This window comes from Hypomesus nipponensis, chromosome 8, assembly GCF_054491055.1.
Source record: "Hypomesus nipponensis isolate SF chromosome 8, ASM5449105v1, whole genome shotgun sequence".
NCBI lineage: Eukaryota > Metazoa > Chordata > Actinopteri > Osmeriformes > Osmeridae > Hypomesus > Hypomesus nipponensis.
Window position 1 is genome coordinate 11,633,062 of NC_140368.1, and position 144,179 is coordinate 11,777,240.

General features: G+C 48.5%; 3 protein-coding genes across 3 annotated transcripts in view; 2 read left to right on the top strand and 1 right to left on the bottom strand.

Moving 5' to 3' along the window:
- The first annotated feature begins 27,701 nt into the window (after positions 1-27,701).
- Positions 27,702-29,023, top strand: prmt6 (protein arginine methyltransferase 6). The gene has a single exon (XM_084703218.1). It carries the CDS (start codon positions 27,751-27,753, stop codon positions 28,813-28,815), a length of 1,065 nt encoding a protein of 354 aa, XP_084559344.1. The 5' UTR covers positions 27,702-27,750; the 3' UTR covers positions 28,816-29,023.
- A 12,559-nt stretch (positions 29,024-41,582) lies between these two features.
- Positions 41,583-110,469, top strand: ntng1a (netrin g1a). The gene is made up of 6 exons (XM_084703838.1): positions 41,583-41,834; positions 68,308-68,951; positions 86,317-86,489; positions 94,742-94,768; positions 101,499-101,666; positions 108,625-110,469. The coding sequence occupies exons 1-6, from the start codon at positions 41,583-41,585 to the stop codon at positions 108,870-108,872; spliced, it is 1,512 nt and encodes a 503-aa protein (XP_084559964.1). The 3' UTR covers positions 108,873-110,469.
- An 18,276-nt stretch (positions 110,470-128,745) lies between these two features.
- Positions 128,746-144,179, bottom strand: part of vav3a (vav guanine nucleotide exchange factor 3a) — a 53,597-nt gene continuing 38,163 nt past the window's right edge. Inside the window, exons 18-27 of the mRNA XM_084702870.1 lie at positions 141,482-141,504; positions 140,279-140,312; positions 138,460-138,590; positions 136,220-136,285; positions 135,616-135,650; positions 134,805-134,921; positions 133,649-133,736; positions 133,154-133,283; positions 129,884-130,035; positions 128,746-129,057 (exon numbers count right to left, since the gene is read on the bottom strand). Coding sequence (XP_084558996.1) covers positions 129,013-129,057; positions 129,884-130,035; positions 133,154-133,283; positions 133,649-133,736; positions 134,805-134,921; positions 135,616-135,650; positions 136,220-136,285; positions 138,460-138,590; positions 140,279-140,312; positions 141,482-141,504 — 821 coding nt within the window. The 3' untranslated portion in view covers positions 128,746-129,012. The remainder of the gene's footprint in view (positions 129,058-129,883; positions 130,036-133,153; positions 133,284-133,648; positions 133,737-134,804; positions 134,922-135,615; positions 135,651-136,219; positions 136,286-138,459; positions 138,591-140,278; positions 140,313-141,481; positions 141,505-144,179) is intronic.

The following is a 144,179-nucleotide window of genomic DNA, read 5'->3' on the forward strand; positions in this document are numbered from 1 at the left end:
AACGTAAATCCCACTGAACGCTGGTGTTTCATTGAGCTTCTGTAGACCAACAGATGTTGCCTTAGGTGGGTTTTGGTTCCCCCCGTATAGCTTCTCATGTTATGTCAAACAAATGGAACATTATTTCCCCCAGACTAACAATGGGATGACTCTCATTACCTGTCATGAATAACTGAGGTCGTTTGCTGTTGGGTGTTTGAGTTTCCTACCACTTCTGAAGGTCAGAGGAGAACTCCCCGCTGAACTTTTAGAAGTTTAGCTGCGAGACACCAAAAAAACAGGAAGAAGACTGCTTTTCTTTTCACCTCATCTATTTGTTGATCTTTTTGTGTCCGGCCCAGTGAATCAAATCAGAATGCAAACCCCTTAAGCTCTTTGATTCCGCCAACAAAACGTGACAGTGTCCTGGTGTGTAAGCCGTCTATCAGATGATGGTGTGGGCAGGCTCAGGGCCACCACCCCCCCCCCACCTCGCTCCTCAGCAGAGAAGGTGGCCGTGCTGCATTCCCACCTGATGACCCGCCACGCCTTGGCAGCCCTGCACCCCCCAAAACCCTCCCCCCCCCCGGCTTCTCAAGGGAAATCTCCCAAGAGCAGCTGTCCTTATCAATGTGCCCGCCTCCCCACACAGACACCTCACCCCCCCACCCCCTCCCCCCTACACCCCCCCCCCCCCCACACACACACTCTCCGTGACAGCGCCGAGGAGCCGTAATCTGCATGGACTTTAACAAAATTAAAACGTTGTTTGGTCCACTGGGGGGGGAGATGCATCGGTGGACAGATTTCCTGTCGGCTGTGATTGGCCGTCAGGGGCAAGGACGTTAATGTGGCCGTGCATCTGGAAGACGTTATGCTGCAGGAGAGCAGCCGGTCTCCACTGTGTGGTCACACCTCAGCTGGAGCAGAGGGGGGTGCTGGGGGGAGGAGAGGGGGTGCTGGGGGGGCAGAGGGGGGTGCTGGGGGGGCAGAGGGGGGTGCTGGGGGGGCAGAGGCGGTGCTGGGGGGAGGAGAGGGGGTGCTGGGGGGAGGAGAGGGGGTGCTGGGGGGGAGCAGAGGGGGGTGCTGGGGGGGCAGAGTGGGGTGCTGGGGGGGAGCAGAGGGGGGTGCTGGGGGGGCAGAGGGGGGTGCTGGGGGTGGCTTACAGGACAGGATAGCACGGTCCTGTGGTCACGCTGTGATCCTCTCGGTCATCTTTTAACACCTTCTGTATTTGTTGACATCCTACTTGACACTTGTGGTCATAAGTTACGTTGCTAATCGTATTGGACAGAATTGAGCCTGCTTTGTATCGTATACCTTAAATTAAGTGCCTGTTCAAAGTAATGTGTCAGCATGTATACTATATGGAACTAATGTAATCATCCAATATATAAACATTTCGAAAAAAGAATAGTGGATTATTCAAATATTTGAAATATCTGAAGAAATATATCACCTAGTCATCACACAAAAAGGTGCAAACAACAATTAACGCAGCAGTCTGCAGAAGTGAGAGAATGTGATTTTAGTCAAAAAAATATGCAATAGCCTAAGGGGATCTCTATTATTAGAGATGAGCCTCCTCCATTTATTTCTGGACTCTCTCTCTCTCTCTCTCTCTCTCTCTCTCTCTCTCTCTCTCTCTCTCTCTCTCTCTCTCTCTCTCTCTCTCTCTCTCTCTCTCAACATCTGCCACTGCCAGGCAGGGTAAAGACAGTGTTCATGACAGGGCTGGTTGGATAAAAGGCCTCAGCAGTCCTCATACTGTGGAACCTGGAGAAGTCTGCAGAAAGAGGGGTCACCTGCACATACTCCAGGATAACCTCTGGATGTTGGTGAAGTTACTGATTCATGACTCTCGGAAAACAGTTGTTTCATTAGCTGGAAAATTGTTTCAATGTTGTTGATGAAGCCTCGTATCTGATGGTGATGTTTTGTAAGGGGAGGTCTGTTTTGTTTACTGGTAGAACGATCAACATCTGTTTCAGGGAACTGGAAGATGTTTCTTGAATCTCAGTCTCATTTTGGTCTGCATCAACACTTAAGATACAGAGGCCACATAATCTGTCTAATGTCTATGTAAACGCTCACACACACACACACACACACTTCTTTGTATCCCAGTCACCCACAGTGACGATGTCATAAAGCCCATAAATACAGCATCACATATCAAAATTCCCATTATCAGTGTCCTACCTGGTATAGTGTCCCAATTCATTCATATGTGTATAAATAAACTCTAATGGTATTTGTGCCCTGTGGAGTCTATATAGGAGCCGTCCTGTCTGGACACAGAGAGACGCTGGGCCAGAGATCCCCTAGCTCCCCAGAACTTAACTAACACACACCAGGCTTTTTCCAAGCTTTTGTCCAGACCCAGGGTGGATCCTAAAGTGCACTTTGTTTGATCACACGTACAACTGGGAAACATAATCTCAACTTGCTGTATCACAAACGAAAAAGAAAAAGGAAAAAAAGTGATCGATTCCCCCCCCCTTCTCCTGTTATAATATGAGCAAGGTGCATTTATTGTAATATGATGCACGCTGAATCGTTTCTGTGGACAGATGTGCGTAGGTGGTCTGCGTGGACAGTGCTTCTCTGTGGAGAGGGAGGGAGGAGGGCAGGGGCGGGCCAGTCTGTGGTCCAGAACTCTCGACAGCAGACCCCGACACAAAAACACTCTGCTCAGACCATATGTTACATTCGCCTATAAAATATATATCGTTTATTCCCCCCCCCCCCTCTCCCCCCAGTCCAGAAACGTAGACGGTACAGGAATATTTCCTGAGATCCTTCTGGTAATTACCGCAGAAGGGGCTTTTTTGCAGTGTGAGCTGTTTTTCAGGTCACTGATGCCGGCACTGCAGCAAGGTGTGCTTTTCTGAGTGAACTACACACACCCTTTTACTCAGGTCAAGTGTGATGCTTTGATGGGACATGTTCAGACACATCTCATGACCCTCACCACTGTCACCCAAGCACTGAGTGCAGCAGTAAAAACACTTTTCATATACCGTATGTGTATGTGTGTGTGTGTGTGTGTGTGTGCTTTCCCACTTGCAGACCGTCCAGCATTGGCTACCAGTGCCTTCTGGTTGTCAGATTGATTGACTGAAGTTCAATATGAAATGAACTGCAACATCTTACCTCAGAATGTCAATAAATCATAGCAACAGTTCTCCGCTGGCTTATTCTTGTTCCCCACCTTCTGCCTTGCTCACTCACTCACAGACACAGACACAAAACACACACACACAAACACACACCTACATAAAAACACACTTTAAGCTTCTGATGACATCTGTAGCGTTGTTATGGATCCCTGAAGGTCCTGAGTGCACCACAGACTCTTGAAGACTTGAAGTTGTTCAGAACTCAGCATCTCAACTCTGGGTTTTCTTGAAGAATTCTACGGAATGAGCTACACTTCAAAAAGTGAAGATCCACAAAGACGGAAACACACTCAAAGAAAGCATGAGGTGCGGTGCATAGCGCACATTCATATCTGTTCATTGTTATTGGCAGCATGGAGGTTTATAGAAGAATTGAATGTCGATTTAACGTCCGTCTTTGCAGAATGCAAAATGCATCCATCCTGTATTCTGCAACTCATTTGACATACTGTTGAAATCTCGGAAAAGGCTGATCAGAAAAAAGCCTGTCAGAAAGGCCCGGAAAAAATCACCAAACAGCCTTCGACCGACTACATATAGTGTGACACTAACTAATGCTTACTGCATCAATCAAATGCAACCCATTCATCCAGCAGTGAGCAGAATACCCCCTATCTTGACAGTAAGATGCCTGCCCTATGACAGGTCCTCCAGACCCATGATGGAGTCCTCCTATCACGTCAGGTCTGAAACCGCCCATCAGAGCAGTCTGTATCCTCACCCCCCAGAGGCCCCTCTCTGCTCTCCAAGACTCCCCACGGACACCCCTGCCCACCAGGCCCCCAGACAGCTTGGCACTGTAATGCCATCTCCCTGTCTGCCTCCCCCCCGCCCACACACACGCACACACACACACTCGCATACATACATAAACACACACAAGCACACACACTAGACTCACATCCATAAGCATATACACACAAACACACACTTTGCAAGGCTAGAGTTGCTCCCGTGATGCCCTCTGCATGTCACCCGGGCAGAGCCCACTCTGGGTAGCAGCTGAGTGGAATACAAACCGCTCGGCATTGTGGGACAGAGCGGTTTACAGACTGTTATTATGTGGTCACTTCCTGATGAAGGATTCGTTACTATGACATCATTTTGCGAGATGGACTTAACACTGTGAGTTAACACTCACGGCTATTCAAGGGATCTTTGGGCGCTTCAACAACCGCCTAGCTTATCTCTAGTCAGCACTAGATTAAAACCTAAAATGGACATTTAGTTAAGCCGGCGATGCAAAAATTCAAGGAGTATAGAATGAACTCCCTTGGTGGAAACCTCTTCAAATGTGCACCAATGAGATTTCCGCCTTAATAGTCTATTCAATGGACTATGGGATGATTACAGTCGCGGCATACTCCAAGCAGCTGAACAGGGCCCGGGAACACTCGCTATGGCTGAAGATGACTCAATCAGACCATGACGTTTTCCTCACTTAGAGCCGCTGTGTTGCCCCAGCACTCTGCATGTAATCAGCCCCTGTGAATGGTGAAATATGCTTCCTCTGAAGGTAATGTGCCCCATCTCTGTCCAGACGAGGACAAATTTATCACCAGCCCTGGGTATTAACAACCGTTGAAGACATGATGATGCGATGCTGTCACGCCAGTGTTATTTAACTGGGGACAGCACACAAGCTTGTCGATAACGTCTGACTTTCAATGCGGCACAAGCCGAATGCGGGTCAGGAGAGTGAAAATAGGAGGCGAAACTCGTTAAATGCCCGTTTTCGTTTAGTCCGGAAAATAAATATTTTCGGATAATTGGTGAAGTAAAAGGATGAGAAATGACGTTGCACTCTGGCGTTCAAAAATGCGTGTGGACATTAGGTTACTGCTCATCCTTTAGATTGGGTGACTTTGCAGGCGTGTCATTATTGTGCAGGAGGCATCAAAATGTCTGACTAAGCAGAGGGTAATCCTGTGATTTTTGTTTTGTTTCTTATTGCTAAGTCACCAAAGTCAAGCGGTGTAATATTTCCTCAAATAATAATGATTATAATACAACACTAATTAAAGAACCACTCTTGATGAACTCAATTAGTTGAATTCACTTTTGTGAAAGTGTGACTTATCAATGGGTTACAAATGTTAGGAAATGGAAATCAACATGAATTAAACTGACTATGAGGCGTGAATCCCAAGCTCATCCAGGTGTTGAGAACTCAGACATGCCATTCTGTACCGAGTACTGTTGTGTTGATGTGGTAGGCGCAGCACAAAAATATGTATAATACACTCTGGTTATCTAATGAAGAAAGGAGCAGTTTAACATACACTGCTGGCTATAGCTCAGGTACCGGTATGTATGGACCCACCAATCCAGCAGAGGTGTGATGCTTGTTCTGTCAACACATAGTCAGTGAAGATGATGTCAGCCTCTTGTACATATGTATCCGTTTTCTCCTTTAGCTCGGCCATGCAAACTGGCCATGAGGCACGCACTCTCGTTCTCTTTCTTTAATTTACTCTTTTTTGTCTTTCTCACACACACGCACACAGTCTTAACACTCACCTGAACACATCTTGACAGCTGTGGTGTTAAAACATTCAGGTGAATCAGGTAGGATAACTAAAATAAGATTTTGATAAATGTGCTATACTGCATGTGCTAACAATGTACCGTGAACAACCCGCATAGCGAGGAAGCTGTTTCCAAACTGCGGACCAGCAGTTGTTCAGGCAGTCAAGGGCAGTGAGAGAAGCTGAATGGTTATTTGAACAATTCGACAGCGAGCGTGAACACATTGTCTGGTTATGAAAAGCCCTCTACAGACACACTGTTAACCAGGCCCTGTCATCATCACGGCTTATATTTGCACGTTATGTAACTCGTTATATATGACTTTGAGAATAATATTGTGTTACTGTAAAAAAAAAAGTTTTTACATTTGTGACATATAGTTTGAAACACTATTAGTGAAATAAAAATGTATTCACGAGTTGGATTTACGTAATGACTTCAACGCAATGTCCATGCCACAGTGAAAGCATTTGTCAGGGATAATCTTTTATTACACATTGTGGTGTTATACTTTGAAGTAAGCACGCGTTTTAGCACCATGAAATCTGGTTATGTTTACAGTCATACCAATGTTTTTGCTGCAGAGGATGAAACAATTTCAAATCCTTCTCTGTTACATTAGGGTATTTGTAATACATTCGTCAGTCCATCCATGTACATCTTCCATATCCTTCCCTCAGCAGTGACTCAACACAACCCTGGAAATGGAAATGGATCAAGATCTAGATCCTTTGTTCAACAGAACAGTAAAGTCATAGCTTCTACATAGGGGAACAGATGGCTGAGCGGTCAAGGAGGCGGACTATTAATCAGAAGGTTGTTGGTTCGATTCCTGGCCGTGCCAGATGACGTTGTGTCCTTGGGCAAGGCACTTCACCTTACTTGCCTCGGGGAGAATGTTACTGTTAGTCGCTCGGGGATAAAAGTGTCTGCTAAATGACTATAAATGTAAATACATTTCCAATCCCACCAACAAACAGTCGGTTTGATTGTGAGAAGGACATATTTTCGTAATAACTGAGGATGCGGCCTTTAGTACAAGTATTTTTCTTTGTTAAAAGTGTGTGTGTGGGGGGGGGGGGGGGGGGGCAGATTTGTCATTTTCAAAAAGTGTGGGGAACATGTTGAATGTATACTGAAATCTAACTGCCCTGAGCACAGATGTACTGTGTGAGTACTATCAACAACAGTTATGGTGCGTAGCTGCACGGTACGCGACGCAGTGTTAACGTCGAGTCACGGTAAATCTCCAGCCCATGGCGTGTGAAACGTCTGTGAGGCAGGGAAGGTTCAAGACCGACACTTAGGAGAGCAGCTGCAGACCTCGGCCAACATGGTCCACCGCCCAAACCCAACAAGCCTCCGGAAAGGGAAAACAAAAATCAATGTCCAGAGACCTCAAGTAGAATCTCCCAGAGATGGAACCGGCGCTGTTGACTCTCCCAGACTCGCACACACGGCTCCTCCCCACACCCATCGCAGCCCGGTGCAGTATGTCAATACGATTTCCTTCCACCTCTCCTGCCTTGCCCACTTGTATCTCAAAAGTGGCTTATAAATTCTGATTGCATGTTGTACCTTTCCCAGTCACTACCTCCCACTCACCTACACACTTTTATTCCACGTCTGCCTTCGACAACCCCCCCCCCCCCCCCCCACACAGACACACACACACCAGCGGAAGCAACCTTATCCTTGCCTCTCCTCAGTCCTCCATCACTTCAGTGCCTTTGTGATCATAGTGACAGCCTTTACAATATGTCGCAGTGGATCTGCTTCACCTTGAATATTTCACTAAAATGCCAATGGAGGCTGGAGTCAAACCCAGGGGACTGTCCAACCGATGAAAGCTCGCTCTCTCTTTCTCTCTCTCTTTCTCTCTCTCTTTCTCTTTCTCTTTCTCTCTTTCCCTTTTTTGTTTTCTCTTTTCTTTCTCTCTCTTTGTCTTTTCTCAACCTTTTGCAGCCAGTACACAGCTGCCCCGCTTTAGAGCTAAAAACACCAGTGATTATCAGATAAGCCCGACGCATCCTTGTCCAATCGTGGTTCTGATGCGGTCATTTGAAACAGGCTTCATGTCAGAGACAGGAGCGGATTCTGGTGAACATAGCTAGGATCAGTGGATGTGAACTGTACAGGGTTTGTCATGAAACATACTGAATGTGCTCCATTTAAAGACAAGAGACATTACAGTAAGTTCTTTTTTATATTAAAGTCATTTTTCAGGGTTCTTTGGCTCGTGATGGGCTACTCTGCTCATCACTTCCTGCTCATCACTTCCTTTGTTTGTAAATGTTACGTGCTGTAATGTCAACACATACAGTACAGCAGGGGTTCTCAAACGTTTTGGGACCAGGAACCCCTTACAGGAGAGAACGTTTTCCAAGGACCCCCCCATAATTGTAACATCCATTCACCATAACCTTTGTGCTCTTAAATGGACACAATATGCTTGTTTTACAGTATTGGTGCAAATGGTCCCCATCTGTAGATTTCTATATATGTTACGGCACAATTTTATAATGTATGTCTTTATTTAGTATTTAGCGGACCCCCTGGCTATGGTGTAGGGACCCCACTTTGAGAACCACTGCATTACAGTACTGTGTGGACTCATTCCTGAGGAGTCCTCCACTGTGAGGGTGCCACAGCGCCATGTTGAAGACTGTAACAGGAATCAAATGTTTGAAAATAGCCTGGTGATCTGGTTAGTACCAGGGTTTCTGGGTTAATTACTGTGAATACATTTTAACGTCAGGTCAAGTCATGTTTGACAGGAATTAGCAAAGTGTTTAACGCTCACTGTTAACAGCCCATTACAGGCCCAATTTGGGCAAATATTTAGCTCAATTTAGCTCAATCCGAAGGTTTACAAGATTATTTGGATAACATTAAATGTCTTAGACAAGGGATTTGTGGGTACTAAAACCAGGCGCAGCCAGCTTAGTCTTGCTCCAGTTGTCATTTTTTCCTTTTCCAAACATGTCTCAGTGCAAACGCACTCCTGCTTATTCTCATCAAACAGTTTGTTGGTATAGTCACTACAAATGCCGTTTTCTGGATTAGGAGCAAAAGCCTCATCGAAATTCTGGCAGGAGTTTTCCCAAGAAATCTCCTCTTTTTATTTTTGGAATACTTAGCATTGTGTGTCTACACTACAATGTCAACACCACATCGGTTTACAGATTTGACCGAGGTGAACGTAAACCACTCCCTGTACCAGGCGGGTACACTCCCTGTTCACGGGAGTTTCCTCTATGCCAGGGGTGCTCCAACACACCTGATTCTAATGAATGGTCGTTATAGCAACCCATTTAATTGAAGCAGGGGTGTTGGAGCAGGGAAACATCTAAAGCATGCAGGACAGCGGCCCTCGAGGACCGGATTTGGACACCCCTACGCCGTGGACCTGACTGCAGGGTTCTGAATTGTGCGTGTAAGGCCAAGCGAGTAACCAAGCCTAGCGGGGGAGGAGGTGAGGGGAAGGAAGAAGCTCCACAGGGGGTGGAGGGAGACAGACGGCGCTCCGAGGACGAGGGGTCGGGGTCGGCCTGTCTCAGAGCGACACCTCCGGGGGGGCGGCCTGTAAACAAAATGTTGGGCCTATGTACAAGGAATGTGTTTTAAAAGAAGTTTACAGTTGGCTAAGAAGCTTGATGCAACTTATGTTTATTCAACTCATTTGAGTATCCGCCTGTAGTTTTATGACACCTAACTAGGAGACGTGAAGTCTAAGAGACGGGAAGTCTGGGTGACCTGGGAGAGTTCTTGTCACCACAGGCCTCGGACCACAGCAGCCCCGGCTGGGCCCTCGCCCCGTCTCCTCTCCCTCAGCCCGGAGCCCTGACACGGCTGCTGCTGTAAGGAGACACCCTCGCCACCTCGGTGGCTCATTCAGACATGTGTTTGATCAATGTGTCGGCTCTGTATGGACTAGGACTGCTGCCTCGAGGCGTCAGCGCTCTCGCCGGTGTAAACGACTCCCCACACTCTCTTTTGGAGAGGCTCAGTCTCGACCGATTGACGACACCGGATTCTCGGAACGCCAGTTTTCCCCCCTGTTTTTTTCAAGTTCCACGCGTGGGGCTCGAGCGATTTGTTTACCCAATCCCACCGCGGGGCACCCTACCCTGGCTTTGAGTCTCTTCCCTCCACAGCAACACCAGCATCTGCCACCTCTGCGAGCAAATTCCGCCGTGATCAGGCGTCACCACGCCCTGTAGTATGAGCGCAACATGGCTCCGTCCCGTCAATCCCACCTCCCTCCCCAGTCACCACGTCCCGATCCTTTTCTTTTCCTTTTTTTTCTTGCATATTCATCAGTCGCCTAATCTCTTTGGCGTGGAGTCTGGGGACCTGGAGAGATAACCTGGAGAGTTCCTCTGAGCTGATGTGGATCTCGGTCGCAGTATGGGGGAGGTGCTAGGCTGCGGAGCGGGTGCTGGGGCTCAGCTGGGTGTGTGCATACATGATTTATTTGACTTACACACCCAAGGAGAGATAAGAGGGTGACCTTCCTCCCTCTCCTCGCCGCTCTCTCGCAGGAGACGCACGTCGGGGCACATTCGAGTACAGCTGAGGTGGTAGCGTGACCCGGCCAAGTGGAAGAGGTGGTTTTGCTGTTGTTCACATGCTGGTGGTGGACTGAGATATCCGTGTCTGTGTTATGTTGCGCGTGAGGTCAGTTGTCCTTTTTCGATCGTCGCGACTCGTAGCAGCCACAGGTTGCGGACGGGAGCGTGGATATTAAAGTGGTCGTTCGGAGCCGTGACTCCAGCTGTGTTCTGTCAACATCACTTGTTATATTCGAGGTTATTTTCTGCTATTTGTGTATTGTTACACGAGGAAGTGACAGGAAGCTCAAGATATCGCCTGAGGTTTCAGTGTGGGAAGTGATTTAGACCAAATTGAAAGATGAAAAGCTCAATTATATCTCTGCAAGATGACACATTTATTCCCCTCCTAACTATCTTGCAATTTGTAATAACCCGTTTTGAATTTGTGTGGAGAAATTGGTTCTCCCACAATCTTTTCATCAATGGTTAAGAAATGGATTCTTCTGGTTTCTCCTATTGCCCTTCCCTGAACTTGAACTCAATCCGAAATCAATTGCATTCTTGACCATGAAGAGACTTTAACCTCTGTCAAAACAGGGATATTTGCAATACATATTGTTGGATTCAATGATTGTGGTTGAAACCTTCTACTTGAGTTCAAAGGGTCACGATTGGAGTGAGAACCTGCCATTAATTTGGGTTTCCAATCTCACCCCACCCAGACACGGAATACCCACAGGAAGAGAAAAAAAAAAAACATTATGGCTTTGAATATGTTTCCTGTCAAACATTTGATTGCTATGATGCTTCAGGATTGTACCGTGCACCATGTAAATCAACACAGGAAAATAACCTTGAGAGAGAGCTGGTGATCTGACACTCTGAGGCGATGATCGTTAGTCGTCTGCTGCGAGGATAGAAACTCAGCTTCAGGGCTGTGTGTGTGTGTGTGTCAGTATCAGGACTGTGTGTTTGTGTGTGTGTGTGTGTGTGTGTGTGCGTGTCTGTAGGTATCAGGACTGTATGTGTGTGTGTCGGTATTAGTATGCATAGTGACTTGTCTCTCTGGTGAAGTATCTACACGTGCATGATATGTGAGTGAATGGACAATCATACACAAGCCAACCGTCGCTAGCCCCACCCAAGACTAGCCCTAATCTCCTTCACCAGATCAGGTCACTGTGATGGGATGCCGAGTCATGCTCCCGAGCCAGGGGGAGTCTGTGTTGTCTCTTTGCCTTATTTTGACATAGATTCAATTATTATGAAGATGTCTATTTGTATCCTCGATACATACCAGAGACCTTTACTTCTGAGGCACATACAACCTGCTTGAGTCTCTAAAGAGTGGGAATGCAACAGGACTGTCATGTGATCCTCAAAGATGAAACCGTTTTTACCTCAGGCTTCGTTCAACACGTCCGCGAATGTTTGGGATCAGTCCACTTCCCGCTCATGTGTCATTTGCGCTTGAAAAAGCATCAAGGTTAGTCTGTCTGAAGTCTACAAAGGAGTATAACCAAGTAGGAGAGGGACTGGGAACATTACTACCACTAGATTTACATGTTCAAGTTTTCTTCTTCCCAGCAGCCGTGTGTTCCCCTCTCTCTCTCTCTCTCTCTCTCTCTCTCTCTCTCTCTCTCTCTCTCTCTCTCTCTCTCTCTCTGTCTCTCTCTCTCTCCCTCTCTCTCTAACTCTTTCTCTCTCTGTGTGTCTGTGTCTCTCCTTCTCTGCAGGAGAAGTCGTCAGTGAACAGTTCCTTCAGTCAGGTCAGGGCCAGACCATGCAGCAGGATCTCCTCAGAATTAATCACCCACAATCCTTTGCAAACGTGCTGTTAAGCCTTCATGTGACTACAGGCCACTCATAGTGACACAAGCTCCTTTCTTTAACCCCGTCCCTGACAGTGCCTTAATAAGCCGCAGGCGAACACTCAGAGAGCAGTGAAAAGGAACTCTGGCGATCCCTCGGAAGCAAGACAACTGTCACCTGCTTCTGCACCAGCTGCCGAAGTCATGAAAGTGAAGCTGCTGCACAGGCTCAGAGGGAAGGTGATATCACAGGATTACTGGGAATGTGCAGATTCCTGGCAGTGTGGTCTGGGGTGGACTCGCGGTTATCAAAGCACTGGCTGTGGAGCAGGATGAAATCAACGCGCGACGTGCAAACGCGTCTCCCACAAAAGATTGTTTTTCCTTTTCCAAATGTCATATCTGTGTTGGTAGGCATATCTCATAATGCCTGTGTATTCCGATGCAATCGGGGCTGTTTATTTGCACTCAACTCAAGAACGTACCTTCATGACTGTCACGGTAATGTCACATTTGTAAGCGAAGCATCCAGGACGTGTAAAGAAATGATTAAAATCCAAACAAAGCAGGATGAGATCATACACGGTCCTCAGAGCTACGCTGACCCGTCAGAAACGTCTTCCTTCTCCAAGATGAGACATGACAGATTACAGAGACAGATTACAAAGACATGGCATTAAGAGGAACGGAAAGTAGTCCCCTACTCCAACCCTCCCCACCTCTCCCCTTCTCCCCAACCCTCCCCACCTCTCCCCTTCTCCCCAACCCTCTCTCCACACCCCTCCATGACAGACTCTCAGTCTATTAAAAGAGGAGCTCAAATCCTACAGGGAAATTACCTGCTCAAGATTCTCTTTATGACTGGGACGTTTTAATATCCTCCCCTAAGCAAGGGAAGGCTGGAATGTCAACGAGTTTATCAACAACAGCCGAACAGACCGTTGTTGCTTATTTACATATTGTATACCCCCTACACCACCATCCCACCCACCCCACAATGCCCCCCGCATGAAAAATAGTGACAAAACACAGCTATCTATCTCAGTTCCGTGACAACTGCTTTGTTATATTGTAGGTCTTAGGCATGATTAGCTCTGTAGTTACTAAGCCCCCACATCTCCCCACCAAACAGACACACATACATGTGTTTCTCTTCTGTAGCATGATCCACACACACACACGTACATGTAAACACGCAGTGTGACCCACACACACACACACACACACACACACAATAACCCACACATACACACACACGGACACACAGACACACACACGCAGTGTGACTCCCCCCCCCCACACACACACACACACACGCGCGTGGTGTAACCCAGTGATTCAGAAGGCATGGGCAGGGCTGTGGACGTTGTCTCCAGTGCACCTCACGCACGCAGAACACCAAAACCGTTGACTCCACAACCCTCTAAAATTGATTTACAGCCCCAGACCAGAGACTCTTTATCCCTGTCCTGATAAACTGCTGTTGCCGTGGCGCCCACCTAGCCGAGGCCCAAATACCTCCTGTTTTAAAGATAATGCCTATCAGCTTTCTAAGCATTAACAGAGTTCCCTGTTAGAGAAGTCTACAGTGGTGTCCTCAATTACAGCCCTATCTCCTCAGGTCTTTGCTCTGCAGTAAAATGTAATATAGCTACCTGTCAACTGCTGGCACTATCAGGCCTGGCAGCACAGACAGCTCCGAGAAAGAAGAGAGGAATTATTTACTGATGCAGGTGTGGTCTTTTTTCTTAGGTAGGTAGTTTAGGTAATAAAACCTACCATTGCTGTTGTGCTGCGTGATCCAATTATCACGTCGCGGGACAACCTCAATCGGTAAGCAGGGGTGTGGGTGTGGATGCGTGTGTGTGGGTGTGTCAGGGGGCGGGGGGGGGGGTGGGGGTGAGTAGGAGGGGGTGAGCTACGCAATAACCCATTGTTCTGTGCCAATCGAAAGGCACAGCTACAGGAGCAGTCAGAAGTGACGTACGGGATTTGATTGTCGCCCTCTCACTCGGTTAATTCTTTTTCCCTCTTTACCTTACTTAGCTTCTGTGTACCCGGTCTTTCCTCATGGCTCTGTATGACTTTTACCCCCTCCCTTTTTGTACACCTGGCTCCAACCTCACCCTCTCTCTCCCTTTCTCTCTCTCCCTCTCTCTCTCTCTCTCTCTCCCTCTCTCTCTCTCTCGCTCTCTCTCTCTCTCTCTCTCTCTCTCTCTCTCTCTCTCTCCCCTCTCTCTCACTCTCTCTCTTTCTCTAGCAGGCTGTCAGCACCTTCATCCTTGTAAAAGTCGGCCTGTTACCAACAGAAACCCAGAATGCAGTGTGAAAGCTTTCTGTGGTTCAGAAAGACCAACGATCAACTGTCAGCCTTCATTTTCTAAGGAGTAAAACTTTGGCAAAGATCAAAGTAAAAAAAAACATTAAGAAAGAAAACTAATTTCCATAGAGTATTATTTTGTTATGCTAACAGCTGCCAAGGCCATGACATGTCTGAGATTACGATGCTACAGTGCATATAATCATGGCGCATCAAAATGTCCAACAACTTAATAATGAACCCCGCCATGAACAATATTATCACTGTTTTTTTCTGCAATGAACAGCAAAATGTGAAGTCATTATGCTGTCAACTGAGCCATCATTCACAATTATATCGACAACAGCAATTGGTAGAATGGATGTCGGAAGCTGCGGACGGAAAGCTGCAGACTTCTCACTTCTCACCTTTGGCTCCCTTCAGCTTTCTGGCTCAACCAAGTCTGCACTGGATCAAACAACAGGAAAAAACCTATCAGCTCAAACAGACATCCAGGAACTGCTAACTTCAGCTTCTCTCTTTAATCTCCAAAACCAATCTCACCCTTCCACTGACCACGTCCTTACATTTACATTTAGTCATTTAGCAGACGCTCTTATCCAGACCGACTCACAGTAAGTACAGGGACACTCCCCCGAGGCAAGTAGGGTGAAGTGCCTTGCCCAAGGACATGTTATGTGGCACGGCCAGGAATCGAACTGGCAAACTTTAGATTACAAGCCCGATTCCCTAACTGCTCAGCCACTTGACTCCTTGTCAGGGGTCGACTGACTAACCCTAACCCTTACGCATCTATCTGTCTTTCTTTCTTTACCATAATACCTTGCTAGTGTAGGCTACGATACTGAATGTAAAAAACAAACATTTATGCTAAATTGAATGCGTGTTGACGACTTTTGGTGTGAACAAGGTGTGATAAAGACAAACGCAAGAAAGGCTTTCCAGAAAGCATCTAAGTCATTTGACGTTGGTTTCCGAGCAGAGGGATTTTTTTTATGTTCACAAACCACGGGTGAAATTCAGTCCAGCTGTTTCCTCTCCTTCTGCTAACGTCGGTCACACAAGGATCTCTTTCCAGCTCACTTCACATTTCATTTGAGCTCCAGGAACACAAAGCAGGCCCCTCCTCCTGTTCTGCTTTGCTCCGATAGCTGAGCAAAAGGGACAGGAAATCATTACCGTCAAAACTTCTCAGGCAAAGGTCACTCAAATCGAGAAAATTAAATTAGTCACCTTGAAGGGAGGCAGGGACTGGGAGGCAGAGGTGGGAGGTACAGACATGAGTGGAAACAAAGACCAAAGACCTCCTGTTAAATGATTGAAAGGAGTGTATGTGTATGTGTGTGTGTGTGTGTTTGTCTGTGGGTGTTGTCTTTTATTTATTTGCAATTAAACAAGATAATTGAGTCCTTCCCACTTAATTAAAGAGGAGGAGATGATAAAGCTGCAATTAATGACTGAAATCAGACCTGGTTAAGGAGAATGAATGTGCTTTTAAATACTGCTGCTCTCCCAGCCAAGGCACCCAGCGGTGTGTGAGTTGAGAGAAATCCGAGATGCAAACGCAAATCAACAGATTCAAGAGAAACGCTGATGAGAAGGTCAGCACAATAGCAATAACGATCCGAGGCACGGGCATTCGAAATGGAGATGTGCTCATGCACGGCATGTGAGCGCCCCCGCCGCTTGTAAATAAAGACTGAGTCGAGGGGGATCTCTGTTCAAGGACTGGGATCGAGTTTGGAATCATTGACTTATTGAGCACATCATCTCCACTTCTTCTGGCCCCCGATATCAAACCTGTCTATCTGTCTCCTTTCCTCAGACCCTAACAGGAGGGCTGTGTCTCCACCAACAAGTACGGATAACTAATGAGGCCCCAGCCTCTGAGCCCTGAAATCCTCATTCCTCAGGTTCTTGTCCAGGTCTTTATCCGGCACGTGAAGAAAGGTTTTAAAGGTCACCTGCAGCAAATGTACAACTATTGTAAGACACAGAGGAACAGAGGCCCGGAACATCTTCATTAGATGATGAAACGACTGGCTGCTGGGGAGAGCTCATTAACAAATGTCAAACGAGTCTCCCATTGTATTTCTGTAAGCAGGGAGCGCATTAGGAGTAGTTACTGGTACACACCACACATCAAGCCGTGTTGATGATGCACAGTATAAGGATGTATTGGAGAATTGGATATGCAATTTCCCCTTCTGTATCAGCCTTCATCATTATTTTCCCCTTTTTCAACTGTTCTCCATAGGAAAATGAGATGGAGAGAAAACAAGGGAGAGCTGGATAAAATAGCAAAGCTCCAGTGAATCTGCAGTTTTATAACCAAGCTTTACTCGTGTTCTGATTAGTTTGTCTGTTGTAAAATGGTGCAACGCTGCACCATGAAATACATAAAAGTTTCAAATCCGGGCAACCATGCTGATGTCCCATGAAAGCTTGTTTTCTCTTGGGAATAGACATTTAGTTGGGAATAATTAACTCACGTCAATCTCTGCGCAATTAAATCCTACCGGAGTTTAGTGGAGAACATGTCTGATTCTACACATCGTACATGCCCAGGAGAAAGATGTCTTTGACTATGGAGTGGGTTGAAAAAACAAGTGCACTCATTACGCAAATCCACGAGCATTACTCATTGGTAAACTCAGCCATGGAGTTGAATACACAGGATGTTCTATTTTAGCCTTGGATTGTTTAAAGGAACCAGGAAGGTTGTCCCACAGGACAATCTATCAGTATACTTCATTTCCATGTAGTGTGTGGGCATGAAAGCATCTGTCTTTAGCTCCCCTCCTCATCTGAATTCAGTGCAGACACGCTAGGAAACCCGCCGGGACTGTGCATAGGCCCTTCTCCAACACCCTACCCACCAGTTCAGCAACCTCAGATCCACAGACTCATCCTCTGGCCAGGGGAACAGACATCCTCGGGGGCCATTACAGTGTTTTCCGAATCCGCGCCGTGTTATATCCCACACCTCTCAAAGGTCACTGTGATTCTTGTCTATAGACTACGAGGGATTCATTAGACTACCAGTGATTCATTAGCCACTAATAACCCCTAAGTTATTTCACACCGTGTTCTTGCCGAGTTGCAGTTTAGTGTGAAGGCGTTAAGATCCTGCTTTTGGAGTGGACAAAAATGGACTCCTCTTGACTTGAGTTTCAGTGGACAGGAGAACACAGTGAGGCTCATTGTGAGTGTTAATGGGCCGTACATCACCTACTATCTTCTGAAGCCAGTGTGGACAAGCATGGTCTGTTACCCCAGGGACCAATCCCCAGAGCCGTTAAAAAAGAGTTGATCCAGCTTAATGTCCCTTTATTAAGGCGCCGAGGCTCCCAGAGAAAGAGAAGCGCCCCAGACCAGGGCGATTATTTACATCTTATTAGCCCGAGGCGACGAGGTATTACTTAGCGCCACGCTGAGAGTGCTGCCATCTCGTCTGCGGGCCTCTTCCTCATAGCTGAGTTCTGTCACATAAACTGGGCTTTCCCCCTGCTTGGACGCGTTCCCTCGGACAGAGAGCCAGACTCCTCGCCCGGCCTCTGGGGGGGGGGGGGGGGGAACGACAAGGTTTAACTGAATGCCCTGTGCAGTGGCCCGAAGCTGCCATTGACAGAGGAAGTGTCTCCTCCTGCCCACGCCTCTGCTCCAATTAGATGTCAGGAGCCAGCTGCTGGTGGTGCGGCGGGTCACTTCCTGTGGTTGATGTCGTCGTCCACGGCCGTGCGCTGAGGATTTGTGCCGGATTTGAAGGATGACGTGGTTGCTCTCGTACCCGCGAAGAGAGCGAGGCAAGCACAAATCCCGGTTCCACCCAGAGGACCTCTGTTCTGTCTTAGCAAGCACTGCATGTACTGTCCGTGTGGTGCAGATGCTTGTAAAAGCGCTGGGCGGTTAAAAAGCAAGCCGAAACTCTGGATGAGTCGGCCAGTGGACACGCGAGGGTGAGGCATCGTTGCAGAGGCATTAAATGAGCATTCTGTTTCCCCCCCACACAGCCCACACAAGCCTCTCCTCTGTGTGATGTCTCCTCTAGGTTAGGAGAGTTGAGGTTTCTGGACGTGAAGGCCTCGCTTCGCTCCACTGGCGACCGCTGGCTAAAGCAGCCCCGGGCTCAACGTCCGCAGTCCTCGCAGTGGGGTTACGTGGGGTCATTTCGTCATTCCCCGAGGCGCTCTTACTTCTCCTGGAGGACGCTGTGTTTGTAGCGTTTCAGAACAAAGCAAAACCCAGGAGCTCACATCCAAAACAGACTTTCGTTTGAAATGAACAAAACACTGCACGTCGGACCCACAGTGGAATACAGGTCCCTCTGTGCTAATGTGATTCACGTGTCGGTATAATGGCAACATATCTAAAACAGTGTGTGTGTCTGTGTGCATTTGTGCTTGTGTGACCATCTTGCATTATTGAAGACGCAGTGGGAAAAAAAGGTGCAGGTGGGCAAGTTAATATTTAAGAGGACTGTAGGAGCCATCAACATCATGTCTTGCATATGTAAAGATAAGGTTACTTTAGTCAAGGGAAATCCTGCAAAATGTCCATGGACAAATTAGTCGAAATTCCCATATTTGAAAACCTGGAGTTGTTTTGATTTTAACACACCATCAACACAATGCAAGATGTCAAAGTAATCAAAGGCATAATTGCCCATGAGCGTAAAGGGAGGTCCCATCTGGTAAAACAGAACTCTGTAATCAAGTGGTTATCGTATCACGCACATACCTGGGAGACCTACAACACAAGCAGACATTACACATGATAAGGAAACCGGTTCCTGTCGAAGGGCGTGGGGTGTTTTTGAGCGATTCTGAATAAACAGCTTTGAGACATGGATCCCTGGAGCAACATCAGCTCACATCTCTAGCGGACACTCACTTCAGTCTTGGTAACACAGCAAACTAACCATCAGCCCGGTGAAATCAGGAGTTTGGGTTAATGGTAACAACCGCGGAATAACCGCCAAACAACTGCAAAACAACTGCATGCGGACAGGTCTGGGGAGAGGAATATTGGGTTTTGCCGTAGTACACTGTGACAGATGAGATGTACTGGAAGCTGCTGTGTAAGAAACGTGTGGATTCACTAAGTGCTATGCAATGAGCTAGCAGGAGTTAGCCACTCGACTGGATACATCAAATTTGTTTTCATAATTATGGGATTTCAAGTTTTTCATTAGGCATTAATGCAGCAGGGTATAGCTCTCAATTGGGACACAAGCCTTGCATGTGAATGCTGGCCATGAACCAAACCTTTAATTAGACACTTTAATGCAACCTCTCGAGCAACTCAACAATCTTTTCTTCAAATCCACTCAATGCATCACATTAGATAGATTTCCGTTGAATTTGATATTATTATTTTTTCCCCTATACTCATCCGTTTAAAGCCCACAATTTCTTAATTTCATTTCAACCGGAGAGGCTTGGCGGAGGAATCAATGTGTGCAATTAGACACACAGAGCCTAGCAATTAGCTGCTGTCCTAATGTGCCTCGATAGATTTTTCTAAAAGGATGAGAGAAAGCAATACTGTACGGCTGCATGTCCCGTTCTCGGTGAATGTACTCTGACAGGTCAGTAGCAGGAAGTCTGCAGCACCACCGTCACCTCGGCAAAATGTCATTCCCAGAACTGTCTTCTGTCAAACTTCACCAGTGGTGCGGTCTGATAGGAGGCAGTGGACATCCTGTCAAATCCAGTTTGCCCTCCACTGCCCATGAGGGCGTACGCATCACGTCGACGAGAGCACGGAGAGCTACGGCTGAGTGTTCGTGGCAAGAGAGACTAGCTTAGCTAAGCTCCAAACATATGCTGTCTCCCTTCCTGACTGGGGCTTGACAAGACCCATCACATTTGTCCTGAGGTGGCGTGAAAGTGTAGCTCAAGTGTGACTTTTTTTTTTTTTTTTTGAAGGTTCTCTGGGTGAACGCTGGGCTAGCCTTTTCCTGTCTGTGCGTGTGTATTCCACGGATCGTTCGTTTGCAGTGGGGCTTTTTTTGTTGTTGCTTACGGTCGTATTATATTTCTGAGATGTATTTGCACAAAGGAGGCAATCATGGTGGGATTTCTATTTGAACTCCTTCCGGAAACAATATGGCACCTCCAGGCCTGTCTGTCAGGGCCTGTGACTTTGATGAAGCCCCCTGTGGCGCCAAACCCCATCACCCAAGACGAGCTGGCATGATGGTGACCAAGAGTCTTCTTAATCATACTCTACAGGATCGCTCATCCTTTCATGCAAATGTGTGCAGACACCCTTTCGGCATACATTCTCTCTCTCTCTCTCTCTCTCGCTCTCTCTCTCTCTCTCTCTCTCTCTCTCTCTCTCTCTCTCTCTCTCTCTCTCTCTCTCTCTCTCTCTCTCTCTCTCTGTCTCTCTCTGTCTCTCTCTCTCTCTCTTTCTCTCTCATTCTCTCTCATTCCCTCTCTCCTGGATCTCACCCTTCCATTTCTCTTCACGTATGCACCTAGATACTGTTCTATGGCTTATGTTTGTGATGCCAGTTGTTTCAAGAGAGCCTTCCCAAATGAGTCAATGTGATTTCTTTTTCACATGCACCTAATAGCATGCCACCATCAGGACAGTGATATTCTCGTGACCTGGCAAGCAACATCTAAGCAGTGGCATCAAACAATTACAAGAACAAAAAACGAATGTATAGTATACATATACGCATCTATAACTAGACACATGACTGAAACTTGCGAGCCCTTCTCCGTGAACACAGCCACACCGGGTCTCGTCTGCGCCAGAGAGGCAGCCTGGCTGCCGTGTCGACGCACCGCTGCAAGTCTCTTTCTCTCCACAGAACCATTGATTTTCTCTTTTTCCACAGCCTCAAGGTCAGACCCGGAGAGGATGCCTGCAGGAGCTCAACTCGTCAGAAGGGCCAAGTCTGCTTCCCTCTTGACTGAGGACGGATAGAACACAAACACATCTGCTTTTCAATCATAAAAGGAGATGAAGGCATGAATGTTGCAAGGAGTTCATAACAAATACGACTTTTGGTTTATATAATACGGTGAAGTATTCTATAAATATTCATCTTACCTGATCTAAGCAGCAATTGTGTTTCTGTATTTCGCCACACTGGCAAACAACAACATACTTTTCCCTCAGGCCTATTTCTACTCACAATTTCTACTCACAATACACATAAAATGGAGGCTGTTTTTTTTTTTTTTTTTACTCATTGAAAATCCATCTAGATTCCAGAAAGTTGTACAGTAAATGTTCCTTTAGGCTCTCAGAGACAAATGATCGTGCAGCTTCCCTCAGGCTGTCGCCTCCTTTGGTGAATGTCAGTGCGTTTAATATGTTAGCGTTGGTACACAAGTAATGGGCCTAATCATAGCAGATGACAGCCTTCCCAAATTAATTCTTTCCTCATGAATGACTTAGAGCTGGTGCGAGATCCACAGGCGGAACCAAACAAAGAAGGTGTGCAGTTACATTTCAATCACAGGGATATAAAACGCATCGAGTCCCGGATGGAGAGTTTGAAGCGCGTGATGATGATACATACCCACCATTAAGAAATGCAAATGGTCTTAACAATGTACTCAGTCCTCGACAATTTGGGGGTCATTTACCATTGTTTTGATCACAGTGATGGATATAATACTACCAACCCGTGCTCCCATTGCCACGTCCTGTGACTAGTGGAGGTGGCAGTGGGGGTGGAGGTGGCAGTGGGGGTGGCGGTGGGGATGGGGGTGGGGGTGGGTGGGCAGGAGGTGTACCATGCTTACACCCACACCCATGATGGGGAAGGGGGTTCTGACCTGCAGGTCAGGGACACTGACTGTCTCCCCACCTTCAAGAAAAGGCTCAAGACACACTTGTTTTGGGAGTACAACGGCACTTAGGAATGATTGGCTGGACCTGATGTTAGTTTCCTCCAGGATCACAATGACTCTTATTGGGAGACTTGTTGCTCTTGTTGGTTTGTTGTAACTGTCTTAAAATGATTGTACTTGCTGGGAAATATATTTGTATTGCTTGCTTTCTCCACATGTACACTCTTGCACTTTTAAGGTTCTTGCTGTTTAATTGTAACTTGTTTAACTACATGCCTTTATTGTTCTTCCCTTTGGGACTTAATTGGTTTCACAACGTATGCTTCATGTTTGGCTACCCTCAATGTTTGGGGCTATCTCGTTGTTATGATCAGTGACCTATGCACTTTTGTAAAAGTCTCTCTTGGAAGTCGCTTTGGATAAAAGCGTCTGCTAAATGCATACATGAATGAATGAAGTAACGTCATACCATGGTGCTGGAACCTTCTCTGAGAACTGCAAACGACCAAGCATTTATGGCAAAGAGCTAGCATATCTTTCTGTGGAATGGTTTCTTTGAAGGCCACAGTCACATAGAAAGGTGGTGTAGGTTTATCTTCATGTATCCAATATTGTCGATACAGACTGCACTGTCTAAAAGCTAGATGTTCAGGACTGCTTTACTTACATTACCATGGATTCCATGTAATGACCACAAATGGTCAGCAAAAAGACCACAAAATATGGACTGCAACTCAAAACTGTGAATGTCATACATACAGTACATGAATGTATGAATGAGCATTAAGGTGAGACTGGGGCAAAATACTGACTGAAGAAAAAAGAAAAAAGATGAAAAGGTTTTCAAAACTCACGTCATTGTGGGGCTTTTAATTACAGTACATCACACACTGGGGCAATTAGTGAAGGCCTTGAAGGCCATTTCAACAAACAGTAGCATCTACTTTGTGTTAAAGTGCAACATCATTACATCGTTAGCTCCAGACCACAAACACCGCAGTGCATTTGAAGCACTTTAGAACCAACAGAACCATGACATGCTCCATGACACTATATGAATTACAACCGCCGGTGAAAACAGATGCAGTGCTCCCAGTGGTTAGGCATGATGGAACCAGACTGCGTTGGCACGCACATCTTGTCAAGTATTTCATTTCATAGACACACGTGATTAACATAACCCCAACGCAGATTACATTACACGCGTCTCAGAGTCTTGAGAGAACGCAGGCCTAGGGTAGGGTACACGAGTGGCGCAGAAAAAGGGGCATGCTATCAGATAACCACCATCATCAATACCACATTCATTCCATTTTTACAAATTATACCGTGGAATATTATTATGCAGTCAGCACATATCTCTACTGGTACCTTCCTGGCTGTCATATTTGCAGGTTGTACTTAGTAATTTAATCTAATTGCAGGATAATGTAACTGATACCTTGGGGGGGGGGGGGGGGTCTGGTCTTCGGGGAAAGGGATGTAATTATTGAATTGATTACTGGGGCCTGGTTAGACGGGCCAAGATCCTGTCACAGGACTGGCCTGCGCTGTAAAGTGATGGGGAAGGGGGAAAAGGACGTTGGGTGGATGTTGAATTCTTCTCAGGGTAGTCTCGCCGATAAATGTAAAAAAATGGCTTGCTATGAAGGGTGCTTGCTAAGACTTCCGCTCATGCCCCCTGTTCCAGTTGCTTTCCATCGCATGCTGCCACACGCAGCAAAGCCAGACATGGTTTCACATCTTTCGTTGGAGGAAGGAACCGAGAAACGCATCCCGTGTTTTTGTTTGCTCTACATTTCCAACCACTCTAGACGACGAATGATGTTGGGTATGGATGTGTAGGCAAGACTGAAGCCTTAATCAATGTTTGTTTAAGAGAAGAAAAAAAATTGGGAACACACCACTGTGCACTAATGCGGCCCATTCTCCAGGAGTAAAATATCAAAGTACTCCTCTATTGATCGCTGGAAACAATCAATACTCAGCCATAGCATTTGAGCATTTGTTGCTCAGTAGTCCTATTTCTCTGGAATGGAAGATCACGACATCAAGACTGATTGCAAGGCCACAGGGCTGGGGTTTGAAGTGTGTGTGTGTGCGTCTATGCGTGTGTGCACTGCACAGGTGTGTGTGTGTGTGTTTTTTCAGGGCTGGTGCTGCTCCAAAGGCAGGTGGCAGGTTCAGTGCAGCTGACAGGAGTGAGGCGGTTCCCAGGGGGTCCAGAGGACTGACAGCCGCTGCCCAGCCAGAAGAAAAACAGCCTGTTTTCCAGCACAAAGAACTGAACACGCTCACCTGTCTTCCTCCTCCTTCTTTTACCCTCACTGCCTCGTTCTCGTCAGGCCATTAAAACCCCCTCTGCATCTCTCGCCTTTTCTCTGTCTCTCGCTTTCACTCTCCGCCCCCTACTGTAAACACAAATTCAAATTCACCCATTCAACATGTCTTGTTGCACATGCAGTGTTCTCAGGGAGAGAGAGAGACAGGGAGACACAGAGAGAGGGAGAGAGAGAGAGAGAGAGAGAGAGAGAGAGAGAGAGAGAGAGAGAGAGAGAGACAGGGAGAGAGAGAGAGAGAGAGAGAGAGAGAGAGAGAGAGAGAGAGAGAGAGAGAGAGAGAGAGAGAGAGAGAGAGAGAGAGAGATTGCTGGTGTGCATGAACGTTTCTGCCCTCCAGATGCCACTTCACGTGGCAACACGTTCTAAAGATGGGCCTCCAATGTTCTTGCGTCAGTCTCCCTTCCTCTGTCTAATGTACACTCAACGGACACAAGCATGGGGACACCTGACCGTCACTCATATCAGTTTCTTGTACATGTCCTTCCAAAAAACTACAGGCAATCATTCGGAGTTGCCCCCCCCCACGTTGATATGACAGCTGCCCCTCTTCTGGAGAAGGCTGTCCGCCAGATTAAGGAGAGGGTCTGTGGGAATTTGCGCCCATTCAGTCACAAGAGCCTTAGGGAGTTTGGCACTGCTCTCGGGTGATTAGACCTGGCTTGCAGACGACGTTAAAATCTATCCCAAATGTGTTCGATGGCGTTTATGTCAGGGATTTGTGCATGCCAGTCACGATTTTTCACACCAAACTCAACCAAACGCATTTCTGCATGGAGTCAAAGTGGGTAGGGGTTCAGGTTTAGGTAGCCTATCGATTTCCCCGAGACACCCTTTATCATCTAAAGTGATTTAGCTTCCCCGAGTCACACTCCTGCTTGACCAGGCAGTGTCTACTCATCTTGTCTAGCCCTTCGCCTTTCTTCAGGAGGGTTCCCAGACAAGCCAAACGTGCAGCCAGCTCCTCCTCACAGTCGATCATATCCCCCAATCCGAAGCGGGCTGTGGTTTAGATGTGCAAACAGAGATGGGCCAGGTTTAATTAAAGGAGATGAGGTGCTCGCACCTGTGCAAACACACCGTTTTTAATCCTCCAATAACTTCAGCCGGCAAAACGACATTAAAAAGGGAGGAAGTTATGCAAAGTGTAGGTTATATCGGTTGATGTGTTTTTGACGTGCATGGTTTTTATTTGCCGGTACAACAGCTACGTAAAGAGGCTGTTTTAGAAATTCATCGACTGTGTAAACCATACTGCTTTTTCACTGAATATCGCTTCATATAATCAATTTCTCATTGGATTTTTGAAGCATTGGATTTGTCCAGACTGCGGGCTTGGCTGAAGAGCTGCTCACGTCCGAGGGAGTGCGATGGGATACGTCACAGAGAGAACCACAAAGGAGAAACAACGCCATAACTCCCGGGACAGAAGGAAGGAAGGAAGGAAGGAAGTGTAGCGTGGTTTGCACAGAAGGAAGGAAGGAAGGAAGGAAGGAAGGAAGGAAGGAAGGAAGGAAGGAAGGAAGGAAGGAAGGAAGGAAGGAAGGAAGGAAGGAAGGAAGGAAATGACCTCACGTCCATGCCGGGAGGGGCTTCCTGCCCTGGTGACGATGATGCACTGTCAGTTTGTTAAGGTTAAAGGAAAATCATGCCATCCATCTCACACCGTGAGATGTGGCGTGGCCATGATTGGGCTTGGCATGGCTCCAGAGCATACCTGCAGCTGAGGGGGGAGGAGGGGAGGAGATGGGGGGGGGGGGGGGAGGGAGGGAGGGAGGGAGGGAGGGAGGGAGGGAGGGAGGGAGGGAGGGAGGGAGGGAGGGAGGGAGGGAGGGACAGCTGGAACAGCTGCTGGCTCTGTCTGCCAGACACCTACCGCCACGGCCCGTCCCAAACCATTACAGAGTACAGGAACGATACAAATCACAGACGCCTGCCTGTCCTATCACATCTATGCCCATCGACATTCCCCTGGCTCCACAAACTCTGTTTTACCAGTTCAACACACAGTCACAATGCACGCAGTCGCAGTGGACTGCTTCTGAATCAACGCTATCTTCGCTTTCTATTTTCTCTACTTGAGGTACCGCAACCATGTGCTGTTGCATATTCAAGAGCAGTTTTCAAACTATCTTCTTGAGACGTGTCGACTTTCAGTCAAAGCCTCTGACGGAGGTTGGGATTTTTTGACAAAAGCATTTTGTTGTTGCCACACCACTTACAGACGCAACTGTCCATCATTCTCTCACAGAAAGTATACCAACATATCATCAGCCAATGCAGAATCTATAATCTGTCATCATTTCCTGCCACTCTGTCGTGATGGAGTGGATTTAAGTGGATAGACACACATCTGTGATACCAAGATGGAAGATTGCTTTGAAACCTTAACAGCTGCAATGAATGCGCCGTACAGCCACTGAGTCACTGCAGAACACACACACACACACAGGAATGCACACACACACAGGGACACACACACAGGAAAACACAAACTGCAATACACACACAGAGGAACACACACACTCAGTGCCGGTATCCTTCATCCACACACACAGAAATACTATTTTCCCCCTTACACTACTGTGTTCTGACCTCTCAAAATACTGTTTTCTAACTGCTGTGAAAAACCAAGAAGTTGTCTGCTCCTTCCTCTCTTTTCATCCAGCTGTAATGGAATGCAGCTACCTGCTTTGCAGGGCTTGGCCGGGATCTTTGAAGGGAGCTGGAAGACCGACAGAGGATTCACTCAAAGAGGAGACTAAGTATCTGTGTTGTGTTTCGGTATAGAGTGACTAAGCTCAGAAGTATTCTGGGAGGTGTATTCATATTTCAACTGTTTTCAAAAAGGATCTATTCATCTTCATCTTCAATTGAACTATCGTGATCTACAGTGAGACATTTAAGACTATTGTCTTTCCTGGTGCATTACGCAAGTGTTGCTTCAGGGACACACTGGTATTTTAAACAAATTATATATATATATATATATATATATATATATATATAAAATATATAATTAAGCCAGTCCGCCGTCATTTGACGTTTGTGATTGGATGATTGTGGGAGCTGTAGTTTCACATACAAAAACCTCTATCCATTTAGAGCAACTCCGCAGCCGTTTAAACTTCATATACCATCATGCAACAGTCGGCAAAATGAGGAAGTGATATACAACGTGACATACGAAGAAAAGCTGTGTGTGAGAACAAGGAAAATGTCCAACCAAATAAAGAAAAGGAAATTAGACAAAAACGTACAGGATAACCTGTACTTTGATAGTTATTCAGATGTCACGATTCACGAGGAAATGATCGCAGATCATGCACGTACTAACACGTACAGGACAGGGATATTTGAAAACAGCAGCTCGATTCAAGGCAAAGTTGTGTTGGATGTCGGAGCAGGTACCGGTGTCCTAAGTATATTTTGTGCACAAGCCGGGGCCAAGAGAGTTTACGCGGTTGAAGCTAGTTCAATCGCTGATCAAGCTGTGAAAATCATTAAACACAATCAGATGGAAGACAGAATCGAAGTCATTAAAGGTACTCTGGAGACAATCGATTTGCCCGAGCAGGTGGACGTGATAGTGAGCGAGTGGATGGGCTACGCGCTGCTTCACGAATCCATGCTTAACTCTGTTCTGTTTGCCCGCGACAAATGGCTGAAACCCGGCGGTCTAATTTTACCTTCAAAGGCAGAACTTTACATCGCTCCTATCAATGACTTGGTTGTGGAAGACCGCTTGAATTTCTGGTGCACCGTGAAGGAACAGTATGGCGTTGACATGTCCTGCATGTCTGAATTCGCAAGGAAATGCGTAATGAACAATGACATCACCGTGAACTTGGTGACAGTCGAGGACGTGTTGTCCCATCCCTCTAAATTTGCGGAGCTGGACCTGTATTCTGTGACCGTGGAACAACTGAAATCGGTGAAGGGGCCGTTCAAGTGCGAATGTTTTGGCTCTTCTGCTGTGAACGCCCTTTGCGTGTGGTTCACGGTAACCTTTCCGTGTGGGGACAAACCACTGGTCCTCTCCACGTCTCCATTCAAACAGGAGACCCACTGGAAACAGGCAATACTGTACCTACATGAACCGGTGGATGTGATGCAGGACACTCTGGTTGTTGGAGAGGTCAACATGTATCCTTCTGAAGACAGCTCCAGACATATATGCATCGACGTAGACTACACAATAGGGCAAGACAAAAAACACTCAAAAACCTTCTCCATTCCAGATGGATACTTGGAACCCCAACAGCTGCCTGTTGCCACCTAACTTTTAAATAAACATTGGAGACTCACCTGTGTCCGGTGGCTACTTGGTGTCCGTTTCCTGCATTCTGGTGACACATACGCTTAGGTCATTGGCCATGAAACACATCTATTATAGAGAGATCAAAGTTAATGCTGGCTAGGCTTGAAACTTTAAGTCATGTGTTAATATATCAATATTAAATTGAGAATGAATAAATGCCTAAAACATTCATTTGTTTCACTCTTGTTTGACCTTAAGCGTTACAAAGAGCCATATATACATGTGTATCAATATTTTATGCAAAGATTAAATCCCTTATCTTTGGAAAAACAAACATTGCTGCTGCAGTCAACAATGAGAAAACAGTCCCTTCCTCTGCCTGCGCTCCCCCATCATACTTCTGAATAATAGTTTGTCAAGTGAGTGGGCGCCGAGTTGTATTTGGACATCAGATTGTATTGCCCCAGCCTTTTCATGTACCAGCTCTTACTTTTTATATTGACATCAGACAGCAGGTCAGGCCGGGACAGAAACGCACGCTTTGACATTTCAATTTCCATTGAATGGCTTGGAAATCTAACCTTTTCACTCACAACCCAACTGTCATGTGTGATGGGTTTTATACAGCGGGTTAACAGCATGGCGTACCTGTGCTCAGGGGTACGGAAGGCTGTGTTGGACACACAATATGGCCCTATGTGAATTACATGATGAAAAGAATGGCACACAGTTCGTTATGCAGTCGTGTTGACTCGTGGCTGAATTGGACCCTTTGGGAGAAGGTTGTGGCTCGGACGCACTCTGTTCACCATAAGTGCCTACTGACCTGAACATGGACGGTGAGACACACCATGACCGTAAATACCTGACTGTGTGAGCAGGCTTCCGGGAGCTTCTGGGAGCTTCTGAGAGCTCAGTATGAAACTGGAGGTGGCTGAGCCTCTCTCCTATGCTCGACGCAAAACCAACAGTAACCTCTTCCGGCCTGTAGTCCTTTTGAAATCCAATAGAAACGGTGTTAAAACTCCAAAATCGGATTATTTGTCTTGTATATGGTGTAGCCATCGAGGGGGGAAGATCGATGGATGTGCTTAATCTGACTTGCGCAGGGCTCCTTGTGAAGTTCGAATGTGTGACAGGATTACTGATGCACTGATACGTCTCTATGGACGGCATCAGTCCCAAACGTGTGGCGTGACATCTTGGTCCAGTCAGACCCTCTTTGACAAAGGTTTGTCCGATTGGAAGCTACTAAAGCTGCTGCTGGTTCGTCAATTATTGGAGACTGATATTGAAACCTGTCTGAACATCCCCCCACACCATAACTAATCACCAGCTCCCATTGGCTCTTTAAATACATACTAATGATTTACAGTATACGAGCCAATGGCAGCACTTTTCCCCCACCAGCCAGTTACAGTAACCCCTATTTCTGTCAGGTTCTCTCGAGAGAACACATTGGAAACATGTTATTGACCAAACCTAATTTAGGAGGCCAATTCCCCAAGCTGTGTCCTGATATCTGCAGAGCGGAGCCACACTATTTGTCCGCATTATCATTTGCACTGAATGGGCCTATATTTAGAACAAAACGGTAAGAGCTGTCTTGCCGGTGACTCATTGCAGACGAGCATAAGAAAAATAATAGAATGTCAAGATGCATCTCTTCTATGTTAAGCAGTTACAGCAACTTTTAAACAACACCTTTGGGGTTTTTTTATTACATTTTTATTGTGCTACGCTGTAAACTTAAAGCATGGAAGTACATTGATGCTCCATACAGGGCTTAGAGAAAGATCACCACACACACACACACACAACTATAAAGGATATCATGTGGCCGTGTTCGGAATCTACAAACCACGGCACATTCCAAATCCACCATAGAGAGATGGCCTTTGAGCGCAGCAGACGACACTGTTCATAATCCTGCTCAGTGAATTCTAAGTCGTGGGTCATGTAAATCTGAACACAACACTTGAAACCTCAATCCACCTTGAACAGACCAGGCCTTCTGTGGCGTGGTGACTCCACCCGGCTGGACCTGCCCTCTAATCCTTTTCAATCATGCCCTTTCAGGATTAAACTCTGTTGTAATGCTCAGGTATTGCACACACACACACACACACACACACACACACACACACACACACACACACACACACACACGCACACTTAATTTAGTATTTCTATTTTGCTGTTGAGTTGTGGGGTTTAGAACAATGCAGGCCAGACTAGGTAGGAGACCAGTGCTCAGGATTGATGTTGGCGGAATGTACTCATTTCGAAACCAAAACACCTGGCGCAAACAACTGGATGTTCTGCCTACTTCATACACTTGTGAGACTGAATGTTATGGGGTAATTTACTATAGATTAACATATTCTGATAGGGGAATTGACAGATAGTTCATTGTATTTAGGTTGTTGAGAAATACTGCAGTCTATTGGTGCTCTATTTAATGTTGATGCTTTTGCAACTCAATGCACCTGCAGTTAATTGTAAACTAAATATGTGAAGTATACCTTTTGTGGTATTTTATCGCAGTTATGAATGGCAACATTCATACTCGCCATCTAATCAATACATGTTTAAACGTTTTAGCTATTACAATTGGTCATTTTGAGGCCTGTGGGCTAACTGGCCTGCACATTATGCTTTCATGTGTAAAGTAGACCTCGGCCTCAAGGTAGACTGCTTATCGGATAAAGGCAACGTAAGAAAAAAAAAATCTGATTGGCTGTCTCGGTCATCCCTGACACGGGGATGTACAAAACAGCTGTAGACCATTTTCTAATCACCATCGAAGCCAACAAAGCATATCCGGAAAAGGGAAAATGCACAGACAAGTGAATGACAAATAATAGAGGTTACGTCACGTGATTCCCAGAAATGTCAATAGGTGCCAGCCATTCAACCTCTTGAGATATTTGTTGACGCGTGATTGGGCACAACACTACCGGTTTGTGATCGCAGCTGCTGCGGATGAAGTGCTTTAATAACAGGAACAAGAAGCCAGTGGATCGTTTAAAACAAATCCTGTCCGGCAATACACGTGATCATTTGTGTGATAATAACCCCCTCTTTCTCCTCTTCGTCATTGTCACTAAGTTAACTACATGCAAGTCGTTATATGCAAGCATGGACATGCTAGTGGGAATGAAATATGTTTAATCAAAGCCTACCATACATAATCTGTTACGGAACTGTTTCAAGTTATTTTATGACCCAGAAGTCTATAACTAACGCAGTTGTTAATATTGTTTGGCTATTATTATCATCCAGGTTATCCATAGTTTTACTTTGTTGTACTTTGTCGGCCACTTTGTCATACCCAGTCAGGTTATAAAGCTATGTCCAGGCACAAAAAATCAGGCAATCAGAATTTTGGGATTAGAATATACATTTTCCCCTAGATATTGTGTTCTCTCGAGTAGACATCCAAAACGTGAAAACGTTGAGTTCTAGTTTTGTGGCGTTCCTATTAACATGAACACATCTTGTGCTTTTCAGGTGTGATAACAGCATTCTTCAACAGAGTGTAGCTTCAACGGAGTTGGGCTGGAGAGCCGAGGAAGCGACCTACTGCAAAGGGCAGCTGTCCAGCAATCTCGAGTTTGCAGTTATGGGAAACGTTAGGATTTACGTGTCATTGTGAACATGGGTCTACTCTAATTTAGGTGATTTCCTTAATTTTCAAAAATACATACAGACACGCAAAAAAAATATTGTTATATATGATATGTTGTCCTTTATTTTATTTTTTGAAGTTTTCCCAATCACTCTTGTTCCTACAGGCCTAAATCCCGTGCTTGACGATTTACGTGAAACAAATGGCCTTGCAGGCACAGTTAAATAAATTATTATGAGACTTAATGTCATGTGCTTATCATATCAATCTTCCCCTGTTATTGCGTAAGAATTGTGAATTGGGCTACAAGTAAGACTTCAGTGAGATTCAATAACACCAACTTCAACCACTCAAGATATGCTCGCGTTGGCGTCTATTGATGGACTAGATAACACACAACATATATCAGTGTCCAGTGAAAGATCTGCTTCCTATTTGGAAGCAGGCATAATAGCAGCATCGCTTTGACCTTGTTTTACGATCGACACGCATTGTTTCCTGACTTTTGACGGACAACCAAGTTGGATTTTTAAAAACGATTTCCTACAGTTTACATGGGCTATTCTCGTGTGCGATTGCTCCTTGGTTTCTCTTGGTTCCCGAGTAACCCATCTCAAGTGGCATTCTGAGCGGTCGCGCACCACACTCCCATGGAGCCGCGGAGAAAGCGGTTGTCTCGCTGTGAGTCTATCGTTTCCGCTTTATGTATGATGTTCCAAACCGAACGTATGCGTGTGCTACATGTCCATCTTCGTTCATCGTAAAGAAAAGGAATAAAGCTGTGAAAGAGGTGAGCCAAAGCTCTCTTTTTTTCATTTGTTGGAAGGATATGCGAGCAAACTTTTGATGGTCGACTTTGGATTCAAAATGACCGGATCTCCCCTGATGTCTAAATAGTGAGTGACCTAACATAAAGGTTAAGCCTATGCTATAGGAAACACGCACTTATACAAGTAACCATACACATCTGCAATTTATATGTTTGTTTTCACCTATATGTTGTCAAGTGTGCAAACAGATGTTGTTGCACACTTGTTATTACGTACGAGCAAGATAACCTGAGGACATGGTTTTCCGTTCCAATACGCGTTTCTCTGGGTTTTTTGTTAATCATATTAATCCATATCAACAAGTAACACAATGCAGCATAATCACGTAGCCTTGTATTAATTGGTCTGAACAGAACTAATTTGCCCTAAACTGATAAAGTTTGATAATCGAGAGAAAGGAATTGCGGGAAATAATTAATCACTGTCATTGCTTCACGTTTCCCGATTATTTTAACTTAAATCAGTTATTTTAATTTAGCAAGTAACTTTTTTTGTTTAGTGACAAGGGGATAATGCATTCACTTTTAATGCGTCTTGTGGCACTATTTTTATTTTCTTTTACTGCTATTATTAAGTTTTGAACCATATAGCCTATAGGTTACTTGACCTAGTAGTTTATAATATATATATATATATATATATATATATATATATATATATATATATATATATATATATATATATACATATATACATATATAGTAGAATATGTGTATCGACTAGTCTACATAGCCTATATAGCTATAAAGTATCTGTACTAGCACTTTAACTCACTACTCTTCTCCATTATTATATTTTTCTGAAGTGAATTTGGGTCCGGAACCATAAATGTGTGATTGGCCTTCCCCAAGGCTTTATGATGTTGCATAGGGTTGCTTCGGGCTAGGGTACCCAAAAAGAATCCGTTGATGAGACTCTTTCGCATGTGTTAGGTAAACTGTGAGCAAAGACCGTTATAATGTTGTGGGTGAAATGTATAAACCTGGGCTAAACTCGACGTCAGCTGTGCGTGTGTGTGTGTAGAGAAAGAGAGAGCAATAGATAAATGAGGAGGGAGCGAAAGAGTGCGCACCTAACGTGCGCGTTGTGGGTAAATAGGTAGTGTTAATTATGACAGCACAGTTGAGCGTGACACGGGTGGACGGTATGCTGACCCCCAGTTTCTACACGTCACACTAAATGGCTTTTCACCTAACAATCCATCAATCCAAGATTGCAGGTGAAGCTCAAACCGTTCAAATGTAGGTGAACACAGAAAACACGACGCGGCACATACTGTACATTGCCAATCCCTGAGTCCCCACCCGCACAGTGTCGGACAAAGACCTACCCCAAAACATTAAGTTATCCTACAGTAATAAACCAAACTCTTAGACGAACGATACATCTTAGAAAAACGATAAACAACTCAAATAACTCGATAACTAAGCCTACCTTTAGGACCCAGAGGAGCGCATAAGTACTGTGGCAGAGCCCGGGATACAATCACTATTTGCGCGCATTTGTGCGAGATTGCTTATCTCACACATCTCTGCTCAGTGTATGTGTTCGGCAGTGGAACGGGGCTACAGTAAGAACGTTTCGTGCAGAGATCTCCCGATGTTCCAAGTTGTGGCTATTTTGTCCCTACCGAGTTGCTTAGTGGTCCCGAAGAAGGACGTGTTGAAAAACACAGGTCTCTGGAAGAATATTCTGGCAGTGAGGGTTATCAGATGGTCTCAAAAAGTGAGTTATCTCAACCGTCATCTCAGTCTGAGCAGTTACCTTGCACTGTGTATAGGCTATAAAGAAAGAGCGAGGGATGCGTGACGCTGAAACAGAGGAAGATATTCTCGACAGCAAGGCTAATTGGTGTGATTCATGTCCCCTTTGAGTGTCGGTAACGACTTCATACCGAAAGAGAGGGAGCGATTATCAGAGAGAACAGCACACCCGTCCACAGGAGTCAAATATTTTGGCGTCGGGTTAAAGGAATGATACCCAATTTGAAATGGACAATTTCTGAAGACAAGGAACATACGCCTTTCAAAGTTTTGCAGTGGTCTTTTTCTGAGGACACCGTTATAAAGCTTGAAGCTATTTAGTAGTGGGATAGCAGGTGGGAGAATGATGTTCCGGAAAATTTTGGCAAAATCCTCATTTTATCTTTGGTTGTGCTGACCGAGCACTCTGGACACTGATCGGCCATTTGTTCAGTAGTGGGAGAAATTTCCTCCGATCTCGTCCACTAGCCAAAGATATGTTGCACAGCAATTCCACAAAGATTGACGTGCGTATTGGGGTGCTGTTCAATCGCATTGTTAGGCTAAGTCAGCTTCTTTTAACTATTGGGTCATCAACTTTTTTTCCTCCGAACTCATCACATTAAGATTAACACGCGCATCTTAAAGGGGCTCCAGTGGTCATTTCTGAACTTAACAGTTACTAAGACTGGACTGTGCTCCTTGATTTGAAGAAATCCCCCCAAAATGTAAGTAGACTACAATATTGTTTGGAAAAAGTTATATATATTTTTGGTAGTACAAGCCACGCCTGTCTGCTTTAAATGTAATTGAACTCAATGTCTTGCTGTCGAACGTATTAAAATTGCCACATTAGAATGCTCAAACGCGTGTAAAGATATCCGAGGAAAGACATACTTTGTAGACATTCTGCACTATTTGTTGTGAACAAGGCAATTCACGTGATACATTTGGATTAATGGGGCAATACTAACCACTCTGAAAGAGACGTTAATGTTATAAGTTTTTACTGACCTTTAATGTAATCAGAACCTATATAATTTGACACCAGTGAGTGCACCTTTGGCAGGGCGATTTATGAAGCGCCCCCTTGTGGAATTACTCCATGCCAAACAAAATTCAAATTTACATACAGTATTTGATTACAATTAATGTTGGTTTTGGATTGTATTTCTCATGGACAGTACAACTGTACACCTTTTTCAGTAAAGAGTTATAGTGGACATTAATGGAGTTACATTTTCATCAAACTTGTTTAGCAGTACATGTGTTTTAAATTTATATATTCTTCATTTTACTGTAACTGTTTTAATTTTTAAAGCTTTTTGTTTTTGTGCATCAGTGGTGGATACCCTACTGGAGTTTAATAGAACAAGGCCTAGATAGCATTTATATGATTATAAATGTACATTTGTATCAATAGATTCTATAATTACTGTTGCCACTGACAAATTATCTAATAGAAACATGGCGTAAAAAATAATTGAAACTCTGAGTTAGTTAACATGTATTTTATACAGAAAAACACATGTTAAATCTGTAGATTCATCACATCAGTCATATTGGATTAGATTGTTCAATTTATTATAACATCAACATTCTAAGTTAGCCCACGACAAATTGCACAGACCACATCTTGGCGTCATCACATGATTAACAGTTGAAGAGGATTTGTGAGGCTAGTTGACTAGAGGTGCATCTGGATCTGGGGTTAGATCAGTGTTGCCCGTTTGTGGCTACTACTGTCGACTGACTGCGTGGGCGTAGGGCAATGACTCTGGGTGGACATTTTGAGAATCCAGGCCAGCCATGTCACTGTGGAAGCTGAATAATATGGTGGCAGCCTTTTAGGAAAAGTGTCTTTAATAATGCAGAAGGTGTTCCTATGTCGCTATGAAGATTGTGTCTGGTAGCAGAAGAGAGAGAGGGTCATTGGTGGTATGGATGTTGTTTGGTGAAGGCCGGGTGCTTCAGTACTTGGCGCTGGAGTAGCTAACGCCAAAGCTACGCCAAAGCGACTCAGTGTCAGTGGAAGGGTCACCCTGTCAAAAGTGTCCATCCCCTCACACACGTGTCACTTTCCCCAGCTTACGAAAAGGGGAGGAGGAGGAGGGGGGGGGGGTGTAGTGTGAAGGAAAGAGACAGACAGAAAGTCGAGAGAAAACAAGAGGAGAGAAGGAAGGAGAGGGAGGGCGAAGCAGAGAGAGAGAGAGAGAGCGAGAGAGAGAGGATGAGAGAGAGAACCAGAGAGAGTGTATTGTGCAGTCGTGGGGTGAGTCAAGCGTGTCCTGGCAGCTGTGTTCGGGGACTCTTCCTTCCTAGGAAGGACAGGGACCAGTCAGGCACAGCCAATCCCACTGTAGGAGGGGGGAGGGGGGCGGGGGTTGTGAGGGGGGGGGGGGGGGGGGGGCAGCTGCCATGTCAGAACAGTGTTCTCACGCTGAGACCTGAACCTTTGCTCTGATTTCCTTGCCCCCCCCCCCCCTTTTCTGTCCCCCGTTCCCTCATCCAGTGGCACACTGCTTCACTGACACGCCTATTAGCTACCTGTGTCCTGTCTGGATTGGCACAGATCCAGGGCCTGCTGATTTGAGGTGATGACGTATTGAGGACAGTGGAGGACTGTGTGTTGTGTGTTGGGGGGGACCATGTGTTGATGGCTTGGTGGTGTTGGTGATTAGGTGGTGTTGTGGGGGACCGTTTGTTGGGTGACCAGGCAGGGTGGGGGGTGGCCTGTTTCCCGTCCTGTAAGAATGGCGGGTGTCGTGTTTGCAGGGGCGTGCTTCATTCCTCACATGTTTATTTATGAAGACTGTCGAATTGGCAGCTTGTTCAACGGGGAAGATTAGGGATTCTGGGAAAGCAATCCGAGAAGAAGAGAGGTTTCCTCTGATGCCCGTCCAGCCTTTTCTCTTTCTCTTTCCCTCCCTTTCCTCTCTCTCTCTCTCTCTCTCTCTCTCTCTCTCTCTCTCTCTCTCTCTCTCTCTCTTCGTCTCGCCCCTTCTCTTCCCTGAGTTAGCGTGAGTGAGTTTTCCGTCTCCCACGCGAGGCACAGACACCTGGCGAAAGGAGAGTCGTAGGGGAGAGGGAAACAGGCGACAGGAAAGAAGGGATGAAGAGCTGTAGGAGACGAGGCTGGCCAAGAGGGGAAGATGAAAAACATGGGGGCCATGGAAGAAGGCATTCCTCCATGTGTCAGAAGCTCCTTTGGTCGTCGCAGCCAACGAGGCGACCGGGTCTGCATATCCAACCATTAACTCTGCAACACTCGGCCACGCTCCACCGACCCTGGGGATGGGATGGAGACAGACTCCGGGGGGGGGGGGGGGGTTTCACAGTTAAGAAAGCCTCAACCAGCCCGTGGCTCGTAACCAGGTCATGTGGACCCTTGTGAAACATTCATAGGTTTAAATAGAAAAAGCAGCCCCACAATGCCATCCTTGGTGAGATTGTACATCCTTAAAATAAACCTCCGCCAGAGCGCCGTCTGAGACCTGGTTCTCGCTCACCTGCGCGGTCCAACAAATTCACAGTCATACGGACGGCATCCGATGCCACTTGTGTCGCAGGGCGAAACATCCCATTTTACAATACCTCTCGGCGAAACGACCGTATTTACAATTATCAGTGGAATTGACGGAATCATCTTATCGCCGTTGTGGATTTCGCTTTAACGTGGGACCTGGGTTGTATGTAACCATTCTGTAAAAATCAATCCAGCGAGCAGTTTAATCCAATGGTGTCTACTCTAGATTATAGATCCCATGCATAACATGCGGTGACATTCAATATGTTGCCGTGTATTAAGATGAAATATCTCTCACTTCCTGCCGCTCGGCATCTCAGGTGTCCCCGCGTTAGCCTTGATCGATGGGAGAGGAAGAAACCTGCCCCAAATAGCCCAGACCTCGCTTAAAATGCACGCCACGCGCCCTCGCTCCTCCTCTCCCCTGCCCTGGCAGAGGGACTCGGGCTCCTAAGTGACGGCTAATGAGTGGACGGACCAGACTCTGGATTGTGGAGAGTGATAATGACCTTGCTCTTGTGATCTTTAATGTGCCGGCTCCTTATCCAGCACAGCTTTCACTGTTCTCTCATTAGCCCTGGTTCTGGACCCGTCTCTGTGCACCTGCGCCCCCCCCCCCCCCCCCCTCTTCCCTTCTCCTCCTGACACGGTAACACCATGTCTGTGGATCGAAGCAGGGCGCCAGAGTGCTGCAGGTTGATTGGCTGCTTTCTCACCTGCCCGTGGCTGATCCAGTGACACGCCTTCACTTGAAACGGAGTGTTCTTTCTTTGCTTTTCTCTCAGTCTCTCTGTAAAAAAAACCCAGGGCCCCTCTTACCGCCTCCGCCCTTTCGTCTTTGTCCGTCCCATCACTCCATCTCCCTCTCGCGTTATTCTCTGTGGTAGGTAGGTTTTGGCCCTGCCAGCATAACTGTAGATGATAGTCGTCTGGATTGAAGGGGTGGATTTTAAAAGAGCAATTTTGAGCTTTTGGATCGAGGAAAAAGGAGCATTTATCTATGTTGAGGTATATTGAAAGATCCTGAATGCCTGTGGTAGTTTGATCAATCTTCTCCCCACCTCGCTGACTGCTGCTGTGGTAGAACACCCCTGACAAACAATGCAGGGCTCTCATGAGAACTAGACGACATCATAATAGCATCCCCCGTCCAACGAGGGATTCATTCATCTTCAGTAACGTACAGTACAGGCGGAATACTGCTTCTTCATTTTAAAGAGCAGAATCAATGTGGTCTTCGACTGTTACAACACAGCGTTCCTATTTCCTACACGCAGCACCTAAAACACAGTCGCCAAAGAAAAATGCTGGGCAAGTGAAGCGAAACTGCTTACCAGAGACAGTCCTGCCAGCACAAACGGCAGATTAACAGGGGAGAGTTTAGCCCGCATCTCTCCAGGCGATAGGAGCTGAACAGTGCCTGTGGCCAGGCAGGACTAATTGATCACAGAGGAGTAAGAGGTGTGTTGGGTCAGCAGCTCCATTGACTCGGCTGAATGATTAACCAGCGATAAAGCGTCCACATCTCAATCCCTCAGACGCCTGGCTAAAGTCTCTATCAATTACCTACCTGGAAAGCCACTGTTGGGCGAGGAAAGGCAGGGCTGAGTCTGTCTCTATTAGGGTACGACTCAGCCTCTTCCCAGCCTGGTTGCGGGAGGAGGATCGCTCTCACACTAGGAATGAACCGGATGCAATCCTAAGCTTTTCCAGACAGTTTGAAGGTTAAACTACAGTGCTGATTGGCCCGTCCAGCTCGGGTGATTCATCAGGAGGAGGGCAAAAGCTGGGAATACAAACAGCGTCTTCAACAATCAAGAGGGTGATGTCTGGGAGGCGTACTGGCCACACGGTGGACAGGGCATGGTTACAGTGCGTGAGTGGAACCTTGTTGTGAATGCTGTTCGCGTTCAACTTGCGCCATGACGTCAGAAGCACCACCTTCTGAGCCGGGTTGTGGCACCTCTTATAGAAGGCTTTCTCATGAGTCATTTCAGCCTTGACTGGAGTCGTTCGAAAGAGCTCAGACTGTCAACATTCACATTCTTTCAATAGCTCCATTGTTAGGGCTGCAGACACCTTACTCTGCTCGTACCTTCAGACACATGGCTGTGGCTGTACTCTCACTGGAATTGTGAACAGCAGCTCAACTCTGCACTCAGTTAAAACATGTAGATCTTAGTGCGTGTGCCGGTCGAGGTTGCCCGTGGTAGAACTGATTGGATGTGATAAACAAACGTTTGCTGATGTCAGCTGGGGGGGCGGAGGGCGGGGATGCAAGGTGTAGGCCCGGTGTGAAAACACTGGGATCTCGTTTGCCTTGGTTACCCAATCCTCCTGTTGTGATCAACACCTCACACCATCCTGGCAGCTTTGTTAGGGAGGGGAAACGGAAGGGAGGGGGGGATCTGTGTCCCCCGTCCCCCCGTCCCCCCTCCGCCACACACACACGTTCCATCCCCTTGCCCGTGCTAATGCTCAGTCGCTGTCGAAACTCGATCCCCTCGCCGAAGGTATTCAACCTCTCCCCCTCTTGTTTCCCCACAGAGGCCGGCTGCTGGGAGGACGAGGCCATGATTGACTGCGGACGAGGCTGAGAGCACCTGTCACTCATCCCTCCGTCAGCGTGTCAGAACGCCCGTCTCCGTCAGGGGTCAGCTCCTGCCCCCCCCCCCCCCTCCTCCTTCCTCCATCCTCTCCTCCTGTTATCTGCTCTTCGGGCCGGTGACAACCACCCCAACCACCCCCCCCCCCCAACCGCCGACCCGGACCGGCGGCGACCGGCCCCCAAGGTAACCGCCCGGGCGACCCCGAGATCCGAAAAAAACAAACGCCCTCCTCTCCGCCGCCCCCCCAGCCGCAGGAAGGCGGCATGCTGCCATCGTTCCCCGGCACCCCTCTCGGCCAAGCTCGGATTACTTCCTAAAACCTGCTCCCCGCGTCTCTGTGCGTGTGCGGCGTTTTGGCCCCGCGGACCTTCCACAGAAGAGCCCCCCCCCCCCCCCTTCGACCCCCCCCCTCCCGGGCGCGACCGCCCCGCTCGCCGACAGGAAGCGGAGATGCGCTGCTTCCCCCTGGCGCTGGTGCTGCAGGCGGCGTGGGCAGGCCTGTGCCAAGCGGCCATGCAGCATTACCCGGCGGCTTGGGGCCACTACGACGTGTGCAAGTCGCAGGTGTACACGGACGAAGGGCTCACCTGGGACTACATGGCCTGCCAGCCGGAGGCGGCCGACATGACCAAGTTCTTGAAAGTGAGCGTGGACCCCCCCAACATCACCTGCGGGGACCCCCCGGAGACCTACTGCGCCCTGGTGAGTGTGGGTCTGGAGTGGTGGGGTTGCGGTCACTGTGCGAGCCTTCTGGTGGCCGCGTCTGGTTTTGAAAGGGCGAGTGTGCCACTTGAGATGCACACAAGCGCGCGCTCGCGCACACCGCTGTCGGCGTGTGTGTGTGTGTGTGTGTGTGTGTGATTCTACATATTCAACACATTCAAGGTATCCTCCTTTCAAGTGGTGCTTCACTCTTAGTGACAGATAAATATGACATAGATATTCCTGTAATCGGCTCTCAAAAGTCATGGAGATTTCTCTCTGGGCCAGAGGTTATTTTATTAGTTCATACCTTGTTTACAATGAAAAAAACATCAAAGCATTTCTCACTCAGTATTCCAAATGTCATTGTTAATGTAAAAAGGATTCTCTTTCATACTCATTCTGCCCAAATTTGTTTTTTTCCCCCATAAAACAAATGCATTTTCCAGTTTAAGACTCAATTAACGGAATCCTGATGTTGAAAAACACAGTATGTCATTATCAAGTTAGAGGCACATGAATGGAAAACCCTTGAAAGTGAGGCTTGCTTTGTGGAGCAAAGCTGTGTGCGTTTGTGAAGAGGGTGTAGCCTATAGGGTGAAGCATTGCATTAGGAAAGGTCTTCCTACTCATTTAGACTCTTCACTTTGAAAATCCCAGCTGGTTGCCTTCATTTAGTGCCATGCAGTTGCCAAAAGATAAATTCATTTTAGGCTGGTGTGTGTACCAGCCCATCAAAGATTCTATCAGAACAAATATGCTCTTCAAAATTTCAAGAGCTCTTTAAATAAACAGGGAGAATTTCCAAGAAAGTAGTAACTTGCGGAATAAAAATAGCCACCAGTCACCACCAGCTGAGAGAGAAAGAGAAAGAGAGAGAGAGAGACAGAGAGACAGAGACAGAGAGCGACAGATCCCCTCCAAAAAAGAAGGGAAGAAAGAGGCTATGAAAACCATGCAGTGACTCTAGACCTAATATCTTGTGTGCGGGAGGTTTTTTCGAAAAGTGAATTATTCAATATGTTTTGTAGCTAATGTGTTTTATTCATAGGATACATTATTCAACCCGACATCTCAGAGGCACTTTTGAAAACGCTGACTCTGTGATTGACTCCCGAGGTTGGCTTGAGACGACTAGCCACCATTTCCGGGAGGTCATCATCCAAATAAGGTCATTTTCCTTCTCCCGAGGGGTATCGAGCACCCTGATTGATTCAATTTGACCCCACTGTGTAGTTCTGATTGGTTCAGGCCAGGAGACAGATATTGCAGTTGTTCTGCTGCTTTCTAAATGAATGATTTCTGTCTCCTGTGCTGTAGCACTCATCCATACCTAATTTCATAGCCAGTGGTTCAATAATCATATTCTATTTAAGGAAGCGAAAAGCAGGGGGAAGACGAAACCAAGTTGATTATTATTATGGCCCGTATTATAAACAGTCCAATGATCTCACCGTGGGTTGGCAGAACAATCCCTTCTAGAAGCATCTTTCCAGTTATACTCACATCGCTGCCCATGTCGGATTATGGAATTTCTTCAATTAAAACAAACGTTTTGTTCCTCATTAGCTAACAGTGGCCTTGTTAAGACACAGGCTTAACAGGCATAAATCAACAAGATGATTACGGCAAATGATATCGTTGCCTTCCCTTCAGTGCCAGCTGGACAATCGGCTTGCATTTGCTCTGCAGTATCAGGACTCTGTAAATCAATGTTTGAGCAATTAACGTTGAAATGGCAAGCAAGCTAGCTGCCGATAACGCTGCTCATGCCTGTAGCAGCTTGCATTATGAGTATGATCAGTCAGTATTCGGGCAATTAGCATCAGCCTGGGCCATGAGAGGATCCAATCTCGGTTAATTGATTTGTGCTCATGTTCGTGGCCTAGGGTCCAAGGCTGGTGGGATCAGACTGTAGATGTCTGCTTCCTGTGATTGGGAAGGTATCGCACGACACAGAGATAGAGGGAGAAGGGGAGAAAGAGAGGGATGGGGGGGGGTGGAGGCAGAAAGAGAGAGGAAGAGATAGAAAGAGAGGGGGAAATATGGAGAGAGAAGGAAAGAGAGGAACAGAGAGACAGGATACAGAGGGGAAAAAAGGAAAGGAAAGAAAGACAGGATAAAAAGATTAGAACATTTTTTTATTTATTTTTTATAAACAGAGAACAGAGAGAGAGGGGAAACAGACAGATCTAGCGTGTCAGGGTCTGGAGCCTGTGAGAGGGTAATAATCTCAGGTTCCTTCTTCATCTCACGGCCCGCCGGGCAGCCAACGCCCCTAAGACCCCCCCTCCTCTCCCCCCCCTCCACCCCTCCCCAACCCCCAGGTTATTTTTATTTATATATTTATTCTTGCTCCCAGCCCAGTGACCTTTGCCTTTGCAATAACTTGACCCCTCGTGAACTCTGGAGCGCTCATCCCCCCCCCCCCCTCCCCCGTGTTATTAGATTCCTCCGTCCCCCTTTAGTTATACGAGTCATCTCGGAGGACTGGGAAATGCCAAGGAGTTTGGGGGGAGTGGCCCCGCTGGCCTCGGGTCCTCTGAGGTGAGCTGCGTCAACAGAGGTCTCGGTCTCTGATGGAGATCAGACTCGATCAAATTGTCTAGTCAGGGGGATGTGGAGGAAGAAAAAAACATCTCATGACTGTGGTTTCCTCAAACGTATTGGGTTCTGAGAGTGCCCTTCCACATCTGGGAGTGTTCCCTCTGTGCGTGTGTGTGTGTATCCTCTCACCTATTAACCAGGAAGGAGCGACTCCCATAGCACCGTGATGAGCTTAACAGCCAATCAAATCTAAGATAGGAAATTAACAGACTATTTATCAGTTCTGCCAAGCTAAATACTGTCCTAGTATAATGAGACAAGCCCTCCTTCAGGATTTTTTATGTAGGGGTGTATCTCAATTATGGTCATTATAAACTCACAATGGAAATGCAGGCTTTATCTTCCCTTAATGCTACATCATTTAGCCAATAGAGATGGACACTTTTATAAGACAGGGGTACTTCAAGCACACCCACATTATCAAAATCCAGAAGTTGGAATACTGCATTATACGCAATGAAAACCCATGTGATCCCAGACAGCAAAAACGTCTAGACAACACACTTTTTTTCTTTTTTCTTTCCGATCCATTAAAAAGGGGGGAGATCACTGAACTACGGGTGTATTTTGATGTACCATTCTGACCTTTCTCTAAACTGATCCTGATTACGGCGCTTTTCGTCAGACAGGAGGCGTTTTAACTTGCAGCCCTCCCGCCGTGTAGCGCCATCCCTAAAGAGCTCAGAGATGACATTTCGTTGAGAAACGAGCACACTGTCAGCAACAATACGGCTTGTTTTCATATTTAAATGCGCAGCCCGCTCGATGCACATAGCAGAGAGTTTTGCCCGGGATCCAGTGTTTTGTGAGACAAACGTTGACATTCCATTTAATCGAATAGTTTATTCAAGCTATTTTCATGAGGATCGAGATTGGAAAACAGGGCACAAAGCGGCTTTTCAAAAGTGCTGACACTTAAACGACGTTGGACTCAGGTTGGAAATATTAGCATTTTAACAGTATTGAAAAACTAATTACTTATTCAATGGGCCTGTTGAACATCAGAGGGGTACTAAGTAGACTTTATCCATTTATGAATTGGCTTTCATCTTTGTCAGACTGAACAGAATCGAGAAGGATTGAAGTGCTCACCAGAAACGCAAATTGGGTATTGGAACCAACCCAGAGAGAGCTTCAAAGTTAACATATTTGTGTAATTTCCCAAGCTAGAAGTGTAAGTGATTGTTTCCTCTGATTCTTGATCACATTCGGGATAAACAACTAACATGCCTCCATCTAGGCTGTTTCTGTGCATGATTTGTTCTTTCATAATTCTCACCAAAAATGGTGTTCCAGTCTTGATTGAATTTATCAAACACAATCTTAATCTGCTCTCAAGGATATTTTCCCGTTTGACTGATTTAATTTCCCAGCAAGCCGCAATTGAACCTAACCTTAAGCACCAACAACAATCACGTTGTAACACAGGGAATTATTGTCCGTAGAGAAATCTTTTCTAGTGTCAGGAGCTAAAACGCAGAATCTCAGCTAAGGCTACACTCCGAGGAGTAGGCTGCCTCTCCACATTTCCCTGGCTAAACTCGGACACTAAGTTTGCATGAGCTCAGCGGCGATCAGGGATTTTTTTCATTATTCTCTAACTCTCTCCCGATCCCTAGACCTGGCTCTTATCTGCCTGCCTTGGGCCGCCGCAAGAAAAAAAACATTAAAACGAGTAACTGAGAGATCCACATTCCCAGCCCGGGCTTTATGTCACCACCTAGCACTGCACGGCTATCGTCCGCGAACTCCCGTGCAGGATGAGACTTGGCTATTCCAATACTCCTGCTGCTCTACACTCTTAATACCCCTGCTGCTCTACATTCTTAATACCCCTGCTGCTCTACATTCTTAATACCCCTGCTGCTCTACACTCTTAATACCCCTGCTGCTCTACACTCTTAATGCCCCTGCTGCTCTACATTCTTAATACCCCTGCTGCTCTACACTCTTAATACCCCTGCTGCTCTACACTCTTAATGCCCCTGCTGCTCTACACTCTTAATGCCCCTGCTGCTCTACACTCTTAATACCCCTGCTGCTCTACACTCTTAATACCCCTGCTGCTCTACACTCTTAACACCCCTGCTGCTCTACACTCTTAATACCCCTGCTGCTCTACACTCTTAATGCCCCTGCTGCTCTACACTCTTAATACCCCTGCTGCTCTACACTCTTAATACCCCTGCTGCTCTACACTCTTAATACCCATGCTGCTCTACACTCTTAATACCCCTGCTGCTCTACACTCTTAATACCCTGCTGCTCTACACTCTTAATACCCCTGCTGCTCTACACTCTTAATACCCCTGCTGCTCTACACTCTTAACACCCCTGCTGTTCTACTCCGCTGATGTTGTGAGCTAGAAGGCTAGTCAGGTGCTCCTGCTCTCATCAGACTTTGGTAGATCACCATCATCACCGTCCTCCTCATCTTTGGCGTCGTCGTCGTCATTCACCTGGAGCAGTCAAACAGATAAAACTATATCTAGGCTGCATCAGAACGGTTACAGAAGGGAGCTAGCAGCGTTGGTGGTGTTCCTGTCGATGTCAACTCCAGTAAGGGCATTCGACAGGCGCCACAGCTTGCGTGCTGCCAAAACAAGATAAGAAAGTGCTTCCTCAATTTAACCCTCCCGCTATGTGCTGCGTCAAGCTTATATCAGCCTGTGCTGTCCTTGTGGTAAAATGAGCGGTGTGTGTCGGTAACAGGGAATCAAACAGCGGAAATTTCCCATTATCGTGAATGGCTTGTCTTTGTTTCCAACGTGAAGCAGTATGTTTGAATAAGATAGATGTGAGCAGGGCCTAGGCCAACTACTGTGTTGCATGCCACAGATGTCAGACATATTGTATTCCTATGTTTTTGTAGACATGAATAGTCTCACTGATAAGAAGCCGTTATCAATCTCGGATAGCATGGAGACAGCAACATCCAATTTGTTTAGAGGTAAAGTTGACTCCAAATCATATAAAATCATATCCTCATAAATGACAGTTCCATGAATGTTGGGAAATTAACGGTTTCCATTGGATTAGTCTCATAATTATCATAATGCTTTGAGGAGGCCTTGCTGTCAAGGCCTTGTATATCGACTTCCAGTCTCACCAAAAAATCACATTGTTTCCATGCTAATATGCCCAGAACACCCATCCCAACCATTTGGAGCTTGCATGAATTTCCATGACACAGGGATTTAAAAAAAATGTATTATGACTAAGGATTTTTCCTCTTTCTCCTCCTCTAATGCGGGGCTAGTGCCAAATCCCTCTCATGGTAATAAGGTTTTTTTGTTGGGTTTCACAGTTCATTGCGCATGGAAAATTATCGTCTGAAACCCCCTCTGTGTATGCGGTTTCTAAGAATAGCCGTTTTACAGTGGTCGCCCGTCAGAAGGAGGGTTTGGGGATCCATTGACTTTTAATTGCTGTTAGTGCCTCAGGGGTTGCTGTCCCCTTAGCTTTCACGGCGCCGCCACGCTTCGGTGTGTCGCACGACGCAGCAGTGACTTTCAGAAGCCTTCTTTTACCGCTGAAAACATACGCTAGACCTGGCCACAGACATGTTCCGTAAGAGCTGGAGCGCTGTTAGAATCGTCTTAACAGAAGATGACGTGCTGATATGCACACACGGGCGGTAACACTATGATTTACTTGATGAGGTTTGGGGGAACGGAGAAAGATAAAACGTGTCTGGAATGTGTAAGAGCGCGTGATCCCATCCCTCATTAGGATCAATAGTAGGGGGTCGCAGAAGGCTGTGTTCAGAGACACAGGGCGTGGAGTCTGGGAGACGATTCTGCTGCCGACGAGCCTTTAGCAAGGCATATTAACAACCTATTTGAGGGGACATTTGTGTGCGTGTGCGTGTGTGTGTTTGAAGGGTCCAACGAGGTATAAGATGAATGCTAGTATGTGGTTCCCGGATGTCAAAACAAACCCATTTGTGAAACAGAAGCAGAGAAAAACAACCAGTCACTTTGGAATGCAAGTGTCCTATAGGTAAAATAAACAAATCCAAGTAAAAGATTTACAATCAATAACAAAGCGTGCCTGACAATGACCACTGACAGGGAAAAGGAAGATAAAAGTAAACCTTACAAATGAACGTGATTACCAAGTCTTTCACTTAGGGGGTAAGGATTCTCAAGGAGACTGAAGAAAATCCTCTTAGAAAAAAAAACAAAAATCGGAATACTTTATTTTTTTTTCAAGAAGAAATGGGAAGAATGTCCTTTCACAAAGGCTGAGGAAGATTTTCTTTTTTCTTCCCCTGGCTGCTTCCCCCTCTCGGGTTGGCCTTGAGGTCTTCTCCTCCTTCTCTGCAGCGTTTGAGGAGGCAGGGGCTGGCCGGCTCACTCCGGCTGGCCCTAGACAGCCCCTCAGATGACCATGATTGACAGATCAAAAATCCAATGATCTGTTGTGTCTAGCCTGATGGTAAGCAGGGAGCACATTCTAAATCAATGGCAATGCTATCAGAACTGGAAATCAAATACAGAGTGCTTCCCTGAGAAGCATGTGTATAATGACATTTTGTGCTGAATGTGATCGATTTGTGATGCGTTTTTCCGTCTCTATTGACAAAGCCTTTTCATATATTAGCGAATTGTTGTGAGTGGGACTGTTTTTTGTCTTTTGGACCATCAAAAGATAAAGTTGCACTGGAAGAGGACACACACACTGATGTATGTGAAAACATTTCTTCTTATTTATTTTTTTTACAGCTGAAAGATTGTTCAAATCAGAAAGAGAACAGCCTATCCCATAGGCTTTTCTGGGTTTCGGCTAAATATATACAGTTGCCCTTTCCTTGAGCCTCGTTTTACACATATGGTAAATATGCTGGTATCAGAAAAGCAAGTTGCCCCGTAAGCGAGCATCTGTCCCACGGAGAATAGCGCTCAGTGAAAAGGACAGTGTAGAATATGGGCTGGCTTAATTAAAGACCAGAAACCAGGGCAGCTATTTACTCTTAATTCGGACATAAATCTGCAGTTATCGCACAAGCGAGACCGTCTCCAGCAATTTAGGAGAGGCCCAGGAGTCTCCCTTTAGTGACTCGTCTCTGATTAAACCGAAAAGGAGAGCCGCAGTCTCTTTCCCGGAGGAAAGAGGACTAAAAAGCTGAATCAAACTGAAGGTGGTGATGTTGTTACTAGGCTGGATATTGAGATGGTTAGCATTTTATTACCCGGCTCAGGACAGGAGTTTAATCGGTAAATTGAGTCTGGACTTGCAGCGTCTGCAGGTCCCGTGGCCTCCGGGCAGGAGAGATACAGGGGCTGGCATTTAAACCTCTCCAGAGAGACTTCCTGACACTGGGGTTTTCTCCCTAATTAGCTATTGGTTTGACTTGTGGTGGATTGTCACCACACGCCAAACAGCGGTTGTCCATCGCTCCCGTGTGACAACCTTGTAAATGGAATCTGTAAACGTGACTGTGGAAAGTCTTGGCTGGAATTGTAGGGGAAATGACGTGTCTGTGATTTGTACATGAATGGATTCAGATAGTGTTGCGTGTCAGATGTGTGGACGAGGACTATATTTGCCCTTGACACGTTGTTCTTGCTCTGATAGTTCTGTTTCAATGACGCGAAATGAACTTTCTCGGCACACAAGTTATTTTACTGTGTCAAACGACCAGACACCATGACATTAGGTGTCGTCCACGGTTGCTATGACCACTCCCTCGCGGGACTGTTCCCTCTCATAACCTCGAGAGCTTTTACCCAGTTAGAGAATGGGCCACCTCACTCACGTCCTGCTATCAGCATGTGCTTTCATAGACGGAATAAAGCCAGGCTTTTGATCTTTCAAATACTGTGATGAAAGCCAGTCCATGCCTTTTTGATATCCTTTTCAGGCTATAGATGATATGACACTGGAAATGCATCGCAAGGGCACATCATCATCACCTCCCGGGTCCACAAACGGCACACTCTGTTTTGCGTTTACCATCCAATCACACGTCTTTTTTTTTCTCACGAGTCATAATCCTTCTTTGGATGAGATTTTGTTTCTGTCTAGTAGTTTGGAATCTCTCCGTGATGTGAGTGCCGTCGGTGAACCCCACAGACGCACGTCCCTTTGCTCTCTTGCCTCGCTGGAGGTTCCCTCCCTATTCTATCCCAAGCTTGTATCACGAATGCAACTGGCATAAAATCCCCTTTGCTGAGACAGCCACTAATTCTGTTCTCGTTTTCGATTTGGCTTTGGTACAACTAAGCAATTTGTTCTATTCCCTGTTGGATAAATTACACCCCACTAATAATCCTAATTAGTTCTCGTAAGTATTTTTTCCCTACAAAAACATTCCCGTGGTGAAGAGAGAAGTTACAAGGGGTGCATGTTCGAATCCCCCTCTTGTTTATTTTGAGGTAATCAGTCTCAGTGTGACCTTCGAGATAGATGTAGGCCTAATGTAAATGAGTGTGTATTGCAGATTTGTATATAAATAGAATAAACCCAGAAGGCCTTCCTCATCGGGCACGTCATTGCAAAAAACCCCAGTCTTTTCCAAATCATAACACATGTTCTAAGCAAATGATTACCATTAGTCTCAAAATCCTATCAGGCCAGGTTCTCCAGAGTTTTCACCCCTATGGAGGTAGGATTACATAAACCGTAGCTAAAGATATTGAATAACTCTCTAGTTTTCCTCTCTCCATAGATGAGAAGCAAATCCCTTTTTCCTCATGGAGACATGGAAGATAACTCTTGCTGCATGGAAGCCCTCATTTGCGGTATTGATGACAACTCTTTTCTGCTCAGGGGGCTGATCTTGGAGAATGGATCATGAAAGTGTGTGTGTGTGTGTGTGTGTGCATGTGTGTGTGTGAATGTGTGTGTGTGTGAGTAGGAGCACCATGTGGCAGAGCAATGGCATCTTGACTCTACCAGGAGATGAAAACAGCCCGTGAGTCAGGTCTACGTGCCAACCCACAGGATTTACCACAGAACAGTCTTGGTTGGAAGTTGTTGGGTTTCTGTTTCGCAACTGCTGGTTTTTCCCCACGTTGAATTGATTCCGTGTGCCGCAAAAGCTGAATGCAAAATCAATTTAGAAGAAAAGGGTTTGACGGCAGTTGCAAAGACGAGGACCTTTGGACTGAGGAAGCAGGGAAAGGTTTCCCAGAATGCCAACCCTGTTTTCAAACGATGCAAGACACACAGAACAGTTTTGCTGAAAACTGTTGCGGTATAATCACATGAAGTGTGTCAGCGTTAACAGGTAACTCTGCTCGATAAGGGTGGGTGCTGATAATAGGAGCATTTCAAAGGAAAGAAGAGTGAAAGAAGAAAGGAAGGAAGGAAGGTAAGAAGGAAAGAAGTACAGTAGAGAAGGAAAGGATGTTATCTTTGTGTGATCATCAATCTACACAATATTGGTTTAATTTGGACTGAGTGCGGTTGGCTGCTCAAATTGGGTGTCAGACCATTGTGCTGACTGGATGCCTGCCTTGTGAGAAGCTCTCAGCCAGTGAAACATTGGCAGCAGGCAAGCAGCAAGCAGGTTTGCTGTGACAGGGCAATGCCTGCTGGGAAGTGTAGGTGGAGGGAAGCATATGGCTGGCTCTGTGTTTACAGGGAAATCATTAGCATTCCAGCCATCCTTTGGAAAGTAGCCGTTTGACTTGGCAGCAGTCTTCAGATTTCGGCTCACTGAGCGGATGCCGATCTCTAGAAGGAGAGGTCAACTCACCTAGATTATGTAAGGGTGTCAACAGAGTATCCAATATGTATCATTCATAATAGCTTATTTACATATTATCAGACCGTGTCTGTGAATCTCCAGCTTAGGGAACACGTTAACGCCACAGTAGGTAACCAGCCGTGGTATTTTAAATGTTGTTTTTATCCCCCCATCTCCGTCCCATGTTGAAGCCGTTTCTGTGGTTTTCGGTCTGAATAACACAACAGGAGTTGTGAGAGATTTCTAGTTGAGTCACGACAGGCAGATGGAGTTGTGTTGAACAACAAGGCGCACTGTCATTCCGTTGTGAATCAGGGGACGTCGGTAAGTTACCCGGCGGAGGGGGGAGCGAAAGGTACGAATAATGAATCCAATCTCTGGAGGGGTGAGAAGAAAGGATTCATAATTGCATGTTGTCGGAGCCTCAGCCATGAGGACGCCTCACACAAAGAGAGACCCGGGCCACGACTGTTATTAAGGAAGCGTCCCATTTATCTCCCTTCATCGGGTGTGATTGGTATCCCTCCTGCTCTTGCTCTCGTTCGCCACACTTAAAGGAGGCCTGATTAGACTCCTGACCCAGACAGACGGTGTGTACACATCCAGCCACGGTTTTGTTTGCGGCGATTTTGAAGACGAGTCGGTCCAGGGGGTTGTGAAAAAGACACTATTATCGCTTCTGACGTTTCGAGATGTCGTCCCGGCCCCCCGAAACGGCTGCCCTTGCTTTCTGCCATGGAGCTGCTCCCACAAAGAGAGAGCAGCTCTCCCAGGTGCACAGCACTGATGTCTGTTACCTTTGTTAAAAACTGCACAAGCCCTGGGCCTTGTCGCTTCTCTCCTTAGCTACAAGTGCAACTTATGAATATTCATCAGAGAGCTTTCAGCGAGGGCCCAGTGAAAACAACAGGAAGATATATACGTGTGACTGGCAGCCACATAACATCTCCTCCAGCCCTTCTGGATGTCTGGCTGCCTCCAGCATAACAATTAAAAACCCACCTGATAATACCTCTGTCACGGAGACAGCTGTCACCCAGTCAGCCATGTTTTTCCTTTGTTGTGCGGTCTCAAATGAACAAATGGGTATTCTCAGTGTGCAAAAATTTGATCCTTTCCCTCTATTTTTCTTTCCTCCGGGAAGGAGAATACCACATCGGGGATACTTTCACTTTTTGCTGTCGAAGTAGCAGATGGTTGACGTTCCGTGGACAGTTTTGAAGGTCTTAAACCCCATGAATTTGCCTGAAAATGTAGGCTGCCTTCGTTAGGGTTATTCCAACACTGTTTTTGTCTTGAGCTTTGGATCTTGTAATAGAGCACTGTAAGTTAGCAACACAAGTAGAGCGTCGCGAATATTACTGATTGGTGGTGTCGGCTATATTAAACTTAACACTGTTTCCTCCATTGGAAAATGCTAATGTTTGCAAGCTTTAACTCATACGTTTAAATCATTACATTAAATTACAGCAACATTATGACAATACATCACGTTTATCACCACACTGTCATGAAGCACGCCTCTACACCCTTGTAAATGGAGTGCGTAGATCAATCAGCTAATGTTGAGAAGGTAACAGGCAACGATATTTAATCAGCCTACAGCTGAAGAAACCTGCGCGCAACACAATAATCCTTCCCCACTGCAACATCCTGCCGCTTCACTCCCCTCCCGCCTGCGGGAAATAGCCAACTATCAATTCTGTTAAGCGAGGTGACCTGAGGGTTAGAGAAGGGGGGTTGGGGTGGTTGTTGTGTGTGTGTGTGTGGGGGGGGGCGGGGTGGGTTAACAGCTGTCAACACCTTTGCCCTCCTGTGACGATGGGAGGGCTGGGTGGAGGGTTCTGCTAAGTGGAGAGACGTCAGCGTAGGCTGGGAATGTGTGAGTGACACGGCTTTGGCCAATCACAGGCTGGCGACACTGCGCCAGGCTGAGGCCAGGGGGCGGAGCTAACCAGAGCCCTGGTTAATGACCCTATCTGCTCAACACGTAAGGGTGTTGGTTAGGAGGAGTCACCTCATATTTCACTTTCTCTTTCTCTCCCCCCCTCCTCCCTCCAGCGTTCAGACGACGACGAGAAACACTCTTTCCGGGTGTCACCTCTAACCCTCCCTCCTTCCCTCTCCCCGGCTCTGCCTCTCTGAATTCTGTGGAGCATGCAGCACCTTTGTGACATGGGTGAACAACACAGCTCGCAGGAGATCTGAGCCTTTTGAATCCAATCAAACGGCAGCCCTCGTATCAACCGAGGGGCTCCACATACACAGCTCACAATCAGACCAAAACAATGGCTGGGTTTCACACAATTTCTCTCATCTGCTAACAGATGAATCAAATACTAATCATTTGGTTAATACTTCAGACCCAGGTGTTGGTAATGAGCGTTAGTTAATAGGTAGCAAAGCCCTTATAAGATGCTTAGTAACATTCATATTTGTTAATAAGAATATACTGTATGTGTTAATAATATTAGTAAGGGTTAGGGCTTGGGTTAGGGTTATTGTAAGATTACATCCATGTTAATTATTCGGCAAAAGCTCCTTATAAGATGTTTACTAACACAAATATGTTAATTAGACTATCTTACTTAACTTTCTATGGCTTTGTTACCTATTAATGAATGCTTATCACAAGCACCTGAATCTAAAGTGCCACTAATATTTGATATGTACTCAACTATGTCAAAACTGTTTTATTTGTACGTTCAATGTAATTTTAATTATTTCATTCTAATTGACAAGGGGCTCTGTTTCGATGGTTAAGTGTTGCGGTGTTCTGTTATGTTGGACATCAAGCGATTGTCACTGCAGCAAGAATGGCGTTCGACAGTGTGTGGAATCGCCATCGAAACACACCACAGTCTAGTGAGGTGAACAAGCCAAAGTGTGACTGTCTGTGTGTGTGTATCGTCCGTAGTGGCATTGAGTACCCTTCGGTACATTGCTGGTGTGTGCTTGTAATGCATTCACCAGGACGTCATGCCAGCGCTCTGTGAAGACAAGCTGGGGGCCCCCGCCATGTGGGGGGGCTGGCTGTTTCTTTGTCCGTGTCAATACATGACCAGCAGAGACCAATTGATTTCCTCACTCTTGCTTTTGGAAAGGACAAAGTGCTTCGTGTTAAAACATTCGCATCCACGGCCAGTGTGTGTGTCCTGTTTGTAAAGTGTATGTGGCAGTGTGTCTGTGTGGTGGGGGGGGGGGGGGGGGTGGGGGTGGGGGTGGGGGTGGGGGGGGTGGGGGTGGGGGTGGGGGTGGGGGGGTGGGGGTGGGGGTGGGGGGGGTGGGGGTGGGGGTGGGGGTGGGGGGGGGGGGTGGGGGTGAGTGTGCGTAGCACAGACATACACGTCTCAGGGTATTTGATTGGATAAATATCTTTTATTTTAGCATATACATTGGGAAAGTTAATGCCGTCGAAAGCACATTCATTGTGTATTATGTTTTAGCTATGTTAACATGCATTTTTAAGGTAGTTCTGGACAAAATTCTTGGAAATATGATCTACTTACCTTGACACCACAGTAAAGCACTGACAGATGAATGTTCACTAGAACTGACTGACAAAGCATCAGTTACTAAGTAGGTTTGTTCAGCTCTGCTAGTGACCCTGTATGTCGAGTTGAACGAACGTGGATTTGTCACGTAGCCCAGCAGTGCCTACGTATGTGCTGCTATTGCAGTTCAGTAACCTGATTTAATTATCTGTATTGGCAGTCGTATATCCATTAAAAAGTGAAGACAGGGAGGAAGTTTGGCAGGACTGCCTCACCTCTCTGCCAAAACACGCTCTCTCCGGGTCTCCATGTGAAGCCTCTCTCTCCGTCACACACACACACATGTGTGCACGTACACATGCACGCCAGTCTTGCTCCACACACACTGCTGCAAACGTGGATCTCCAGTCTTCCATGTTGTGAATAGTGGAAGTATGCTGTTTGTGTGTGTTTGTGTGTGTGTGTGTGTGTGTGTGGAAGGTGGGGGGGGGCACGGGGTTGGTCGTGAAACATTCAATCCCCTAACCTGCGCCCCGAACATGTATTGATTCACTCGATGTGCGACGGGGAGACATGCTGAGTATGAAGTGTGTGTGTGCATGCGCACGCACGTCCCTGCCTCCGCTGGGACTGACAGGCGGCCCCCCGACCGCAGCCCGCAGACTGTGGGCGGGGTCGACCTTTGACCCGCGAGCGACAGGGGAGGTCAGAGGAGGGACCGGAGACACGTGACTCTGCTCTCCTCTCAGCCGGGGCGAGATAACACTGGCACCGCGCTCACTCACACCACACATACAAACACACACAAACACACAGTCTCACTCGCACCGCAAGCTCTCGCCCCACAAACCCCCACACACGCAGTCGCGCACACACACCACACCCACACGCAGTCTCACCCACCCTGGACACAGCCTCCAGGTTCATAGCTCAGCCGAGATAGCATCTGTGGTATTGAGCAGTGTGCATTACAGCCAGCCTTCTCTCTCCTGGTGCTGCTGCAAAGTCAGAGGTAACCAGAGACACGACCCTCCTGAATTATTCTTATGAAGATGCTTTTACCGATGTGGAGGAGTCTGTTCAGGGACTCTTTACTCACTGAGGAAAGGAAAGAGACATTTGAGGACCGTTGGCGGTGTTGCGCGGTAGCCGTTCTTGCCGGCGTTGTATGTTTACACGAAATACCAGTTTGACTGACTTTGACTGCACTGTACATCACGTTAATAATCCCCTTACGTGTGCCCCAAAGTATCCCATACTGCACTGGAGTGTTGCGTCACTAGCATTTGTCAAACGCTTCACACTTGTCTTACCAGCACCTGGCATTTCACACTCCCTCAGTGGCCCTGTCTTCCCGGAACATTCTAGGATGGGCTGAAATGTAGGCCAGCCGGGCGGGCTGTCGCTGGGCCAGGTGGTGAGGGGTGTGATGCAGAGGGGGGAGAACGCAGCGATGGGGAGAAGATGCTGCCTCGTGTCCTGCTGGAGCATCGAGGAGGTGCTTTAATGGCCGCCTCACCTCACTGACTGACTGGAACAGATACATTGAAAGACATAAGACGGGAAGACAGAGGAAGGGAGAGACATAGAAAGAGAGAGAGCCAGAGCGAGACAGAGAGAGAGCGAGAGAGAGAGACTGGAAGACCCTGGATATGTGGTTAGCACCAGAACACCAAGAAGGGCTTTGAGATTGTTCCAGCTCCGAGACATACAATCCCTGCTCCTCATCTCTGCCTGCGTTGTCAGGTCTGTCAATCTCAAGTACAGAGCTATGAGCAGGGGCACCGTGGAGACGGGTAGGTGTGGGGGTGGAACAGAACAAGCCAACAGGAGAACGAGAAATAGTTTGACAATAAATGGGAAATTGAATAAGTGTACACATCGGTTTTGAGGGAACATCGCACAGAGATGAGAGGGGAAGGAGCAAAGGCGGAGGCTTCTGGAAGCATGGGAGATGACAGGTTCTGACTGTACAAATGTAAGCTTTTGTGAGGAGACGCTCCAAAACAAAGCTGTTGGGGAATTTGTGACATCAGTGTCACCAGAAAAGGATTTCCAGGGGATATTTCAGGATTGCCTACTTCTAAACTGACGGAAAAGTTTTTCATTTTTTCTCTCTCTCTTGTAGTTGGTGAGACTTTTGCAAGTGCTCATTGTAATGGGTGGGGATTGTAGATAAGTATCAATCTGTGAGAATATCTGACTATGCAAGCATGATTCACAGTAGGAACTTTGACAGTGTAGCTGACGAACAAGCAAATCCACTGAATCTCAAAAGACAGAATAAATACCACAGTATATTCTATATCATATTCCTTTTGCATACTTAACTATGAGAAGATAACTATTTCAACCACACCACCCGACATTCCCTTGATCTACAATATTCGCAAAGCTTCAGTTTAACCATCGGTGCTGTGGTGGTGGCTAGGAAACAACGATGGAATCTAATCTGTCTTTTCTGTCGAAATGGATCGTACGGCAGAGGAAAGGCTAATTCGGGTGCGTCTTCAGTGTTTTACCTAGCCTGGCTGCCAGCCCGACGTAGCCCCGCCCACAAAAACATTTAGTTGGGAAGTTGGGTCTGGAGTAGCTCGGTTGCGGAAAAACTATAACCGAACAGGAGCTGTTCGGACCAATGAAATTGTCAGGGCGGGCTTTATACGATGATGGACAGATGATGAACAGTAACGTAATCACCCACGTCACCAAAGAGCGCTTGGGTTGACTTTGTTTTCAACAAACAGCATATTACGTTGCTCTGATTGGTTGTAGGTCTATCCAATTGAGCGAAGAGGCATTTGTTTTACGAGTTTGGTTGAAACACGTCCCATACTCACAGGCCAACGGAGAGTTATCAGACTCATATTCTGACTAGAATTATGAGTATGACAACGTCAGGCTATGTTTAACCCTCATCCCTGCCAGAATCCAGACCCCTCAGGATCCCCCCAGCCCAGCCTCCCATATTTTGTCAGTGCGGTCTCATTAGTTAGAGTTGCTTGGTTTAATGAATCAGCAACAGAGTGTTTAATTCATCTTTCATTTCAGCGGAGTGAAGTTGATTCGAGGAGCGGTTCCCTGTGGCCATTTGAGAGTTGTTTTTTTTTATTTTTGTCCTTCTTTCTTTTGTCTGTTGCCTTTTGAATGGCAGCTTGTCAAGGGCACAGACACGGTCCTCATGGGGAGCCTGTGCTCTCAGCGTGAGAGGTGGGAGTTTGGATTTGAACATCTGCATTTTGTGACAGAATCAAGTGGATCCTCTTGAATGTTGCATCGTTCGAGTGGTTGCCACGTTTCACTTGTGGATTGTCACTTCTGACAAGACCCACAGGGACACGTTTGGAAACGGCGTTGTATAGTTAATAGGATATTGAACACTGCTTTCTATGTGCACGGGATGTTGTTGTGGACAGGACTCAGAATCCAGGAGGCGAAATGGCAAGCTACTATAGTATGTGTCTGCGTGTCTGCAGTGACACGTGATTCTTCATGTGCCTATGTGTCCAGTGTGTAAAGTGTGTGTGTGGCAGTGTGTGTGTGTGTGTGTGCTTTCCTGCCTGCCTGTCCTGTGTGTGTGTGTGTGTGTGTGAGCCTGCAGAGAGGAAAAGAACTGAGCTCTTTTCCCCCAGAGTCATGTGTCAATCATCTCCTCCGATCCCGAGGTGAAAAAAAGTAGAAGAAGAAGTAGAAGGAGGAGGAGGAGGCCCCCCAGTAGAATGACTAAGGAGCCCTTCCCTGATCTAAGGAGGAGCCTGGAGCTGAATATAAAGCAACACCCAAAGCAGCTAGATATCCTCACTGGGAATGCCTACGTTTACAACCGTATCGATTTTAATCATCCCTAAAAAGCCATGGCTTTTCTGAAAAAAAAGAGAAGAAAAAAAAGAAAAGATCTGAAATCTCCTGGCCGAGACGCCTCGCACCGCGGAGCTAAAAACGTTATGAATCACAGAGGAGTTACCGGCAGAAAGCGGCATGGACGTCGACTGATTGGAATTTTTCCCCTAATGCCCATGATACCCCACCTCCAACCCTCACCCCCTACCCCCCACACGCCTCTCCCCTCCACACACACACACACACACACACACACACACACACCTTCCCCTCGGTGGTCCCGAGGTAATTATATTGTGCTAACTTTACCCCCTGGTCTGGAGACAGAGAGGCCAGACATGCACGTCTCTCCTTAATGAAGGGAGATTCTCCATCTCCATGTGGCCTGCTAATGAGTGGCGAGGTGGTTGACAGGGTCTGATTCAGATCCCCATGGCTGTTTGAGGAGGAGCGGACGCTTGCCAGTCTAACAGCAGCCCAGTGTTATTGGCAGCCAACAGGACCTCGTCCCCCGCACGTCACCTTCTGACGAGAGTTCGTACATATTGAAATGGGGGGGAGGGAGAGAGGGAGGGGGGTGAACATCCATGTGTGGATGCTTAGGGCTCAGTATTGATCCTTGTATGTTGGTTAAACTGATCCTCTATATCCTTTCACATCATTTCTTTTCTACGGGAATATCTTTCTCTCTCTCTCTCTCTCTCTCTCTCTCTCTCTCTCTCTCTCTCTCTCTCTCTCTCTCTCTCTCTCTCTCACACACACACTCTCTATCTCTATCTCTCTCTCTCTCACACACACACACTCTCTATCTAACTATCTCTATATATACTCTACTACAGTATCTATATGTACAGTAGATACTGTATATACAGAATAAACAGCATACAGTATATATTCTTGCATACAGGTAAACAGCTGTCCTTGAAAACCCACCTTCTCCCCTGACATTGAAAGGTGTCTGAAGCATTTCAACTGGAATCAAACGTATCCCCGTAAGTCCTGTGTTTCCGTGAAAACCTCAAAACCCCCTCTTCCACATCCAGTGCTGACAATCACCCGTCCTACCGGCCTGTCTCTCTCTCTCTCTCTCTCTCTCGCTCTCTCTCTCTCTCTCTCTCTCTCTCTCTCTCTTCTCTCTCTCTCTCTCTCTCTCTCTCTCTCTCTCTCTCTCTCTCTCTCTCTCTCTCTCTCTTCTCTCTCTTTCTCTCTCTTTCTCTCTCTCTCTCAATCTCTCTCTCTCTCTCTCTCTCTCTCTCTCTCTCTCTCTCTCTCTCTCTCTTTCTCTCTCTTTCTCTCTCTCTCTCAATCTCTCTCTCTCTCTCTCAATCTCTCTCTCTCTCTCTCTCTCTCTCTCTCTCTCTCTCTCTCTCTCTCTCTCTCTCGCCTGATCCCTCCCTAATTACACCCCGCCGCCGCCGCTCCTCTGCTCTGATCCACCTCAGCCCTGCTCCCAGAGCGCCCCGGGGTACGAATGCAGGAGGCTGTGCTGCCCCCCCCCCCCAGAGGAAGTGCAGTGGCTCTCAGTGGCTCTCCCTGGTTCTCTGCACACAGGGTGACAGCGTCTTTACCTCTGCCAAGGTGACAGGGATTCTCATCTGTCTGGCGAGATTATGCGGGACAGCAGCGCTGTTGTCGTGGGGTTATCCGTCAAGGGAGGGGAGAGGGGCACCTGGTGGAGGGGGTGAGACAGGGGGAGATGGGAGAGATGGGTGGAGCCTGTGTTAGAATAAGAAAATAAGAGACAGACAGACAGATTAAACAGACGGACAGAAATATAGACAGATAAATAGAGAGATGGATAGATAGATGGATATATATATATATATATATATATATATATATATATATATGGAGAGAAAGACAAAGATAAACAGATACAGACAGATAGAGAGAGTGGTCGTTTCCCTCTCAGACCACAAGGGATGTCTATGTGGCCAGAGACCCCGTGACCCAGGCTAGCCTCTGAGCTGAGCAGCCATGGTGCGGCTCTATAAATCTGCTTCCAGAAGCATCTCCAGCAGGCAGCCCTGCTCAGTCCCCAGCACGGCTGATGGTACTATTAAGAAACCTGGCAGGTTCTTAGCTGGTGAGTTGATCCTGCTGCAGCTACCAAGCATTCTGTCTGAACAGGGCCGGCCCAAGCCTTTATAGGGCCTTAAGCAAAATGTATTTGGGGGCCCCTCGGCGTCGCTTATCGTTGCCGATTAATAAAAAAGAATATATATATTTTTACATAATACATTAAACTGTAATTTGCTCTTGGGGGCCCTCTGGTAGCCACAGGGGCCCTAAGCAACCGCTTAGTTCGCTTATGCCTTGGGCCGGCCCTGTGTCTGAACACCGCCTCAATAATAGTATATGCAGTGGCTTCTTCTGTGAAACACAAGAGCATCTGTTTAGGGAGGATTTATTCATGCTGTAGTTGTCAAGAATGCTGCTCGGTTTTCTTCGTTCCGTCTGAAGATTCTGCGGTGACTTTGTTTGCACGGGTTTAACATGCAAGGTTCAGGTTTGCAGAGTATTTGATTTATTTTTCTCCAACCGATGCATGAGTCATGGAAATAGGTTGAAAAAGAAAAAAAAGAAAACACGGCTTTACTCTCAGGAATGACCGAGTCTATGAAACATCTACGCCCAGACAAAAGAACAGAGAGAGAGAGAGAGAGAGAGAGAGAGAGAGAGAGAGAGAGAGACAGAGAGAGAGAGAGAAAGAGAGAGAGAGAATAGTTACCTGAGAATAAGTTATTACTTATTAAAGTAATCAGAGTACGAAGAGCAGCAACTCAACTGCTGACTGTGTTATTGCAAACAAAAACCACCTCGGCAAGATGAGGAACGCTTTGGACCATTCTGAGAGGTCAAATCTTTGACCCATGTCAGTTTTTCTCGTGGAATCAACCCAAAGCAACCTCCTATGATGGCATGACGTGCGTGCTTTTAGCGTACAGTAGCCATCTAAACACATCCACAGGAGAAAACAATAAATACAAAAACAAATACAAAAATAATAATCTGCAGACTTGACAATAATCGTTGGCATGCGTGCATCGTTTGCAATCGCTCCAGTCTACCTGCGATGCATAATTCATCCCGACATTAGCGACCATGTATAAAACATCGGCAGGTGCTTAGTGTTCCGCGCAGGTGTTCGTAAAACAAGGTGCAGTTTTGACGCGTCTGATCTGCCAAGCCAGGCTTACAGCAGGGCCCTCGGCGCCGTCTCCAAGATAATAGAATATCAATTTGTTTTTATACGCCGTGAACACAGCCAAGTGGGGGGGGGTCCGACCCCCAGCCATGGTTTCAGGCCTCATGAATCTCCTAAACGGCGTCGGGGTGGTGCGGTGGGCGTGACAGCGAGACGTTTACCCATCGTCGCGCCTCATGAGCTCCCAGCAGCCGGGACCCCCTCCCACCCCCCCCCCCCCCACCCCCCCCCCCACACCCCCCCCCCACCCTGCCGCGAGGACTGTCACCGCGCCAACGCCGCTCGCATCAGCATTTGACTCCCCTCCCTCCCTCCCACCCTCCCTCCCCATCCTATTCTCCCTGCCCCCCCCATATCCCCCCCGCCCCTCCCCGTCCTCCAGGGTGAGCATGCCCTTTCATCCGCGCCCTCGCTCCCCCCAGGCGTGGGTCCTTAGTCAGGTGGTCACTGTAGGTCACTTTCATGCCTTCACTACAAAGAGGCATTCCGAGATGTGCTAAAAGATGATGACCATTAACTGGGTAAGTGTGTGTGTGTGTGTGTGTGTGTGTGTGGAGTGACAGACAGGGGGAGGGGAGTCAGCATCGCTGCTGTCAGTTCCTTACAGTTCCACTCACCCAATCCCGGCGACCTCTGACTGACCCTGGGCTGTTCTCTAAATGTAATTGTAATCCATGACAGGATTCCACCGGGTCTCCATTACCCTCCCCTCACCGTAATCTGCACGGCACATCCACTATTCACACCACGCCGAGGCTACGCCTTGCTGTCTGTGTCACCCATCACCCTCGGATATACGCTCCCACAAAAGGGTTAGCATAGCCAGCAGCAGGGTGAGACAGGAGAGAGAGGTGGAGACAAGACAGAGACAGAGACAGAGAGAGAGCGGCAGAAGGAGAGAGAGAGAAAGAAAGAAAAAAGAAAGAGAGAGGGGGATTGAAAACGAGAGAGCGCGGCTTCAATCAAGCCTCTGGGCGATGGAGAAATCTCTCCCCTCACACAAGGTCTCATTAACGCGCGAGGGATCGGCTTAACCCCCACCTGGCGGAGGAGGGGGGGATGAGATGGGGGGAGAGGCTGCGGAGGAAGAGAGGGGAGGTGAGGGAAAGGTGGAGAGGAGGAAGCAAAGCGGTCGGTAGCATGAGGGAGAGAGGGAGAGAGAGACAGGGAGCGGATGAAAGGGAGAAGCAGAGGGACGTGTGTGTGTGTGTGTGTGTGTGTGTGTGTGGAGGACGAGGGGTGTCGCGGCGTCTTCCCTCAGACTCGGGGACCTTGGGCGGGTTTTTATAATAAAGCGTCGTCGTCAGCAGGGGCACCTGGAGACCGGGAGATGTGACCATGTGGCCGGGCTCAGGATTGTGTTTCCTCATCAGGATTTCCTGGGCTGAGGCATCTGGATGTGTTTGCTGATAAACTCTGCAAACACTTTAATCGCTCTCTGTGTCTGGGTGTGTGTACGAGTGTGTGCGTGCGTGCATGTGTGTGTGTGTGTGCATGTCATACGTCTCTGTATTTTTCCGTGCGTGGGTGTACTGTACTAAACACAGAGAGGATACAAAAAGGATGAGAGATGCGTGAGCTCTTGAACTCCCACGACTCCCCCAGAACAATGACCACATGTTATCTCATGAGCGGCTTGTGCTGTATTACTTTTGCAGACGTTTTATGCATGTGCGAACCATAAAAACCACGCCGGTCTTTCAGACCTGCATTCATGCATGTATTTGTCTCACTGACCATGTCATTCACAAAAGCAATGTATCGCCTGGAACCATATCTCGAGGAATGACCGTTTGTACTGTACAGTCCTGCAATATACACCCTGGTTGCTGTTGAGGAAGGACAAAAACAAGGATTAGGTAGAAAGAGAGACGCGGGCAAAAAGGAGGAGGTAAGGGAGGGGTGGATGAGAGAGAGAGGAGTGAAGGGAGGGAAGGAAGGAGAGAGAGAGAGACAGACAAACAGACAGAGAGAGAGAGAGAGAGAGAGAGACAGAGGGAGACAGAGAGAGAGAGAGAGAGAGAGAGACAGAGGGAGACAGAGAGAGAGAGAGAGAGAGAGAGAGAGAGAGAGAGACAGAGGGAGACAGAGAGAGAGAGAGAGAGAGAGAGAGACAGAGGGAGACAGAGAGAGAGAGAGAGAGAGAGAGAGAGAGAGAGAGAGAGAGAGAGAGAGAGAGAGAGAGAGAGAGAGAGAGAGAGAGAGAGAGAGAGAGAGAGAGGAGGGAAAGAGAGAGCGGGAGGGAGGGAGCAGGGGAAGGAGCGAGGACTCAATCTGTGATCTGGGTTACAAGTCCGAAACATCTGTCACACAAAAGGATTTGTTTGATTGGTGGGATCCGATACATCAAGCCTTGCTGTCAGCGGCCAGTCAATTTATATTCCCTCAAGTCTCGTCCTCCATCAGTGATGCTGGAGCCTAGTTTGTCACGCTGCACCACCCCATCTCCCTCACCTGACACAGCTCTCCTCCCAGACCCCGGCTCCCCTTTGCATGATAGCCTTTATATCAGCAACGTTTGTGTTCATATACTTCCTGCGTCTTCTACTTCTACTAGTACAGTTTCTTCATCGGCGTTACCACGTTTTGTTATTGCGTCGTTTTGTTATCACTATTGGAGAGACGGTCGTTTCGGTGTGGCTTGGTGCCAACGGAACAGGATGTTGTTTGAGCTAGATATATGTGCGGAATACCGCCTAGCTGTTTGTCAGCGGAACGTTGGTGTCGGGGGGTGAAAACAGAAGCTAACGGTGATAACTTGATTGTTATGGACAAAAGCAATAAAGCGTTTCGGCTAGCGTAACCCTCCTCCTCCATCTCTCGCCGGTGTGGCCGCGGAGATTGTGCTATCCGTTATGTGTCTGCCCTGGAAAGCCTGGGCCGGCCATCCGTGAGGAGAACGCCTCCCCGCGAACCCAAGCACACAGAGAACATTTGTCTATTGACGAGGAGAATGGAAATGTTTGTGGTGGTGATTCATTCGTTCGTTTTTTCTTTTACTTTATTTTTTATGTTTCCCCTCTGTGAGAAGGCGAAATGAGCCTGAAACATTTGAATGTGAGCGATAAGAAACTGGAATGCGGGGACGCATTTGGGTCACATGCACACACACACACACACACACATACACACAAACACATACATACATGTTTTCCCACACACTCACTTTATCAGACAGCAGGAATTAGATTAACGTAGTGTGTTTGGTGGGGGGGGTCGACCACAACGTTCGAACCAATTTAGCATGCTCCATTGGCTCCAGTCATCTAGATAATCTAGGGCCTGCCCTCCCTGTCTGGTCTAGCGTTCTTCAGACTGGGATTAATAGCAACATCTGCAGCAATTACATATCTATTGCTGTGTGGCGTAGCGACGTCAATGATCATGACGCGCGCCAAGCCGTTAATACGCTAATCGAGTTTCTCAGAACAGTAAAATAAAACACGAGTCGGACATTGATTTTCATTGGTTGTGGTCAGCACTTTATCTTTTCTCCTTTCCTGTGTCGGTAGCTGCAGCTGTTCTGAATGACCAGTGAGGATATTGATCTTCATAAGGCAGTATTTTGTTGTTAAGTGAGTGCTGGAGGGGGGTGGTAATGAAAGCTTTTTAACCTGCGTGTTCCCAGAGCTCTCCATAGTAAGACAGGTGCTGCACAGCACATTTCCCGTCCGCTAAAATCAATCGATAAGGCTACATCTATGTCTGATTAGTATAATGCACGGGGGAAGTGTGCGTGGGCGGGCGTGCGTGTGTGTGTGTGTGTGTTGGCGTGAGTGTGATGGCCTGCATGTATATGCGTGTGTGTGTGAGCTTACCGTACTGTGCTGTCACGTGCTGTCGGCGACACATGCCAAGGCGACCCGACAAGGCGTCCTCGCGCTCTCCACCCTCCCGTTGACCGACACGGTTCTTCCTCCCCCTGACCGCCACAACCAGAGTGAGCTACTTTCAAAGAGACCGCAGACCTGAGGCACGTGAGCCGTTCCCTTTACGGGGCTCCCCTAATCCCCTAAGCTTAGGTCTACCTCAGCCAACGAGCCCCCTCCATATCTGTCTGCGGGCGCCGAAGCACCAGATGGTAGTTAATGGCACTCCTAACCTCTCGACGGCTCCCGGGCACCGGAGCCCGACTGGAAATTTCCGCTGCCAGCCCGTCCCCGTTCCGTTCCGCTCGCCGCCACCATTGTCCGCCGCTCGGCGAGGACTGTGGGGGATCGAGCAGACAGGATATTAATGGGACCCTCTGCCATTAGAGGGCTAAACGTCTGGCAGGTACCCCTGCCTCTCAGTCACCTTGCCTCGGAGGACGAGGGACGACGCGAAGAGCTTATTAGCAGCGCTGAAAAGCGCCCCCTCCCTCCCTCCCCCTCTCTCTGTCTCCCTCTCTTTTCTTCAGACTCCCCACCCCCCCCCCCCCCCCCTACCTCTGTATGCCTGTCTCCTTCTCCTGTCTTACATCAGGAATCGCTCTCCTTCCTGTCCCCTCCGCCGACGAGCCGCGGAGAGTGACATCTCCCACCTAATCAAGTGGAGGATTATCTTGTCCTGATAAATTGGAGGCCGTATCGCTTGAAAGGACCTTTCGAGAAGTACTTCCTCACCCAGCTCGCGAGCGGTCTCTCCGCAGACAGATACATCAGCCTTAGGGGGAGGAGAACGTGGGCTGAAAGGACTCGTGGCAAAGTGGACCAATGTTTCCAAGAGGGCCCTCTGTAGAGCAAAAAGGGGCTGGTGATGATTTTGAGGCTCCAAGATTGAGAGCTCCTCTGTTGTAGATATGCCGGTCAGCTTCTTTTACGCATGGGAACCGAAGGGGCTTGTGGGTAAAAACAAAAAGTCATTAAGTCAGTAATGGTCCTCTGCATCAGGCCACTCAAAAACCCGGGTCGTTTTCACTTCACGAAGGCGAACGTTCACAAACTCACACCCCTTGGTCATTAGCCTTAGTCTCTGGCATGAAATTCAGATTGTGCCACTTTTTCGGCACATAAAGAATTTTGACGAGGCAGGTGATTGTCCGACCCTTAATGAGACGGAGCCTCCATCTCCACCCTCCCAGTGCCAAGCTGTCAGGGTACCCCAGGACTTCCTCTTCATAACCGGGGTCCATCCTCCAAACTTCCCTGCTCTTTTGTTGTCGAGAACGGCCATGAGAGACAGCCCTCCAAACAGGGACGAGGGTGCCATCAATCACGCTGCGGTCACTTGGATAATCTGAGACCGTATCGGGGCTTACAGGGGGGCCAGGGGAGGGGGTTAGAGGTGAGGAGGAGAGGAGCCTTGTAACGACTCAATAAAAAGATGGTGTTTTTTATGACTCCCCAAACACATGCGCGCACACACATGCACACGCACACACACCTCATCTCAGTTCAGCAGTGCAGAGACAGTGCCGAGGGCTTAGCGATTATACCCTGTCTCACATTAAACATCTCTGTTGTTATACTCACACTCGCACTCCAGTCTCTTTTGAGGGGTGCCAACATAAATCACTGGATGTTTATTTGCGCTAACCAACAACACCTTCTTCTCTCTCTCCATCCCCCCCCCCCTCTCTCTCTCTCTCTCTCTCTCTCTCTCTCTCTCTCTCTCTCTCTCTCTCTCCTTTCCCTGTTCCCTCCCCAGGAGAACCCGTACATGTGCAACAACGAATGCGACGCCGCCACCGAGGAGCTGGCCCACCCCCCCAGGCTCATGTTTGACTTTGAGGGACGCAACCCCACCACCTTCTGGCAGTCCACCTCCTGGAAAAAGTACCCCAAGGCCCTGCTGGTCAACATCACCCTGTCCTGGAACAAGACCATCGAGCTGACGGACGACATCGTGGTCACCTTCGAGTCGGGTCGCCCGGAGCAGATGGTCCTGGAGAAGTCTCTGGACTACGGCCGGAGCTGGCAGCCCTACCAGTTCTACGCCACCGACTGCCTGGACGCTTTCACCATGGAGCCCAAGACGGTGCAGGATCTGACCCAGCACACCCTGCTGGACATCATCTGCACCGAGGACTACTCGCGGGGCTACGTGTGGAAGTACGACAAGACGGTGCGCTTCGAGATCAAGGACCGCTTCGCCCTGTTCGCCGGGCCCCGGCTGCACAACATGGCGTCGCTGTACGGCCAGCTGGACACCACCAAGAACCTGCGCGACTTCTTCACCGTCACCGACCTCAGGGTGCGCCTGCTGCGCCCGGCCACCGGGGCCACCATGGTGGACGAGAACAACCTGTCCCGCTACTTCTACGCCATCTCCGACATCAAGGTCCAGGGAAGGTAGGTGACCCCCCCACCTTCACCCCCCCCCCCCTCCGGTGCCACACCTTCTCCGACCGGTGTCTCGGTGCCGTCGTCAAGGATGCCGGTGGGAGGGTTTGGTGGAGGTCCAACGTTCCATGCCGCCCCAATTACCGGCACCTTCTAGCAAATTAGGCCTGCCGGTCTCTAATGATGCGCTCAGCTGTCGTACGCAGCCCTAATTAACGATGTTCTTCGGTTGCACTTTGATTTGATTCGGAGTACAACTTCTTAAGCTCACCATTGTAGCTGCTAAATATATAATTGTATTGAATGCGTCAGGTCACAACACCAGTTTCTAATTAGAGTCTGATATGCAGCGTCCCTGAAGGACATGAAAGGTGTCGCTGACATGATAATATTAGGGTTACTGGATGTTTCCGTAAGTGTCACCGAAGCACTGACACAAGCTGAGCAGTTTTACACTTGTGTGATTTTCAATTTAGCGTCCCCGGATCTGGTTAAAGGGAAGGAATTCAATTGCTCTTGTTTTGCTCTTCACGCGTGTGGGCAATCGTAGAACAATGGGGTGCAGTTTAGTCACTGACTGTTTTGGAATACGTGAAAGCGTGTTAATCCTGTCATCCCTGCTGTGTGGGAGAGGTGGTCGTTCTGGGTACTCTGCAAACAGGTGCCATTACAAATAGTACCCCAAACTTGCTGAATCCGAGTCCACACCCCCTTTACTGTGCAGCAGATGCGGCCATGTTGGATATGAATCTGCACGTCTTGTTTCAACAACTGATTCATAACTTTGTGGATTCCTTAATAACCACACATAGTCCACCACAGCACGGCACAGCCTATCTCACGACAGGATTTATAAGGTCATATAGCCTTGTGCTGAGGGGATTCAAATAATGAATGTCTCTCTCAGAAATTGAATTTGTGACTTTTTCTCCTGACCAAGAAGGTCATTTGAGAAAATAACCTTGGGGAATTGAGCCATGTATAAGAATGGGCGGAAGCTAAAATATCCCCCCCATCGTGTAAAATGGAGGGTATATGGGGTTCAACCTTCCTGTTCTCGTGCCGCGATCATGGCCTGTCTAACGTGCCGTCGCCGAGTGACGCCGGGGTGAGAAAATGTTCCCTGATGTTTACCGAAAAGGTAATACACAGTTCAGGCGTAACGACACGCGCTCAGCGAAGAAGGGGGGTTCCTCTCCCCGCTATCCTCCGCCCACGGCGAACCCGGGCTCGGCTCACCCCCCGCGAGGCGATACAACAACACACGTAAGCTCCTTAACCCCCTGGAATATTCCGCGGGGCTCGGCGGGAGAGTGCTCCCAAGGCCACGGAAGTTGGATCCGGCATAATTCACTCCACTGGACTTCCACATCTCCTCCCGGATCAGGGGAGCGGGCGTCAAGCTCTTACGATCCCCTCTCCCTCTCCACGCCACGGCGGGGGGGGGGGAAGACAAAGGAAACGAGGCTTTGCGACAGGAGTAAAGTAGGTCAGAGAAGACGACAGAGAGAGGATAGAGGATGGAAAGGGGTTGGGGCCGGGGGTAGACTTGTTGTCTTGTGAAAGTTGTTTTGTGGAAACAGAATGCAATATTCATGCAGCTTTCATTAAAGTTAATTATGGATGATGCGCAGACCAAAGGCGGTAGAGGTGAAAAGGATCGATAACACAGCATTAAGAATCAGACGAAAGCGTGAAGTGAAGAGATAATGTGAATGTATTGCATTCCGGGGCGATTGAGAAAAAATGAATTTGTCACCCTTCAATGTCTTACTGTATCAGCAGGTCTGAAGGGGTGGGGGGGGGGGGGCGGAGGTGGGATGACATTTTCTAATTACGTTCTGTCTGACTCGGACACACTAGCGATTTTTCTTGCTCTCTAAACACGCTCCATCTCTCACCTACTGTATATTTGTTTGAGCGTCCTCTCTCTCTTTCTCTCTCTCTCTTTCTCTCTCTCTCTCTTTCTCTCTCTCTCTCTCTCTCTCTCTCTCTCTCTCTCTCTCTCTCTCTCTCTCTCTCTCTCTCTCTCTCTCTCTCTCTCTCAAACTCTCCTCTGTCTTTCTGCGCCACACCCCTGTCAGCTTTTTCCCTCCCTCCCTCCCTCCCTCCCTCCCTCCCTCCCTCCCTCCCTCCCTCCCTCCCTCCCTCCCTCCCTCCCTCCCTCCCTCCCTCCCTCCCTCCCTCCCTCCCTCCCTCCCTCCCCTCCCTCTCGTGATGTGATCAATAGAGTGTAATTCAAGCGGGGGAGGATTTGGGCTCCTGAAGGATCTCTCTCTGATGGTCCTCGTTCCCTGCCTTGAATTATACATGGAGAAGGAACCCCACCTCATCCATCCCCCAGGCCCGGGACTCCAGGACTGATCCCCGGCCTCCATCTCAGATCCCCCCCCCCCCCCGCTGCCTGGGGGAGGGGCTGATGGCCTCCAGAGCCGGCACAAGCTCAGAGAAAGCACAGTGTTTGGTTTAGCACGACGCCAGTCCGTCCTACCTCCGGCCTCTCCGCAACCGCGACGCGCTTTCGGTCTGTGCAATATGGAATCGAGGGGGGGGGGGGGGGGGGCAAGTCTAAACTGCAAGCCCACCACCCACCATCACCTCACTCTCCGGGACTATTTTGTTGTGTTTTTTTTGTTGTTGTTGTTCGTTTGCCCCCCCTCCCCCTCTCCCTTCTCAACCGGTACCCTTCGCTTAAAAAAAAAAAAAAAAGAGATGAGATCGCCGGCGAAAGAAAGTTTGTTCCCCCAATTTGCCACATCGCCCCTGGGAGCTGCGATTCAATTTCCCAGGCAGACGTGGGCTCCAGGCGAGCAGAGCAAGGTCACAAAGCACCCAGAGGGCTCACGGCCATCTTGACTGCCGGGTTAGACAGGTAATTCACTTGAATGGGAGAATTGATTACTGGCCGTTGAGTTTTCCTGCCCTGGAAATCCGGGGGTAGCATTAAAGATGTGTGCCCCCGTGAGCCAGTGCCTTGTGGCCTATCACTTTCTTAACCCCGGTATCTCCTAAAAAAACACATTTCTCGGTACACTTCCAAGGGACTTTCCGGAGACTCAGGACTAGTCATGAGCCAGTCAGGTGTGCACACGGGTACCCTGTCGACCTCGGCCGGAACATTCTTGATCGGATGGGCAAGCGTCGGGTGACTCGGTTAATGGCTGGGAAATCGAAGGCGCTATTTTCGACGTTGTTATAAAAACCAATGTGTCACGCTGGTTTGACAACACGACGAGGCGTGATACTTTTGAGTCTCTCGTTCGTACGTGTTCATTGAACATGATTCCACTGTGCTGCACTTTTCACAGCGTGTGGCGCTCTTGTTACGAAAACGCTTTGTGTACAGTCACGCCGCATGACCTCTCCCCACATCTTTAACACCAAGTCATTCTCAGACAACCGTCTCCAGCTTTACCTACGAACACCCAGGGCGAATGATTGATTGACATATTGTGGTACACCAATGATTAAGAATGAGCCGTGGCTCCTGAATAAGTCCTAACAACTTCAAACAATCGCTGAGCCGAAGTGAAAGCGATGGGTCTGAACGTTGGTCCCGGCGGCAGGAGGCAGGCGTGAAGGCGATGGTTCTCCTCCGATGTGATCGCGGGGATATTAACATGCAGTGTGGCGTGTGGTATCGCTGCTCTGGATGTAGCCATTCCACCCATAGATCAGTTCTGTAGAGAGTGATGGCTCAATGGCACTTCCCTTGAGGAAGCAGAGATTGAGTCTCTCTCTCTTTCTTTTGCTCTCTCTGTCTCCTTCCCTCTTCCCCTCTCTTTCTCTCACTCTCTCTATACCTCTCTTTAACCCCCCCTCTCTCTCCCTCTCTCTCTCTCTCTCTCTCTCTCTCTCGTTATATTTCTTCCTCACTCCCTAACTCCCTCTCGCTCTCTCTCTCTCCCCCTATGCGTGACTCTCTCCCAGGTCTCTCCATGGAAGACAGATCATCTATTTGTGCTCATTTCATGTTTCATCCTGCCCACTTCCTCCCTTGAATAAGTCATACAGCATCTGCCCCTCCTCAGTCTCTCTCTCCTTCACCCTCTCTCCCCCCCTCTCCCTCTCCCTCTCTCTCGCCCCCTCTCCCTCCCTCCCTCTCCCCATCTCTCTCTCTCCCTCCCTCTCCCCATCTCTCTCTCACTCACTCACTGTCTCCTCTCTCTCTCTCTCTCTCTCTCTCTCTCTCTCTCTCTCTCTCTCTCTCTCTCTCTCTCTCTCTCTCTCTCTCTCTCTTTATTCATTTCTCTCCCTCTCTCTGTCTTTCTGTTACTCCAAAAGCATGTCTGTCTCCTCGTGCTGTGGTCTGCTCTTCATCTGCTCCGAGTCAGCAGTTCTCCTTGACCGGTGCGTCTCAACTTCAAGCCCATGGAGTGCTTCATCAGTGCTGGACAGGTGACCAGGCGTCGGGTCTTGCAGATGCAAAACGTAGACCGTAAACAACGGAAATGTCACCCTGTGCGTTTGAGTGAACAGTCGGTAAAACATCTGCGGCGAGGTGTCGCGGTGAGTGCGAGCACTTGTGTGTCATTATCACTTTTCGAAACGACCTCTGTGTAGTGCTGACAATAAGGAGGTGTGGTAGCGGTGGGGGTGGGGGGGGAGCTATTTCCTGCGTGTCTGAGGTGACTCATCAAGGAGCATTGTGGGTAAGAGAAGCTCTAATGTGTAATCACACACCCAATTGATTCTGGCACCTCATTCATCATCCAGTCATCTCGTTATCCACAAACACTATTTCCATATGTCAGCTCGGCTAAAGAAACAGTTTAGTATGTAAAAATATACACTTAGGCCACCTGACGTCTTTAGCTGTGAGTGAAAGCAACGCTATTCTGTGGCTGGGAGGAGGGGACAAGGAAAGACTGCCGGGGTCAGAAATGACATCACTTCCTGTACGACCTGGTTCAACCCCGCCCCTCCCCAATCCACAGTCAGCTCAGGTGACACGTTTCAAACTCAGCCTTCTTCAAAGGGCACTGGGCTTTGTGTGTGTGAAATTTTTGAAGAATATGGAGACCTGAAGGATTGACCTTCCTTCCTGCGGTGGTGTAGTGGTCGGCCTGCAGGGTGGATTAGGACATCCGAGCCCGGTGATTGATGGCCTTCAGCGGCTGGTCAGCCCGTGAGATCTCAGGAGCCACAAATCTCCGAGTCCGGGCGTCGACCTCCTTCCTGTCCCTGCGCCTGCATCCAGGACCCAGCACCAACCTTGACTCCCCCAAACCCCGCCCCCCCCCGCGACTGTCTTTGATCTTGTGTCCTGCCAGCCTGGTTTCGGAAGGTTCCGGAGCTTCATTTTTTCATTTTTTTGCACCTGGCACCGTTTACTATATTTTTTGTGCATCTGGCTCTCCTGACTCCTGTTTTGAAACGACCACAGCTAAAACATGGACGATGTGGGCATTTAGACCAGTGCATCTTCAACCCTGGGCCCACATTGTCTTGTATGTTTACCTGCCCCAACACACTTGATTCAGACCAATGGCTCTTCATCAAGGTCTGCTCTCGGACGACAGGCGGACGTGGAAAACAACCGGCGTACCTGTGTGTTTGCAACGTGAGGTGAAGTTGACGCGGAAAAGCATCAAAATTCCGTAGCGCCGAGAGTTCTTTTTTTATTTTATTCACGCTTTCAGTTTCTCCTCGTCCTCTCACCTCTGTTTTTAGCTGTGCTGCTGGAATAGTAGTGCCGAGCCAAGAGATGGAGGCACGCTGAGAGCATCACTCTCTGGGATAGAGTCTGACGTGTGGATACTCAGACATGTTACCTGGCCCCCATCTTCAAGGAAGGTTATATTACCGCCTTTCACAAGTGGGAAAGCGATCTGTCGCCCCGCAACGCCAGCTCTCTCCTTCTCCAGCCCACTCTACAGCGTCAGTCATCCATCTCCCCTCACCCTGCCTGTCTCTCCTTCTCCCTGCTCCCCCCTCTCTTTCTTTCTTTCTTTCTTTCTTTCTTTCTTTCTTTCTCTCTCTCTCTCTCTCTCTCTCTCTCTCTCTCTCTCTCTCTCTCTCTCTCTCTCTCTCTCGCTCTCTCTCTCTCGCTGTCTCTCTCTCACTCTCTCTCTGTCTGTCTGTCTGTCTCTCTGTCTCTCTCTTGGTGTCTCTATCTTTCTCTCTCGCTCTTGTCATTTATCTCGCTCTCTCCCTCTTTGTCTCCTTCTCTCCCCCCTTTCCCCACCCACTCCCCTCTCTTCGCACAACAACAAAATAACCCAGCAATCGCCCTCCGCCGCCGCTTCTCTAATAACACCGCGTCCTCGCCACCCCAGGCCTTGCTATTTACCACTGTTGGCTCATCGCGTCCCGGATATCAATACCCAGACAGCGGGGCTGGTTCTGGGATGGCAGCGCTAATACCGGCCGCTGCCGTCACACACCAGGCCCACACGACTAATGACATGAAAACACCCTGAAGCTCCACACCTGTGAACTGTGACGGTAAAAAAAAAATTGAGAGCGAGGGAGTCGAACGGAGGGACCGGGGGGGGAGGGGAGGAGGAGGAAAAGGGGGAGGAAAAGGGGGAGGGTAACAGGAGGTCGGCAGTGTTTTGGCAGCGTCGGAGCACGGCTCGCCGTATCTGGCGGTCCCAGCTGCCAGCGCTGAGTCACCATGGCTGTCGGCGAGGGTGTTCGGCTTTCAGCGCGTCTGCGTCCGCTATCGCTGCCCGCGAGGAAGGGGGATCGAGGCCCCATCCTGGCGGGTCAGAGCACAGGAGTGTCACATGACGACATGGTACCTGCCAATCATCTCTCGGTTCTCATTGTTAATTAGCCCCCTCGTTAAAGGAGACAGTGTGCAATTCTCGGGCTTCTCCCCTGCAGTCTCGTACGCCCTCCATGAGATACTGTTGCAGAAACACGGACGCTAACCATGCAAGGGGGTTATAAATATCAACACGTCATCAGCAAACGAAACACGTCAGGTGAAACACAGCTCAATAGAAGGCCGCTTAGACAGCCTCTTGCGTCCTTACCCGCAAAGGACCAAACTTGAGGTCTGGACAGAATACTGGAAAGTATTTCAACTCTAAGAGCATGATTCATTTCTGAATTGTCGTACGTGGTGTTGTTATGAATAAATGGAAGCGAAGTCAACGAACACTTTCCAAGAAGCAACCGTCCTCAGGGGGTTAGCCTGTCACACGGGCAGAATCAGTTGGCCAAGCCGACTCCGTACCCGGCCTCCCCCATATTAGCTGGGACTAAGCTCAGCACGAGTTAAGCAAATTTGTCTAACTCTTTGTGATTTCTTCTGCAACTGTTCCTAAACGCATGTCACAGCCCAGGCCATAATCCTAATCACAATTTAAAGTTGTAATCACAATCACAATTTAAAAGATTTGGAAACCCCGACATGGTGCTCATTGCCAAACGAAGAGATTAGCAATCCGCTGAAGACCTATCGCATCATACCGCAGTGAGGGGAAGAACAAAAAAATGATATAACAAAGAAGAAAACGATGACAGATGACTCTTTACACGCCGCACGTACTGCTGTCACACGATCACACGTTTGATGTCGCTACCCCCCCCCCCCCCCTCTGCCCCACCACCGCTGAAGAAAGGCTGAGATGGAGTGTGAATGTGATTGCGATTGTGTACAGTAAGTCCCGGGTATCTCAGAGAGAGGCAGGGCTCATGCATGCTACCTGGCTCGTAAATAAACATTTCCCTCTGAGGTAGCTGCTGGAGAAACGGACCTCAAACAGAGATTATTGACTGCCAGCCAAATGGGGAGAGGGAGAATAAAGCGAGAGAAGAAGAGGGAATAAGACGAGCCGTGCAGAGCGGTTACCTTGTGTTTACAGAACCATGCGAGCGAGCCGGTGTGATATCCTGTCAGTTGACAAATATATGATCACCTCCATCTCCTCGCGTTCTTCACAGAAATCAAATGAGAGCTTACGGCAGGACCCCATCGACGCGTGTGCGGCGTCGCAGACAGGCGACGCTGTTAATCCGTTTGAAATGTTTGGCAGATCAGAAAGCCGCAGAGAAAGGGGGGCTGTTGTATAGAAGGCTGGATGTGGCCTGTACTGTAACAGAGAGAGAGAGAGAAGAAGGAATATGTCTTTGTTGATGGAGCTTCATGGAGGCCTACTGCCACTACAGGTGACCGAGACCTCTCTGTTTCCTGAAGGGCTTCCATCCTTCTAAGTTTCAACTGCAAGGAAATCATTTCTTTTGAAAAAGATCATTCATTCCGCAGTAGCGAGACCCATCAGGAATATTGCAAATGATCTCGGTTGAGGTGACAACGATATTCAGATTTGCTCTGATTGATTTCTCCTCTCTCTGCTACGGCAGTGTTAAAATAGCATTGCACATGGACAATATAATTACATTTTTATGTCTCGGGCTGGTGAGCGGGCTGAGACTAGGGCTATGTGCCTCGAATCTCAAGTTGTTCCACACGCACTTGACAACACCATATGTTGCTTCATAAACGGAATTGTGGCACAGTGTGTGAGTGTGCGCGTGCTAGCATACAGCACACCCCAAGCTCATCTCTAACTGAGATCAGAGAAACTCTTCACATACCCAGAGACACACAGTCTGGAACAAGGCCATCCCTCACACTCGGTCTAACTGAATAAGCGCGCTTGGCGACTGTTACACTATTCAGTTCCGGACAAGTCATTTGATTGGACAAGTGTCATTCCATGAGTGCTGATGCAGAGTGTAACAGCACTGGACATTAAAACCATACATCACTCCACTTCCAGTAAGCGTTAATTACAATAACTATTGTTATCTACCTTAGATTGTAACAAACTTTGTTCTCCAAAGATAAACATACATTCACTGTTTTGTGACAGAAAGTTGCTGGCCTATGTTAACATGCAGATCTGCGCAGTATAATAGTCTTTTTTTTTTGCTTGCCATTTTTATTGATTATTGAATATTACTAAGCCTGCTTAACCACTCTGGAGAATATTTTTTTATAAATTCTTCCCTTCAATAGTCTGCCATTTTCCACCCTCATTTCGCATAATGCTCTTTTATCCTCGCATTAAACTAGTCAATTTCCTCAATTGTGCTCTTTGTGAATAGTGGAAGGAGAGGCTAACCCTATCTAAGGCATTTTTTCCATTCTTCCCCCAGTCAGCATTCATGTGGTGACCCATTTCATTAATGGAGAGGCCTTTCAGACATGTGCTCCTGCAGTCTATCTCTGGTCTTCCCGCTCTGCCCTGCCGTCGTTATGGGCCCAGCTGTCAGGAGTTCAGGAGTAATCACCTCGTTGACTTCTCCTTCACTTCCCTCCACCGTCCCCTCCCCCTGCCAATAACTGGCACATCACGAGCTTTCCACATTGTGTATGTGTGTGTGTGTGTGTGCGTGTGTGCCTGCGTATGTCTCTGTGTATGCACATACTGTATGTGTCCGTGTCTGTTTATGTGTGTGTGTGTGTTTCTTTGTGTATGCACATACTGTATGTGTGTGTGTCTGTTTATGTGTGTGTGTGTATGTGTGCATGTGTGTGTCTTTGTGTATGCACCTACTGTGTGTGTGTGTGTGTGTGTGTGTGTGTGTGTGTGCGTCCGTCTGTGCCTATGTGTGTACATGTGTGCGCCTGCTTGTACAGTGCTCATGCACCAGAAACCCACATTGCCATTCCGTCCATTCATCCCGGCCTAACAGCGCTAGCTCGGCCGTTTCTCAGTTCCAACACCTCGGTCAGCCTGTCTAAAGTCTGATATCATCAGCCTCTGCGTTGACGGCTGGCGAGGCCGCTAGCCTCTGCGTGTAGGATAGCGAGGCTAAATGAGGTCTCCTCCGCACAGACAGCGCCGGCTGGCACCGCTGGGCCCGTCTCCAGACTCGGACCGTGGGTCTGATAGCTTCTCGGCGTCTAATCCAGAGAAGCTTGGCTGCTTTCCCGGAAACCAGCTCGTTATCGGGACGCATGATGAGGCTTATAGGAGAGGATCTGTTGGATGTGAGAGAAGAGAAGAAACAGCCATATGCCTGCTGTATTTCACTCGCAGACAGAAATAGTTTCTCTGTCTTTATCCCAAATTAACAGAAAGAACCAACCTTATCGTCCATTCAGGACTGGACTCGCCTTCATTGAAAAGGTGACAGAAAGGTACTTTGTGTATATTCAGGCAGGGTAAGGGCTGTGTCAGCAGATTTGGGAAGGACTGGTGAACAATAGGTCTGGATTAGGTCAGGTTGCCTCGACATAACGGTCTGAACAAATTAGTCAATGTTACAAAGCAGGCAATTGCATGCAGAGCTGCAGTGAATTCTTCTGCTGCACGTTTCCCAACACCCCAGCACACAGGGACTCTGGCAGGGACTGGGATTCGAAACGAGTTGCCCCCACAGTCAGATCCGTGATTCAGATCGCCAAATGTGGACACGCTGCCGAGGGAGAACCGCAGAGCTGCTGAATAATGTGATTGCCGGTTCATGAAAAGCGAGTGATCGTTATAGAGGTGGATAAATGTTCAATGTTATTATGTGGGATCATTCAATGGGCGCTTTAGCCTTCCAGCAGAACAGTCACATAATAGGTCGGGATCTCACAACAGGAGCAAAGAATAACAGCGGAACAAAAAAGGATGTTCTATTGAATGCCCCCTGACCTGATCCCCCGCACAAGGTTGTTGTGTCTGAACAGTGTGGATGACCGTGGTGATCTGAAGAGGATGGTGAGCACAGGACACTGGCATCATCCAAAAAAAGCTCTTTAGAATCTGGTTTGGAAAACATTCACGTGGAACAAAGTTCCCTACAAAGGGCCATGACCTTGTCTCCACAATGCTCGTCTGCCAGCTGAAACTCAGACACTGTGATTGCGTACATTCACAGATGATATGTACACACACACACACACACATGCTTGGACATACTGTCTGCACACACGTTCTCGACCATGCACACACACACACACGCTGTTTCACGTCTCCTCTCTCTCCAGTTTCATTGGTCATGGCAAGGGCTCCCTCGCATCGGTGAACAGCAAACACTGGCCTCCGGCCATTCAGAAACCCTCATTTCCTCAGTCCTGCGAGCCCGGCGAACAGTCGAGTCTCCAAACCATCCCCAACCTGTCTTTAGGGTGGGGGGGGTGTTGGATCAGTCCCTGCCTCAGACAGACTACCATCCACCCCCTGAGTGCTGCTCTGCTGGTCCGCTGGACCTCAAGCTGTGACGGGCGGTTTGGGAACTGGGGCCCACTGGTGCGTTCATGACAAGGCGACACGCTGCAGTTCCCAACAGCTTCGAGGGGCATAACTCAGGTCCTAATGCTCAATGACAGCGGATGGAAACGTCGATGGGTTTTAGTATCAGTATTGAGTTGGATGTTAGGACAGGGCGAGTGCTTCGGAAGGGAGCTGGGTCAAGTGCTCGAGGCTGTGGTTACACGCACGCACGCGCGCGCGCACACAGGCCCGCGAATGCACACGCGGGCACACAAGCGCACGCACACACAACCACGCAAACGCACGTACACGCCGGAATCACGTGGATCCCATGTCTGCAGATCCACCCCAGTCAATACCCATCACTCTCCCAGTGCCTGTCCTTAAGTAGACCCATCATCGACGTTGGCTTATGACACGACACCGATCGCTGATGTCCCTCCCCCCACCCCCCAGGCCTCCCTCAAAACCCTGCCACCTGACCCCGGTGGTCTAGGCCCCTTACCTCTCTGGTGGGCCCTCATGTCTCCAGCCCCACACCCAACACCCTCCAGCCGAGAGCCAGGCAGTATCAGCCTAGCCACGGCATCGATTGTATTGAACTGGGTTGACGCGGCGGCAGGGTAAAGACCTCCTGATTGACTCCTGCTTGGGTAGCATGACCACCGCCATACATAAGTAATGCCGCGGATCTCGTAGCGTTTGGAGAAGGCAGAGGCAGGCAGGGAAGCGGGTGGGTGGGTGGGTGGTTGGTGCTAGCATGCAGCTAGCGCCCCCGCTAACCGCGTTCTTCACCTGTGCTTTATGTGGAAGGTTTCCAACTTCCATGGGGTCGAATTGATTCGTCCCATACGTGACCTCCCTTGTCCCATGCATTGACCGCTACGCTGATCCAACCACTGACTGATACAGGAGCAGGAGGGGCAGTGCTGATGACGACACCTGAGAATGAACACCGACGCCTGTGATCATCCAATCAGAGCTCCACCCTCGCGCGCATCAGTAGACGGGAAGTCAATGCGCCAATAGGCCATCGTGATGACAAGAAATGGCTCAAAGCAATGAATACACTGTGTATTCAGTCAGAACCATGTCAGCACTGCTGCGGCAGAACACCTTCTGTCCCGTTTTTTCACGGCCACAAAGTTAGCAACCCTCAAGTTAGCAAAAGTATCACATTAGGATCCAAACCAAGTTACTTTTTTGGAGTGCTGCTGGGGGGCGGGGGGGGTGGGGTCTGAGGGAACAAGCCACCGCTCGACCTCTCTCCGGAACGTTCGTTCTCTCAAACTCATTTGGAGACTCGTCTCTGAGAGGAAGTTCAACTATGGGGTCACTTCACTCGTACTGCTCTTTGCGTTCTAATTGGTTCTGCTGAAAGCGTATCGCTTTAGCAAGGCAGTAAGTGAGGTAGACCTTGCACAAGGCAGACAGGTTTCTAATTCTGGCTCGTTTGTGGATGCGCAGCTGTGAAGAGGTTTGCGCTTTTGTTTATTATCAATATACCTTGGCTGTCAGGCAAACAGATTCCAAGGTCGGAATTAGATTACCCGTTTTGTAAACAGAGAACTACAGAATTGCCACTTGCAACTAGGGATTAATAAAGAAAAGAGTGACACAAGAATGTTATTCAAATTGAACTTTTGCTACCATGATTTGGGGTAACTGTGTTCAACTCTGGCCCCACACATTAATGCTGCTGAGATGTGTGAAGTCACAGATATAACAAGTCCTGTTCAAGTCTAGGTTCTTCAGGCTGGAGTTGAGAACAGGAGGAACATTATTTATGTGTACCTGTCTGTCTGTCTGTCTATCTATCTGCCTCCTTGTCTGTATGTCTCTGCCTTCCTGCATGTCTGTCTGTCTGTCTGTCTATCTATCTGCCTCCTTGTCTGTATGTCTCTGCCTTCCTGCATGTCTGTCTGTCTGTCTATCTATCTGCCTCTTTGTCTGTATGTCTCTGCCTTCCTGCATGTCTGTCTGTGTGTCTGTCCAGTACCACCCCAGCTGAAGTTGTTGAAGGCTTGTGGTGGTGAGCCGTTCCTGCAGAGGATCCCTGGAGACCCAGAGGAAGTTCAGACATCCGCAGAACTCTGGCTTTTCTCCCTGTCAAAGCCTGTTACTTTCGCTGTGTATGTGCGAGTGTGAAAATGTGTGTGTTTGTGAGGGGGTCGGTTCAGGGAGAGGGTCGTTTTGCTAAGGGCTGTCTCTGGAGGACGAAGAAGTCTGGCTTGGACTTCCCACAATGCACTGTGGGCCAGAGGAAAAAAACATCTCAGGAATGCAATTAGCGGCTAGCTCGCTAGCAGAGGGCGAGAGCAGTTTTATCGCCGGCGCAGGCTGAGGTGGCGGAGCCGGGCGGGAGGAAGAAGAGAGGGTCAAAACAGACTTCCACAGCTGCATTGTGGGGGGCTGTTTTTTCTTCCGTTTGACGTGGCGTTCATCTCTGTTCTAAATAACTGTGGCCTGATTAAGCGAAAAGATTCTACCTGTATAGTGTCTGCCCCAAGTGAATCACCTGGGCAAACCTCGAGGCATCAACGCTCAGCCCTGCGACTGGATATCCAGTCCCCACCAATCTCTGGTGCTCCTTTACAAACAGCCACGAGGAAACATGCATCCAGGCAGCCTGACCCCCACTCTACGTCATTAAAACAACACCTGCGTATTAGATTGGGTGTAATTGCTTCTCTAGCTTAACCCACTTAGAAAGCGTGTCGCGCCTATTCTCCCCTGCTCCTTCTGCACTGCTTCCTGAACACACGCCGGCTCCACTTACTGGTAATTATGATTCATCACGAGCAGATACATCTGGCAAACCAGCCGCGGAGAGAGAATCCGTGGGGTTGTTTTGGCGAGAGAGCGCGAGGACACCCCGGTGAGATGACCTTTGTGTCTTAGAAGAGATGAGGTCAAACCGTGAGGAGGGTGAGCTATTTCCCTTGGTTTTCCGCGTGTTTTCACGTGCTTTCACTAAAGTGTCAGTGAAGTGGAAAACGTCAAAATACGGATTCCGCCCCGTCTTTCTCAGGTCCAGTTCCGTTACCTTGGAGGTCGTCGAAAACCTGCTCCAGTGGGCTGAGTAGGGATCCAGCACCGGCTTCTTTCAAGAAAAAGATAAATAAATCCCGAACCATGTACACTGTCTACCGCATTTCAAGATCCGTAAAGTTTCTGGCAGTTCTACGTAAGTGTTGGGCTGCAGTCTTTGAGAAGCATAAGGAACTCTTCCAGTGTAACCTGTCTGAGCAATTTGAGCTCATAGCCTCATGGGTAATTTATGAATACATATCGTGACCTCTAGCTAGTAGACAGTGGTTGGCACTTGGAATAGTGCCTTGAGCACAATCTCTTTGAAAGTACTACATAAAAACACAACGCCTAACCTCGATGAATATTTATTTTCAGGGAAGACAGAGGAACAGAGTGAGAAGAAATTGTCAGAGAAAAAGGCAAAGAGACCAAAAGAAAGAGATAAAGAGAGAGAAACAGAGAAACTGATAGACTTTCGTCCCAATGTCATAGACGTTGCTGTCACCTGCATTAAATGAAGACAGTCATTAAAGTGAGATGGCTTTGGGGAGTCGTTTTGCCATTAAAACCTGATTAAATACGCGCTTACAGCGTCACACTCTAAGCTTCTACAGCCCCAACAGGCCTCCCTCCCCAGCATCAACTGCCACACACACATACACACACACACACACACACACTGGCACACACACATCCAGACACCGGCACACACACAGACACAAACACACACACACACCTCCGGCTACCATAATAAAGGAGGAGCTGTCGGTGGGCCCACAGGGTCTTTCAGCCTACGGCAGTTATGAGTGCGTGGGTGTGGTTTGTTTGTGTGTGTGTGTGTGTCTATGTATGTGTGTGTGTGTGTCATGGCAGCCGGAGGTGTCTCGCGCTGGCATGGCGTCGCTGCCTGATGATTAAAACGTTGGCGGCGTTAAGAGAAGCTGAAGGTTAAACCACAAAGGAGCTCACTGTGGAGTCTCCGACCCCCCCCCCAGTCACTTTCAGGGGAGGGAGGGAGGGAGGGAGGGAGGGAGGGAGGGAGGGAGGGAGGGAGGGAGGGAGGGAGGGAGGGAGGGAGGGAGGGAGGGATCAAAAAAGGAAGAAATTGAAGTATGGATGGATAGAAGGAAAGGAGAGAGTGGTTGAGGTTGAGTCTTAAAAAGTCAGGCATTTGTTTGAAGCAGCAGCCAGACCCTGTGTTAGACTTGTGTTGATTTTTTCAAGCTTATTATTGTGTACTTTGTGTAGAACTCATGTGCACTGGCCAACAGAAAATAGAGCCCACAAACGATATACCTGAGCAATTCCCAGGTATCAAATGCATGGGGCCTAACCGTACGTCTCGTATGGGGTTGTGTATGGAAACTCCCACCCTGTCTCCCATGCGCACATCAGGCAGGTGACTTCCTGTTGACGCTGGGTTGTGAAGGCTGTCAAAGCCCCTGCCTCAACAGGCTTCTGGTAACGGATATGCAAATCTCGGAGGAAGGAGGGAGGGGGGGGGGGGCTGTAGTAAAAATAATGACCCATCATTTATGCGCCGCATGTCCACCTGCAGGGGTGGCCACCCTGTCTGTCACCCAGAAGCACTTTGTGTGTGTGTGCGTTTGTATGTGTGTGTGTATTTACGTGCGTGTGAGAGAGGAGAGGAGGGGGGGGAGATGAATGGACAGGAGAGGAGAGGTGAGGAGAAGAGGAGAGGAGACAGGACAGTCTAGAGAGCAGGGGGCAGGGGGAGAGGAGGGTGATGGAGGGGGGAGAGGGAGGGGGACAGGGAGGGGGAGGGGGAGGGGGAGGGGGAGAGGGAGGGGGAGAGGGAGGGGGAGATGGCGACTTCTATAATCTGCAGACCAGACCTCGAGACAGGCGCTGTGCGGATCAGTCCGATGGCGAGATCAAAAGTCCTCTGATTGGTTTAGGAGTAGGCTGGTTATATCTATCTGCTTAGAGCAGCCATGGGGGAGAGCGACATGGGGGGGTTGGGGATAAGGGTGAGACATGGGGGGGGGCGGGGGGGGGGGATCAGGAAGGCCAGCTGTCACTGCCGTTTGTCACTCAGACATTAGCAAGCACCACGGCAAGGCGCTGTCTGTGCCATCGCATTCTGAGACCGAGAGAGGAAGAGGCAGAGAGAGAGAGGAAAGAGAGAGAGAGAGAGAGAGAGAGAGAGAGAGAGAGAGAGAGAGAGAGAGAGAGGGGGGACGAGAAACAGAGAAACGGAGAGGAGGACAGAGAGATGGGTTTCTCCCAGGTGAAGTTAGAGGGAGAAGCCTGGGGTGTGTATTGCTGTTGATGGATCATGTGGTTGTGTTTCACCTAGTCAGATGTTGTCAGGGTGACAAATCACCCCATCGCCCTGTCATGTGACATGATGAGTCATTAACGGCACGTGTCTCACCCTGTCGTCTGTCTACCTGAAGACATTGGAATATGTTAGCAAAACACAAGCATGTAGTTACTCTCTTACACGTACACACACACACACACACACACACTCTGTGTGTGAAACCAGCACAACTTTATTTATAAATGTAAAAAAATGCTGTTCAAAGTACCGCCAGATTACAGTTTGATCCACGGAACGCTGTGAGAAGGACAATCTCAGTGTGACTTTTGAGAGTTGCTCTCCGCCTCGAGTCCTCGTTTCGTTTTCATTCAGCATAGCAAACACGCCCTGACTCCTGCCCCCTCGCTCAGAGAGACGCTATCCGTCAACCAAGAGTCAGAAAGCTCTCTCTCCCATAGGGATGCCACCCCCCCACCTCCATCTTCCCTGTTCTGCAATTCCACTTCCGCTCGTTTCCTTTAGTCACTCTCCCTTCGCTCCCTCCCTCTCTCGCCCCGTCTCACACGAAAGGTGACCTCGCCGCTATGACCCTCCCTCCTCCGCGGGGGAGGGCCATTCTAAAGAAGTCATCGCCCCGAACGTCGAAGAAAGGGACGGGAGCCGACCGCGAACGAAGCGCTCTGAGGAGCCCGGCTCGCCTCAGCCGTCCCTGCGCGGCCCAAGAAACGGAAACACTCGCCGAGGACGCCGGGCCCTCCGTCTGCCGTCGTCCCTCTCCCCGCTCTCCCCGCTCGCCATCGCCTCCGACAAAACCTCCCCCCTTAACGGTCGGCGTGCTCCGTGCTTACATTTCCTCTCTCTCCCCCCCCCCCCCCTCCCCCCCCGACAGGTGCAAGTGCAACCTCCACGCCAACAGCTGTAAGTTTGACGAGGAGAAGCTGGGATGCGAGTGCGAGCACAACACCACGGGGCCGGACTGCGGCCGGTGTAAGAGGAACTACCAGGGCAGGGCCTGGAGCGCCGGCTCATACCTCCCCATCCCCAAGGGCACGGCGAATATCTGTGAGTAGCTCCGCGCACGCACTCACTTTGGCGGATGACACACGCGCCCAGACGGGCACGGGCTTACATAGACGGGCAGACGGACACACGGGCATGCCCGCACAGACGGAGGTACGCACACACACACACCCGCTCATACGGACAGACACATACATACACCCAGACACACGCAGACAGATATTGACAGACACACACACACACACACACATCTAACACACACAAAGGCAGACGTGCTCACTCTTGCCCCCCTCGCCGAAACACAAACGCCTCTTATGAGTGAGCTGATAACCAACCATGTTCTCCTTCCTTCTCAGATTCACACCCTCTCCGTCTCTGTGTGATAGAATGCCAGTTGTGGGTTGGTGTGTGCGTGTGTGTGTGTTTGTGTGTGTGTGTCTGATCATTTCTTCGTTGGATTCTGGTCAGTGAATCTGTGTTCTGTATTTGTCTGAGTGCTTAAAGAAAAAGTGTCATGTAGTTATTGGTTTAGGTGTATATTCTATCTACGTAGATATATCTATATGTACACGTTTATGTGAGGCTCTGTACAGACATTTCCTTGGAAAAGGACAAGAATGAATTTGTGTATGTAACAGAGGCAAAAACAAATCCTGGGTATTCTTAGTGCTGTGGAACCAGGTCACTTATTTTCAGTCTTAGTCGGAGGAAGAAAGTCTTTAAAACCATGACAGAATCCAGCTGGTCATTCTGAATGTGCACTTATTATAGGATACCTCTATGGTGGGGTGCCAGGTGTTCCACACACACACACACACACACACACACACATACTGCCTATACACATATACACACCAAAAACACATCCACACACATATTCTGTCTATACACATACACATCGAACACATTCACACACGCCCACACACATACAGTGTACCATACACGCACCAAACACACACCAAACAAACATACACATATATATATATATATATACACTGTACATACACACACACCGAACACACAGACACACACACACAAGCATGCACACTCAAAAACATGCACACACTTGAACATGCTTCCGGGATCCAAATTTCGTGGCAAATCGTCGATTTACCACGCGCAGGAAACCAACTCCCCCAAGGAGGAAAAGAGAACCAGTCCGTGTGTTAGCGGGTGATGATGATGGCCAGTGCGTCAGAAGCTCTGATCCAGGGCTTAGCTCAGGCGTGGCCGTTGTTGCGTCCAGCGAGGAGTGTTCCTCTGAGCGACGGAGGCCAGACCTGTTTCTTCCCCCAGGTGCAGAAACACGGCCTTAGAAAGGGTTAGGAAAACGAGCGAGCACGGGTCTTCGATTGGCAGCGCGTTATGAAAAACAAGGCGATCGACACATTCGTGAACTCAATCACCCATAGCCCTCCCCCGCTCCGCACTCGCGCTCGGTTTTAGAGACAAACACATCCAACTGGAGTAGTGATGAAGAGCCGAATGACTGCAAACAGCACAGTTTGATTCGGTCTTGGGGAAGAAAGAATATAAATAATATAGAATCAAATGATCAACGCCTTAAAGGCATGAGGAATCCCAACCTGCAGAACATTGAGATCTTCTCTCCTGGGGTTAGGAACAGAGGAAAAAGCCTGGCTTCTGTCATTCCAGACCCAGTCATGACAGACTCCCCCCCCCCCCCCACACACACACACACTTCCCCTACCTTCCCACAATCCTCTGAGCATATGGTGGCTCAGTAGAGACAAATTCGTCAATGATGAAAATTTAATTAACATTTAATTTATTTTTACGACGCGCGTTAAGCCGTCAGATCTTTTAACAAGATGGATGGATAGCATGGGAGAGGGCAGCATGCTGCTCTGTACGTTTGCGCGTCCGATCTGTTCGTCGGCGAGGCAGGGAGGAGGAGAGAGAAGAGGGGAGATGGGGGGGGGCGAGTGATGGAGAAAGAAAGGGAAGGCTGAGACAGAAGGAGGGGAAGAAGCATCACTCTCTGTCAAGGAGAACTATGCCTCCTGGGCTCTCCTCTTTGTCTCTCTCTCTCTCACTCTCTTTCTCTCTCTCTCTCTCTCTCTCTCTCTCTCTCTCTCTCTCTCTCTCTCTCTCTCTCTCTCTCTCTCTCTCTCTCTCTCTCTCTCTCTCCCCCCTCTCTCTCTCTCTCTCTCTCCCCCATCTCTCTCTCTCCCCCTTATCTCTCTCTCCCTCTCTCTCTCCCCTCTCTCTCTCTCTCCCCCCCCCCCCTCTCTCTCTCTCTCTCTCTGCGTCTCCCTTTCTCTGTCCCTGTTTCTCCCCCTCTCCCTCTCTCTTGCGTCTGAGGAGCCCTGTAGCAGAGGGATCAGGCAGAATCCCCCGTGGCAGGTCATTTCCCCAGGCCAGGGGGTGCAGGAGGCTGGAGGAGAGGGCCAGGGCCTCTCGGTCTAAGGGGGAGGGGAGCAGGACGGGGGAGAGTTGAGGACCCGCTGGACCCACTCCATGTGGCTAAGAGCGTCCGCTCTGACGCTGGCTGCCAACGTCACGTCAGCAAAGCTACTTATCTTACCCATGGCTTTTTGTTTGTTTGTTTGTTTGTTTGCTGGTTTGTTTTCCCGGAGTCTGGCATCTGGGTTGTTTCGAACGAGAGGGTTCTGTTGTTGTGAGTGTTGAAAGAGCCTAGTGTGTGCGTTTGTGTGTGTGTGTTCAAGTGTGACCACACACCGTGCACGCCGATAAGAACGAGGTGAAAAGCGTTGTCATGGAAACACTGTCCGTCGGCAGGCAGATGAGAGGGAAGAACTCCTGATGACCCAGGAGGGCTGAGGTCATCGTCCCAATAGTGTGTGTGTGTGTGTGTGTGTGTGTGGAATGGTAGTTCTGTGTGTGCGTGGGACTATATTGTGTGTGTATGTGATGTCAGTTCTGCGGTCCGAGACACTAGGGTATCGAACGCTCCTGTTTTCCTAATCCCACCTCGTCCAATCAGGATCAGAGGTGGGATGTAAAACAGTCCGATCGCCAAACTTCCCCAGATCAAAGGGGGCGTTAGCAGACATGTCCCTGGGCAGAGTTAGTGTGTGTGTGTGTGTGTGTGTTGGGGGACTGACAGAGTGTCCTCCCTCCAGACCCAGACCTCAGTTTTCCTCAGAGTTTAAGCTGTCAGGATCCAGGGGCGATCTCACGGAAGCCACATCAGGAACACAGAGATGGGGTGTAAAAGAGGAGAAAGAATGTCTTTGTCGGTTCTCCGCCATCTTTAGAGACCGGAAGGGTACTCCTCGGCTGTTTAAACTCCACCCCGCTAATCTGGCCTGGAAATGTGCGCGTCAAACAGAGGAGTAAATCATAACAACAACAGATCATTATCAGCACGCAGGATTGAGACTCACTAATGGCGTTTTCTCGTGCTGCTTCTCTAATTAGCGTGTATCAGCGAGTAACTAACAGATGTTTTAGCTTGGTTGCACGCCCTTGAATCCCCGTTCTGATGAGGCAAGAAGAAGTGTGCGCACACACACACACACCAACCCACACTCTCTCAACCCCCCCACACACTCTCTCTTACCCCAGCTTCCATACACACTCTCTCACCACACACACACACACACACACTCTCTCTCTCGCCCAAACACAAATAAACAAACACAGATTTGTGTTCATTCGGTTAGTGTTTATTCAGTACAAGTCAACACAAAACATGGACCAGAGCCACAATTAAAATCCCTGTTTTGCTTGTGCCCCCTGTACATTTGACACGAATGAACGTCCTCTGCTCATGTCAGAACAAGACCATAACTTTCTTAACTTCCTAAATATTTCAATCTTCAAAATTGCTGACAGAGTGTGCGCCAACGTGCATTTAACATTGTGCCCAGTGTTCCCTCAAAGCTGCAAAGGAGAAGAAAGGTGACCCTGTTGAAACAGGGTCTGGAGAAGTGGTGTAATTAGGATCTCCTCCAGTGTCTCCTGGCTGCAGTGTATAGAGACACTGCAAAGAGTTCTACCTCTGTCTGCTTTAGTTGGTTATTCATGTGTAATCTCATGAGTTTAACCCATTCATTTCCGCAGAGCCGCACACTGTCACACACACACACACGTATGCTCGCCTGCACACGCACACAGCCTCCATTCTCTCTGTCTTTCACATTTGTATGGCTTGTTTGTTTTTTCTCTGTCGCCGGGCTCCATTTGCAGCTTCTCCTCATGCCATTGAAGAGTTGCTCACTCCTATTTCAACTCTCTCTCTCTCTCTCTCTCTCTCTCTCTCTCTCTCTCTCTCTCTCTCTCTCTCTCTCTCTCTCTCTCTCTCTCTCTCTCTCTCTCTCTCTCTCTCTCTCTCTCTCTCTCACACACACACTCACACACACACACTATCTCGTTATCGTTTTTCTTTCTGTATATCTCAATTTCTCCACCTTGTTCTCTCCATCCCCTCTCTCTACTTAACGTCTGCTCTTCTAACACTCTCTCTCACCTCCCTCCCTCTCTGTTCTATCTCTCGGTTTTGTTTCATGCTCTCCGTCTTCCCTCAGGGGACCATCTTGTTTACTTTGCCTTCTCCACGTCGCGGCTCTATGCAGCTGCCACCGTAATCTCTCTTTCAAATATTTGTTTCTTCCGTCTCTGGATTTTTCCACCGCCCGCCTCATTCCTCCGGAATCTTAACTGTGACTCCAAACTCGGCACACAAGCACTTTAACACTTGCCACCTTCAATACAAATCTATCCTCCCTCCTTCACCCCCCTCCCCCCCAAGACATTTAGATAGAGTAGTCAAGCAGTCAGGCAGGGGCATGTGGTAATGTTGCTCCCGAGGAATTCAATCACATTGTGGGTGGTCGTTTCCCCGGCACGGATGGGCAAACTTCTTCCATAACTGGTTAGCGGGGCTTGTCGCCATCGCAGGGCGGCTGTACCAGAGGCCCGGACGATGATGGATAGCTATAAAATGACGGCGGCCAGGGAAAGTAATTACCAACTTAGCCTGCGGTGGAAATTTAGCAGATAAGCTTCCCCTGGAAGGCCCAGGTGGACGCTCGGCAAACACACGAGTCCAGCTGAAGGTCATAATGAGAGGAAACACAGTGCTGAGGCTTCTGGGCATGTCTCTCCATGACAGACAGACAGACAGACACACACACACACGCTCACTCATACAAAATACTCAAAACACGTTCATTCTGTCCAAACGCGCAGTGGGTTGCTAATTAGCACATGGGTCTTCCAATGGAGGTCCGGGAACTGTTGAAGGCTGGCCCAATCCGAAGCTGTTCCCTGGATCCTCCATGGGGGGGGCCGGGGGGGGGGGGGGGCGGGTGTCTTTGGCACCTTAACCAGGTGGGGTTAATGGCGTCCGATCCGGAGCGCTGTTGAACGGCAGAGAGCTCGTCAGAACACTGAGGAGAACAGATTCTGAATGTGTCCTTCCGCGTCGGTTCGAACGCGTGTCTGTCCTCCTCCCGGGGGCCTGTGCGCGTGCGTGGGCGCTTGTGCGTCTGTGTCTGTGCGTCTGTTCACGTACATCTACGGACACCAGCTCACACGGTACGCCCTCAGAGATCAAGTTCACCATCAAGCGACCAGCGACCTTAGAGACACCAAGCAACTCAGCCCATAAGAATCAATGGAGTGTGCCATAAACATAAGAACCCCTAATGCCTTTCCTGTGTGAATCCTGCACAATTAGATCTGGGCTCCGCTCCGTAATGGGCAACTTGGGCAGGTGAAGAGGATTCGAAATGACGGTGATTGAAAATTAATCTAATGGTACGACATACGATCTTTAGCATCTGCGCGCGCCTGTAGGTTGTTGATAAAGAGGTTAATGGCTTTGTTCCTGACTGCAGGCAGAGACAACCAGAATCCTGACCTCCTGTCACGATACTCTGACTGTGTGGGTTGGATTGACAGGCTTGAATTCACGAAAACACATACGATTTTTTTTCCCCACGATATACACACTGTTTACACACTTGTATTTGTCACGAGGTACAAAAGAATGTGCTCCTGTTTTACTGGGTTAGCAGGAGTCAAGCGTCGTGTTTGAAGTAACGTGGTCGCGTTCTGAAGCGTCCCCCTGCTGAATGAGAAGCAGCCAGGAAGGAAGCACAGAAGTACCGGATTTGTGATCTCGCCGCTTTATCAGATTTTGCGGCTGTTGTTTCAACTAATACGGAGGACGTTGGGGGAATACATCGACCTCTAGATATCCTCACAAGCTTTGCACGGCTCCCTAACAGTAAGAACAGTTGGAAACCGACCTGGCTTCTCCTGAAAATTCACTGGCTCCTGTTCTCGGGCCGGGTGGAGATTTCCACCGTCAGTGCTCTTCAACGAGTACTTATAGACGACGGGTAGCCATTACGGCACGGTCAGCACTAAAGGCTGTCATATCGTCACCATAGGATCGCTTTTTTGTTATGAGACTGATAACTGTGCAATCTCCGAGCAGGGTTCTATTTCCTCGGGTGTGTGTTCGGAAGGATGCCGTCGCCGAGAATGGATATGGATGAGGTCGTAGATAAGAATCAGGAAATGCTTGTTCGTCCGCCAGTCTGTCACTTGGTGAACCCTCGCAGCTGCCGGCCCGAGGCCATGTCGGTGAACACCTTCTTTTGCTTCTCTGTGAAGGCGCTCGGAAGCAGACATCTGTCACCGCAAACGCTCAGAATAGGCCTGTGGACTGGCACTGCACGTGTGTGTGTGTGTGTGTGTGCACTGCACGTGTGTGTGTGTGTGTGTGTGTACTGTATGTATGTGTAGAAGGCGCCAGGGCGTGGCATGCATGTCGGAGATGATGTCCACAGCAGCATACAGTGAGTGTGTGTGTACTGTGTGTGTGTGTATTGTGTGTGTGTGTGTGTGTGTATTTTGTGTGTGTGTGTGTGTAGAGACCGCTAGGGCGTGAAAAGTGCATGCAAGTGTGAGATTAGTCGGGTCCACAGCAGCATGTGTATAGTGAGTGTGTGTGGGTGTAGACACAGGTAAAGATGTGGATAAGCAGATGTGTGTGTGTGGGAGGGATGTGTTTGTGTGTGGTTGTGTTGTTGTCTTTGTCATGTCCTTCCTGCTCTCGTGTGATCTCTCCGTCCTGGCCCCTTCCCCCAGGCCCCGCCCCCAGGCCCCGCCCCCAGGCCCACACCTCTCCTCCGGTTGCTCGTTGTTCAGCCCTCCTGTCAGCCACACCCACATCCGTCCCATAGGTCATACATCTGGCTCCCTAACTATGTCTGTCAACCAGGGATCAGAGAAAGAGAGATTACATGATGTGGGCTGGATCGATGGCTTGTGGCCGATGGCTTGCGTGCACACGCTTGCACACCCGTTAACACACAGCCCCACGTGGAAACACACACAATCGGAAACACACACATAATGACGCCCCCCTCCCCACACACACACACACACACACAGGAGTAAATCCACTGGGATGCCCCCAGCACTGTCTACCAAACAACCAAGAGCCCTCATTTGATGAAAGAGACAGAGAGAAACAGAGCACAGATGTCTCTGTCTCTCCTCTTTGTTTGGGTGTTTGTGTGTGTAGGGGAGGGGGAGGGGGGGGGGGGGGGTTGGGGGGGAGTCAGTGAGAGAGATCCAGTTTATTTATCCCCTTTTTTTCCATATATATTTGTTTTCCCTCCATTTGTAGTACCCCGCATGCCTGCTCTTCCTGTCGCTGGCGGTGTGTTGGTGCGCCCGATGCCTCATCAGGGGAGGTGCCGGGGAGCCCCGTGCAAAGGGACAAATGAGCCCCGGCGCTAGCTAGCTAGCGAGGCGCCGACAAATACAGCGTTAATCCAAGGAGGGCGGCTCCTGCCCCTCACGTGGACAGAGCGCTGGCGCTCACGGGCCGGACGCTCTCCCATCGAGCGTCTCGCAACTTCGAGAACAGCGGTTTTCCCTCCAAGATGGATTTCACATCTTCGGTTTTTAGGACGCTGACCGGGGGGGGGGGGGGGGGTCCGGTTGTGAGGCTTGGCTTCTAAGAGCCGTTCGAACGGTCCGTGTCCTGGCGAGTGAAAGATCTGGTCGCCATGGGGACGGTCGGGAGTGTATTATCTCCTCAGTGGCGGTTTGGCACATCTGATTGGAGAAAGAATCGACTGGCAGACTGGAGTCAGGATAAGACATGTCTATGCTCCGCTGTAGAGCCTGCAGTTGTACTGTGTGTGTGTGTGTGTGTGTGTGTGTGTGCATGTGCAAACTGTGTTGGGAGACTGTGTGTTCAAAGTGGAAGATTGTTGTCTCATCCTTATTATATACTAATGCCAGTTCCTCTCTCTCTGTCCTCCTCTCTCCTTCTCTTCTAGGTATTCCCAATAACATTGGTCCAGTTAGTAAGTAAATGAATTCAAAGCAGAAAAAAAAACAATGCTTGATGCTTTGCTTCGCTCTTCAACCCTCTACAGTCCACTTGGTGAGCGATGTTCATTTCTGATCCGCCGGTTCTGCATTATTCATGAGCGAGGGATCGATCCTAATTGGCTGAGCAGCGTTCATTATGCCAGGGCGAGTTTAATTTTCTATTTCGGCCCGTGGAAATAAGCAATAGCCCTCAGCCATACTGTCTCAACACGCTTCTATTAATTCACCTTCACCAAGACCCAAGACTCAATAACAGTTGGGTCGTCGTGCACACAAAACACCATCCCCCCCCCGCCCCCGCCCCCCCACCCCCCGATGCATTATAAATAAATGCCATCTCCAGTTTATTAAAAGTGAGAGGACCTCTATGGGGGTCTAATGTCAGGTGGGTGGTATTAATATAAGGCACCAGGCGGAGGGTGTGTGTGTTATCCACTCCAGACAGAGCCTGTCTCCTGCTGGCCCACCGCACCCAGTCAGGAGCCTCCTCTCCGCTCCCCCAGAACACCCTGCCACGCCCGCCGAGCAGCGAGCACGCCCAACGGCCTTCACCGCCCTCCTGCCTTCTCGCCCCCCACCCCACCCGGTCTGTCGGCCTGGCCGCGCCTCCGCGCTGGGTCCTGTCTCTCCTCGGAGGAGCCACGGTCGCGGGGGGACGTGTGATGATAGTCTGAGCCGGCTTCCTCCTGCCTGGCCCTCTCCTCCCCCTCGGCCAGGGGGGGTCGTGGGTGGGTCGAGAGACCTCAAAGAGGAGGGAGAGAGGCTGGGACTGAGGCTGATGACACAGTAGGTCCCGGGCGATGCAGTACATACTTACATCTTTGGTATGGCGGAGGTGTTGTTGATATGGCAAGGTGCTAGTCAGGTGACAGTTGGTATCAGAAATGAGCATGAAGCCAAGTGGACACCCCCCTTCCCCCTCCCCCCCACCCCCATCTGGGAGAGATGACCGTGTGTCCGGGTCTCCTCCCACGCATGGCCTGCGTCCTCTACAGCACGCGTGCATGCCCTCCATCACGGCATATACATACACACCCCTTCACCCATCGACCCAACCCCCGAATCGCCCAGACAGAACACCCTTCCCGCCCCGGAGTCCCAGTGTCCATCCGTGTGTGGGAGCGCGTGCGTGCGTGTGCAGAGACGACACGCCGATGGTCGGTTCTCCGTGTCACATTCCGACACGCCTGTAGGAGGGTCAGCGCCCACAAAAAGCTGTTGCACAACACAAACATGGGTGGACAGCTGTCTCACAGCACCACAACATGAAATACGAGCTGCACAAGGGAGGGAGGCCTTTTTTTCTATTTTTTGTTGTTGTTGTTGTTTCAGGAAACCCAATAGTCATGAAAATCTGAAATGGTGTGTACAGTGTGCCCTCTAAAACCAAACTAGAAGCAATCAGAGAAGAGCCAAACGTCCTTGAGGAACCCTAAATAGGCTCTCTGTGTGAAGCGCTAAAGTCTGCAGTTGTCATACTGTTGTTTGACGGTAATTGAATTCTTTATTGACTTTCTCTCAATTCTATTCCAAGTTTATTTAGCCACGCTGAGCTGCCTAACGCAGCCGTTAAAGTACAATTAATATTTTAAAATGCGATTTCGTCTCTGCAAGATTGCATTTTGTTATGGGAATGGCATTGATTAAAATCTGTCAGTTCTTATTCAGCTTGGCTCACCTGAATTTTGCTCCAAAGACTCATTGATAAGACACAGATGGGGTGGATATTTGGGCTAATAAATCTCTTATTAAGAATTATTAATAGCTAATTTTTCTAATCACACCCCTCCTATTATGTCAAGGTGAGGGAAAAACTGAACATGACAGCTCTTTAATTTCATGATTGAAAGAAGTATTTACATTGTCAATTTGAATTTAGTTTACAGATTTCAATGTGAGAATGGAAAGCTGCTTTCTAAACACAGCATTGCTTCGGTCATTGGAACGTGTTTACGCCATTGTAGAAAACATGCAGCCGCACGACATCCAATGAGCGCTAAGCAAGAGCGCCACCTCAAACGGAGTATTCTTCACTAGAAATGAGCACCGACGTTCACAAACCTGCCTCAACATCACCTGACACAAAACCAACCCTGAGCCCAGTCACATGACTGTCACATGACCCTCCTGAACACAGAAACACACAGTGATGCTGTGGGCGGGTTGGGGGAGGTGGTGTGGTGGGGGAGTCCCCAGTCGGTTATCTTTATTCTGCCTTACATTAAGGTGACTCCATCTCCAATCTCCAAACACCCATCGTATTTCCCCAACAAGGAAATACCAACTTGTATGTAATTATGAGGTTACAATACCGCACCACAATCAGTCATTCCAACTCCTGACAGAACTCATTACTTATTCATTGTTATTTCTCCTCCAGAAATACACTATAATTAGATATTGATTGAATAGTCAATTTGATGAATTAAACAAAACGTATCCCCACCACTTTGTTCCCTATACATTGTTAAAACGTGCCTGCATTAGTTATGAGCCTGCAACGTATCAGCGAGATTCTCCAGTAAAGTCCTGGTTGCTGTTATTTCACCTTTTTGGTTATCTTTAAGTTCCTTCATCATCGCCATCCGTACATAAAACACAGTGGAACTGCACAATTACATACAACGCCAGAGGAACTCACCAGGGCGCACGAGTCTGCCCGTTCCTGTGTGACGTCACGGTCATCATGTTGTTTTGTAGTCCCGGTTGAGTCCCGAGGGACATCTATGTGTAGTTGTCTTTGTCCACAGCCACTGATCAACCCCCTGTAGAAACCCTGTTAGTGCATTTACTGTCCACAAACACCTAATAACTCCTGGTTTCTCTCGATTGCATGCAGTACGGCCGAATGTCTCATCTCTAGGGGTTGCTAACCGAAATCAAGGTAGGCTATACCGACGTAAGACGTATCAAGTCTCTCTTCCTATAGATCGACCTCAGACTGTGTATGCGGTTTCGGTCACCAGGTGACTTGACAACAATAAAACCGAATTCTGGATTTTTCAAACCCTCAAATGTATCTGTGTTGGAAATGATACTCTGTATGATTGAAATGTCTTTTTTGTTTGGTTTATTTCTAAACGGACAAAAAGCGATTTCCCCCCCCCCCTTCCGCTCCTTCACAATCTCGTTAGTGACAGAAGGCTTTGGCACCTTGATATGAGAATTTGAAATCCCAGCGTAGGCTAAACTCGGCAACCGTCCTGTGACGACTTTCAAATCGCAGGCACGCACGCACACACACACACACACACACACAAATGTTGAATCCCTCGACAGCAGCGAATCATTCACTTCCACACTCCTTCCCGCTCCTTTGACTATCGCTCCTCGGTCCAACTAGCCAGAATTATCGCACCCCGCGCAACGTTCCATGACTATCGCTCCCTGCTCTAACTAGCCTGGATGTTCCCCGCCATCTTCCATCCCTGGCCTGGTTAAAGGGACGGTTTCATGGCAGCTTCACGTCGATTGATTTCAGGGGATCTCAAGTTAATCTGGTGCGCTGACTCGCTGGTGTGCCTACTCCTTGCGATTGCTGCGGCCTGTTTCCGTTAGTGTCTCCAACTCGGGGGATTTAGTGCAGGAGTTGTAGGTGTGAGTGCCAGCATCAGGCGGCGAGCTGCAAACGTGATCTTCCCAGACATTGTAGGACTGCGGGGGAGTGCAGGAAGAAGGAATGTTGTTTGTCTGTTTCAGAGGGTCTGTTCGGTAAACAAGCAATGGTTTGATGCAGTCTAGAACACCAAAGAGAACAGATAATAAAAACAGAGATCTCTGCTCACCGTTAAGAACTTCCAGCGTCAACTAGTTGCGGGCCTACCATTTATTGTGGTTGAGTCACCTTCAAGTTACAGGAAAAGATGTTTGATTTCGTTACAGCTACATGTTTCTACAAGATGTACACCACTGCAATGTGCAGCATGCGATAAGTCCCTGTTTATAGTCAAATTAAGATGTTATGAGCATCACTTGAACAATGGTTCCTTGTTATCTGACACTGCACACTTCAAATACACTGAGTGAACATACTCTCTTGCTGTTTTCACCCCCTTGATTTTACAATCCATTGATCATCCTCATAGAGTGTTTATTTCAACGTTTTGGAAAGAAATCGTGATATGAATGCTTAGGTCTTTTGACATTGATTACGCTTAATCTTATGTTTAACCAAACTATCATGTTTTTTTTTGTTTGTTTTTGTTTTGTCGGTCCGTAGCTCCTCAAGTTGCTTTGTCCACTGTCTCTTCTGTTCAAGTTGCGAACAGCAAGCGAGGTAGGAGCTCTCCGATTCATACAGGGCCCCCCTGTGTCTGACGATGACTAAAGCCATCCCACTGTATGAATCTAGATGGAGCTGTGTCTGTGCTACCGTGGCAACCCCCCCCCCCCTCCAACGACACACACAATCACTGACACACACACACACGCAAACCCTCCACCTCACCCTCCACCCACCAGTACTAATCCCCAACACTACCCCTTCCACTAACCCCCCCCCCCCCCCCCCACCACACACACACACACACACACAAACACCCCACCCTTCACTCCCCCCCCCACCAGTGCTAATCCCCCCAACACAATCCCCCAGCCCGGAGGCATGACCGATGCATAAAAGGACTGTACACTGTCCACACGCCCTGTGTGAAATGTCAGGGCTTTCAAACCCGGCGTCACCATGGGAAACATGGAGAGAGGTTCTCCAAAACACAAACAGTTTCCACAGTCCAATGAGATGCTTTTCTGTAGATCTCAACCCCCTTCCTGGTTGATTCATCGTTTTAACCTCATTTTGTAAACAGCCGATTGTTTGTCTTCCGACTCCAGGGCGTACGCGTAGCTTCGGAAGCACACTGCGGCAAAAACGTAACCTTGCCTCTCGAAAACCTTAGTCCTTCTTAGTCCAGAGCGTCCGAGACGAGTCTCTAGTCCTGCTTTTCGAAAGCACGCGTCTCGCTTACGCCCGACAGTGAGACCTGACCTCAATCCAGCCCTCAATAATCACAATCCCTTCTAGAAAGCCCCTTCAGCTCTCTGAGCTGTCTGTCCGACTGCCTGTCTGGAAAGGCTTAAAGACCCCCATCTGGCCTTGCAGTGACAGCAGTGGTGAAAGCGGTCAGACAGATTGATCTGAACTCTGGGGGGCAGCGGTGAGCCGGCCAGGTGTCACCACGCGACAGCGCTGTCCGTGTGGCGCCGGCGTCGGGGGGACTGCCACGCCGCGTTGAGACCGGTCACGGGGACGTGTATCCCGAGTGCCTCCGTCTGGGCCGGGAGCTAAGCGAAGACACGACAGGACCCGGCGCGGCGGCGCTCCCGGACGCGCTCCCTAGCCCCGCCTGCATCCCATGCTAACACGCCACTTTGGGAGGACAACGTGTCTCTCGGATGTAGTTGGCAGCGAGGAAGGCGAAGGGGTTATTTATGGGGTGTGATATCTGGCTCCTCAGGAGCAGTTGTTACCCAAATACCAGATTTGCTTGGATAGTCATCAAATTTGGATCTGTTGTCGGTGATCGCACACATAGAAGATTGGTGCCAAGGGGTTAGTGGACAACACAAGTGCTGTCAAGGCTCCACATTTCTTTTTGTCCTTTCACCAATGGCTGTTTCCCAAGTCGGTTTACCGACTACAGGTTGTTTAGCTGGGGGGTATTCCAGAAAGCAGGTTATGTGACATACCCGGGTAAGTTAACTCCTCATCTGACAGCAAGCGTTGTAGCAACATTGCCAGTAAGTTGCTGCAACATTGTGTGTCAGCTGGAGAGTTAGCTTACCCGCTTATGTCGCATACCCAGCTCTCTGGAATACCCCCCTGGGCTGTTTACCTTGTTTACTCAGGTAGTGTACCTTGTTTACTTCGGTAGTTTACCTAGGCTGGTTACTAGGTGGGTTCATGTAGGTAGTTTACCTAGGCTGGTTACTAGGTGGGTTCATGTAGGTAGTTTACCTAGGCTGGTTACTAGGTGGGTTCATGTAGGTAGTTTACCTAGGCTGGTTACTAGGTGGGTTCATGTAGGTAGTTTACCTAGGCTGGTTACTAGGTGGGTTCATGTAGGTAGTTTACCTAGGCTGGTTACTAGGTGGGTTTATCTCGTTCACCAAGGCTGACCATGACATCCTGCTCGTCATTTGTGGTGTCCGGTGTTGTGTGCTGCTCATGCGACGCTCAGTGTATCCCTCCGGCCCCTTCCTCATCCTCCGTGTCTCTGTGCTTGAGTTGATCCGCCCCCCCCCCCCCCCCCCCTCCCCCAGCCCTGAGGGGATCTGACGTCTCGTGTCTCCGGCTGTGTCCATACCAGCTTCATCCTCCTCTCATTCATCAGCCTCATCCCTCCATCCAGACCTCGCGCATGTGACGGGGCCTCTCGCCCCTGCGTCTACCTCCGCCGTAGCACACAGCCGCAGCCAACTCCACCCCTCTCAACCCGGGCCTCCTCTGCCTCTCTCCCACCCACCCCCCCTTTCCCTCCCCCTCCTCCCCCTTTCCCTCTCCCCTCCTGTTTCCCTCTCTCTCCTCTCCCTCTCCCCTTTCCTTCCTCCCCCCTCTTTCTCCCTCTTCCCCAACCCTCTTTCCCCTCTAACCCCCCCCCCATCTCTCCCTCCCCTCTCTCTCCTCCCCTTCTCTCTCCCTACCCCCCTCCCCCATTTCCCTCCTCCCACTTCTCTCTCTCCCCCTCTCCCCATCTTCTTTGCAAGACTGCGAATGCTTTGGCCACTCCAACCGCTGCATCTACATCGACTCGATAAACACCGTCATTTGCGTGAGCTGTAAGCACAACACTAGGGGGCAGCACTGCCAGCTGTGCAAGCTGGGCTACTACCGAAATGCCTCTGCAGAGCCGAACGATGTGAATGGGTGCATAGGTCAGTTCCCCCTTCACCGTCACCAGCACCACTTCATTCCGCTTCCTGTCGACCTTTTGACCTCTCAGCCTCACCTCCACCCTCCCCACACCACCACCACCAACCCCTCCCCCCCTTCCCCAAGCGGGGCCATGTCATGTCTTTCTATGTTGTTGTTTCGTACCTTTATTTTTATCTTTTTCTTTTACACTCCCATGATTTCTCTGTTCCATCCTCCTTACTAGCTCGCTTTTATCCATGTCACGTGACACACACACACACATGCACAACACACACAGACTTCTTCCACTTCCACAACACAATTGTGAAAAGAGGCACAGAATCATGTCCGACTTTCTCTAAAAACCTGTTTTTTTTTTTTACTCTTTAATACAACTTAATAAAACTGAATGAATAACCGATTCCATTGTGACACACATATTGGCCTCGAAATAAACGAGCCTCTTTCTAATCAAAAGGTTTGTTACATAAGGGTGTTAAATATATTAACGACACAATGGGGAAATCAACAGACTTCTTGACGAACAAAGTATTACCACAAAAAATCTTACGAGCACATCGTGCCAAAACATAAAAAGAGAAAGGCCGTGTGTCGTATCGTCTGATAACAATCAGCAACGTTGTCAGGCCATCTCTGATGTGTTGGGAGTCTCCCCCAAGTTCATACATGAACTCCCCATAGCCATTCAGACCGCACTTGTTGCTTCTCTCTTTGGCTGTCTGGACTGGAGGGGGTCCCCCTCGGTGAGGGCTTCGGAGAGCTTGCCAAGACGTGCCAGGTGTGTGTGTGTGTGGGGAGGGGGGGGGGGGGGGAGCGCAGTCTCTAGGTGTCAGAGACAAGCCACAACGACAGACGCGGGTGAGACCCTGGTGCATATGTTACCGCAGGAATCGGCACGACCCTGCCCGGGAAAAGCAGCCAAAGGCCGCCACAAACTGTTAAGAGTCGCTGGTGCGTCAACCTGTATGGCGCGTGCCCTCCCTCCCCCCCTCTCGCCCCTCTTCATCCCTCTCCCGTCTCTCCCACCGCCCCACTGCCTCCTCTTCTTCCGCCCTCTCCTCCCTCCCTTCCCCCTCCACCCTCCCTCCTCCTATCACGCCAGCCCTGGCGGAAGCGCCCGCGTGGGCTTCTCACGGTGGCCGTGCCGTCATGGCGCCCTTCGGAGGTGAGGTGTGACGGAGGCCCAGAGACCGGTGACCGAGGGGACCACGCAGGACCGGAGCACTGCCCGATACAGGACAGCTGTCTCTGTCACCATGTTTGGGATTCTCACTGCCCTGTAAACCTACGGCGTAGCCGCCGTCCGTAGACCCAAACGATCGGTTCGCCTCGAAAAGGTCACCTGAAGGTCACCCCAAACACAGTGGGTGTGTTTTCACCGTTGGTTTGTGAAGCCGTTGCGGTATACACCTTGTGTCGCCCCGGAGATTTGGAAAATGTTACAGCAATGCCCATTTCAATGTCCAACTCTGACCTCATCACTTCTCCGACTACCAATCGTAGCCATTCTGTCTCTACAGCAGACAGGCCAGTCATCTTTAGCCATACTGTCTCTACAGCAGACAGACCAGTCATCTTTAGCTTTTGTCTCATTTCACAACATCAACGGCATCTCTTCAACCCTACTGTCTCTGTCTCCGTCTCCTCATGGTTTTCCTTGACCAGAACTGTATAACTTTACTATATTTGTATAGTCAAAAACTGTATAACCTTCTTCATAGTTTGCTTGTTAAGGTGCTTGCATTTTGCTTATTGCTCATTGCACTGTAAAAGCATCTTGTTGTAAATGCTATAAGTAATACTTAAAGTCAAGGTTCCAATTTTCCATAAGATGTTTACAGTTCTCAATGTGTTAGAATCCATTTTTCGGCCACTTTCTTCATATTTCATCACATTATTGTTGAAATGGTAGCATTCTTAGTGCATTTACTGTGTCTGAAGGCTTCGGGCGATAGCAACATTTTCTAGATGGTTCTTCGATGAATATGATGGATGCGCTGATGCCAGACATTCCGATGAGCCATGGCACCACCTTGTCCCCATGTGTGTGTGTGTGTCTTGTTTTTGCAGACTGTAGTTGTAATCCGTATGGCTCAGACAGTGGTCGCTGTAATGACACAGGATTTTGTAACTGTAAGGAGGGAACAACTGGCCCTAAGTGCCATGATTGTCTACCTGGATATTTGTGGGACAATGGCTGCAAATGTAAGTAGAACCACAATTCTCCTTCTGCAGCTTCAAACCCCAGGTCTTTCTCTCTCTCTCTCTCTCTCTCTCTCTCTCTCTCTCTCTCTCTCTCTCTCTCTCTCTCTCTCTCTCTCTCTCTCTCTCTCTCTTTCCTCTGTCTCTCTCGTGCTCACTCGTTCGTCTTCTCCCTCTATTTCCCCGCTTTTCCATCTCTCTCTCTTGTTCTTGGTCTCTCTCAATCTCTCTCTCTCAATCTCTCTCTCTCTCTACTTGGTGCCACAGCTAGACCTTGCAAGCATGAAGCTGCTTTGAATGCTCTGGCCCCCCGAGTCATAATGTTTGAACCCTGACATGGACTAACCCGGCCGCTAACTCAGGTCTGGCCTTCACATCCCGGCACGAGCATCCAACTAAAACACAGTGCTGCTTGTGCTTTGGTATTTATTATTATTCTTGTCGTTTTACTAACGGTTAACAATTGGAGGTTTTTTTTTTCCCAGCTCCTTCTCAGAGGAGAGATGCATCAGCAACTTAGCATGCGGAAACATTTTATTCAGTTATTCCACGGTGTCCTGGTGGCCCGGACCCGACAGCTGAGTAAATATACCCTGCTTGCAGCCTGACAGAGAGCAGGATCTGTTTCAACAGCTCTCATCTCTCCCTGGTCTACACTAACCTCCACATCATGGTGGTCAGCGGCCAGCGTTTAGCGCTTGGCATCGCTCGAAAATCGTTAAAAAGTGCAATTTCAGAGGGGTTTTTCATCTTCCTGTTGGATAGCACATAAAAACACAAGAGTCCACCTCTGTGTGATTGATCCGACTTACTTCTCCAAGAGTCTAATGCGGAAGAGCTGTTGAAGACGTTAACTTGACCCAGAAAGCTTATGTGGATGCTCAATGACGTGTCCTGTTGAAGGGTTCAGTGTAGATGGAGATCGCTGACAGGATTCACACCTGTGTGACAGCCGAGTGCCTCAAAAACCACAGAAGAAGAAGCAGCTTCTCACGGTGGAGGTGAATGTCTCACCGAGATGAGACAGACTTCCGCAACTTTTGTTTTATCGATTTCAAGCTTGTCCCTGAACACTGGATCAACATAAGCTGTTAGCATCGTGTTACCTAATAATAATTTGACTCCATGAAACTGTACAAACCCAGCCGTGCAGAGAAACCGAACATATTTAGTCATAATACAGTACTTTCGTTATACGAGAGCACCCATTGCTCTAATTCTACAACTTTTCTAGAAAAGCTATTCTCAACTTCAGGTTAGTTCCTTGGATCAACACCTATCTGTATGCAGATTGCAAGATGCAATTAAAACTCAAATCTCTTGTCAAACAGACGGCATGCTCACACAAGCAATCATAGTTCATCACTTTTCTCTCCAAATATTATTCCTCAAATCGAAAGTAAACCCAATAAATCTTACTATGTCTGTCCTAGCCTGGCTCTGTTTACCTGAGTGGGGCTGGTGAACGTGCAAGGAGGAATAGAGAGTTCCTGCGGATTGTAATTATCAACCTTAATCCCAGTTGAGATTAGAGCTCTATCTCTTCTAAGAATGCTATCTCGGTCTCCATAAGGCATTTTCCCACTGGGTTCTGACATTAAGGGTAGTGTTATTGATGTTCTGATCAAATGAAATGTAAATAATTTCAATGATCACACGCGCGCACGCTTTAATTTTGTTTTAGAGTATCTCCAATCGAGGACAAATACTAAATAGTGTATCAATAACTCCTTCACAGAACCCTCATCCTATCAATAGCAGCGTCCTTACTGTAGAGGTGAACGAAAACCTTCGGAGAGCCCTTCCCTGCCCCGAGCCATGCTGTTCCTCCTAACCCCCAGTCCGTACCCGGGACTGGGGGGCGCTGAGTGATGAGAGTGGGCTGAGAGACAGGGAAGGTGACTGAGACAAACCCTGCTGTGTGTCCACACACCCACCTGGATGGACCCAGCCAGCCCAGGGACGTGTCCCCAGGGTCGTTCATCTCTCCCGGGCCACAGCCCTGAGGCTCGGCCCCTCCCGGGGGGGGGAGCAGCTGGAGGCTCAGCGCTGACAGAGAGTGAGGGACGAGAGGGGGGGGGGGGGTGGAGGGAGGGAGAGAGAGAGAGAGAGAGAGAGAGAGAGAGAGAGAAAGAGAGAGAAAGAAAGAAAGAAAGAAAGAAAGAAAGAAAGAAAGAAAGAGGAGAAGGGGGACCGAGGGAGAGACAGACAGAGGTGACAGAGGAGGGTGAGGGAGAGATGGAGAGAGAGAGAGAGAGGGAGTAAAGAACGACAGAGAGAAAGGGTGGGGGTGAGGGGGAGGGGAACAGACGGAGGGGCGAGGGAGAGATGGAGGGATCGAAAGAGAGGGACGAGGAAATACAGAGAGGAAAAGAGAACGTGGGAGTGGACAAAGAAGACAAGCTCGGAAAAGTAGCACTTTAAAACCCCGAATAAAACACAGCGTGCTCGATCGTGCTTCTCCTTGATGTACTACCGAAACCAATAGTGTCAGGGACGTTAAGATCGATCTAGTCTCTCCTGGTTTTGGGAACTGTGCTGGCAGAACATCTTAGCAGATGTACTGTCTCTGCAATTACCTTGATTTCCCCATATCCCTGGATGGCTAATGTATGTGTAGGGCATGACAGAGTGTACTATACTATATGTATACTACTCCCTTCCATGCTGGCTCTCCTGGTAACTGTCTGGATAGCAGCTTAATATTTAAAGAACATTTAGACATATTTAGGAATGAAGTATTCCATTCTTGTTCAGTGTTAATATGCACGGTCCATCTCTAGTCTGGGCAGAACCAATAAGGTGAAATAATACTGCTTTGGAAAAGGGCACTGGAAGATGAAAATGGATGGCCAAAATAAAAGATGTCTAATTAATAGAGTCTTGTCCATGTCGTAATTACACCAAGGACCTCAGGGGGAAAACGTGTCGTTTTAATTAATTCGCTTGATTGCTCTCGACTAGATCTTGGAGGACACACATTAGCCTGAAACTTGCAGGTCCGTTTCCTAGACAGCTCTCCCCCCCCCCCCCCCCCCGCACCTTTTCTCAATCTGCACCTGGAGGGAAGGTGTTGAGAAGGTGTCTCTTTGGCCGAACATGTCCACACCTCCTTCCACACATCCCAGACCGAGCCCGATCACCACCCATGAGACAGGGCTCCGTGTTGGGCTGACACTAGCGGTTAGGGCTCCCTTCTAATCGGAGGGGTACGATGATAAACCTCTTGTAGCTTATCTTTTATTGTCAAGGAAAAAGGGAGCCGCGAGGGTTTCTGAGGCACCTGGCTCATTTGTACTCCGGGCCCCAAAATCAAAATCATCCAGGAAAGTTTGGGGTTCTACTGGGCTCCAATCACCCTAATCTCACCCCCACCCCCCTACCCCCGAGCCACCCAATAAAGCCATCCAATTATCCATCCAATTAAGTTACAGTACCACCGAATCAGTGACCATTCGGTGTTAACTGTAACCATTATCTTAATCACCAGCTGCATCATGGGCACTGCACTAGTCTAGGACATGCAGAGTATCGTCTCGGTATCGTTTATCCCTGAAATATGTTGTCTTCTCTGAGTGTCCCGTCTCAGTGCAACCTCGACACGTACATCACTGATTCGTGCCTGTCGGTTTGTTCGTTTGACGCTCCAGGTTGCTCACTTGCCGTTTGCCCAAAAGCTCCTTCCAATGTAGAACAGACTGTCCTTAGTGTCCGACTCTGACCTCAGATGAGGTCACAGTCAAGTTTGTTGTTGGGGCGGAGGGGTTAGGGAAGTCCACGATCTGCGGGAGAAACTTTCGTGCCTAGCCTCGATTTATCACCTCTACCGCAAGAACCAGTTGGCGAGACACCGCAAAATAACGCGTGACAAATGAGACTTCGTCCATTTTGATAATTACATGATAGAGATGATAAAAGAGAGCTTGTTCACATGAGAGTAGGGAAATTAGAAAGAGAGAATGATCAAGTGTGTTATGCAAACCAGATGAATGAATTTCGGAAATGGATTCTCCTGGCTAGGGCTTTGGATAGATCAATTCTCTATTGTTGTGGAACACAACAGCCAGATGGGCGTTGTTTACTTTTTGATTGTTTAGGCCCATCTATAACATTACTGAGAAGTAATGTGTGTGATCAACACAAAAAAATATGCATTTTGGTGTATACTGTAAACCAATACCTAGGCCTACATGTTACACCCGATTTATTCAAATACTTTTACCTGTTGCGGTCACCAATGTGTAAAATGTGGTTATTTAAGGGAATAAGCTACATGTCCTCTTATCGAACCAGCTCAGCGCTACTGAGTCGGGTGCTTTTCTAAATTTGAAATCACGATAAAGGCTTGTCTTCCTCTCTCCTTCCGTCCTCAAAAATTAAGAACTGTAAAAGATTGGCTCTCAAACATGAATTCTCTCTTATTTCAAGTGGGAACAACGTTTATGCCTATATACTGTGTATTAGTAGGCCTGTGTATAGTAAAATAATTGCATGCTTGTTTTTTTTTTTACTCTCTCTCAAATTACTAACATTATTGGCTTGTACTTTACATCTAAGTATGTCTTATATGTAATTCCAATAGAATTGTGTTTTCTGTGAAAGGTTCATTTAAAGTGACCTGTATTGTCAGTTACGATGTGCACAGTAGTCAGTAGTCAACAGGCACTATACTGCACACCATATGGATCATGTTCTCTTGTGCTCTCAGTGTGTATGAACAGCTCACTTCTCTCCTTCTGTTGTCTGTCGCCACAGCCCGTGTGTGCGACAACGAGCTCCTGCGTTGCCAGAACGGCGGCGTGTGCCACAACAACCTCCGCTGCCACTGCACCCCCGACTTCACGGGTCTCCTGTGTGAGAAACGGCGCTGCGAGAACGAGCTCGGGGGCTGCGGCGGCCTGGACTCGGGCCAAGCCGCCCTCTCGCCTCCATCGCTACCCGGGCTTCTGCTGCTCCTGCTGGGCATGGCCCTGAGAGAGGCTCCCTGGGCTGGCATGCTCTGAGATCCACAGGCCCGTAGCTGGAACTGGTGACACCTACACACCCAATAATCAACTACTGTACAAAGACTGAGAGAAAACACCACAAGCTTACTCTACCGTAGGTGCTGTCCACCAGACCCAACAGACACTCGCTGACAAGAAGGGAATGTGCCAGAATTAAAGCAAAACTTTAATTTGGGGTAAAAAATATATAAAAATAAAAGAATATATAGACATGAGATAAATGAATAATGACAAATACCAGATATTTAAAGAGTTTAAACTGAGCATTTGCTTTAACTAAAAAGTATACAAGTCCACAGAGACCAGTTACTTGATGAGCCATGCCAGAGACTTTCCCTCCTGTTGAAAAAAAAGAAAGGAGGATGACTGGAAATGACGGCTCGCTCGCTCACTTCCTCTCTATCGCCACGGCAACGGCAGCTGCGACCAATCAGCGGTGAGCTCAAGCGAAGCCTGCTGCGGCTGCCCCTCCCCCAAGAGGTGCTTCTGAGTTCGACACTGGCTGGAGCGCTTCCGGGCTGAACTGATACAGATGCCTCGTGATCTGTTCTGCTTCGTGGAGCCTTTCAAGCAAGTCAATGAGATGAAGTAAAAGAAGAAAAAAAAAAAAGTAAAAAAAATCGAAGTAAACTATGAAATGTAAGCATTCTTTGCTGTCAGTGCATTGTGGATAAAGGGAAATCTATCTGGACTGCCACATTTGACCTGCGTCAGAAAAAAATCTATCCCAAGATATCTCCTGTTTCCCCTTCACCCCCACCCTCTTTTTTACTCTCTCTCTCTTTCTCTCTGTTGCTTTCTGTCCAACTATTTCTCTTTGTCGTTCCACCCTGTCCATCCTAACCCTCCCACCTCCACCCTCCCACCCCTACTCTCCCACCTCTACCCTGTACCCTCCCACCCCTACCCTCCACCCTCCCACCTCGACCCTCCCACTGACCTGTGCTTTCGTAACGTTAACCAGTAACCGTCGTCGGTTGAAAGATTCTTTGTCCAATGTTCGTGACGCACATGTGTAATAGCCCCCCCTCCCTCCTCCACCTTGAACAAAACTCAACCTACAGTACCTGTATATTTATTATTTTCTCTTAAAGTCACTGTTTTCCCTGAGGTCATGGTCCAAAACACCTGAGTTCACGTAAGCAGGTGGGAGATTATTAGCAAGCCAAGCTACCAGTGTATCCGACTTTGTTTCTTGAGTAGAAAAACATGTCATTATTTTTTTTTGTATCATCAACAAAGCTTGTTTGAAGGAAAACTGTAACTGTACCTTTCCCAGATGACAAATGCAGAATGAAAATGGTTTAATTTAATTATTAATCAATTTAGCTGAACTTTATTTGGTGCAGTTAAGTTTCCTTAGTATTGGCAACGTGCTGGCATCAAAGAATATCAGTTTACATACAGTATTATAACGTGTTATAAGATCCCACCAAAGGACATTATCAATGTTTTCTTGTTGCTTTAACACTTGAAAATTTAAGTGAATAAAAGTTTAAAAATGTAATCGGCCCAGGTGTGTGGATCATTTGCTTCTTGAAGTGACATTGTTTTTGAGTCATGGAGTGGTTTTGATGAAACTGTATGTCTGAATAATAAAACAAATACATAGAAATGTATGCACTTTATATGAAACATGTGTGCTGCTTTTTATTGTTTCATGCTAAGACGTACATATGAAAAACAGGGAGTGTTGCAGTTTATTTCCAATTCACTTTCAGTGAAACCCATTGTCAGAGGAGGTGAATTAAATATGAACTATTGACGTTTCCCTGAGAGCCTATGTTTAAAGTTTACGTAGTGCATCTTGACAAACTGTAGACAGTTAGTCCATAACCTGAAATATTCAAACCCCAGCTTGTGCTGCATGTAGATTCTGGAACTTAAATCTGGCATATCATTTGTTAAGTGTTTGTTTTACAAAATGATTTTCATGTTAGGAATATACTGTACATTTACTCACTTAGAAATACCCATTATTGTGAGGTGCCAGTTGATGTCTTTTATTGTAGTTTTTACTTCCAAGGACAGTTGCTGTTGAATAGCTGAAACTCACTGACACATTAGAAGGTTCTCCAACAAGCGGTGAGATTGATAAAATAACCATTCCCATATAATATCACAAATGATATCTTAATTTGCAGACAAGAACAGACTCTTTTTAATTAGGGGTGTATCGGAGTGGGGCAGCTGAGACAGAGGTAATGTATGAAGAAACAAGATAATGGTCATTGTGCAGACGTCCAGGGTGTTAATGATTAACTCAAGTATCTGTGGGAGCTCGCGTTATGATTGGCTGTCACCAAATCCTCCCCAGATTCCAGTCAGGGGTTGAGCACAGACAAAATCCCATCATGCATCACTCTTACAGGTGGCATATGGTGTGAGAGATTGCTGTTCACACAATCAAACCATCCAGTAGAGACCTGATCTGATTTATCTCTCTTTGGGTACCAGGTTCTGTCTGCAAAAATAAACAGTGGTGGCAGAAAAGAAATGTTTGTTTTCTTTCTTCCAATCTATTCTTATATTTAAGACATTGCAAATAAATAAACATACAGTATAATCTTAGATTTAATTATTCTCTTGACAGTTGACAATGACTTCGGAGAGAGCTTAGTCATCGGGGTAGAAACCTCCCAGAGGATCTTTCTGTCCCAGAAGATTCACACCAGTGGGATGTGTTGATGAACTCAGTCAAAGTCACTGTTCGTCAAGGTCCCCTACAGTGGCACTAATTTTAACCATACGTTCAGCCAAGGTGTCAGCGTGCATGCTGTGTGGAGAATTAAAATAGGCCTTTGTTGTTCAGGGAAAAGGATTCATCCTAGATAGCTCACCTTCAACAGCTGCTCCCTGACCTAAACGCAGAGCTTGTCTCCAACACAAACTCAGTTGGAAAACAATGCTCATAAATAAACAACTTGTGCTTCAGCTAACAAACAGTATGTATATCCCGTTACATTAAAAGTCTATTTCTGGTAGTCATTTAGTCAGCATGCATTTCCTGTGACAACTGGGATTTTTTTTTATAAGGGCAAGGGCAAAAAACAAAACAAATGCTCATTGTGTAACCACACTGTATGTTGCTGGACTCACACACACATACTTCCGGCCAGTCTGGTCTTATTGACCTTGAATCAACACTCAATTTCATAGCATGGGGTCCTTTGGGGGTTGATCAATGCGGACATTGAACCAGACAAAGCAGTTGCGCAACTATCGATCCGTGTTTATTTTGGAGAGGTGGGTTTGGGCTCTCCGAAAGCCCGGTGTTGCTTCATTTTGTTATACTGTCCAGAATATGTTAACAAAGTCCCAAAATATAGGGCTGAACCTAACCTTGCTGTGCGCAAGCATAGGACCTCATGGTTGCACGTTCTGTAGGGCTGGTGAAAATCACAGGACACAATCTGTCGATTTGTTCTAGCGAAAAACTACACGGCGAACCTTAACTTTGGTGTGCGCATTTGCAGTGCCTAAACCCATGGTAAAAATAAATCCGACGGCTAAGATTAAATGTTGATTCCCCACACTTCATTTCACCACTGAAACCGCTGATGGAACTCATAGTGGGGGAGTTGTCAAGGCGAAGTTAAATTGTCAAAACATTCACTGTACATCCTCAGTTCTCTATCCTTTGTTTTGATTTTATCAGGCGGACGGCGACATGATATGCGCGATTGAGTGCATTTACGTTACACAATTGTCCTTCTGGTAAGAAAAGATGAATTCCGTAAAATTACGCTTCTGCAACTTTAGAAAACTTGTTTTGACCCACATTACTCCTTTTAGGAAGCATCAGCACTAATGGGGTAATCTCAACGCTTGGGTGACTAATGAATAGTTTCAAGGCTCCATTTGTTACTGGTATAGGCCTGTCTTTAGAGACCAGCTCACCTGAGAATATTCCTGGTGATGTTACCAGGGTGATATGTCTTACCTGGTGATAAAGTGTACGTGCAGTGCCTTTTTACACTGTTGAATTATGTAGGTGCTGTAAAGAATTTCTTCTGGGAAATGTTCTGGTCATTTTCTGTGGTCTTAGGGAGCACAGGTTATTTGTTAGGTTGGACAGTCTAGAGTGGTTGGTGATTACAGAACAGACATCTTTATCATGCCATTAGAGATTTCTTAACAAAACACTGCTGAGACCCAGCAATGATACAGCAATTTAGGCTTGAAGAAAATTTAGGTTTGGGACTTCCTGGATGTAATACGAATGTCATTAATGGGACAAAGCCCAGGAAGTAGCAATATAGCACTTCCTGCTCACTCATATCAACAGCACAGGTCCCAGATGTATTGCTTTCATTTCAGCAAAGCCTTACAGCCTTCACATATTCAGGCCCCGGAACCTTGCCAAGGCAAAAAATCTGCAAAACACATCAAAATCAAATCAATACTGGCATTTTGTAACAGTCAAATTGTACTGGCCAATATTGAGTTCAATCCAGGTGTTGGGGGAAAAAAATGGACCTCTTTAGAAGGCAATTTAACTTCATACATCTCAGTGCAGGCTATTTATTTAAGTAGTTATCTAAAACTTGTTTGACCACGTTGCTGTTCAGAAAGAAGCGTGGCCCAGAGACAGTCCAATCTCTGAGTTTGAGTTCCTGTTGGAGGAAACAGAGACATGATGTGACGAGAGCTGGCTGATTTGGCATGCTGTGATTCACACTTGTCAAGGCTGTGGAGGGTGTAGTGAGTGGTCCCACTGTTGGGGGTGGTGGTGGTGGGGGGGGGTCCTACAGGGGGAAATGTAGGCTGGCCATCCTAATAGAAGGATCAGGAGGTTCACAGTAGGATGTAGTAAAGGTAACATGGTAGTCATAGTAATAGCAATCAAAGTAGTAATGGTATTGGAAAAGTAGTAGTAAATAATTGTAGTTGTAATCATAGTAGTAGTAGTAGTAATGATAATAGTTGTAATAACTAGTTGAAGTAGTAGTAAAAAGGGTGATAGATATTTAGTACAGGTAGTAGTTGTCTTCTTCTCTTCTTTCTCTCCACAGTTTCAGTGAAAGCAGGAGCTTCGGACGCTGGCTGTTGAGGAGCAGGGTGTGTGCCTGACCATCCATCTGATTAGGTCAGGACAGCAGGAGGCGTCTGTGGAGAACAATTGAAAAATATTGACGAAACACTGACCTAACAACATTTGTTCTGAATCAGTACGAAATGAATGGATTGCTGATGGAATTTGCAGCGAGTAGCCATGACGACATCCACCATGACCCTCTCTGTGAGACTGTTCTAAAGCCCCACAGCCCCACCTAAGCGTCCCCTCGGAACGTCTTGGACAGGAACCTTCAGCTGATCACACACTGTCCCTTCTGTGTTTGTCATTCAGGCTTGTCACCACCGTGTCCAAGCTGGAAGACACAGTACATTCCCTGGCGGCTTTGACTCTTTCATCCTGTCGTTGTTGAGGTACAGTTGGAGGGTCAACCTGTAGGGTCACATCTATCACAGCGCCCCTGAGAGATGTTGCTGCACTGCTGCCTTTTTCAACGTCAAGCCGAGTCAGCGCGTTACGGAATCCAAATGAATCTCGATCGTTTGGCTTTTGAATATCCTTCTGCGCTACGTCAGACACCTGTTGAGCATGTGGAAGTGGTTGACCTAGTTCCTTCGTGATTGACGTGGCTGTCTGGCAAGGTTCATGCTGTCAGCTTGTGTGTAGAACGGCCATGTTTCTCTGGAGCTGTTTCTCTCGAGCCGGGGGCCAGTTTATCAGGTCAAACAGCTGTGTGCTCGACAGGAGGGTAAATAGACTTATGTGTCGATAAGCTAAGCAAACCTGGGCCAGGAACAACGTAAGCATGGGAGACATGTCATCCTCTGAAAAAAAGATTGAAAGAAAAAACAAATGTGACCAACTACTGTATATTAGTATATAAGCATATTATCACAAATCAAAATGTAAGTTTCCCAGTTGAGGGGGAAATGAATTCACCCTTTAGCGTGTCATTAGTTGTGAATTCTCTTCGAAAGGATGTCTTGGATGTTGCTACAACTTTTATACCTAGCCGAGTATCAGGAATATTTTGAGTGAGGAATCAGAATGGTTAAACTTGCAGTGGCCTCTTACATTTAACCCTTCTGTTCCTCACTCAAATTGTTCATTCTCAATGTTTTTGGAAAGGAAAGAAAAAGGTGCAGTGTTCTTTACATTTTTTCCAAACCTAAAATATCATTTTGTCCAGGTGTAGTATCATATGATTGGATGTGTCCAGAAGACTGACATCTGGTCCGGATATAATATCAAATACATGGCCTTGTCCAGAGGCTGACATTTTGTCCAGAAAAAGTTTCAGAATTTCAGGATTTATGGGCTGGAAATGGGATCACTTTGAAAATTGACAAATTGGGGTGTGACCTGTAGCGCCACATATTGTCTTATGTGTGCCATTTTTGGTGTGGTAGGATTAACTTCTGATGGAGTTATCCTAATAAAATAAAAAAGAAGTATAAACGTTTATTTTTGCATCACTTGTTGTGCCTTGAAGAGCAGGTTAGTGCTTTTTGAAGTCACCCTGCTTTACATCCAAAGAGGGTTGCAGCGCCTTTGAATTGGAAAATTAGCATGATGCTAACGTTGTTCACCTTCAAAGAGCGCAGTCTGAGACCTGCTGGCTTTGAAGTTTTTGGAGGTGCTGCATGATAGCAATAATAGGGTGAGAGGGTTGGAGAAGAATACATCGCTCTGTGAGCAAACTACAAATGAGGAAGCGAGGGGGTCATCAATAACATCATTAGTTGACATTCCTGCGTCCTCATTTAGGTCGTACAGAGCCCATTGGACACCGTCTGTTTACACGTGTATGCTGTCGGCAGTTTAAAAAGCGCCACATAACGACGACATCACCAGCGGCACTGTTGTACAGCCTCGCTAATGGGAATATGTGGACACAGGCATACGGGCATCTTGTCAAATTAGACGGCTTTTCTTCCCCCCTCCCTCCCAGTGAAAACCAAATCATGGCACTCAGTTCCTTGGCTTGGCTGCTCAGCTGCTGGGCTTCCTCCAGGGCAGTGTTGGACCTCGTTTCTACATTTGTTTCGCTACTGATAAATACGTGATTTAGAATTCCTGAGAGATGTATTCTTGCCAATAAGCCACGATGTCGCGAGTCATATCCATGTATATATGTCCAGGAGTTCAGAAAATAAGACAGTGAATTATTTAGGTTACTGGAAAATAAACATGATTTCAGTTGATTGTTGTTTAATAGATGAAGGATATGTTTAGAGAAATAATAATAATAATAATCATAAATTACATTTTGTGTAATTTCTTGAAACCTGTTTTTCTAATGAGTGGATAGTCTATAACCTAGATTACAGAGGAATACTTTAATTAAAGGAACTAGCAGTGCTGAAAACACGCCTTTTCACATGGCTTCTCCCCAAGGAACCAAACAGGTGCATGAGTGATTAAGATATTCTTGCCATTTTGCACTTCATTCTCCTCCCCAGTTCACAATAAAAATGGGAAGAAGGTTTGCGGGCTATGTTTGAATGCTCTTTAATGGCGAGTTCACACCTAAAAGTCCCTTTCCTAAATCAATTCAATGGGAGGATGATACAACGTTTCAACTTTCCAAGTGGTCCGGTTTGCGTTCACAACAGCATAACTAACTGTTCAGTGTTAAAAAAAAGTCATGTGATTAGAAATGTTGTTGAATCGGTCATACAGTCACCAGATAAATGGACAACAAACCCTGCACAACTTCAGCCTGGAGATCGTAGGCCTGTTGGAGCAGTCGGGTCATGTGATGTGGATCTGGAAAGCAATCCAACAGGCGATAAGGGACCGAGAATACAAATGTCTTGTAAGACTGCTGGTGTAAAATGATTGAATACTGCTGGAAAACAATTCTCCTTCATCCTTACCTTGAATATTTGGAAAGCTTCTGTTTTCTCAGGTACCTTCTCTAACAGTTGCTGAATGTTTGCATCTACCCATAGGCCGCTGGCACTCATTTAGATAGACAATGGAGTCACCTAAACTGGAAAGCTTTTTGAACCCATAATATGCGACGCTTCCTCTGATTAGTTTGAATGGTGTTCACACCAGAAATGAACCACTCCAGAGATCGCTTGACAGCGGCCCGAGACCACCTTTTCAAGGGGGACCAGAGAGCGGTTGTTGGGTCCGAACCAGAGTTTGATTCTGGGCATTCACACCACCTCAAACAAACGGCATTAAGGAGTAAACGCTCCAGGGTTCGGTTCAACTGGACTAAACAAGGCTGGTGTGAACCCGCCCTTAGACTTGCTTTCAACATGACTTTTTTATTGGTAAACTAGCAGAATCTCACAAATTAACGACTTCAGCATTAAAAGAAAGATGTGTTGTCGATGCAATCTATTGCATGACATAATGTTTCTAAATCCAAAAGTCTTACTGGTGCCTAGCAGTTCACCAGTTCACCCTCCTGAACGGTTTCCACTGCAAAACAATAACTCATGAGGTATTAGGGTGTTGGTGAGTATTAACATAATGGTCCCACATAGACTCATATTAAACAGTCAATCATTCTGCTCTTTCATAAGAGAATTATTCTGTAGAAAGGCAAGCTCTAAGGGAAGGAGGTGGAGGAGACACAAAGAGAGAAAAATGGAGGAATGAAGAGCAGGAGGAAGGAGAGGAGAGATACTGTACACATGGGGTGAGACTAGCTATTCTGCTTGACATCAAAGATGTCAAGAGATCTTAACAAGTTATCTACTCTGACATAATACTGTATGGTAGAACAGGGGGATATTTTAAAAGGTCTATTTACACATAAAAGGCAGTTTTTTAAAATCCACATTAAATGTTCACTAATTAGATCAAATGGGAATATTTGCATATGACCTTTTCAGTGTGTTTCAGTTAGATCGAGGTGCTTTACCATGCATGCATGCAAGGAGAAAGCATGATTAAAACCTTGATAACCTCCCTTTATGGAGTGTGTGGAGTACGAGACAGAAGGAGAATGTGTGTGTGTGTGTGTGTGTGTGTGTTCGACAGCGAGGGAGGGAGATGGGACGGGCAGGTGCCAGGGATTCACTAGAGGATAGTGCAGGCCAACCCCAGGTCATTTGTGTTGCTATATTCCGACACCAAAACAATCTCGGTCTCTCTTCCTCTCCGACACACGCTCCCTCTCTGTCTTTTTATGGCTGTCTATTCAGCTCTCCCTCGAACACACAGTCTATCTTTATTTCTCTCTCTCTGTCTATCTATCTCTCACCCACAAAAACACTGCTGACACTTATGGACTGCTGATCACCCTGCCTTTATTTTATGCTCTCTGAACCATCATCACCATCTCCCCATCGTCCCATTGTGAACACACCATCAGTTAATGAACTTCTCCTATTCCTCTCTCATTGTCCGTTTCTCTCTCTCTCTCCTCCCTCGCTCAACATCTGTCTCAAAGTTCTCTTTCTCTCTACCTCTCTGTACTTCATCTCTCTCTTCCTCGCTCTCTTCCTCAGCTATTTTCTCTCTCTCCCTTTCATACTTGTCCTCCATCTTCGGTAATTTGGCCCAAGTTCGACTTGTCACCTAACGGATTTCTCAGCAAAGTGAAAAATGACATTTCGGGTCGGGGACTTCAAGGATGGTCAAGTTAATGAATGGCCACCAGATGGGCCTTATTAGGGTAATGCGCTCCCCTCTTTCCATCCCTCGCCCTCTCCTGGGAGAGCGGCTAGGTTCTTTGGCAGAAAATGGTGTGTGTGTGTGTGTGTGTCCCGGCCAAATTCTAAATGTGTGTGGGTGCGTGTGTGGGAGGGGCACTCCTGTGCCGCTGAATGTAACTGTGTGTGTGAGAAAGCTAGAGAGGAGAGAGAGAGAGGGGAATCGAAAGGAGAGGAAAAGACTGGGATAGAGGAAAATGAGAGTGAGAGTTCAATCACGTTGAATCAGTTTAACCGGAGCAGATGACAAAACGCCGCGCACGCACTTTCATCCACCGGCTTGGTTTGATGGGGTGAACTGTCCAGCACAGACGCTCCCCTGACCCCTCCTCTCCACCCTGGGCTTGACCCCCTGTCTGCCTGTCTGGCAGAGCCCTGCTTGACGACTCAACATGCCTCTCCTCAAGTCTTCCACAGAAGACACAACAGGCCCAAGGCCCCAAGAGAGCAGGGATAGAAGGTTCTTTTCCCCCCATGAATCCGACAGGTTCTTAATTGCCTCATTTATAATCTGTGGCAATCTAGATGAGTAATTGCTGAAGACACACACGGATACCACAAAGACCTTCGTTAAACTCCAGAATTATGCTAAACATAGTCATTAATTGAGCCTAATTTATTGGATCGTCATGGTGCGTCTCTGCCTTTGAGGGTTTGTCCTCGGAAAGGATGTTATCTTGAGGTGAGGATGTTATCCTGAGGTGAACATGTTATTCTGAGGTGAACATGTTATCCTGAGGTGAACATGTCATCCTGAGGTGAACCTGTTATCCTGAGGTGAGCATGTTATCCTGAGGTGAGCATGCTATCCTGAGGTGAGCATGTTATCCTGAGGTAAGCATGTTATCCTGAGGCGAGGATGTTATCCTGAGGTGAGCATGTTATCCTGAGGCGAAGATATTATTCTGAGATTGAGGGAACAAGGATGCAACATTTTTGGTCAACATAGGACTTGAACAGTGTTCAGCCAATCAGACATTCTTCTGATCCTTCGGGTCATTTTTATTGTGTTTTCCAATCCTTCAGAGCAACCCACATGCCCGGTTCTGGATTGATATAATCCAGCCTTGAACATGATTAGATCTTCACAGCAATTTAAACCAATGGAATCAATGTTAGATCAAACCATCCCACCAAACCATTGTTTTTCAATGGATGTTAGTAATTTTTACAAGTGTACACTATCAGAGCAAGAGATGACAGAGACACAGTATTTCCTATAAGAAAGGGTTCTTGTTTTCATCTATAGTCAAATTCATGCCCAGACACAGTAGAGTAGGGAAGTGCATTACACATTTAAAAACAGAGTCCTCAGCAATTGGCTGATTCTCGGTCGGACGTGCTGGTGTGGAGGGTAGCGTTTGGGGAGAGGGGTGGTGGGCAGGGGTGGCAGTGATGGTGGAGGGGGGGGGGGGGGGAGGCAACCAGAAGAGCTGACGACGCCACATCGGCCAAGATGACTAATGGAGCTAGAATACATGTGGAGGCACTGGAGGGGGCATGAGGGGATGATGCAGGCTCTCGGTCGTGGCTCGGGGAGGAGAGGGAGGCAGGAAGTGGAACAGAAGGAACGAGACAGAGAGAGAAACAGGTTAGGGTGAAGAGGGAGAGGGGAGAGAGAGGGGAGAGACATGTTGAGGGGAGGGGAGAGAGAGAGAGGGGGGAGAGGGAGGGATTTAAATGGGTGATGAGGAGAGGAAGAGAAGAAAGAAAAGGGAAAGATGGAGGGAGGGAGGGAGCACTCAAACGCTAGCACCTTGAAATAGAATCCATGTGTTTTTTACCTCCATCCTGTTGTATCTACCATGCATAGGGTAACAGTTAACCCTGTACAGTCACATACTATCCTGTCAGCATGTGGATTTTCTTGAAATAACCCCTGGAAGGACCTCTGTATGTGCAGATCGGAAAAAGATCTGATTGGCACAAGACAACATCTCTTATCATAGATCCTCACTCCATCTTTGTGGGCACACACAAACAGTCCATACACACACACACACACACAAACACAAACACATTGGCAATGCACCATGCAAACAGTCTGCATCAATAACTCATTGGCCGTTACTGTTTGCATTCAGCACCCAGAATGAAACTGTTATCTGGTGTTTAACCATGCACTGCTGAGGGAACATGTTTCACAGCCCGGAACATTCTGTTGCACACACAAACAAGTCCACATGTGAAAGTCCTCACACCAGAAGACCAGGCACCTAAGCCCGCCAGCTAGGCTAACACAGGGGCTTGCGTGATGCCAACCCATTTGGTCCCATTTGGTCTGTGTTTGGACATGTGGCCGTGTATGAGACACGGAGAGGGCCAGTTAGCCAAGTCAGTTGGAGGTTGTTGGTTGTCATCGCTATGGTTCAGGGCTTTTTCACGAACCCAAAAGGTTACTCCTACAGCTCTCAGTCACTCTTTCCCCATTTTCTCTCTCTTTTCCCTCTCTCTTTCTCTCTCTCTCTCTCTCCCTCACTTCCTGTTTTCTTTGTCATCCACCCTGCTCTTTTTCTCTGTCTCCCCATGACTCTCACCTCGTCCCCCGCTCTCTCCTCTCTCCCTCTTCCTCCTCTCTTCCCCTCTTCTTTCTTTCTTTCTTTCTTTCTTTCTCTCTCTCTCTTTCTTCCTCTCGCTTTCTCTCTCTCTTTCGCTCTCAGTCTCTCTCTCTTTCTCTCTCTCTCTCTCTCTCTCTCTGTATCTGTCTCTCTTTCTCGCTGTCTGTCTGTCTCTATTTCTCTCTCACACACACGCGCACACACACACACACACGGGTGTGTGAGGCGAGAGTGTGTGTGTGCCCCCCGCTGTCCCTCCTGCCAAGCTCTCGAGGATCAGCAGAGAGATACAGCAGCTCGTGTTCCTGTACACCGTCGGCGCTCTCTTATCTTATCAGGGTTCAAGTGGCCCGCTAGATGAGAGCGAGTGTGTGTGTGAGTCTGTCTGGGTGTGTGTGGGCAGGGGGGAGGGGGGGGGTCTCTGTGTGTATGTGTGTGTGTGTGCGAGTCTGTGTGAGTGTGTTTGTCAGGATGATACACTCCCCAGTGGCAGGCAGCGCGATGATTCTATCTGCCACCGCGGTGTGGGTGCCTGTGTTTAAAGAGGTGGGGGAGAGTTATGTGTGTGTGTCGTGTACAAAACAGAGATTGTGTGTACAATATGAGGTTATGCGAGTGCATTCAAGCGAGCGCACGGATGTGCCCGCATACTTAGCCTGCCTTCCACCAGCCTCTCACTATCAGCCGGTAGAAATCTCAGAAAACCAGGACAAGCCGAAAGAGAAGTAAAGTAGTCGCCGTTCCTGCTGTCAGCTCAGCCGCCCCAAGGCCAGGAAGTGTCTCATGTTGAAGCTGCTGGGGGCACCTGGTCCTGCTGCTGGTAGTTGGTGCTGCTGGTAGTGTTGGTAGTGTTGGTAGTGTTGGTGCTGCTGGTAGTGTTGGTAGTGTTGGTGGTGTTGGTAGTGCTGGTGCTGTTGGTAGTGTTGGTAGTGTTGGTAGTGTTGGTGCTGCTGGTAGTGTTGGTGGTGTTGGTAGTGTTGGTGCTGCTGGTAGTGTTGGTAGTGTTGGTAGTGTTGGTGGTGTTGGCGGTGTTGGTGGTAGTGTTGGTAGTGTTGGTGCTGCTGGTAGTGTTGGTAGTGTTGGTAGTGTTGGTGCTGCTGGTAGTGTTGGTAGTGTTGGTGCTGCTGGTAGTGTTGGTAGTGTTGGTAGTGTTGGTGGTGTTGGCGGTGTTGGTGGTAGTGTTGGTAGTGTTGGTGGTGTTGGTAGTGTTGGTAGTGTTGGCGGTGTTGGTAGTGTTGGTAGTGCTGGTGCTGTTGGTAGTGTTGGTAGTGTTGGTAGTGTTGGTGGTAGTGTTGGTAGTGCTGGTGCTGCTGGTAGTGTTGGTAGTGTTGGTGGTGTTGGTGCTGCTGGTAGTGTTGGTAGTGTTGGTAGTGTTGGTGGTGTTGGCGGTGTTGGTAGTGCTGGTGCTGCTGGTAGTGTTGGTAGTGTTGGTGGTGTTGGTAGTGCTGGTGCTGTTGGTAGTGTTGGTGCTGCTGGTAGTGTTGGTAGTGTTGGTAGTGTTGGTGCTGCTGGTAGTGTTGGTAGTGTTGGTGCTGCTGGTAGTGTTGGTAGTGTTGGTGCTGCTGGTAGTGTTGGTAGTGTTGGTAGTGTTGGTGGTGTTGGTAGTGTTGGTAGTGTTGGTGGTGTTGGTAGTGTTGGTAGTGTTGGTAGTGTTGGCGGTGTTGGTGGTAGTGTTGGTAGTGTTGGTGATGCTGCTGGTAGTGTTGGTGGTGGTGTTGGTGCTGGTAGTGTTGGTGGTGGTGGTGCTGCTGGTAGTGTTGGTGGTGGTGTTGGTAGTGTGTTCCAGAGAGTTCTCTGTGTTTATGCAGTGCTGCGTGTCTCTGGGAAAACAGCAGTACAGCAGTGAGTGCTACTTGATATTTACACACACATCCTCCTCCTCACGCATGGCAGCTCCCTTATGGCCTGCCAGACAGCTATAAACAGAAGGAGAGAGACAGAGAGGGAGGGAGAGACAGGGAGATGGAGAGTATAAAGGAATAAAGGAGGGGAGAGAGAGAGAGAGAGAGAGAGAGAGAGAGAGAGAGAGAGAGAGAGAGAGAGAGAGAGAAAGAGAGAGAGGGAGAGAGAGGGGGACGAGGTGAGAGTCATGGGAAGACAGAGAAGAAGAGCAGGGTGGACGACAAAGAAAACAGGAAGAAACAAATGGGAGAAAGATGGAGGGAGAGATAAAGAGAGAGAGAGGAGGGAAGAAAAGCTTGGATAATGGGGGAGGGAGAAGTATAGAAATGATCAGACAGATGGATTTAATGACGGGATTGTCTAAAGATTAGAGGAGATGATTGAAGGAAACAATGAGCGGGAGTGGGAGGGAAGTGAGAGAGAGAGAGAGAGAGAGAGAGAGAGAGAGAGAGAGAGAGAGAGAGAGAGAGAGAGAGAGAGAGAGAGAGAGAGAGAGAGAGAGAGAGAGAGAGAGAGAGAGAGAGGGGAGTAAGGAAAGGATGAAAGGGAGAGAGATGTCTGCACAGACGGTTATATCTGTGTCTAATATAAACACAATCAGCTCTTTGTCTTACATTAGTCTCAAAGGCCTTACATACTGTCACCCATGACTCATCATAATCATCATCATCAGCAGGAGGAGGTTCTCCTCACTGCCAATAGGAACATATCTAATCATCATCATCCTATTATGTTATTATTATTATTATTATTATTTTCTGGCTGCATTTTCATTAAACTGCAACTCAATCTGATCCTGTAATGATCCTCCACCCCCCCCCCCCTCCCCATCACTACCCCAGAACCCCCCGCCCGGCAGTGCCCCTGTCCCAAGCAGCGCGTCCATTTCATCAGTACAACAGACCCTCCCCACGGCCAGCCAGGCTGGGCGTGTGACCCTGTGTTTCTGTGCCGTCAGGACTTTCCCCCTCTCCGCGCTGCACCGAGCCACATCAGTGAGTCTCTGAGCCGCCATCTGTCCTGCTGGTGGCCCTGGTGCTGCTGGGGGCGGGTGGGAGGGAGGACTGGTGTCAGCTGCCAGGGCACCACTGCCCGTGGGCATGGGGAGCAGGGGAGCCCTGCCTCTCTCCACCTCCTTGGTGGTGGCAAAGCAGGCCAAGGCTGGCAGAGGTTGGCAGACTGACCTCCCCGTGTGGGTGTGTGTGCGTGTGTGTGTCTGCCTGTGTGTGTGTGTGTGGGTGTGAGACAGCCTTCGTCTCATCTTGGTTCCCTCACGTCTAGCTAGGCAGGAGCAGATGGCCTATGAAACTGCCATCCACACATCCACACACCAACAAACCTGAACACACAGATGTGTAAACACACACGCAGACAGTTAAGGCGCGCACAGATTCTATGCTAAACCTGCGTGATGAATGTGGCATTTAAACGAAATAAACGCACACAATTATAAAGCAGGAACTTCCTACTGGAGCAGGGTGTGGAGGTAATTGTTCCCACTCACATCGATATCTCCTTCACACATGATGATTAAGCCCATATTCTCATCTGTAAGCAAACACCCTCACCCTTACCAACAACAAAACATCATCACTGCGCTCCTCCTCTCTCTCTCTCTCTCTCTCTTTCTATCTCTCTCTCTCTCTATCTCTCTCTTTCTCTCTCTCTCTCTCTTTCTATCTCTCTCTCTCTCTTTCTATCTCTCTCTCTCTCTCTCTTTCTATCTCTCTCTCTCTCTCTCTCTCTTTCTATCTCTCTCTCTCTCTCTCTCTCTCTCTCTTTCTCTCTCTCTTTCTATCTCTCTCTCTCTCTCTCTTTCTATCTCTCTCTCTCTCTCTATCTCTCTCTCTCTATCTCTCTCTCTCTCTCTCTCTCTCTCTATCTCTCTCTCTCTCTCTCTATCTCTCTCTCTCTCTCTCTCTCTCTTTCTATCTCTCTCTCTATCTCTCTCTCTCTCTCTCTCTCTCTCTCTCTCTCTATCTCTCTCTCTCTCTCTCTCTCTATCTCTCTCTCTCTCTCTCTCTCTCCTCCACTCCCACTGAGACTGTCCGTTCAGCACATTTGCATCAGCACCAATTACGCAATTAGGCCTTTTACAAAACAAGGCTCTCCGGTCTCTCTCATGACTGTAACATCTTTTGAGGAGAGAGAGAGCTCTCAACGAAACCCCGCAGCTTCCTTTGGCCGCGACCACAAGAACAGCTCATGAGACTGAAGGGAACTCGGGAAAGCTGCAAAACAGGCGTGGCAGAAGAAGAAGAAGAAAGGAAAAAAAACACACAGACCCTCAGATCGGAATAAAGAGGTAATATACATATTTTTATTGTGTGCTATTTACATATAGAACAGTATGATACAGCAACAGGAGGATTGTAATGGCCAGGAGGAGAACAGAGCGATCTCCTCACTTCCTGTGTGACGTCTTTGGCTTTCGCAAGGAGGGACACGTCCACGCGTCGGGACACCCACCGCGGATCATCACCAGATACCACACGCAGACGCAACACGGGCCCGGCTGGGAGGGGACTGGGATAGTCGTGGTCTCGGACCGGGACTAGGACCGGGACTAGGACCGGGAGTGGACTGGGATAGTAGTGGAGTCAGTCTGGCGACCAGAGATGGGCGCTGCAGCTGGGTGGACAGACAGAGCGACATGACGTCTGGATCGGGAGAGAATGCGGGGTCAGAGGGAGGGAGGGCAGGGAGGGAGGGAGGGAGTGAGGGAGGGAGGGAGGGAGGGAGGGAGGGAGGGAGGGAGGGAGGGAGGGAGGGAGGGAGGGAGGGAGGGAGGGAGGGAGGGAGGGAGGGAGGGAGGGAGGGAGGTGTACCGAGAGATGAATGTGCTGGGTCTGCGAGGTGAGGAGATGCTTTCATGATTAGATCACTGATACCCTTGAGACTTCTTCTGGATGTGCGCTCCTGAAATCCAGGAGCACACACAGGAGGCAGCAGGCCGGGAGCAGTAAATCACCCTCCGCCAGGCTTCACCCCCAGAGGAGAGGGAGACGGGGAGCGGGGTTATCAGGGCCGACAGAGAGAGCAGAGCGCATGACTGGATTAACACCTCCCACAACCAGATAATCTGCTCCGTGGCTCTGATAATGATCTCCGTTCCAAAAAAAGTAGGATTTCCTCACAGCCAGGACTGCCGTTGACGACAGGAGTATGAATCAGTGACTGAAAGGCAGGGAGGCAATGTTTTGTTTGTTTGTTTTTTTTTTTGGGGGGGGGGGGGGGTTGCGGGGGGTTGCGACGACACGTCGGATGAAAGGTCGTTCGTCATGAGGGTGTGAAGAGGAGGCTGTGGACTCCTGGGTTGATCTGGAGGTAGCTACCGCTACATCGCAGGGACAGACGCGTAAACGACTAAGGTATGGAATCAACCCTGACCCAAGCCCATTATCAGATGATGTCATGGATCCACCGGAGACAAGGAAGAGAGGGGGCAGATGTGTTCATGCTGCTGCCATCTAGTGTCCAATACGGTGTACTGCAAGTCCCATTTGACCGTTATTTTAAGATAACTATACGGTTCGGTCTTCACAGCACATTTCACCAGCATCATCCCAAATATAAAAAATATATTTTATAGAATGTAGATATTGTACACGTATCACCACATGAAGACATAATCCATATGATTTGCACAAAATGTCACAGATAACAAATACATTGTTACTTTCAAGCTTTCTCTCTCAGGCTTTCTCTAAGAACAAAACATATCATGGATTTAAATAAAACTGTTTGGATGAGTAAGTGACAAGAACGTTTCTTTGAAATCATCCTACTCAAGCTCTTTCAATTTTTTTCTGTCCTAAGGCAAACAGAGATGCTGTATTTCAGCAAACAGTTTCACAACACACATCTTTGACACAATAACCAGCTGCATCGAAACACGAGTCAATGAAAAACCGTGGGAGTGGATATGGCGGTGTCAGAAGTGTCGAACGCTTTCACAACAAGACTGGACTGCTACACAACACAACCTTCATAATCTTCCTCACAATATAGACATAATCATTTGTCATCATGTTGGACTGTTACAACTGACCACAGGACAGTTTTCGGAGAAACTGACATAGAATTGATGTAAGACTCGAATGTGCCCGTGCCCGTGTGTGTGTTTGTGTGTGTGTGTCTGTGTATAGACCCCTTTGCACCACTTGCAGAACAACATGTGACTGTGTGACTGTGCGTGTGCGCAAGTGTGTCACTGCCACTATGGCATCTCCCCACAGCGGGGGTAGAGGAGGGAAAAGAACACCTTCTTTACCCGCTGCCAGTCTGTCTCTCTGAGTCATTAAGGAGATATGCAGCCTACACACACACACACACTCACACACACACACACAATCGATCCCTGACTGTGTATTAGTAGACTCCTTGTTTCATAATGTGCCAAGGGGTGCAAACGACCATTGATAGGGCGGAGGGTGGAGGGTGGGGCGTTTAGGGGGAAGGCATGGAGGGGGGAGGGGGGGGTGTCGACTGGGCGGACGGGGGGACAGTGTGGCCCATCAGTGGGCTGACTGGAACACAGAGCTGCACTCTTCAAGTCATTATTCTCTCAGATGTGGGTAAACCTCCTTTGTGTACTGGAGGAGGGAGGCACTGGAACATCTGCTGAAGGGGGGGGGGGGGAGGTAGAGAGAGAGAGAGGGAGGGAAGGATGCAGGGAGACAAAGAGGGAAGGAGGGAGGGAAGACAGGGAGACAAGAGAGAGAGAGAGGGAGGGCTGGAGGAAGGGGGGGGGGCAGAGAGAAGACACGGGCGAGAGAGCAAACCCCTCGCGCGGGAAGACGACGACGGCAGAGCCGCCGCGAGGAGGGGCGACGGAAGGAGAGAAAAAGAGGCCGAGAAAGGAGAGACGAGAAAGGAGAGACGGCGCGGGGGGAGCGCGGGGGGAGCGGGGGGGGCTCCGAGCCGGGAGCCGGAGGGAACCCAGGCTGCGTGTTTACCCTGTCAGACGCATCGCCTCAGAGCCTGGGCTCTGCTCGTTTGTGAGAGGAGAGGAGCTTTCCCCTGCCTCGTCAATACGACGGTAAAGGCCCAATCAGATCCACACACAGTGACAGGCTGGCCAGGAAAGAGTACAGAGGGGGTGTGTGTGGGGGGGGGGTACGACAACACAGCTAACAGCAAAGACAACACAGCCACAAGAGGTGGGAGATAAAAGATGTGTGTGTGTGTGGGGTGGGGGTATATCCGCGATGATATACCACAGACCTTCTCTCTTCTTGTGTGTGTGTGTGTGTGTGTAGGGTACTGATTTTAATCCCGAAGGTGAACAGGATGTTTTATGTGACAGTGTTCACAGATCCTACCTGTGTGTGAGTGTATGCGCGCGTGTCCGAATGTGGGCCATCGAGGCATCAATAACCAGCCAGGTAAGTGGAACAGACACACAGACAAGGTCGACACACACCAAATCCTGTGGGGAGGCGGGGGGGGGAACCCTCCTCCTCCTACTACCGCCTCCCCCTCCCTCCTCATCCCTCTCTCCCCCTCCCTCCTCTCTTCAAAGACGGCCTCAGCAGTCCGGAGCCTGCGGGACGGATGGACGGATGACTGGATGGGTAGCGTTTGAATATTTCCCAACGACGGAGCAGCGATGGCTGGCAGAGAGAGAGAGAGGGGGGGGGGGGGGTGGTGCTGGGATGGAGGGAGGGGGGGGGGGGTCGTTTCTGGCGCGAGGGCTCTCCTCCTGCTGACAGGCAAGCTGCTGGTCGGCGAAAGCGTCGGGGCAGACGTGTGGGCGGGGCGGCTGAGCAGGGAGTCGCCGGCCAATCAGAGTGGAGGCTCTGCACCGGCGGGCACAGCCCTCTCCCCGGAAAAAAGGCTTCTGGGAGGGCAGAGAGAGGTGAGCTGGAAGCTTCGGCGCGAGCGGAGCCGAGCGGCTCGATGGCTCCCGACCCTTCGAGACCAGAAACCCTCCCGGTTTGCCTTTCCTACTGTCGTTCTCACACTCGCTCTCCCCTCTCTCCTCACTCCTCTCCTTCCTCCACGTACGTCGAAGGGAACCACCCGACCTGAGGAGGGGAAAATAAAAAGAATGAACGACGAGAGACTGTAGAGAGATAGTGTGTGTGTGTGTGTGTGTGTGTGTGTGAGAGAGCCTTGTAACACATGCTTGCATCAGGTGGGCACGGCAGGCTTCCTGGAGAGCAAGGTCGGACTGGACGCCGAACCCAAAACATCTCTGTAGGATCCCGCCCTTCACCATGACTAGCACGTCTGCAGGAGACTCACTCCTCTGGCTTCAAAAACATCTCCATTTCCTCTCAACCGAACAGAGACTCGCAGAGGTAGTTGAATCGAGGCCAGGCACTGTGCTACTGTTCCATCTGAACCGCAAGACTTAACCGACCTACCTGAAGGAAACTTGAGTTGTCTGATCCAACAGAGAGAGAGAGCGCCTCACTCCTTCAACAACGTTAGCGTTTGGCGTCTAGCGCTAGCTAGCCTGGGCCTCCGTCCTCGCTTTAAAGAGAGCAAACGCTTCTGCCACTCGACTAGCTTGTAGCTCCTAGCACACGCTACGAACTACTAGCTCCGAGCACTCGCTGTGGTCTAGTCCACACAGGTTGAGCAGAACAGCCAGAGAACAGACCTCTTGTTCCACTGGTAATCACACAAACACCACTTAGACACGTTCTCATGTTCGACAAACAGGCACGCGCACACACACTCATCCATCTACACTGACTGCATCGGTGAATACATACATCATGGACCGGTCTGACACTATGTTTCAGTATCAAATAATCCAATCAGACGAGGCTTCTCCCTCCCTCTACGCAACGGGCAGATATGACTGGACGGTGTGGCTGATTGACAGCCGCGGGGGCCACTCACTCTGCCGTTGACCTCGCCCCTCCACCAGCCGTTGGCTCCCGACCTGGTGTAGATCTTCACCACGTCTCCCTCCTGGAGGGACAGCTCCCTCGTGTCCCGGGAGCTGAAGTCATAGCGGGCTATCGCCACGCCCATCACTTTGGGAGTAAACACTGGAGGAGAGAGAGAGAGGGAGAGGGAGAGGGAGAGAGAGAGAGAAAGAGAGAGAGAGAGAGAGAGAGAGAGAGAGAGGAGAGGAGAGAGGGGAGAGATAGGAAAAAGAGAGGGGAGAGAAAGGGAGAGAGAGAGGAGCGAAGAGGTAGTAAAGAGGAGGAGAGAGAAAGAGATAAATCAGTATTTATAAATAGGCCCGAATATTTATTTATTTTTTACTCCTACAATAAACAAACAGAGCGACACACACTTACTGTAAACAAACACACACACACAACCCACACAGACATCGTGAGAGAGGGGGAAGGAGGTTAGCTACCCTCATCTTCACCCCCCCCCAACCCCCCCCCCCCCACACACACACACACACACCACCCCCAACCCTAACACGGCCCATTTCAATAACTGTTCTGAGCGAAAGCTCTGGCACATCCAGCCCAAATGACGTGCCTGTTAGGATTACGGCTTACCAAGTGTCAACGGCGTAATCCCCACTCCTATGACTGGATTAATTATACATCAGATCATCTGAGGGGGAGAACACTGCCTCATGATCGCTCTGCTCTGGCGCGGCGTCATATCTGATGCATACCACTCTGTTTACGCTGCAGTGGGGATGTCTGTTGACTGCCTCCAGAGATCCAGCTCCAGAGATTATTGCTCTCCTTTGGTGGAGTTATAGCATCTTTTTGGAGTGAGCTTCGGTCTGCACGTACACACACACACACACAGGCATGCATAGGCACACAGCCATCCGAGGTCTATACAGAGGCATGCATAGACACAGATGAGACCCACACACACTCACACACACACACACACACCCCCGACAGCCACACACACGTGCATGCGTCGATACGAAACCTGCACACAGAGGTACACGTACACACACACACACACGCATGCATGGACATACACCTCACACCAGAGATACACACACACACACACACAGATGTAGAGAGATGGGCGGTGACATGAGAGGCTGCAGGAGAGACAGGCAGAGATCAGACGGGGATGTGGACGGAACGAGGGCTGTGCTCGGCATTCTGAGCAGCGTTTGGAAATGAAAGAGGGGAAAGGAGGAGGAGGAGGAGGAGGAGGAGGAGGAGGAGGAGGAGGAGGAGAAAAGAAGCAATACCTGTACCTGACCAGAAGGGAGCGGAGGAGGGGGGCACAAAACTGTAGCCGGCGGGAGATACAATAGAGAGACCGCAGAGCACAGGGGCTGGGGGAGGGGGTGAGAGAGAGAGAGAGAGAGAGGGGTGAGGGAGAGAGGGGTGAGACAGGGAGAGCAAAAAGGGGAAAAGCATGTTTTGTTTTTTTCAATCCAAACTCAAAATGTCCAACTGGCAAAATAAACTGATAGCAGCTGCAGCTTGATAGGAAAACAGGGCACAGGCCGAGAGGAAAAAGAAGCTGGCATGTGTTTGTGTGTGTGTTTGTATCTATGCGTGCATGTCTGTTTGAAGGTATGTATGTATGCGTCTGCGTGTGTCGGGGTGCGTCCGTGTCTTTGTGTGTGTCTCTCAGTGTGTGTGTGTGTGTGTGTCTCTCAGTGTGTGTGTGTCTCTCGGTGTGTGTGCGTTAAATCCCCATGCACCTGGTGGTCCGCTGGGACGACCCACTCGACCAACTGACGTGGAGGTAGAGCCACACACACACACACACATACATACCCGCACACAACCCACCACACTCACAGCTGCTACAATAAGACCCCATGAGTCAAACGCAGGCTGACTGCCACTTGAAGTGCCAGTGCAGTCTTGTGTTCTGTGTGGATGTTTACCGCGGGGCGGGTTTGCATTGTGTCTTCATGTGGTAGGTTGGGGAAAGACCGTCTCACTGTTTTCCTTCCCAACATTGTTCAGCTGCATGTGCTGGAGGCGTGTTTCGCTGAGGGGGATGACGTGCTGTGTTACATTCCCATCTGTACACACACACACACACACACGCATAGACCGACTCTCCTGAGACAGACACACACACGCACACACACACAGCCTTTCCGTGCCTTGACTCTGACTACCGAAACACCGTTCGTACCACGCACGAGCACTATTTCACCGTCGCTTTGGACGTCAGCATCAGCTGAATGAATGGCGTGTCAATTGCTGTGTACGAAGCGACCAAATAGAGTGACCCGATGAATACCAACTGGTCGATTCTGGATTCTTTTCGTGCCGGACCCAGTGTATGCGGAGTCCTTATTGTCACTGTTTTCTCTACAGATTGTCCGAGGGCAGCGAGGCATGCCATTAGCTACCATGGGATGACTTGGGTCTCTGGATGCCCTGCTACAGTACAGCACGAGGGCTTCTGATCAGGAGACGGGGTTTCAGCCGAGCACGCGTGACAGACACAACACAACAAGCAGAGCAGGATTCTACCAGACAGACGGATAAACAAACCTGAAAGGCCCACACACTTCCTTCCCGTTCTCTACGCTCTCTCTCTCTCTCTCTCTCCTTTTCTCTCTCTCTCTCTCTCTCTCTCTCTCTCTCTCTCTCTCTCTCTCTCTCTCTCTCTCTCTCTCTCTCTCTCTCTGTCTGTCTCCATTTCCTGTTTTTTTATTTTCTTTCAGTTTTTGTTTATTTCGGTAAACAGGGAGACAGGGTTTTGACTGACACGTCTCTCTCCAAAACACAGAGGGGCTTCCTTAGCAATCCGCCCGCGTTCTTCACTTGCAACGCGACCTTCAGCTGACTGGGAGGCGGCTTTCTTGTGCCGTTCGCCTGGTGACATGTGGAACAGAATCTAACGGAATCTCATTTCGCTGCTGGCTGCGACGCGTCGTCAACAGGAGGTGCCCACCGGGCCGGGTCCCATGACGACGCTCGAAAGTGAATTAATTACCGCGACGACAGCGTCGACCAATCACTGGTGACATCGGGCGCCACGCTGTTCCAACATTCACAGAACCTTCCAGAAACACCTGGCAATCAGGAGTACAACCGGGATCGGTCATGTGCCATCACGCAATCACGCTGTCTGAGGGGAGAGAATAGAAGAGGAGAGGAGCAGAGGGGAGGAAAGAGGAGGAGAGAATAGAAGAGGACAGAAGAGGAGAGGACAGGAAAGAGGAGAGCAGAGGAGGAGGAGAGGGGGTGAACGTACTGCTCCCTCCGGGGCGGTTGGTGCGCAGCGTGGCAGTGTTCTCAGGGTCTCTGTAGGGGAACTGCAGGGTGGTGTCCAGGCTCCTGAACCCTTCCCTCAGGGAGTGGTGCTTGTAATACTCTATCAGCTCCTGCACACACACACACACACACACACATTTACAAACAGACTCTTGGTCGGCCAAGTAGCTATACGGAGAATTGCTGTAATACTGGAACGACATCCATTTTAATTGGCATTCAGTGTGGCTCACGCAAAGAAAACTGGTGTAGCGACACAGGCTTTCATAAAAAGTCCAACATTGACAACTAAGAACAAAACTATGTATTTATGTATTAAGACCAAGCCTGGTACTGTAAATCGTCCCTAATCAAAACTATTTTCAACCCAAGGCTAATTCTGCAGTTGGGATTTGACACCATATCACAGTAACGACACAGCGCGACTGGCTGTGAGATGCACTGCGGGCGGAGCGGGAACAGGAAGCGGACTCACCAGGAGGCTTCTGAACCTCTTGTTCTCAGCGATGTGGAAGCAGCCATCTTTGGCCAGGATCTTGATGTGCTTCACGTCGTTGTTGAACCTAGAGGACCAGACGGATGGTTAAGTGACTGAGCAGGACTGCTCTCTGGGCGGGCGGCTGCTGACCGAGGGGACGAGGGGGGCAGGGTTTCAGTGTGGAAGCTCAGCGCGACGGGCCGGTTGACGAACGCTGTCCGGTCACTCTCCGGTCACAGCATCCTCAAGCGGACAGCGTGGAGTCATTACTGGCCTGTCGCGACACCCTCCCCACCCCCCCCCCCCCCCGGTTACGCCTCCTAATCCCTGTCATAATGCGCCCTGGCCCCTCGTGGAACTACAACCCCCAGACAGGCCAGTTGATATTTCCCAGTGTTAGGGCTTGATGTGGACAGACAGGGGTTTCTGGGATTACTCAAGTGTATCTTCCCCCTTGATATGTGTTCTCCATCTTGCTCTCTCTCCCTCTCTTTCCCCCTCTCTCCCTCTCTCCCTCTCCCTCTCCCTCCCTCCCTCCCTCCCTCCCTCCCTCCCTCTCCTGTCGCAACCCCAACCTGGCTGGGAGCAGCTGCCTCTGATTGGCCTGTCCTAACCTGTCTGTAAACTCAGCGCTGGGATCTTTCCGGAGCGAGAGAACACAGCCAGCCCTGATACGGGCAGGCGAACGCTCCTGAACGCAGCGTGTCAAGAGGAGGTGTGCTTGTTTGTCGGGGCGTTGTTGCACTCCTGGGTGGGATCACATCTGGGCTGGATCTTATCGCCAGGAACGCCACGATCGTAAAAAGGTGCTTGTGTGGTTTGTTGAAAGATTTCGAAATAATCAGGCATAAACAAACATGCTTGTGCCGACACGAACGCACACAGCTATGCCCTCACTCCCCCCCCCTGGACATGCACAAAAACACACGCACGTACGTGGCCCCACTTACACACACAATAACAAACCTCCCATGCTATAATGGTACGACTGGGATAGAGCAGTTCTCAAAAGACCGCCGGTTCGAATCCACCCCCCTGTACATAGAGTCGGATAAAACCATCTGCTAAATGGACACATGATCATGGATGGGGTGGGGGCACACTCCCTCCTTACCACAGACACACACACACACACACTGCGTGGCAGGCCTACTTGATGCTGATGGCGTACTCGGTGAACTCCCGGCTGCGATGGCGGACCAGGAAGGTGCTGTTCCCTCGGTTGATTAGCTCCGCCTCTGCCTGGAGCCTCTCCATCGACCCAGCGAACCTGAAACATATCAGTCACATGGTATGGTATATACACACACATGGTTATATATATACACACACTGTTATATACACACACACACGTTGTAGATACACACATGGTTATATATATACACACACTGCTATATACACACACACACACGCTGTAAATACACACACACTGTTATATACACACACACTGTTATATACACACACACGCTGTAAATACACACACACTGTTCTATACACACACATGGTTATATACACACACACACGGTTATATATACACACACACATCAGTTCTACACACACAGATATAAACCAGCACCGTTACAAACACGACAGTTATATACATCAGTCTTATACTCATCAATTACACACACACACACCAGTGAGACAGAAAAGACACGCGCACACACACGTTATAATAAAAATCTGGAGCAGCAATATGTTGGCTGGTGTGGCAGCTGAGCTACTGTTGCTGTGGAACAGCCGATGTGAAGCCCCGCTGCTCGTGTTGGTCTGGAGTGTTCTGGTGTCCTGCTGTTGAACATCACGGCAGCTTTCCACCCACACGGAGAACACCAGCAGAGCAACAGGAAGCTGACAGTTCGAGACGTGACCTCAGAGGGAAAAGCTACCGGATCTGACGTGGGGAGCTAGCTAACGTTCTACCAAACAGAGTCGTTATTTGAGGCGGAATTCGAGGAACATACCATGTTTGTGTGGAGTAATCCACAGGTTTGGGCACCTGGAGAGGAGAGATGAAACAGAAACCCAGATAAAGCGTCACTCTCAGACCAGAGCACAAACTGAACCTCGTGTCTGCGGCAGCTCAAAAACATTGCCCTCTTACACTTCTCGGCGCTGTGTGTGGAGCCGAACCACTGGTGTTTAAAACGCTCTTGTCTCCACCGGGTGCTTAAGTCATGTCCTGGTTATCTTTACCTAGATGATGTCTCCCAGGAACCTTTAACCCCCTCCCCCACACTCACACACACTCACAAAAGGGGAAACAGCACTCTCAACCATCCACAAGTTTCTCCCTCCCTACGTAGCTGTGTACCCGAGCCCCCCTGGAGGAGAGGAGAGGAAGAGGAGGAGGAGGAGGAAGAGGAAGAGGAGGAGGAAGAGGAGGAGGAGGAAGAGGAGGAGGAAGAGGAGGAGGATGAGGAAGAGGAAGAGGAGGAGGAAGAGGAAGAGGAGGAGGAAGAGGAGGAGGAAGAGGAGGAAGAGGAGGAGGAGGAAGAGGAAGAGGAGGATGAGGAGGAAGAGGTGGAGGAGGAGGAGGAAGAGGTGGAGGAGGAGGTGGAGGCTTACACAGGGACAGGGCTTGACGGCGTCACTGGGAAAGAAGCCGACCTCCTTGGTTGTCAGGATCCTGCCCTGGAACCACCACAGAGATAATTGCGTTACGTTCGGCTGGCCGACTGCGTCTCCATAATTCAAGAACAATTAGCTCTCAACGCAGAGCAGTGCAAATTTACAGCCCCAGTTAATTATTGTTGAGATAATCACAGCCAAGAGGGCTGTTCCATTCCCTAATGATAATAACTCTACAGAGCTCACGACTAGATTTAACCCTCAGTATGGTCCTAGCACCGTGAGACCAGAGCATTTCCATGGGCGTCCTTGTCTCTGGAGGGGTCATATTATTATAACAAGCTCTTAATAGATATCGCCAACGGGGTATGTCATGGTATGACGAGACCAACATTGTGTCAATTATAAAAAGCAGTTTAGTAGTAATAAAACAGTGCGTTAAAATGACATCGTTTTAATTGCGATACATATAGGTCGTGAGGATTTGTGATTGTATTTAACTAATATTACAGTAGTACGTTCACGGGTAAACAAGCAGACGACGCTCGTTCTTTGTGCGGAACGCCCATCTCGCCGGTCCTTCTGACAGCGTCTTGTCATTCTCAACAGTCTGTCATACATACATAATGGCATTTTATTAATGTCGCTGGACCACGCTCCATATCCCTGTGTTTAATAGGCCTGTGATCATTCCAAGGCGCCATGACTACGCTCCAGCACACAGATGGAAGCCACGTGCTGAAATCTAATAAGGGTGATCAGTTATATTTGTCTGGGAAGCCGCAACTGGAATTATGGTCTGTTGGTCACCACGGTGATGGATATCAATTGTCCCGATGTTTTGTTTACACCGGCGACAGGTCAGGGAGGGGGCGAACCCCATAGATATAGGCATTAGAGTGCCCGATGCAATTAACACATCAATTAATACGCACAATGCGGTATTAAACGAGGGCTTGGTGGATGGATGTTAACGAGCATGCTTGTGCTGCGCCCTGCCTCGGGGTGCCAGGGACCTGTCACGAGGACACAAAAGCCTGTCAAGTCACACCAAATGTCTCGGACTCCCCGAGGGTCTCAGTCTGAACTCTCGCCTGACCAAACACACACACACACACGCCTGCCAACAGGCGCACCCACGCGTACGCGGTCGCCAGCACGCAGACACACACACACACAGCGGCCAAAAAGCGCGCACACACACAGACACGCGCGGCAGCCAACGCACGGCCACACACACACACACAAACAGGCATGCCAGAGGGAGAGGGAGGGAGAAAAAGCGGAACAGCCTGCAAAAGAAAGAAAGACGGATGGAGGGATGGATCAATGCAGGACCGAGGGAGGGAGGGAGCGAGGGAAATAGAGATGCGGGGGGGCGAAAAAACAGAGAGAGAAACAGGAAGAGGGCAGTGCGAGGGAGAGAGGAAGAGGGAGCTGGATGGTAATGAAAGAAAAGGGGATTGAAAGAGAGAGCGAGCGGGAGGGAGGGAAGGAGGGGAGGGGGAGAGATAGAGAGATGAAAAGAGAGAGGGAGACAGAGGGAGGGAGAGGGGAGCTAGTCTCTTAGTCAGGCCAAGCAGCACAGACAGCCCGGCTGTTGATGTCTCCAACCAAAGTCAATAAACAGAGGGCAGGAGGGTGTCACACACACACACGGCTCATACACACACACGCGCGGCTCATACACACACACACACACACACACACACACATGGCTTATCAAACAGCACACACACACACACCGAACCTCCACCCATCCCCAGCGTGCGTCTCCTGCTCTGGTGTTGTTCTTGCAGGCTAGGCTGTAGCATGAGTCTACAGAACGAGCTTACGGACATTGTGTGTGTTTCTGTGTGTGTGTGTGTGTGCGAGCTTTGACCTCGGCGCCTGTCCCGTCGACACCAAAAAGCTTGTATCAACACCTCGCTCGGCGCGGATGAGTCATCTTCCCGTGAGCGGTCCCGCTCGTCGGCGTGCGACGCCGGGGGCGAGGACAATGAACGAGTACGCACGCACCGGGCTAGACGACGACACGGCGGTAAACATCCTCGTCAGGGTTGGAGAAAAACAGGGTCAGACGAACCACAGGGCGGGACGGAGGGAGGGATAGGAGGATGGAGGGATGGAGAGACAAGGGGACACCAGAGGGGTGGAGAGATAGGAGGACGGAGGAACCGAGGGAGGGGAGGATGGAGAGACAGGAGGGAGAGACAGGGTGACGTGTTTCTCCCCACCTGCCACCAGGAACAGTGGAGGTCCGCACACACCAGCTCGATGATGTCACCGGTCTGGATGTTGAGGGGCGGGCCCCCGGTAGGACTGGGAACGCCAAAGTAGCTCCTGGTCACCAACATCTTAGGTAGGCCTGTCAGGGGCCGCACACACAGGGTCATGGCGGGTGAGAGAGAGAGAGAGAGAGAGAGAGAGAGAGAGAGAGAGAGAGAGAGAGAGAGATGGGGAGAGGGAGGGAGAGAGATGGGGAGAGGGAGGGAGGGAGAGGGGGCGAGAGAGAGAGAGAGAGAGAGAGAGAGAGAGAGAGAGAGAGAGAGAGAGAGAGAGAGAGAGAGAGAGAGAGGACCGAGATCCTCACATGCGTAATGATAAGACAAAGCCCAATATTTACTCTTGAATCTCCAGATGTGTGTGTCTGTCTGTGTGTGTGTGTGTGTGTGTGTGAGAGAGAGTGGGTATGTGACTGTGAGTGTGTGTGTTTACGTGTGTGAGAGACAGGGTGTGTGAGTGAGGAGAGTTCTGAAGGACGTGCACTCCATCTCCTCACTAACCTAAAATATTAATGATCCCATTATGGTGAGTAATGACAGGGGATGTGCACACACACACACACACACCACAGCCATCAGTTCAAACTGTCACATGGCGTTATTACGTTTCCACAACATGGCTGACCTGCAAGGGTATCAGGGCAGGACAGTAATCACTGTTCCTTTATCACAGCCCTCGATAAGATACCGTCTGGTCTGTTCAGCCTCTGGCGAACATACCTGTTTCCTCGTTGCCCCAAACACAACTTTTCTTTAACCAGTTCCTCCTTCTCAATAATTCCATTCCTTCCTCCCAGCTTTCCCATCACACTGTATCCACACTATAAGAGCATGTGATAGTTAATAAATAGCCAGGTGGGTGGAGACTGTCTATCTGTGAGCTAAGTTCAGCGTACAGCTCAGCGCTAGAACGTCTACCAATCAAGAGGTCACAGGTTCAATTCCCGACCCCCCCATAAGTTGCATGGTCTACAAAGCTAAATGATTATAATCCATGACAGTGCAGTTTTGAGGAGGCATTCTTTGTTGTTTTCCTCCCTGTGTCTCCATATCGTCTGCTCTGGCCTGGCTAGCGTGCGCTAACTCGCCCCGCGAGGCACAGACAGTTCTGCAAGCGTGCTAATCACCAGAGAGGAGAGATCAGTCTCCAGGCGTGTCGTGCGTTCCCGTCAACACAAGGGCAAACCTTTGGTGAGATCACCGCCCGAGAAAGCATAACTGGGCGAGCACGGAGAATTATGAAACAATGAAGACCCAAGCAATCAAAAGCCTATTGATTTGTGAGCATTGTGAGTCAATATGGGTTCCTGGCAGCGTGGAGATTGATATATAAAGGAAAGCAAAGGAAGGCTGATTGAAATCCTGCTCACACACACACACACACACACACACACCACTGTAGCTGCAAGCCTTTGATATGAGGGGTCACTGTTTGTTGTGATGCAAACTGACTGACAGAGTAGGGGAGAGGGGAGAGTGAAGGAGAAAAGAGAGAGAAGCAGAGAGGGAGAGAGAGGAGGAATGAAGGAGAAAGAGAGAAAGAGAGAGGAAAAGAGAAAGAGAGTCAGGAGGAAAAAAGAGATGGAGAGAGAGATAGAGAGAGAGAGAGAGACTTAAGGAAAAGGGGGAGGTAGAGGGAAGGTAAGATATATGCTGCTAGCAGAGGGAAGGTAAGATATATGCTGCTAGCAGAGGGAAGGTAAGATATATGATGCTAGCAGAGGGAAGGGTAGATCACAGTGTTTCCATGGTGTCTCAGGAATGTACTAACCTGGATCTGAGCGACGACCATGCAACAGCTTGTCCTGCAGGAAGAAGACAGGCACTGTGAGCAGCTGCTGTCATCACAAACACACACACACACACAGGCACAGACAGACATAGCAACACACACAGGAACAGACACACTGATGCACACAAACAAACATGTGATATCAAGACAATTGTGATATCAATCCCCGTACACACACTGAGCAGAACATGCAAACCAACATACTATGTGTGAGAGTTTATATTTAGTAACACTGACGGATCATACAGTCGTGGCCATAAGTTTTGGCAATGACAAATGTTGTGTTTTGCAAAGTTTGCTGGTTCAGCATTTAAGGAAAATGTTTTCACATGTTTCTATAGAATACCGGAATACAATAAAGGCACATTTCATAGAACTTTTTTGGGGCGAACATTTTCAATATATGCAAATAGTCCCCTCTTTTACAGCAGTCAATCTGCTCTTACTGTAAAATACAATCAGTATGAGAGAGTGATTTCACCTGGCTAGAACTAGTTCACACTTTTTCCTGTGCTGATGAAATGATGCTAGCAGTCATTTTATGCCAAGGCCCAGCAAGCTTTGCAAACACAAAATGTATGTCGCTCCCAATACTTTTGGCCATGGCTGTAGATATAGATTCACACAGACAGGCTGACTACATCTATAGTAGACCTGCAGAGCAAACCCAGCAGCAGGAATCTCAACCACTCCTCTTTCTGCACACACTGTGTGTCACGCCTACAAGCACTGAACTGCATAAGGCCTTATCTTGATTTCACATCAAATCCAATGATATGTGTATAGACCTGTTTACATGCACTGTCACAGAAGGCTTCATAGACACCCTTAGAACCGCAACTAAACCAGGACATAACGCTTAAACCTTGATTTCCTTCACAAGGTGCTGCCCGCTGAAGTCGGTTCCGAGATGCCAAGCTCCAAATGCCTTTGTTATCGTGCTTTGTCAAAATATACCTGGCTGTGTCTGCAGCTTGTTCGTCATGTTGCAGCAGAGATTGCTACGGTAACCGGGTCCCACATGGCTAAACCAATCCCAATAATCTACAGACGTTATCTGTAGCTCGACTTCTAAAAGTAGCAAAGTCAACTGGAGTCTCCTTGGGAAAACACATAGAGGAGAGAAGTCTTCAAAGTGCAGAGAAAAGGAAAGAGCACACACACACACGCCAAGTAGCTCACCTGAGTTCTGAGGGTGCCCGGGTCTGAAAGAAGTTTGAAAATAGGCATGATGAGTGGTTACAAGGTGCAAACACACACACACACGCTTACACAGACATACACACACACACACGGAACACTGCAGCTCTCTCATTAGCGAGGCTTGCGCTGGAGTCTGGCGCCTGTCTCTGCTCTGTGCTGCAGGTACCTGACAGGAGACTCGCAGCAAACAACCAGAGGGGCAGGGCTGACGAGACAAGCTTCCAAACCCTGCTTCATTGGCTCCCTGGGGACAGGCTACACACCTCTACACACACAAATGCGCGCACACAAACATACGAAGACACACCCCCCCCCCACACACGAACACACACAAACAGACACACACACACACGCCTCACAGTCTTTCTGCTAGCAGCTCGCACTCCTAATGAACTTTGACCCGTTGCACATATGTACAAAGAGCTGGCTGATAGCAGAGGGAGAGAGGCACACAGGGAAGGAAACAGAAACACACCCGGCCTGCAGAACACAGACACAGACACACACCACACACACAGTTGACACACACCACACACACACCACACACACACACACAGGACAGAAGGTGCAATAATGATGTGCTGTAATCTAGAGAGACATCCACAGTTTTATACCTGTCTGCTGATGAAACGACTCTTCCTGTTGTTGTTTTCATGTTTATACGGGCAAATACGCCAGCCCTGATAAGAATACTATAGATGTCAGTGTTTTTACATCCCTACGTCTGCCAACATAGTAGGTCAAGGGTAAAATGTTACTACAAATGTATTTTGAACACTATAGAGACGTCTCGAAATTAAAATACACTTGCCAGAACTTTCCTTGGCCAAGTGTAATTCTATTACGGCATTGGACCATCTGCCCCAGTCTCTGCGACAGGCTGGGAACCAACAGCCAAATGGAGTAATGAGAGGGTGCATTCTGGGAGATATCCCCGAGTCCTCGGGGTGTGTGGCGTGGTGCTAATCTGGTCAGGGACCAGGGTGACCAGGTGTGGGTGGTGCTGGCGTTATTGCCTCTGTACCCTGATCACCCATGACTGATGCCCGGACCAACCGGATTGGGCATTGTGTTGCTCTGAGGGCACACACACAGAAACACACACACACACACACACACATATGTACGTACCAACACACTAATCTAGTTAATCTGTCTTTTTGTCTCACTGTCTCATTGTTTTGCTGGGCACACAGGCAAACGTGTGTGCATACGTGTGCAAACACCCACGCCCACACACTTATCTAATACACATACTTTTAACTATTTTCTTTCTTCTCTCTCTCTCTCTCTCTCTCTCTCTCTCTCTCTCTCTCTCTCTCTCCCTCCCTCTCTCCCTCTCTCTCTCTTTCTCTCTCTCTCTCATTCTCTCTCTCTCTCTCTCTCTCTCTCTCTCTCTCTCTCTCTCTCTCCCTCCCTCCCTCCCTCCCTCCCTCTCCCTCTCTCCCTCCCTCCCTCCCCCTCTCTCTCTCTCTTTCTCTCTCTCTCTCACACACACACACACACCTACACACACACTCACAGTCATGCGCTACAGGTTTAAAGGACCTGTTTGTCATCACTGGGATCTGTCATGTTCTCTCAGAATTGCTCCAGGGTTCAGTATGAACAATGGAGGCCTTTCACCCTCCACACACTCTCAAGAGCCTACATACACACACACACACCCATACAAACACACACACACACACAGAGACACACACACACACATATAAATGGCACACGCTCTTGACACCTGCAGTTAAACAAGCCTGCTGCACGCTGCCTTGAGTTCTGGGTGTCACGTGACTGAGTCACATGACAATGTCCAGTCCCTGCTGCTGCCCTGCCAGCAGGGTAAAACAATCTTGTGGATCGCAATCTTTTCCAAACAGTACTATTAGCCATGGCATTGGAGATAACTACACTTCTATGACAGTTTCATTGATTCTAGCCATTGAGTATGTTCAGTGTTGGGGAGTAATGGAATACATGTACCGGCGTTATGTATTCAGAATACAAATGATGAGTAACTGTATTCCGTAACAGTTACAAATTAAATGGTTGGTATATGGAATACAGTTACATTGTTGAAATCAATGGATTACATTACGATACTTATCTGTTTGACAAGTTGATTCACTCTCGAAATAAATGAAGGCACCGACATGCATTTCCCGGAACTTCAATCTGGTGGTTTCTACACTGTACGAACACAACTACATCTATCGCACCCATGTCTTTGCCTCTCGTTCTTTCCTTCTGCAACGCTATTGGCTAAGCCAATGCATGGCCATCACATGCACGGGGGATGCAAACTTACGTACCATGGTTGGCCAAAGCATGCCTCTCATCCACGCTCAAGTAGTTCTTAAGAGACTCAAGGGTTCTCTTTATGAGCATGTTCGGGAATGTACGCACGTAAGAAATAATGATGCTTCGTTATTTTGCTCGTACAGAGAACCGTCGTGACATCTAAGATCCATCGTTATCGGGGAAAGCAGTTTAGTAGGCAGAATTTGATGGCCGCATTCCTACACTTATAAAATGCAATTCAATGTGGAAGTAATCCGAGTAATCCAAGTATTCAGAATACGTTACTCAGATTGAGTAACGTAACGGAATACGTTACAAAATACATTCTTGGGCATGTATTCTGTATTCTGTCATGAAATATGTTTTGATAGTATTGTTCCCA

Coding starts and splice junctions, on each gene's coding strand:
- ntng1a (XM_084703838.1), top strand. CDS start 41,583: ATGCGCTGCTTCCCCCTGGCGCTGGTGCTGCAGGCGGCGTGGGCAGGC. Junction 41,835..68,307: donor CGGAGACCTACTGCGCCCTG/GTGAGTGTGGGT, acceptor TTCCCTCCCCAG/GAGAACCCGTACATGTGCAA. Junction 68,952..86,316: donor GACATCAAGGTCCAGGGAAG/GTAGGTGACCCC, acceptor CCCCCCCGACAG/GTGCAAGTGCAACCTCCACG.
- prmt6 (XM_084703218.1), top strand. CDS start 27,751: ATGTCCAACCAAATAAAGAAAAGGAAATTAGACAAAAACGTACAGGAT.